The 130,366-nt window shown below is 36.8% G+C and overlaps 8 protein-coding genes, 1 long non-coding RNA gene and 1 other non-coding gene across 16 annotated transcripts; 4 read left to right on the forward strand and 6 right to left on the reverse strand.

Moving 5' to 3' along the window:
* Nucleotides 1–2,049: 2,049 nt before the first annotated feature.
* LOC18445162 (GATA transcription factor 16) lies at nucleotides 2,050–3,348 on the reverse strand. The gene is made up of 3 exons (XM_006855305.4): nucleotides 2,760–3,348; nucleotides 2,588–2,668; nucleotides 2,050–2,496 (listed from the first exon to the last, which is right to left on the reverse strand). Exons 1-3 carry the CDS (start codon nucleotides 2,814–2,816, stop codon nucleotides 2,182–2,184), a joined length of 453 nt encoding a protein of 150 aa, XP_006855367.1. The 5' UTR covers nucleotides 2,817–3,348; the 3' UTR covers nucleotides 2,050–2,181.
* A 6,139-nt stretch (nucleotides 3,349–9,487) lies between these two features.
* LOC110008194 (uncharacterized) lies at nucleotides 9,488–11,316 on the forward strand. Its single transcript, XR_002282819.2, has 2 exons — nucleotides 9,488–9,917; nucleotides 11,068–11,316. It is a non-coding gene; the product is annotated as an uncharacterized LOC110008194 (long non-coding RNA).
* An 8,306-nt stretch (nucleotides 11,317–19,622) lies between these two features.
* Nucleotides 19,623–25,613, forward strand: MAMYB (Duplicated homeodomain-like superfamily protein). The gene is made up of 2 exons (XM_006855306.4): nucleotides 19,623–20,613; nucleotides 25,247–25,613. The coding sequence occupies exon 1, from the start codon at nucleotides 19,669–19,671 to the stop codon at nucleotides 20,572–20,574; it is 906 nt and encodes a 301-aa protein (XP_006855368.1). The 5' UTR covers nucleotides 19,623–19,668; the 3' UTR covers nucleotides 20,575–20,613; nucleotides 25,247–25,613.
* Nucleotides 25,614–27,371: 1,758 nt separating this feature from the next.
* Nucleotides 27,372–48,913, reverse strand: SCC3 (sister-chromatid cohesion protein 3). 3 transcript variants are annotated; one of them, XM_011629083.3, is made up of 23 exons: nucleotides 48,598–48,913; nucleotides 46,571–46,688; nucleotides 45,865–46,132; nucleotides 43,320–43,432; nucleotides 43,142–43,234; nucleotides 42,798–43,009; nucleotides 42,454–42,690; nucleotides 41,875–42,019; nucleotides 41,580–41,758; nucleotides 41,332–41,477; nucleotides 41,094–41,221; nucleotides 40,753–40,926; nucleotides 34,078–34,239; nucleotides 33,797–33,997; nucleotides 33,578–33,715; nucleotides 33,285–33,485; nucleotides 32,992–33,136; nucleotides 32,745–32,854; nucleotides 30,349–30,489; nucleotides 29,945–30,210; nucleotides 29,733–29,857; nucleotides 27,895–28,355; nucleotides 27,372–27,776 (listed from the first exon to the last, which is right to left on the reverse strand). In XM_011629083.3, exons 2-22 carry the CDS (start codon nucleotides 46,661–46,663, stop codon nucleotides 28,102–28,104), a joined length of 3,531 nt encoding a protein of 1,176 aa, XP_011627385.1. In that variant the 5' UTR covers nucleotides 46,664–46,688; nucleotides 48,598–48,913; the 3' UTR covers nucleotides 27,372–27,776; nucleotides 27,895–28,101. The 3 variants fall into 3 exon arrangements, with proteins under 3 accessions (XP_011627385.1, XP_088715238.1, XP_088715239.1); XM_088859112.1 differs by lacking the exon at nucleotides 34,078–34,239; XM_088859113.1 differs by lacking the exons at nucleotides 32,745–32,854; nucleotides 32,992–33,136.
* LOC148783400 (U4 spliceosomal RNA) lies at nucleotides 30,614–30,755 on the reverse strand. The gene has a single exon (XR_016050775.1). It is a non-coding gene; the product is annotated as a U4 spliceosomal RNA (small nuclear RNA).
* Nucleotides 48,914–55,799: 6,886 nt separating the features above from the next.
* On the forward strand, nucleotides 55,800–66,969 carry LOC18445165 (putative 1-deoxy-D-xylulose-5-phosphate synthase, chloroplastic). Of its 2 annotated transcripts, none has more exons than XM_006855308.4 (10): nucleotides 55,800–55,956; nucleotides 56,108–56,251; nucleotides 56,452–56,616; nucleotides 56,689–56,839; nucleotides 61,850–62,121; nucleotides 62,945–63,218; nucleotides 64,491–64,798; nucleotides 65,664–65,945; nucleotides 66,208–66,492; nucleotides 66,731–66,969. In XM_006855308.4, the coding sequence occupies exons 1-10, from the start codon at nucleotides 55,846–55,848 to the stop codon at nucleotides 66,878–66,880; spliced, it is 2,142 nt and encodes a 713-aa protein (XP_006855370.1). In that variant the 5' UTR covers nucleotides 55,800–55,845; the 3' UTR covers nucleotides 66,881–66,969. The 2 variants fall into 2 exon arrangements, with proteins under 2 accessions (XP_006855370.1, XP_011627386.1); XM_011629084.3 differs by having other exon boundaries at nucleotides 56,114–56,251.
* An 831-nt stretch (nucleotides 66,970–67,800) lies between these two features.
* On the reverse strand, nucleotides 67,801–82,550 carry LOC18445166 (NPL4-like protein B). Its single transcript, XM_006855309.4, has 2 exons — nucleotides 81,386–82,550; nucleotides 67,801–68,256 (listed from the first exon to the last, which is right to left on the reverse strand). Exons 1-2 carry the CDS (start codon nucleotides 82,361–82,363, stop codon nucleotides 67,996–67,998), a joined length of 1,239 nt encoding a protein of 412 aa, XP_006855371.1. The 5' UTR covers nucleotides 82,364–82,550; the 3' UTR covers nucleotides 67,801–67,995.
* A 6,754-nt stretch (nucleotides 82,551–89,304) lies between these two features.
* On the forward strand, nucleotides 89,305–108,649 carry RCY1 (arginine-rich cyclin 1). 4 transcript variants are annotated; one of them, XM_020674171.2, is made up of 9 exons: nucleotides 89,305–89,509; nucleotides 91,271–91,537; nucleotides 91,646–91,727; nucleotides 91,919–92,107; nucleotides 102,287–102,462; nucleotides 107,076–107,346; nucleotides 107,465–107,879; nucleotides 108,112–108,147; nucleotides 108,319–108,649. In XM_020674171.2, exons 2-9 carry the CDS (start codon nucleotides 91,386–91,388, stop codon nucleotides 108,393–108,395), a joined length of 1,398 nt encoding a protein of 465 aa, XP_020529830.1. In that variant the 5' UTR covers nucleotides 89,305–89,509; nucleotides 91,271–91,385; the 3' UTR covers nucleotides 108,396–108,649. The 4 variants fall into 4 exon arrangements, with proteins under 4 accessions (XP_020529830.1, XP_088715241.1, XP_006855372.1 ...); XM_088859115.1 differs by having other exon boundaries at nucleotides 102,290–102,462; XM_006855310.4 differs by having other exon boundaries at nucleotides 91,967–92,107.
* On the reverse strand, nucleotides 108,623–111,835 carry LOC148783401 (peroxidase 3-like). The gene is made up of 4 exons (XM_088859871.1): nucleotides 111,527–111,835; nucleotides 109,617–109,824; nucleotides 109,268–109,444; nucleotides 108,623–109,102 (listed from the first exon to the last, which is right to left on the reverse strand). Exons 1-4 carry the CDS (start codon nucleotides 111,833–111,835, stop codon nucleotides 108,696–108,698), a joined length of 1,101 nt encoding a protein of 366 aa, XP_088715997.1. The 3' UTR covers nucleotides 108,623–108,695.
* A 2,962-nt stretch (nucleotides 111,836–114,797) lies between these two features.
* LOC18445169 (peroxidase 24) lies at nucleotides 114,798–120,716 on the reverse strand. Its single transcript, XM_088859117.1, has 4 exons — nucleotides 120,481–120,716; nucleotides 117,358–117,549; nucleotides 116,218–116,383; nucleotides 114,798–115,371 (listed from the first exon to the last, which is right to left on the reverse strand). Exons 1-4 carry the CDS (start codon nucleotides 120,694–120,696, stop codon nucleotides 114,965–114,967), a joined length of 981 nt encoding a protein of 326 aa, XP_088715243.1. The 5' UTR covers nucleotides 120,697–120,716; the 3' UTR covers nucleotides 114,798–114,964.
* Nucleotides 120,717–130,366: the final 9,650 nt, after the last annotated feature.

The following is a 130,366-nucleotide window of genomic DNA, read 5'->3' on the forward strand; positions in this document are numbered from 1 at the left end:
TCCAAGCTATCAAATTTCACATTAGATGGTTGTAAATAATTATGACCACTTTGTATCAAAGGTAAATAGTTTCATTATATACAATCCCAAAAAAATATGGTTATTTCATTATTGCTTATTATGGCGAAACCACTTATCAGTGCCATTATTAACCATTGCTCCTGGAGGCGTACTTCTAAAATCCCTATATTTATAGCTGTTGCAAAAGGCATGCGGTTTGGTAATACACTAATTTGGCCACTCTTAGTGGATAAAATAATTTTAGTGAAGGCACCTTTCGTTGACCTCCGTCTTATGAGATGGACATCTTAAGCACATTAAGACATATTTTGGTGAGTAAGCTGATTCACAAAAACTGGTGTCCTCTATAGGTGAGTGAATGTAGGGTGCAACCGATACGTCTCTAACCTTTATAAACCGGTTACCTTTATAGGTGACTCTACTTTTTTATACCAAAAAGAAATGGTTTTATCGTAAATAAATACCTGTATAAATATTTAGAAATATAAAAAATAAGATTCTCTCCAAAAACGGATTTAAAATTAGTGTAAAACCATAAAATTCATTAGATAGATATTGGGTTTTAAATCAGCTTATGTTGAATGCCACTGCATGTGTGGTAACCTCCATGGTAAAATGCGTTTCTTCTCCCAACAATAAGGTCCACAACATCATCTAGCCAAAAATACATCAAGGACCAAATCACGCCCTCAAGTTGCTTCAAAACCTGGGTTTGTTAACTCATGGAGCCAAACGAGTCCTAAACCTCTGGAAGCCTACTGTAAAAGCACCTGATTACAATCCAATAATATGTTTTCCACTTGAAAATTGTAGGTCTAATAAATGGTTTTTGGAATAAATAATTGGAGTAAATTTATTCAACCACATCCAACAGATCCATTATCTTGGTTTTCACCGATTCACACAGTATTGTTTGAAGGTGCGCTCTCCTTTGATTGTTTAAAGCCTCGGCTCTAAACAAATCGCACCCAAGATTAAAATATCTATATATTTAAATATATTAAAATTAGGACCTAGACCCATACCCGATCAAACCCGGACCCGATCGGACCCATACCCAAACCCATTGACAAAAACTTAAGGAAAATAAAAAGTGCAAGAAAATCATTGAAAATAGGAGGCTCACATGCCCTTAGAAGGGTCAGCCGTATGGAGGGATAGCAGAGAGTCCCCCTGGTGAGTTAGCCCAAAGGCATTTGAGTCCAAGATTTGGACCCTGCCTAACCCCCCGGGTCCAATTTTGGGACCCATACCTAGACTCAGTTCGGGCCTAGCCGTCGGTTCAGGTCCATTGCCACAGCTATTGATACGGCACTAAAATTAAAATAAATGGCATGATATATATGGTCGAGGCCGTGACACACCAACCCAACATGGACAGGTCCTACTATTAGGTTAATCATGTAGAGTATATACAAATGGTTATAATAGCATAATGGGAGTTCACATTGATTTTGTTCCATAGACCTTTATGTAATTAAAAAAAATACTTGGATGAGTATCATTCCTAAGTTTTAGGCCAACATTTTAAAAAATAAAAGCTTAGGAACATGGTTTAAAAAGTTGATAGTTTACCAAAAGTGCGCCAGTAGCATGTTCCCATGAACATACTGTAATCAAGTTAAGATTTGGCATAAACTGCAATCAGCTGTCCAAGTGAAGTCAATAAAAGTACGTGGTACACCACCGAGGCATATCACCGTCCAATTCCTATGAGAATGGTGAATTTAAATAGACCAAGGTGAAGTCAATAAGAGTACATGTCTAGGTAGTGGTTTACCATACACCGAACGTTAATACACCCTGCACTATTAGTTTTTGGTGCATCATTTTCCTAATTAAATGGACTAAATTCTATTTTTCTTCAATTTTCTTACAAGTTGAAGTGTACAAAAAATCTAGACCATGGTTAGTGTTTGTTGTGCCAATAGACCATTGGTTTCTGGTGCACATAGCCACAACAATAAAAATGGTTGTATTGAATTTCATAAAAAAATTCAGTGAAATTTTGGATTTCGGAAATTGGAATTGAGAAGAAAACATAATTCATAAACCAATGCAGAGGCAAAAAAAGGCCCACTTAAGAGAGAGAGAGAGAGTGTGTGTGGGGTAAGCAATAGTAATACAAGCATATCGAAGTGGCATGAAGAGAGAGAATAGCTAAGAGTAAACAGTGCCACATGAAAGGGCCATTAAAAGGACTGCAGCTTGTTCTACTTCTTTCACCGGTTTCCCCTGCTTATGAAACAATACCTCCCCTCCCAGTGGCATTAATCTCAGCTTCAAAGAAACCCCATATCTCTTCCTTCTCTTAATGCTTTCTCTCTCTTCACTCCTCCTCTTAATGCTTTCTCTCTCTTCACCTTCGACCCCATATCTCTTCCTCTTCTTCATATTTTCCCTCTCTTCACCACCAAGCCCAAGAATGGTCCTCCTCATCTTCCTGTACTTGATCCCACACGCATTACACAGAGACTGCAACACAAAACCCACCAAGAAAAAAACCCAAAAAAGTCAGAAAATTGCATCAAGAATTAAATTCAAAGCCAAAGAAAAAATTCCATACTTTAGGACCAGCAGGGCCTCTCCTCCATAGAGGTGTTTTAGTGGTCCGGCAATTTTCACAACTCTTCAAATTCTCTTTCATCTGCAACAAACAAACTGATTAGATGAAATATGAACTAATCATTGTTCTTATAATCACAAAAAATATAAAAATAAAGTAGGTGCATACTCACCTTCCAATAATTGGTTTCAACAGGGGCTGAGCTTTCTTGTTCACAAGTATCGATCATTCTTTTCCCTCTCTCTCTCTCTGTAGAAAATTCCTTCACATAACATTAACCCAAATGACCAGATTTGTAAAGTGGGCAGGTGATCAAAACCAATTCTAGAGAGAGAAACCCACTTTCAAAAGGTCTTGTAAACTTTGATGAGAGAGAAAGTAGGCCCCTAGACTTGTAGTGAGCGAAACTCCTGTTCAAGAAGGAGGATCTGAGGAAGAGGGCTACTATCCCTCAAGGAGATTCCTAGTGAGAGGAAACTGTGCTTGAGGAGAGGGGATCACAGCTAGAGTGTTTAAGATTTATAATTGGCCAAATAAATAACAAAAAAGAGAGGTAGACAACTTAATAATAATAATAATAATTAAATTAATGGGAGTTTGTTAGGGAGAAGGGCGTTAAAAAGGCTACTCTACCTTACCTATCTGGTGTTAAGACAACATTAACAGGCTATGTGTCGGACTCTGAGTAACTATGACCAACCCAAAACCATACAAAATAAAATAGGACCAAATTTTAAATTCAAATGGATGCCTACACCATGTTCCCGCGGGATCATATTATAAGCTATTTGAAAAGAATTAGGGATTTCGGAATCCATTTTAGATTAACCAGATCCAGGTTAGAATTAGGAGGTGAGTATTTTTCATGTAAACAAAACTTAACATTCGAGTTCCCTAGGGACTCAAATGTAGTGCTTTAAGACTTGGATCGAAGCGAAAGTGCTCACCCATAGATCCGGTTTGAATTGTTGGGTAGGTGATTAAAAATAAATAAAATTAAAATAAAAGTTTAGAATATGTGAATTTAGAAGAGATCTAAGAAAATATTAAATAATTTTTTTAAAAAAAAAAAAAAAAAATTGAAGGGGGTTAAGGGAGAAATCGGGCCCAGATTCATCCCATCCCATAGACCGTTCGATCATGATGGATTCCTATTTTGAATTGATAATCTTGATCGAAAATTCCATGTTAAACACCATCTATGTTTCAAAAACACTATCAGGAAATGATGGTCTCTATTCAAGTCCTTAGATACGCTATACGACATACAGTCCTTTCGTAAGAATGGCTACATGATAGAGAGTGAATCTAGAATATGCTCCAGCAAGATCACAAATTTATTTAGCAATTCAAATTGATATTTGCAAATCTAAATAGTTGGAATTTCGAATATCGTTAGAGAAAAGGTGGAGAAGGGGGCAAATTGTCATAAAAAGACAAGCACGTGCAGGCAAGTTGCAGCGGCAAGACCACAAAAAGGAGGAGAGAGAGAGAGGGAGAATGAGGCAAATATAGGAGAGAGGATGATGAAAGGAGAGAGGATGATGAAAGGAGGGAAAGAGCAAAGAGAGGAGAGAGAATAACGAAAGTTTGAGATGGTACAATACAGAGCAAGGGACAAATCCGTCCGGCCAGATATTCTTTGATGCAAGGGGGGAAAAGGAGTGGTCGACAGGTCCCAACAAAAGTTTTGGGAAAAGCGAAAATGAAGGATCACATTTTCACAATCAAACCAATTAATCTTTCTCTAAAATAAGAGAGAGAATCAAAAATAGGAAACGAAGCATTTACTGCGGATATGAGGTCGTTTCGGTCAAATGCCAAAAAACGGGGGGTGTTTAACATGCGTGCTGCTGCCACAGCAGCCTACGCACTTTCTCTCTCTAAACCCCCGCCCTCCCTTTGCAGTCTGCCTGTCGTGTCTCTCTCCTCCAACCTCATCAGAGCCCAGGTGTCCTTCTCTCATCTCCTATTCCCACTCTTTCCATCCGAGCAGAGCAGGGGTGGGTGACAATCGACCCGATCAGGCCGGAGAATTAGATCCGACCTAGGGTCAGGGTATAGATCTAAATTTTGGATATAAAAACTTGAATATTATTTGAGTTCGGGTTCGGGTCCAAAGCTTGTCGATATCTTTATTTCTTATGAATTTCCAATTATTTCGTAAAACAGTGATATGTGGGTATTCATAAATATTATGCAATACGGTAAATGTTGCCGCATATTATTATGATCCAAATTTTGGACCTAAAATTATGATCCAAATTGCCGAGTAAGAATCCAAATTTTGGACCTAAAAGATCGGATCTAGGCGTAGGTCCAACCCGTTACCATCTCAGGCCCGAATCAACTCTCTCTCTCTCATACATGTTCCCTCCCTCTCTCTCTCTCTCTCTCCACTGCATTATGCATACATGTTCCATCTCTCTCTCTCCACAGGATGTTATTTTATTTACTTGTTTGAGTTAAAAGAAAGGTGAGACTACTTGGGCTGCGATTCAGCTTGAAGGAAAACCATGAAAACTGCCCTTCTAGGCTCCTTTGGCGCATGCTAACCATCAAAAGTTGCACACCTCACCTCGGGTACCCTGAACCTTTTTATATCAAAATAAGAATAAATTAGATCCATTTCAAGGAAAAAGTACGCATCTTTGGAAAGGATTGTGAAAATGTGATATACATGTCCTTGATTTTCTCTTTGCTTTTATTTATTTATAACCATTTGCTCGATAAATATGGTTGGTAAGTAAGAACATAGAAGTAGGGGGTGCGGATGGGTCGGTCGGGTTGGAACGGATCAAATCTAGGTTGACCCCAACGCATACCTAGGTCGAGTCCAAGTTAGTGGACCTGGACCCAACCTGGATAAAGTCGAATCCAAGGCTAAATAGAAATATGTACAAAAATTTTATTATATGTAGCTTATAGCATATAAAATTATTAGCTATCTAGGTATTATACGTACAAACATCAGGTCAGGTGAAGCCAGTTCAACCTTGACTCGTATTCACCCGACCCAATAAGCTATTGGATGGACCTAGATCAAGATCTAACTTGAGTCGGGGTCCAGGTGACATGGATTCAATCCTCATCCATCAGGCCCAAACCCAATCCCGAGTCGGGTCGACCAACCCAATTACCACCCCTATATATAGAAGTACTAGCTATAGGCACCTGGAATGCATATAGCACTAGTAACTCATGTTTTATCTCAAAGTCTATTAGAGCTGAGCAGCTGGCTATTTATAAATTCAAACCTTTTTTTTTATTATTAAAATAAAATATAAAGACTATTTACTTATTGATATAAAAAAATCACATGCATTATTTACTATTTGATGTAAAATTGAAGGTTGGGAATGTATCATTGACTAGACATAAAGTGTAAAATAAAAATTTTCAAATATTATTCCACACTTCAACCTATTGGATTTTGCATTCAATTAGTATAAATAATTGTGACCTCTTTTTACCAAAAGTAACGGTCACGTACTATACAATTGCTTATTTATAATTTTAAATTGTCTAAGTCCTTAAATTTAGAAAAGTTCTTTTTTTTATAATTATGAAGAGTCGAAAACTTCTAGGAGCTGTTATCTCGTTGACCAAGCTCAAAATCTAAATGAATTTTTCTCGGACTTTTTTACACGCAAGCTATCGTATTTTACATGTTATTGTGAAGAGTGTTTGAAAAATTGACCGGGTCAGCTAGAACTCGAATTAGGCCGAGTTAATTTGGCTCGAGCGGTGGCAGAGCCCGAGTTGTCCGTAGTAAGGGATCTAACATGTTTATTTATCATTTTGGCAAAAACTGAAAAGCATTTTGGGCATGAGCCAAGTACTCGGCCCGAGGCGTTCATCCGAACGCGATATCGTCTCGCTTGCCCTACCTCCCTATATCAAAGGAGATAGATTAAACCAATGGTTTAAAAACCGGATCGGTGACCCGGATCGGGTTTTTCAAAAACCGATCCGGATCGGCGGATAGGTGACCCGGATCGGGTTTTTCAAAAACCGATCCGGATCGGCGAATCGGCGATCCGGATCGGAATCGGGTGAATCGGTCAGAATAAAGCTTCAAAAAAATCCGAAAAAATTATTAAAATTCATTATAAATATTGGTTTTTAGGAATTCAATAAAAAATGAGGGTACTCCATTAAGAATTTTCATGTTTTTGAATGAATATGCGAATATTGATATGTTCTTTCCCTGCATGAACCGCCATTCAGCATTTAATTTACAGTATTTCGTGCTCATCCCTACACTGTTGCTGTTGGGACTCGATATGTGAATTATATGGCTGGGATAGGGTGGCCTCAAAATCATCATCTCTCTCGTTTTCTCTTTGAATAATATGGATTAAAAAAAAACAAAAACAAATTTTCAAAAAAATCGATCATGGATTAAAAAAAAAATCACAATTTTCAAAAAATTCTATCATGGATTACAAAAAAAAATTCGATCATGGATTAAACAAAAAAAATCACAAATTTTCAAAAAATTCAATCATGGATTACATAAAATTCGATCATGGATTACATAAAATTCGATCATGAATTACATAAAATTCGATCATGGATTACAAAAAAAAACAAACAAAAAAAACAAAAAATTCAATCGTGGATTACAAAAAAAGAAAAAAATAGTTCGATCATGGATTACAAAAAATTCAATCATGGATTACAAAAAACTCTATCATGGGTTACAAAAAAAGCAAAAAACAAAAAATTCAATCATGGATTAAAAAAAAACAAACAAACATTTCGATCATGGATTACAAAAAAAAAACAAACATTTCGATCATATATTACAAAACATTCGATCATGGATTACAAAAAATTCTATCATGGGTTACAAAAAAAAAAAAAAAAAACAAAAAAATCGATCATGGATTACAAGAAAAGAAAACAAACATTTCGATCATGGATTACAAAAAATTCTATTATGGGTTACAAAAAACCAAAAAATTCGATCATGGATTACAAAAAAATCTATCATGGATTACCAAAAAAAAAAAAAAAAAAAAAAAAAAAAAAAAAAAAAAATCCGTACGGAATCGCCGATTCACTGTTCGGACTCGCCGATTCCGTACAGTGAATCGGCGATTCACTGTACAGAATCGTCCGGTTCTCTCTAGAACCGGACGATTTCCGAGTTTTGGGCGATCCGGTTCCTTTTTCACTATTTCCGAGTCGAACCGGGCGAGTCCGGTTCGACTCGGCGTTTTTTAAAACGCTGGATTAAACACGTGCTTTGGTGACATTTGAACACCCAAAATCTGATGACAATTATATGATCGAATATTATGATTTTGGAAAAAGTTAATGACAACCTTATTTTATAAGAGATACTGCACACAAATGAAATAATCGATTTTCCTTCTAAACAATGTTTAATGAGCCAAGCAAATCTTTCGCTATTAAGCCTAGAGAAAAGTTCTACCCCGCGAAAAAAAGAAGAAAAAAAGGCCTTTCTTTCATCATAAAGAAGTATGCTTTTTTCGTTGTTACTTCGATAAAATACTTAAATTACAAGCATATATAAGAGGTTGCAATTTTATACTATTGAAGTAAGGTACATTTAAAAAATTATCTCAAAGAGAAGGTTCCTTATATTGGATAACCTCCAATTGATCACTTTGACCTCAAGAAACAATAGAAAAAACAATTTCAAATCTAAAAAATATTGCATTTTGTAACAAGTTATATGGACTATTTATTTTCAAGATTTTTAAGTTTTGATAGATCTGCTCGATCTGTACCATTTTATAATTTTTAAGTTTCACAACTATGGATTAAATTAGATTTCTCTAGCCATCGTAAAGTTTATGACACCGGAACTGCATCTCTAAACAAATTTCAGAGGTGTACCCTACTTCTATAGTACAAAGAAGGCATTTTATACAAACCTCACCCATATCTAAAGGGGCAACCTTTCTATGCTTTCCCTACAGCATAGAAGTTCTATCATCACCCTTATCCAACCGTCCATTCTGAATGGGGGTCTAAGATTGTCCCAATCACAATGTCACGTTTGTACACTATTTTTTTTTTCTATAAACTATTTTGACACCAAATTTTAGACGTTTATTCTTCTATTAAACTCGCACTAGCGAAAAAATAAAAAATATATATTTTCAATAAAATAAAATGATCAAAATACTCTTAAAAGATTCAAGGGGTATTTTGGTCATTATATTTTATCGAAAAAAAAAATTTAATATTTTTTATAGGCGTGCCCGAATGAGAAGATGGAACGTACGAAATTTCATATTCATACAATTTGTATAAAAAAACTAAAAATAAAATATTTTGAGGTGTCGGATCTAAGATCAAACGGTGAGTGGCTCTCTTGATCAAAATTGGATGGGTAGATGGTAAGGAGAGGATAAAACTTCTATGGTGTAGAAGAAGCGTAGACACCTTTCCTTGCCTTCTTTAGAGTTTAGAACCCCCAACAAAGGGGTACTTTGATAATTTGCTCGGCAAAATGCCAAAACACTTCTACTTAGGATTCCAAACCCAGAAAAAGAGCTTTCGTAAAGCAAAATCAAGTTGGAAGTAGTTTATTGTTTGATTTCGAGACAAATAATATGAATACCACGCTTGCTTTGGATCCAGTTTAAAAAGCCCCAACTTGTTTGGCTAGAAGCCCAAAAATGAAATCTTCGATAAAGAGTTATTTGAACTACTTCTTAACGAATCTTGGAGAATTTTTTTAAACTAACTCTTTGCGATTTTTGGGCTTCCAGCCAAATAAGTTAGGGTTTCGGCGTTTTGCTGTTGGAGTCGAGGAAAAGGTCGAGGACTACGGAACATTTCCAAATTTGACCATACTGTTAATATTAATGTGATGTTGTCAATGATCCTTGAGAAATGTGAAACTATGCTGTCTTACTCAAAAAAAAAAAAAAAAAGTGTGAAACTATGCTTCCCTGAGAAAATAGGGCTCGGGCCACAAATTGTGGCCATAGGGCTAATGCCGGGCCTGTTAGGATGGGCTCGGCCCTTCCTTTTTTTCTTTTCTCCCTAGTCCACATAGCTCTCGAATGTTTGAACAGGCAGTTCTAAGAGGGTGTGTTTGATAACACGGGAAGTTAGTTCTCAAAAGATGGAATTTGCTTGTTACTATTCATGTTCTGCGTTCGATAAAGGAAGTTCTTTGTAGTGTAGCTCTTCCTACTTTTACGCTTTAAAAAAGTTCCTTGTAAAACCACAGAACTTAAAAAAGGAACTTCATACGCCACTTCATTCTATGCCTCCCCCTCCTCCACAACTGCTCCTCCATGCCTCCACCTTCGCCGCCTCCCCAACTGCTTCACCTCATCAGGTACTTCTCTCTCTCTCTCTCTCTAACCCCTCTTCCTCTATCTCTAACCCCTCTTCATCAAGTGCCTTTCTTTTTCCCCTACAAATTTCACCTAAAACCAGAAAGTTCGTTATTGGGGAATTTAGGGGTTCTTTTGTGGACAATAAAACGTTGAAAATTATTAGAATCATTAGTTTTGGGTTTCAAAGATTAAATCATTAATGGAGAAAAGATGCGTCTTCTGATTTTAACGTTGTGTTTAGCGATATGCTAGGATAATTTATGGTTTTCTTTTATTGGGCATTTTAGGGCTTCTTTCGTGGACAATAAAACCAGAATGTTGAAAATTATCAGAATCATTGGTTTGGAGTGTGTTTTATTTTGCAGGGTTTCAAAGATTAAATTAATGATGTATATTACATTTTCTGATTTTCTTTTCATTATCTCTATCTCTTTTGTTTTCATTTGCTTCTTCTTCTTTTTTTGTTGAGTTTTGAAAATAGAGTACCAGTTTGAGAGTTATTAGAGTTTTAATGCTATGAACGAGTCTTGAACTTCTAGGATTGTAAGGACAAGGCACTGTTAGTAAAAAATAATGAATTTTTTTCACATATTTCTGGTTTTTTTTTTTTTCCTTGTGAGTGCCAACATATTCAATTTCAAGAAGAATTTGTGAATGAAATGTGGTTTTTTTTTTTATTAACATTTTAGGGTTCCAAAGGAAATTTACAAACCCTGCTGACTGTACCCTTGTCCTCGCCCTTCTGAATTGGGCTTTTTTACTTCTATCTATGAGAACACTTTCTTAATGATGAATAGATGCTTAAGAGGTCTTTTTTTTTTCAGACATTTTTTTTCAAATATTTTATGAATGGGTGTCTATGAGATTGTTTTTTATAAAAATGTGGATTTTGAGATGAAATTGTTAGTCTTTCTTTGGATATTTGAATGGATGCCTAAGCAGTCTTGCCTTTCAATCTCTTGCTAAATGCACTAAACATGCAATTTTTTAATTGAGTGAATGGATTCTTTCTAATTACTACATCAATGACATTAAAGATCGCCACAATCTAAGTGGGATTTTTTTTTTTTATTGTGAAGGCCTTCTCAACATAAAAATGTAGTCCTTTGGATGAAAATGCAATCCTTTTTTCCTTTTTCTTTTTTTCAGATTGTTGATGAGTCGATATCCAAGATCTGTCTTTTTCTTTCTTGCTAGATGGGTCAAAGGTGCTATGTCCAAGATCTGTCTTTTTCCTTTCTTGCTAGATGGGATAAGTTATTCTGTTCATCACGATATATATCATCTGTTTTGCTTTAGGTTGTTTTTTTGTCAAAATTTAGTGTATTTGATCTGCTATTGACAACTGAAGGAATGGATAGTTCATGGCGTGAGATTTATTGAAGCACTTATTTCTAATTCTTTAGGGAGTTTTTCATTTACTCTATGTTGTCATTTTAGGGCTTGAATGATTGTTATGGGAAACTTGTGCTCTACATTTTGCAATTTTCACTATCATTTGCTAATATTCCAGCATGTTATCAAACACACGTACTTTGATAAGTTATTAAACCCAGAAACCTATATTTTTCTTCCCAGCAAAGATGAACTTCCAATTTACAGTTCATACTCTAACTTCCAGTTATCAAACGAGCACCCAAAAGGAACATGTAAAACATGTGCAAAATCTGAAGGGGCACCACGTGAATATTTTAAATTCTTCAAAGCTTACCCTAGGATGCGTAGGCTTGAAAACCAACAAGCAACGGCTAGCGCGAAATCCATTGCTCTAACGTGCATATGTTTTCTTGCATGTCTTCGTAGCAAGAAGTGACGGCTAGTTTTTTTGTCAGCCCTAACCCTATTAGGCCCGGGTATGACCTGACCAATCCCAATTAGGATTCGGCCCGTTGCCACCCTTACTTTTGAGTGTTAAATGTGAAAATATTTAGACCATAATCAAATTGAATAATTCGGAGTATAAAGGGATTGACATTCCGTTCCATGAAAATTTATTTTGAGAGAACCCTAGGGAACATTTTTTCAGGTTTATTTGCGTTTCATATGTTGGATGGTGTACTAAAAAAAAAATCCTTCCCAGAGGAGGCTCACATACGCGTAATGGGCCCTGTAGCTCGTAGTTGTCAAACTTAATATTAAAACGATTTACTTAAAAAATCTTCGATTTATGCTGAAATCCGTCAAATTTTTTGAGTTCATGACATTTATTTTAAAAAGCGTTTTGACTTTTTTTGTAGAACTATATAAATGGTGAAAAAAATTTATATAAGGTTGCGATCTTAAAGTGTAGAATTAAAGATGTACCGGAAAAAGTCATCTAAAAAGTTATTTTAATGTTGAAAAACTATCTAATTGATCATCTCAGCATCGAAATTTATGAATATGAAACAAAAAAAGATTGTAAGTCCCAGAAATAGTGCACTTTGCAATACATTATTGGACCGTTTATATTCAAGATTTTCATATGTTTATAGATCTCTTGATTTTAACTTTTTTTGCAGTTTAAAATTTTATAATTAGGTACAAAAATAGATTTTCAGATAATCCTAAAAAAATTTTATACCAAAATTACATGTTATGATAAAATTTAGAGGTACGCATTAATTGGATTGTTTAAGATTGCAACCTTATAGAAACCACACCCATAAATGATTGAAGGGAAATTTATTAGAAGAGAGTGCATATATTCCCTTACTCAAAACATCTATTTATGAATATATCTTTTAGTCCAAATTTTTTCAAAAACATTGTTTAAAGAAAATTTAGATTTTGAGTTTTGTGACACTTAGATCTAACCCTTCAAAAATTGGACGGCATCTTTTCAATCTCGAGGCATTAGTTCTTTTTAGAGTATAGAGTTAATTTCTGAAATTTTTTCACTCAAACTAGTCCATAGGTTGTAGAGATTATATCCTCAAAATTTGAGATCTAAATAGTATCTCTAGCATGTGTTTTACCTTATGGAGTAAATGAATAGTGTACTCTACTGATTGAAAAATCAGCTGAGTGGTTTCTACTCGCCAAGGTACTTGGGCTCGAGCCCTTGTCGGGCCCGATTTGTCGCAAGTTGGTTATCCAACTCTGGGATATTAAAAAACTCAAAAATCTTTAAAAAAATATGGATTTTTCTTGGGATATTTTATTTTTCTATCATTTTTGGCAAAGATTGGAATGTGTTTTGGCCATAAATACTTATTTTTATATTTTCTTATCTTTTTTGGATTATTTGAAAAAGGGGACAGCTTATATAGAGCCGAGGCTCTGAACAATCAAATTAGAGCCTACCTCAAAACTTTCACTAGAAGAGGTTGTTTTGATGCCTAAATATCCTCAAATTTATCATCTCGACATTAAGATGCATGGACATGAGAAAAAAATGGATTTCAAGTTTTGGAAATAATGTATTTTGAAAAATATTTTTGGACCATCAATTTTCAAGATTTTCAAGTTTTCATAGACCTGTCAATTTGCACTATTTTTTAAGCTTTAAACATTATAAATAAATATGAAAATATATTTTAAGGCTCTCGAAAAGATTTCTAGTATTGAAACCACATTTCTCGACACCATTTTAAGGCTATATTGAAACCACATTTCTCAACACCATTTTAAGGCTATCGCAAAGATTTCCAGTATTGAAACCACATTTCTCGACACCATTTGAAGGTAGGCTCTAATTTGATTGTTTAGAGCCCAAGCTCTATACAAACCTTACCCTTTGAAAAATACCCCCAATCATAAGTCGATTTTTTAAGATCTATTTTTTATTATTTTCTTAAATTGATTTTTTAAAATCTATTTTTTTATTATTTTCTTAACATCATTTTGAAGTGTCTTGCTTAATCTTACTTTAAACATACATTACCTTTTTTTTGGATTTTTTATATTTTTTTGAACTTTTTTTTGTTGCTATAGTACGTAGCACTAAGTAATCAGCTCGGGCCAGGACTTATTGCTTGATCCGAGACGTACTTTCTAACAATGGTATACTCCTGAGGGAGTAGTAAATCTTTTAGATTATCAAAATATACATAAGAAATCTAACTATTTAATATTTTAGACTTTACCCGTGTCTTTTGATTTAATTTTAAAATATCCATCAAATGAATAGCTCAAAAGGGTAAACTGTTAAATATTTGAAAAATGAGGTTATTTTGATAATTTCCTATAATATAAAATGGTATTTTTATACTTTCCAATAAAACTCAAAAAAATTCTTCTATATTATCATACGTTTCAAAATTCAAAAAAAATTAAAACTTGGATTTGAAATCTAATTTTGATTGTATGAAAAGTGAGATTAAATCAATAATACCTTTGGTATACGGTGGTCACAATTAATCTTGACCATTAGATGTGAAATTCAATAGCTGCAGTTATTCGATTGATCAAGCTCAAAGCTCAAAAAAAAACGAATTTCTCGATGTTTTTGACACACCCAAACTATAAGATTTCACATCATATGGTCATAAATAATTGTGATATCCATGTGTTCAAAGGTAAATGGCCTTATTGTATACAATCCCGAAAAAGTATACAATGAGACTATTTACCTTTGGTACATGGTGGTCACAGTTAATCTTGACAATTGGATGTGAAATTCAATGGCTACCGTTATTCTATTGACCAAGCTCAAAGCTCAAAAAAAGAATTTATTGATGTCTGTGACACACCAAAGCTATAAGATTTCACATCCGATGGTCATAAATAATCGTGACCTCGGTGGTAAGTGGCCTTATTGTATACAATCCCAAGAGAAAAGTTTATGTATGGATGAGGCTCGAAACAATCAAATTCAAGCCTACTTCAAAATTTTCACTAGAAGAGATTGTTTTGATGCCCAAATATCCTTAAATTGATCATCCCGACATCAAGATGCATGGACATGAGAAAAAAATAGATGTGAACTTTTGAATATAGTTATTTTGTAATGTATTTTTTGACCGTCAATTTTCAAGATTTTCAGGTTTTCATAGATCTCTTGATCTACACTATTTTTTGAGCTTTAAACTTAATAAATAAAGATAAAAATATATTTTAAGGCTATCAAAAAGATTTTCAGTATTGAAACCATATTTCTCGATACTATTTGAAGGTATGTTATAATTTGATTGTTTAGAGCCTAGGCCCTGTCCAAACCGCACTTTATATAATGTCGTCAAAAGTGCACAACTATATTTATATAATGTCGTCAAAAGTGCACAAACATAGTTGTGTGAACACGTCTTCTTCCAAAAGAATAGTTTTCCCTCCGCCCCTGGGCAAAAAGAAAGAAACAGCCAGAAAAAAATCTTTATTTCCTCTAAACCTAGCACCATTGCAAAGAGGAAGGAAGAGAGAGGAGTGACACTCACATATGAAGTTGGGGTGAGATTCAAATATTTGGGTTTGCTTTGACAAACTATTTGGTTCAAACAGGGCTTTTCTCCTCTTGTGCATAACTTTGATTAAACTTCACCTATTTTGGTTCTTTTCTTCTTTCACGGGCGCAAACAAGGCAATGATTTGGATTGACCACAAGTTTATATTTTAGTTTTTTGGTGTTTTTAGTTGCATTTATTTAATGAAGTCCTATTTTCTTGCTAATAACAAGGGTATATCTCGTGTTGTTGTTCTTGTTGTTAGTTGATACCAGTTCTTTGAAAAATGGACCTGTGATTAAGATCGAGTATTGTAAAAACCGATCTGCATCTGTGAATCGGCGGTCGGGATCGTTGTTTTATTGTGCAAAAAAGATAGTGAACCGGCAAAAAAACACATGCAGTGAACCGGCAAAAATATGTCCGGATAAGTGAAGCGATGTTTTTACCGTAACAAAATAACATTTTTTACTGTAGCAAATTGCTATTTCTCTTCTAGGCACAGGCGATTTCCTATATATATTGACAGAATCAGCAAAGGGTGACCAATTCCCGTATCAGACCATGCAATTCCGTGCCGGCCAGGTGTTTTCTAAGTCACTGTTTGATATGCTTGTGGTATGCTATTATTTTATTTTTTCAGTCTATGCTATCAAAAAAGCCATCATATTGTGTCACGACAACAAAAGGAAGCATATCATGTTGTTTGTGTTTAATGAAACTTTAGAGAGAAAGTGTGTCAAGTAAGCCCTAAACGATACCAACACATGGTGTAAGACTATTTTTTAGCATAAAACTGTTGTGTAATAACTTTATCATATGCGTCCAACAAAATAAAATTATGCTCCATCTGCAAATTGTGATCATGTCTTATGCCAACCAAGATATCCATTTTCTCATTCAAATCTGTTGAGCCAAATCTAAAATATTTATGATTTTCTAACTTTCCTTATTTTTTTGTCCCGATTGTTCTCCTCTGATTATTTGGACTAAAACTGATTTAATATTTATTTTTTGGTTTATTGTCATCTTATTATTTCCCAATTTCCTAGATATGCTACATCATAGACAGTAGAAACCATTGTCTCAAAATTTATTGGGTTAACTCGGAATTGCCAGGGTATTGGCTTGGGTCCAATACTCCTATGGTTTGGACCGGTTCCAGCATATTTTCAAGAATATTTTTTTAATTAAAAAAACTGCAAAGAAATCGGATGGAAGAGAACGGTGGGATAAGGCAGACAAAGTGGGAGGTCTTCTAGTTTTGTTCATTTACAAATTACAATAGCTATAAGTGAATGTTTATTTGATAAAAAGACCATGATGTAGAGTTATTTATATTGCATATTTTTTTCTTTGGGATTGTATGCCATACGATTATTTTTGCGGAGGTGCACATGCAGGGATTATTAAACTCACACTAGAAGGTCTAACATTCCTCATTTTACTTAAATAGAAAAGTCGTGAGATTAATATTAAGATATATCTTTTGCAAGGAAACCATATTTATAAGGACTCATTGAAGAAATTTAAATAATAAAAGGGAAAAAGGTTCAAGGAAAGGTTTCTATGTTTCCCTTACAGGATAGAAGTTCTATCCTCCTCCTACCATCCAGCCATCTAATTTTGATCAAGAGAGTCACTCACCATTTGATCTTAAATCCGACGTCTCAAACTATTTTATTTTTAATTTTTTTTATACAAATTGTATGTATATGAAATTTAGTATGTGCCATCTTCACGTTGGGGCGCACCTATAAAAAATATTAAAATAATTTTTCAATAAAATATAATAACTAAAATACCCTTTAAAACTTTCAGAGGTATTTGGTCATTTTTTTTTATTGAAAATATTTTTTTTATATTTTCGCTGGTGTGAGTTTAATAGAAAAATGAACATCCAAAATTTGGTGTCAAAATAGCTTATAGAAAAAAATTAAATATGAAATAGTGTAGAGACGTGACATTATGATTGGGCCAATCTTAGGCCTCCATTCAGAATGGACGGTTGGATAAAGGGGAGGATAGAACTTCTATGTTGTAGGGGAAACATAGAAAGCTTGTATATAAGGTTGCAACCTTAAAATGTAGAATTATAGATGCACCTCAAAAATCCATCAAAAAATGTTGTTTTAATATTGAAAAACCCTCTAATTGATCATCGAGATATAGGAATATAAAAAAAAAAAGATTTTGAGTCCTAGAAATAGAGCATCTCGCAACATCTAGATCATCCATTTTCAAGATTTTCATATGTTTACAAATCTACTTTATTTTAACCAATTTTTGGAGTTTAAAATTTTATAATTAGATATAAAAACAGATTTTTAGATAATCTTAAGAATTTTTTACGCCAAAACTACATCTTATGATAAAATTTGGAGGTGCACCTTAATTGGATTGTTTAAGATTGCAACCTTATAGAAACCATAACCTAATAGAAGTCTCTAATTAAAAGCAAGGTTTTTATAATTCAGCCGACTCATCTATTTATACGAGTCCTCCCTCCAAAATTCATCTTAGAGAGAGATTTTGGATCCAAATATTTTTGAGGGTTCACAATCTACATCATGATCAACATAACGCCAAAAAAAAAAAATTAAACTAAAAAATAATAATATTTGATGCATTTTTTAAGGGTTTGGTTTGTCTAAGGTTGAAGCCCTAAGCAATGCACTTTCAAATAGTATCAAAAGATGTTTCACTATTGAAAACTTTTATAATGATCAGAAAATTTATTTTCATCTCTATTTGTAAAATTTAAAGCTTAAAAAAATAGTATAGATTGAGCAGAACTATGAACGCAAGAAAATTTTGAAAATTGATTGTCTAAAAAATTCATTACAATATGCACCATTTATACGACTTGAAATCCATTTTTTCTTATTTTCATATATCTTGAAATCGAGAGGATTGATTTGAGGTTTTTTGGGCATTGAAATAACCTCTCCTAGGTAATTTTTTAGGAGCACCTTTTTTATGGTTTAGGGTCTCACCATTATATAAATTTTTTCCTTTTTTAAAAGATTTCGGTGGACCACTACATTTTAACATCAAGGGTACAGTTTGTATAGAGCCGAGGCTATAAACAATCAAAGTAACAAACAATGTAAAGAAATGTTGTTTCAATATTGAAAATCTTTGTGATGATCTTAAAATATTTTTTTTTAATTATAAAATTTAAAGCTTAAAAAATAGTGTAGATCGAGCAAATCTATGAAAAGTTGAATACTTGAAAATTGACGGGCCAAAAATACGTTACAAGATGCACTATTTCCAAAGCTTGAAATCCATTTTTTTCGCATGTCCATGCACCTTGATGTTGAGATGATCAATTTGAAGATATTTGAGCACCAAAACCACCTCTTTTATTGAAAAATTTGAGATGGGATTTAATTTAATTGTTTAGAGCCTAGGCTCTATATAAACTTTTTCCGAACATCAATCTTTAAGAAAGATTCTACCGCAGTACCTGGGCACACTTAACATCCAATCTTGTAGATGAACGTCAATCAATGATAGCCCCACCTAAATTCACAATTAAAATGTTAAAAACAATTTTAAAAGTTTTATTTTTTTAAAAAATATATATTTTCTTTTTTTCATATTCATACTCAACATATCTTACATTTTCAACAACTTTAAAACTTTAGATCCAAAATCCAACTTAATTTTGGAGAGGGGACTCGATTAAAAGGGTGACTCATAAATACATGGAAAAGGTTTATATACTTCCCCTATCGTACTTATGGTATGTTATATACTCTCACTATCCAGCTATCCAATTGAAATTAAATGAGCTATTGATTGTTTGATCTACATCCAACGTTCCAAAATATTTTAGTTTTAATTTTTCTACAAATCATATGAATTTGAAATTTGGTATATGTCATCCTTTCAATGGGACGCACTTAAAAAAATATTTTTGATTAAGGTATTTTAATCATTTGATTTTATCAGAAATTTTTTTTATATTTTTTTCTAAAATTTGTGTAAAAAATAAATAATAATCAGAAATATTTTTTTATTTTTTTCATGAAATTTGCTTCAAAAATAAATAAAAATAAAACAATATAGAAAAGTGATATATTGTGATGGACTCATCTCAACCGTCTATTCTATTCATTCGAACGGCCAGACATGGATAACTATATAAATTGAGCAGCGAGGTACAGAAACACCGAAATTACGTGAAGCTCCGTCGTTTTGGTCGAAGTTTTTGGCAAAAATTGAAAGGCTTCGCGATTCGACCGGTCGTGAACAGTCTCGCCATTGCATGTGATGTTTCAGGCTGGACCGTGTACTCTTTCTCTTTAAATCTTTGCTTTTCTGCAATATTGGCGTGCTAGGTTTACTGTAATCTAGTGTCTCAAGGGACTCTCCCTCTGCAATGGAGTACATAGACGAAGAAAGCAAGCCAAGGTTTCAGCTTCAATCTCAAAATTCTTCTCCTCAATCACAACCTACGCACCGTATCAACAAAACCCACGCAGCAATCTGCATTTCCATAGGAATCCTCCTCTTCTCTTACTCCATTCTTCTCCAGAATGGAGCTTCACAACTCGTCATGGTTTGGATCGCTTTTTCTCTTGTCGTAGGCCCATTTGCCCCAATCTCCGTTACAGGTGGTGATATCAGAGTTGGAGTTGGAGAACTCCTTGAAGAAGAACCAGATCATCAAGAAGTTGTAGAATCAAAGCGAAAACCTGCAACAATTAGGGCAAAATCCAGAAGATCTGAGCCTGCAGCCGCTGATTTCCAGTCCTTTAGCTCCAGTTCTAATGGCAATCAAGAAAAAATGACGAACGTCAGTGAGAAACTGGGTGATAATGGAGATCAAAAGGAAAATCAATGTGAAAAGGAATGGAATGATTCAGATCTTGATTTGTTAAGGAAACAGATGGCTAAGCACCCTCCTGGTAAGCCAGGGCGTTGGGATCTCATTGCTCAAGCTTTCAATGGAAAGCATGGACTGGAAAGCATCATAAAAATGGCGAAGTCTCTTTCAGAGAAGAAGCCTGGTGGCAGCGACTCGTATGCTCAGTTTTTGAAGCAGAGAAAACCTTTGGATGACAGGGTTTCAGACACTGAGAGAAAGGAAGAGAGTGAAAATGCTGTTTGGAGCTCAGGAGAAGACATTGCTCTTTTGAATGCCCTTAAAGCTTTTCCAAAGGAGACTCCAATGAGGTGGGAGAAAGTTGCAGCTTCAGTTCCTGGAAAGTCAAAGGCCAGTTGTATGAAGAGACTTGCAGAGTTGAGAAAAGATTTTCGAAGTTCTAAGGCTTCAGATACCTGATTTTTGTTCAAAATTCAAGAAATTGATATCTTTTTTCAGGTAATTTCCATTTCACGATGAGATTGTTCGTTGCCTTTGGATACTATGTCAGATTTTGCAGTTCTCATTTCAAATTCTTGTCCTTATTTAGATGTCTTTTTTTAGTTATAGATATTTTTGGAGTTGTTGTATTGGTCTTTGAGATTTATCAATTGTAAGGGAGTTGGGAAATTTTGCATGATACTCGTCTTTCCTGCAAGATCTTATTATGTTTCCTTTATTCCTCTATCCTTAGTATTTTATGTCATGGGTTATCAGTTTTCTTGCTAAGGAGATGAATGTGTGACTTCAAAATAACAGAGCAGAATGATGTACACTTTGTCTCGCTGGTGAAGAAGATCATTGAGCAATTTATTTACATTGTGCCATTTGTGTACTGATAGTTTCGGCAATTCTGTTAGACTTGATTTTGAATTGATAAATGGTTGTTTAATTCTGTTTTACTTCTGCTGATTACTGTTGTGGTGAACTTTCAGAGATTATGTTGCCATCAGAGTGTTACAGCTCCCTAGTTATTTTAGTCTAACCATGAAAATGGAGGAGCATTTATAAAATATTATTTCCATGGTTCCTCTTATTAGTGTTGTAATGGTCACCGCCTTAACCAACGAACGAACGAAGCCCACACTTCAATACTGATTGCCTGTATTTTGTTTTTATGCTGTTAACATTATATTTAAGGAAAAGAGAGATTACAAAGATACAGACCCGGGGTCACCGAGAGAGGTGACAGGGAAACAACGAAAAAGAAAATGGGAACAAAGGAAAAGACAGGAAAAGGAAAAAAACAGCCAACACAAAAATGGAAAATGCCTCCAAAGTAGAAGACGGCTAACACTAAACAGCAAATACATCAAAAACAAAAACAGCAAGAGCTGCACCACTTGGAAAGTGCCCACCGAAACCTCTGTTACTCCAATGAAGCTCCTTGTTTCACTAGTTCATCAGCTGTTAGGTTGGCCTCCCTCCAAGTAGATTCTAGGAGACCTTTATGCGCCTATTAAGATCATGAATTTCGTCAAGGATGTGCTAAAGTCTCAAGGTGGGTTGGGCTAAGTTCGATGCCCGATGGATGACATTCTCGGAATCCCCTTCGATGATGAGGGATGGAACCCAAGAGGGGTTAAGCTGCCTCACACCCTCGAGCAAGGCTCTGGCCTTAGCCTCAGTAGAGTCAGCTATCCCAATTGAGGAAGAGAAGGAGAGTAGAGAGATGCCGTCGGGGTTTGGAAAGATTCCTCCAATCCAAAACTAGCATACTTTTAAAAATGCTATTTTCAAATATAAAAAGTCGAGTAAGCATTATATATTTATATTTAGTTCACATTGCCTGTACTGCACAAGCTGCCTCATGATTCCCATGAGTGGCACATTGAGGTGCTTGCTAAGGAGAATCCTTTTTTCTTTTCTTTTTCTTGGTCAAAAATCTGTTACTGTAACTGCTTTAGGCTATGAAATCTTTAAAAAACAGTGATAGTATCATCATCATCATCATAGCCTTTTCCCAATTAATTGGGGTCTGCTAATTTGGGGCAATTATCATCATCATCATCATAGCCTTTTCCCAATTAATTGGGGTCGGCTAATTTTGGGCATGTATATTGAACTATTTTAAAGTATGGAGTGTGGGAGTATTTATTATTTCTATTTGACCTCCCAACGACAAGCCTCAATTCTGTTGTTTGAACTATTGCAGTTGAAGCGTACGAATGCAACACTAAATATGTGGCTCAAATGACTAAGTTGAAATATTATGACTGTAGCTTATGAGGAGTAGTTTCTCTTTAAAGGCATCACACCTATATCATAAGGAAGAAAAGTGTTCGTGTTCTGACAGTCTTTGATACAATGTAGAGCTCGAACCAAGAAATGCACAATATATTCCAACACTGGATTAGAATATTTTTCCAAATCCTGTACCTGCGTGTGTATGTTTCTATTCCCTTTCCCGGCCTCAGTTTCAACAGATTTATTAAAAACTCCTGAGAAACTTCATATGGTTGGGGGATGTTGATAAACATAGGTTACACCTTGTTGGTTGGGATAAGGTTTGCCTTCCCAAAAGAGATGGAGGTATGGGCATTCGTAGGCTTAGACTATGCAATAAAGCTTTGCTTGGTAAATGGTGGTGGAGGCTGGCTACCCAAGATAACCACCTTTGGCAGCTGGTCTTACACCATAAATACCACTTAGACCCCTCCCCTGGCTCCCTAATGCCTCCCCTTGTGGGAGATCTTCAAGGGCATGGCTCTTTATTCTCTCCGTCCTTCGGGATTTTCTCTCTCACATTCGGTTCAGGGTTAGAGAGTGGTACATGAGTTAGCTTTTGGTATGTGACCTTTGGGTTGGTAGATCCCACCTCAGGGAGCGATTCCACGACCTATACCTTCTGCCAGGGATAGAGAGCCCCTTGTTTCCCACCATCTTGAGGTCCTTGGAGGGGTAAGATTGTGGAACCCCAATTGTAGGAGGCCTCTGCTCTACCATGACATCCCCTGGTTCCAATCGTTCTTAGCCTTGTTACAAACTTCCTACCTGCCTATACCCATCCCCGGGTTTCGTTCCCTACCCAATCAAGCTTGGCTGGCAGATATTCCCCCCCAGAATTCAAACGTTCAACTTGCTGGCCATCCGCCAAAGAGTCCTAACAGTTGATCAATTGCAAATTGAAGGTCTCCCTATGCCTAATCAATACCTCCTTTGCAAATCAGCTGTAGAATCTAATGGACACTTAGTTTATCCACAATGAGTGGACTTCTTCCCTATGGGCCGATATCTTGCAGGGGCTTGAACAGGTTTTGAGTTACCCCGTCCTCCACTCAGTTCTTCCAAGGTGATTTTTCTTTCCAGGGCCCTCTGCTGGTCGTTTCCTGTGGCCTGCAATGGCTGTGGCCACCCTGTAGACCACTTGGATTGAAAGGAACAGGCAGATTTTCTATGGCAAGAAATGCACCCTCGGGGCTGTGCTGGACCGTATAAAGGCTACAGTAATTTTTTGGGCCAAAAACTCTAGGCATTTAAGCATTGTGCCACCTCGTTTTTCCCCCAATATTGGCCTGATGTCCTCAATAAATCCCGTGGTCTTCCCTTTGGAGACCTCCAGAGTTTGGTGGCATCAAGCTGAACTTCAATGGTTGCTTTCTTGGGAAACCCGGCTGTGCTGGCTACGGTGGTCTCTTCAGGGGTCATAATGGCCACAGTTCTATCCTACTGGGGATCTGTAGCAGATTCCATAACTATTGAAGCTATTGCACTGTTGGAAGGGATGAAACACTTTAGCCTGGATTGGTCTAAAACCCTCGTTGACGGCGACTCTAAGAATGCACTCACCTGGGCTGCTCGGACCTCTCCTTGCCCATGGCGTATGCAACATGTGTTCGATGAGTACTTCAATTTTTGTAGACCTCTACAGATGTCCTACCACCATATGAGGAGGGAGCCAAACCATCTTGCAGATGCCCTTGCCAAAGGCACCTCAGGACCTCCCAATGCTACTCTGTACTTAGGGTGGTATGTGTGTCTTATGCTTGCTGCCCACCTTTTTTTTCTTTGTGGGCTAGCTGGGTATCATTTGTGGTCTGCGAAGTGTACAGACCATTCTCCTTTCTGTATAGTACTGAGATAAACCTATTTTTGTGAGCTGAACATTGCACCCTGTACATGGGTGGCTGGTACTTCTTTTGTAACCTTTATTTTTAGTTTCAATACAAAACAGTGAACCTTCTTTCTGAAAAAAGAAAAAAGAAACAAGATTGGAATATTTTTCCTTCATTCAGAGTAAGATGATGGCTTTATTTAATAAAAAAAAAGAGGAGCTTTGGTATTAATATTTTACAGAATAAAAGAAACAATTGTAGATTATATGTGAAAATTTAGTATGTCCACTTTTTCTCTGGTACTTCTTACAAGAAACATAGTTAGGGGGATTATTCAGGTATCCTTAAAGAGTTCTTATGTTGTTATCATTGTGTGTACATATTGTTTTTTGGCATGGGAATGCCTCTCACAGTTAACTTCATCAAAAAAAAAATTGAGGAATGCCTCTCCCAATCTACTGCACTTGATGAATAAGATGGGCAAGTCTATTAATGGGTTGAGAAAGAAAAATGACTTTTTTCCCAAGGTAAATGAAAGAAAAGAAAATGACTGCAAGTAAATTATTTAAAATAAATGAAGTTCAGAATATGGGTATTCTTTACCTCTGATTCTGATTCTTCTATTGCCTGCTGTATGTAGATTGCAAGAGGCATGTGTGTGCCAAGAAAACATGAAATCATGACATAAAAGAAACAGAAAAGGAAGAATTGACTACTGAGAAATGCATGAGTATCTTCGCTAATATCTTATTATTAGGATGCAGATCTTACTCATTTTTAAATTTGGAAGCCTGATGTCCTTGCCATTCTGGTCATGTTTGGGTTTTGACTCAATTAGGTGATGTGAGCTGAGATTCTTGTGATGGGTAGTTAGGATATTGTTCATTACTTTGGTGTCTCAAGCCATGGTGTTATTGTTTCCTCTTCTTTTTTTTTTTAGTGAATATTCCTCTCTGTATATACTGAATTTATTTTGAAGATCAATTACCACCCACAAAAACAAAGTATGGGACTGATGTATTTGGTTCAATTTGCAGGTAATGCATGGCCAAAGCAGAGAAATTTTGTTGTCTTTGAGAGCTTGATACTTCATTGATTGAGGAAGAAAATTTTCATGTATGCAGGCCAACCTTGCATACAGATCTGCATTTAGATGCATGGCATGCACTAGTGATGAGGTTTTTTTTTCTACCCCAGATTCATACAAGACATGGGCCTTGTGCTCTGAATCCCATTTGACCTGAAAAGGGCTCGCCTTTTAGTGTCTTTAGACTATACGAAAAGGGTGAAATGGAGTAATTTTTTTCTGTAGTTTTTTTAATTATTGTCTGATTATTTTGTAATGTTTTAGAATACGTAATTCCAAGTTTTAGTAAAACATATGGTATATCTTTTCCGAGAGAATTTCATTTGCAGTTAGCATGCATAATCATATCATAATAGAAGTATATTTATTTCGGTGCCAAGTCAATGCTCCCATGTTTCGATAAAGGAATGGGGTTATAAATGAATAATGTGAGGCAATTTCTATTTTTCCGTATAGGTGAGGCTCAGAAACAGCCCTCACCCATGAAGCACACGATCGTTCCAAACAATGTCATTTTCTACTCGTGAATGGACAAGGGACAGAGGGATTATCCTTTAATAAATGGTCCATATAAATCGAGGCCCGATATGAGAATTCATGCACCATTCAAAAAGGCAATAGAGGAAGGGATTGTCAGGTCATTCATTAGATGTATTGAATGACTTGGGATTGAATCACGAGATCCGAGAATTTCATTAAGAACTTTATGTTTAATCGATGATATTTTTACAACTTTTCATTTTAAAATCTAAAGGACAAGAATGATTGTGACTTCGTACAAAAAATAAATGCCCTCTTTATAAAAAAAAAACTTTATAGCAGAACAAGAGGTTAAAACTTGAACTTAAAAAAGTATAAGAAATCAAAGTGGAAATACTTATAAAATGAGATGTTGAACAGTGACAGATTACAGAGGAAAAGCCAGGAGCTGTACTCTCCCCGCCAGTCCTAGGAGTTGGTGGACCATAGCAGAAAGGCAAGATTTAGGCAAAAACGTTGCTTATCTTTTAGGAAACAAAATTCATAAAGAATTAGGAGACCAAGGACATTACGTTGGAGTAATTCCATTTAAGATGAAAATTCCATTTCAATTGATGCTTGCAGACGCTTACGCTCTGAAAATGTCAAAACCAATATTACATTATTATTTTTTAAAATGTGAACTATTGCTTCTTTTTTTTTTTTTGGTTTGGGGTAAGTAATTGGAAAGAGGGGGCCTTACCCTCGGTAGGAGTTGAGCCTAGAACATAACATTGCAAATCATCAAACGTTAACCAATTAAACCCATGGCCTTTTTCTATATGTAAACTAAATTTACCTTTTTGAAAAATATAACGCAAATTACTTTGACCATGGTAGTTAGATTGCCACAAGCCATTAGTAATATACTTCTTTATATTTGTAAAGGTACGTTTATATTGGGTAGTGATTTCATACAATAGTTGTATCATACAATAGTTGTATCATAGTATAATGCAACAGCACTTCAAAAAAACCATGTTTGGGGCATTTGTATGACCCAAAATTTTGCCCACACTCTCTTCATCCCAATAATCAATCCAAAAAAAATAACAATTCAATTTGAATCCTAAACATGGTCAAAATAATCCCTTCCAAAAACAAACCTAGACCATTCATTTGGTGAATTTCACGATCTTAACCTTTATAAACTAAAAATCATTTTTTTTATTTTTTAACATTGTTCATCTAATGATAATAAAACCATCCCAAAAAATTGAAAATGAAAAAATCCTTCTAAAACTCAAATCTAAATATCTCACCAAAATGAACGGCCAATGTTAATTGGACTACAAAAATACTTTCTAAATTGTGTTTTTCAAAAAAAAATAAATTTATGATTGTTCGATAGAATAAAAAGAGTGTATATTTCAAAATTTGGATCAAACAAATGACCATACCATGGTTTTTGAAAGTTGTTCATCATATTATTACACATCCGTTGTATGAAATCTGCCCATTTATATTCCTTCAGGGAAAATGAATGTAATAGAAATGCAGGAAAAGAACCATTTTGCCTTAAATCATGAAGATGCAAACCACTGGTCTTCAAAATGTAGCATCACTAAAAATTTCATTGCAGCGAGCTCAAAAGCACTTGATTTCTGTTATCTGGATTCAATTACAACTCACAACTCACCACAGATTAAAGGTTAAAATTAATATCAAGGAAATGACTGATAAAGCCCACCTTTTCAATATCTCTCAAGTACATGAACTAATATTAACACCCACCATCCTAAACTGAATTAGTAATTATGTACAGAACAAGTCATACATCGCAGTACCATGTAATTTACAAAAACAACTTTGTAACAAACAAGGGAACCCCCAACCAAACATAAAGCCAAATTGGGCTCCCTAACAAAACCGCTGGTATTATCATGTTCCAGTGCTGAAGGAACTCTGCTTTTCTTTCACAGTTTTTACATGGCCACGGTGATGAGTTTCTCAATTGGCTTCTGCACATGTAGGATTATGGATAGTAAGGTTAGAGACAAAAAAAACCAACATTCAAAGAAAATGTTGTAATTCAGGTATTAATATCATTTTGGTATCCTTGTATGGGTTCGTGAATACCTCTACTATTGCATGGTGCGCCCAAGGGACTTGCTCTGTCTCTCTTTGAGACACACATGCACATGCCCTCAGTAGAGCATATCGAATCCCCCAGCAAACACATTGCTTACTCCTGGAATGAACAAATGAACCTCAAGTCCCCATAAAAGTGGTACAAGCTTCTCATGACACCAAGAGTTTGACCTCCTCTTGCAAGCTCTCTTCACCTTAGGCTTCCTGTTGCTCACCTCTCTTCAATTTCATCAATGACCCGAGCTTAATAGATTTGAGTCCCAGTGACTCCCTCAAAGTAGGCTCCCTTTCTTCCTCCTCCTGCTCCTCCTCTTCCTCCTCCCCCTCTGATTCACTAATGGATTCCTCTTCATCGCTTGAGTCTTTCCCTTCAAAAAGTTTCTTGCCTGAGATGTTCCTTGCCTTTCTAGGTCGGCCCCGGCGTCTTGACACATGAACTTCCTTCTCACCTGCACACAGAATCATACAATCTTCAAAACAGAAATGTGACTAATCACATTAGCCAGTACTTCTATATGCGTACATAGGCATACATGCAAACAGGAAAGTAAAATATACACAACCCAGGTTCAGGAAAAACATATTCCACAGGGTTTTCAGCTGTATGATTGGATCTTGTTGGAATCTGTTAATATCTCATCAGATTCCATAATAGAAAGTTGAAGGATAGTTTATCAACTGCAATCCAATTGGATAATGAAGTGCTGACATATTTTCCATTTCTTACAGAGGTTGTGTACACTATACCCTTTCAATATGCATGTATTGGAAAGTATAATATACACAAAGTATACATCATCAGGTTGCCATACACACACAGGCCATCAGGCTTGTCACACGTGCGTGCACACACATATTTGTCTGCCCAGGAGAATGAAGTCAATTATTTTTTCACATACGAGCCCAGCTCTGCTTGAAACTCACATCAACTGGCTCATTTTTGGGTCACATAATTCTTCATATAGCATACCAATACTTAATGCATGATATGCTCCAAGGTTTAGATGTCGAAATACAGTGAGTATGATACGTTCACTAACACAAACAAAGCAGTGCCAGCCTGTTGGTACCAATATTGACTCACAATTTCACACAAGTGAGAGACACTAGCATTCCACTACTCTCTAGCCACTATGGCATTTTTCACAACAGCCGGATTATGGTCACTTTATTCACACCCACAATTTTTCAAATTATTTGCAAAGGTAAATAAGAGTCTTCTGCCCCTCCATGGCTTGCCCAGGGTAACAAAATACCATACAGATACACTATTTAGATAACAAATTTCTACAACTCAACTATAGTTCAGAAGATGCTCCAATTTGCTCAACAGTTCCATGAATTCGAAACTAGAGAAAAAAATCATGTGAGAAACAATTCTAAATCAAGTACTTTTCCATTAGATTTATGAGAATATAGGGTCTCACAAAAATACAAAGTTCTAATAAAAAAGTGAGTGAAAAAACTTTCATTACAATAGCATGCATTGGAAGGTCAAATAACATCGACAGGGTAGATATCAAAGCAGAGCAAGCAAGACAACAGAAATAATAGAGTTCATCTGTTTTAATATCAAACAGAAATCATCACAAATGCTGCAGGATATATGAAGCTCTATGTGGACATCAGAACCTCTTGGACCGAAGGTTCCAGAGGCTGTTTCCCATTAATTACAAGTTCACACTTGATTAGGCATATTTGATATTGAAAATATATTACCCGTTCATCTAGATAGTAAGTCTGCTCAATAAAAACTAGAAGTAAATAAAGATCTAGCACGACAAATTGAAGCATCAAGAAGAATGACAAAGTAATACAGGCATCACCTTGGAAACCCTCATTCTTTGAGCATTTTTCACGTAAGAACTCAATGAACTTGTCATAAGGACGCCAACCACTAGGATCCTCTTCTGGATTGAATTTCTCTGCCCTTTTCTTTACATCTTTTATACTAGTTCCAAGGATATCTATATGTTAGTATGATGAATTATGAGAAAAGTAAACTTCAACGGCTAAAAATGCTAACAGAAATACTCACGTGTCATTAACATCTGAAGCAGGAAGTCTAGACACAAAGTGAAGTACAGCTCCCTCCAGAAAGGGTAAGTGTTTTGGTACATCAGTGAAGGCAAACACAATCCCATCATTAACAATCTTTAGTATGTGTAACCTATGGATGTTGCGCGCAGCACCAATGAATGTTGCAGACAGACGAGAAGCAAGTTCTTTGCATTCAGCAATAGATTTGGCAGCCAAGGACTCATCATCACTTCGCGAAATCTCATTCACATGCCTTTGGAAGGCCTAATCAAGAAATAAAAAAGGTCACACTACATAAATCAGCTTTAAAAAAAAAAAACTAATGATGATCATGTATGATATGATATTGAATCAACAAAATAACAGCTTTTTAGCAATGGTACAGCTCTGCAGGAGAAATACCCTTTTTAATGCTCCCAGAAACAAATTGGGTATATCATCTGCAGCAGATTTCTTTAGAACAGTAATTAAATGCTTGATAGTGTCCTCAATGCTTTTCCCATGCATAACATAATGCGCAATGATCTCCGAACCAAGAAAGTCCTGCACAAACGTACACATTCACCTTCCATGTAAACTTTTTACAGTTAGGTATTTGAGCTTTAAGGTACTAGTTTGTGACATATCAATAAATTTCTGGGGGAAAAAGGAGTCAAAAAGTAAAAAATGAATGAAAACAATGACAAAATTAATGGTGCACTAATATGAATACACAAAAAGAATGATAGAAATAATGGAAATAGTTTTCAACCAGCAATTGACGCACCTCAGTTATACCTCAGTAGCTGCATCATTGCCCAAGCAAGAATGATAGAAATAATGGTCCAAAGATTAAATGTTTAAAGATATTTGAAAAGACAACTTAAGTAACATTGTGTTCAACAGTAAGGAGTAGAAAGGTACTGCAAGAACCACACCTAAAATAAACAGAATATGCAACAGCTCCAGGTTTCCAGTTTTACACAACAATTTGATTCATGATATGGAATTAAATTTTGTTTTAATTCGGGGCAAATTGACACCAATAGAAACTGAAAATACTCATCACACCAGCCTACTATCACAGAGGAAGACAACTGTTCCATAGCCGGCCAACAATTCTATCCAAATATATATATAAATGATTGCCAGTCATTTGCAAAAAGTCCCATCTTGCAGATGCTCTTGGTTCTACCTGATGTGACTAAACTGAACAGCACCATAAAATCTACAAGCTCTTTAGAAAGCATAAAACCATAATGTATTAAAAAGTGCCTCAGCTACTAAGAAATATTACTCAAGCCAAGGCATGATTACGAGTGTCTTGAAGCTGCAGTTGAGGCATGTGCATCATGGAAGCCCACCCCACAATGCATCTCAACCAGAGCAAGTGAGCATTTTCAGGATTTTGTAAACTTTAAACAAAAGCCTCTCCAAGCTACCAGATCCAATCTTAATTCTTTGGAAATTGTTATATCCTCAGGGAACATATCCATACATTTGCATCCCCCGAGGCACGAACCATCCATCCCAAAGATGGATGTAAATGGTGGTCCCTCCAAAAATAAAAACTTAAAACCAATGGTCTACATATTTCCTTAAAAAAAATATATATTCTTGAAGCTGTCTTCAACCAATTATTATTTTCAGTTTTAAAATTTAATAATCTCCATGTTAGAAATTATATATTCCTTACAAATTAGTGCCAAAATCCATTTCAAAAATGGATATTTTAGAGGGGGCAGATTTCCACATATCAGTTTGGGGGACTCATGGAAACCGTGTCCTAATTCTTTTTCCGTTCAAATCCCTCTTTGACCGGCTTGGTCCTATAGGAGGACACTCTGGTATCCAAAGTTCTTCTTAAACTCAGATTAGACCTTATTCAACCTGACTTGTAATAGTCTACAACTCAAGTGAACAGACCATCTCAACTTTCCGCTTTGCTCGAATCTTATGCAGCTATGCCCTTGTCATTTTCTCTTTCCACTCCCTGGCATCTATAGTTGTGTGTGTCTCCATTGTATCAATAGAAACGAATGTACAGATCCTGTTCATGTAAGGTCATCCCTTGGTATCTATAGTTTTGCACAATGGCCCCAACTTCTTATCATTACATGGGCAATCTAATGGAACCTCTCAGAAAGAGAAATGCAGATTACAAGACATAACAAGATAATCCCAAAAACATATTAGACCATCATATCTGTTTGCCTAACATAATGCCCGAAGAAGTTCTAAAAACACTATTGGGTCATCATAGATGTAGGCTTGCACCACAGGCCCTCTTATCTTACAATGCACTCAAGTCAACAGTCAATATTTATATACAAAAAGATAGGAATACAAATACTAATACACAATAATTTGAAACGGTTGCCCACAAGCACACAATTGTGTATGTAGTTAACTTCTGTCATAACATTAGATTTGTTCCGCTTCACCATTCCCTTTGTTGAATGTTGCATCTCTTTGAGTAGATTTGAACTGGAGACAAATGATTCTGTCGATCGATTACCTAGTTCCGGGGCTTCTAATCCAGTCATGCAAGGATGGGGCCAGTGACTGGGAATTAGCTTGGCTACTTTGAGAGCAATTCAGTATGATATAAGTTATGAACTCCAAACAAGGCAACAAAAGCAATACTTGTGCATTATAAGTTCAATGAACCAATTGCAACGGTGGGGTGCTGAGTGTTCAAATTAACAGCATCACAAAACCAACAAAGAGCCACAATTCAATTATCAATTACTAAAACAAAATAGAGAAAAAGATGTGTAACTAGTTTTGCCATATCATAGAAGCATTCAATAATCTACCTTAGGAACTATATCATGTGTAACTAGTTTTGCTGCTGCGGTCATGACCGAATCCCGCAGTTTTGTCACGTCAACATACTCTTCGTTGACATCTTCATCTTCCGTATCATCTATGATATAAGCCCATCCATGAATTGATAACCCACAAAAGCCACAAGAAAGAAGGTAACACTTCAAAACCTAACATGAAATATTGTATAGACAGGAAAGTAACATAGAATAAAGCCCATGACACAAGGCCATCCACCTGATATACTGAATTGTTGTTCGCTAAGCCTCCAAAACTTTTTCAGGATGGCTATGTCTGGATAGAACCCTAAGGCATGTAGCTTTGAAGGCGCAAGCTTCGCCTTACTGAACAAGCACCAAATCTCTGCAAGTATAATGCAAACCTAATGCAGAGAAAAAATTTGTACAATCATCAAGTTTTCGTTTGTTCAACATCATATTTGGACATTTCAGTCCCTCATATTTATCAAAATAGAGAACATAAAAGTTCCGATGGTTAAAAGTAGTAAAAAAGTTTGACTGAGGACTCACTCTGCTACTAAGGGGACCTCGAGTCCTCCCTTCCTCCCAAGATTTGAGTAGAGTGTCCAGAAAATGCTCTAATTGTTCTAACAGGGTAGTACGTTTAGCCAAAAGAGAGGATATAAGTGCTTCAGCAGGATTTTCAGTATCAAGAGACTTCCTAGCCCATAGTATATGCAAGTACATGTTGAGAAGCAGAAGACTGACAACCTGGAACAAAACCGACTATCAGTCATTAAACCATATCTTGATAAAGATGTTTCTTTTCTTTATATTGTTCCATTGCCAAGATCTTGACATACCTCATCACCTAAATCATTATATTTCTTCAGAAGACCAACCATATCTTCAAACAAACTCTCATTTAGTGGGAACTTTTTACATTGAAGCATATAAAGCCTTCGTAAGCTTACAAGTAATGAGTAATCATCATCAGCAACCTGTAAATGATGATATGATACTTTATCTAATTGTTTAGCTGACATTAGAGATAAGCATTGACCCTCAAACAGAAGACTTACCTCAACTTGACTAAAGACAGATGTAAGCTTTAGAAGCGATTCATCCTCGAGTTCTTTGAATTTATTTTGAGCAAAATCTTGCAAATCTGCTTGACTCTCACGGGCACAGAAGTCAAGAGCCTTGATGCCAGACCTCAAGATTTCGATCTCCCCATGTTTGAAAAAAGCCTCCTTTATGAGTTGGAGAGTAGAGCAAAAATTCTGAAAGGGAGAGATACAAATGTCACCACTAGGTTCATCGATCAATAAACAAGGGTCAAACTATAAGCACCAATAGTTACCGGTTCTTGCCGTTTGAGTGAATAGAGCTCAAGTTTTAAATATAAAATTATTTCACATAACGACGAAACTTTTGTTTTGTCCGCTATAAACTTGCGTAAAAGCTGTGGATAGCTCTTTATTAAGGCAATTGTTATTTCATGTCTGCTGTTTTCAAATTCTTCCTGTTAATTCAACAAAACAAAGTTAGTGACATAACCATCAAAGCACTGTCATCTGAATTCCAGCCCACTTCTATGATAATGAAACAAAAATAAATGCAGGTTCATATTAGAGAGTATATCCAAGGATTAATCAACATACAATCAACATAAAACCAATGACTGAATATTAGAGCGACAAAGCATACACGGACATTAATTCCACACAAACATCTTGCCTCTTTTTTTGGTTTCTTATGGGGAATAAATAGGTACTACTGAAGGAAACCTTATGAGAAGTTCAACATGCACAATTTACGGTACAAACAAAACTAAAGGTTCATCTCAGAGAGTATCCAAGGTTTAATAAACATAACACACATATTGGATGTTAAAAAATAAAGCTCACATGGATCTAATTCTGGATCAAAGGCTGAGCGTTTGGGGTGGACATTAACTCCAGAAAACTGTTTATGAAGCTCAATGGGTTACGCTGGATCAAAGGCCCGCTTCAACCTCCACGCGCCTGCCTCAACCGCCTTTTCTCCCCCACCTGTCATATTCCGATCGGCTACTTCAGGAGGAGCAGCTGAGTGCCTCCCAGCTGTCCCAGCCATAGCCTGACCCTTCATTACCTGCCCTCTAGGTGGCTCCCGTGGGTGAATCCTCCCTCCCACCTACCGCAAGTGACCTACCCCAAGTGATCTTGGGGTCCCCCACCTTCTTGTTGGTGCTGTCAAACCCGGCCCATGCACCTCCTTCGTTTATCCCAGCCTCTCCCCTGCTCCCGGCCTGTTACCCGATCCTCCCGAGCCCCGTGACCCCAACCGACTTGAGACGTCTTCTCACTGCCAGCTGGCTCCCGTCCAAGCTTTCTTCGAGAGGGTTCCTACACCGCCTTCGTCACCTTGCCTTGCCTTCCCTTTGTCTGCCTCCCCAGCCTCTTCGTCTGTGCGCCTGTCGGCCACCCCTACCCACCCTCCTGGGTCCGCCCCTCCTCTTTCGGGCCTTTCCCCCCCCTCCCATCCCCTTCCCCTCTACCTCTGAACCTCGAGCCTTCGCCTGCTCCCCCCTCCGGCGCCCTCTCCCCTACCCCCTCCCCGCTGGTGCTAAGCAGTGACCTTAGCCCTCCTCAGGTCCTATCTACCTCCCTGCGGATAGGCTCTCTACCCCTCCCTATTCTCTTTCACTCTCATTCTACCCTTTTAATCTTGACCACCCTTTTCCCTTTGGTATAAAGCCTTCTAACCTCCTTAAGATGAACCGAGACTTTTTTCCTCTGGGCATCGTCACAGCCCAATCACAGGACCCGTCTCCTCCATACCCGGCTACTGTTGCTGATTTATTGGCCCCACATCTCTCTTTTACTCCTCACCTTGTCCATATCCATAGGGTCCACACTATTCACTATGTCCGGTCCATGAACTCCCCCTTCCTGCTCTCCTCCTACACCTCCGTCCAGACTCATCAATTTCTTACCTTTGTCCCTACCATCTCCCTCCTCCCCATTGAACTAGCCCCCTCACCCTCTCCTTACCCTCTTATCCCTGGTGCTCTTGTTCAGGAGGCCATTCCCAACTTTGACCCCCCTCAGCACCCCCTCTCCTTTCCCCCCCCTGGCCTTCCTCTCCCTCCTGAGGTGTCCTTTGGGAACTCAGAGATTTCTCTTCCGACCCTGTCAACCCTTGTCCGGATCTTCCTTCCCTCCCATCCCTAACTACTGATCTCTACCCTGCGGTCCATCCCCCAACCCCCTCTCCAGGAGTTCCCGTTACGCATACGCCTGCCTCCTTGGAATCGCAGGCCGATTCAGAGGCAGAAGATGACACTGAAGACGGGAATTTCTCAGAGGAAGACAGGATGAGAACCATGTACAAGATTATGGGTTTTGAATATGAGGGACCAAAAGGCCCTGCACACAAATTCCTTACGATAGATGCGCAGAGAAGGATGCATGTGAGAATCAGAGGGCAAAGAGAGCTTTGCAACCTCTTCTCCTCCCTCCCTTTCCTTGGGAAAGCTGTTGACTTCTCCCCCTCCAATTCCACCCCAGGTTGCCCGAGGAGGTCCCCAAGATTGGCTTCCTCCCTTGCTCTCATCCCTTACAAATGAAACTTTTCATTTGGAACATTAGAGGGCTTGGATAGTCCTCTAAGAAAGATGTGGTCAAAGCCTTCTCCCTCAAAAATTCCCCTACCATCTTGGCCCTTCTTGAAACCAAACTTCCTAACCCAGACCTCCCGCTCATCCGCAAGATCTGGGGCAGGAGACCTTGCCAGTGGGTCTCATTATCGGTGAACGAGGTATCAAGAGGGATCTAGGTGGTCTGGACCCTTCTAACCTCTCTCTCATCTCCCACTTCATAGGTGAATTCTCTATTACCCTTCTTCTCTCCAACATCTCTGATGGTGTCCATAGGAAATTTTCTGTTGTTTATGGCCCTAACTCCAACACCATCAGACAAAGACTCTGGCTGGAATTAGACCATATTGCTTCCCTACCTCACCCCATTTGGTGTGTGGGGGGCGACTTCAATGTGGTTCGTTGGTCCCACGAGAGAAATTCCTCTTCCGCCATCTCCCCGGAAATGAGGAACTTCTCATATTTCATTAGCCATAACGAGCTGATTGACATCCCCCTCAAAGGATGCCAATTTACTTGGTCCAACCACAGCACCAATCCCACCCTCTCAAAACTTGATAGATTTCTCATTTCTGTCAATTGGGAGGAACAATTCCCTACTTCGTTGTCTTTGGCCCTACCCAAGCCTACCTCAGACCATTGCCCTATCCTGTTGGACACAAATGCTATTACCAGGGGTTCCCATCCTTTCAGATTTGAAATGCATTGGCTTCTAGAAAAGGACCTACCTGCCCTTGTACAAACATGGTGGAACTCCTTCGATTCTCAGGTTTCGGGGAGAGCGGGCTACTTCCTCCAAAAGAAAATTCAGCTTCTTAAATTTGCCCTCAAATCTTGGAGTTTTAACCTTCCTGTTAATTTTTCGCACTTGGTGGCTTCCCTTTTGGAAGCCATCAAGAACCTTGATACCATTGAAGAATCGATATCTCTTAATGCCTCTGAACAGAAGCATAGATCCAAGTCCAAATTAGAGTATCTCACTACCGTAAAAAAAGAAGAAATCTACTGATCCCAGAGATCCAGGGTCTCTTGGTTGAAAGCTGGGGACAACAATACTGGCTGTTTCCATCAGATTGCAAATTGTCGTAGAAGAGACAATGCCATCACGATGTTGAAAGTCAACAATTCCTATTTGACCCAGCCTAATGTTATTCAACAAGCCATCCTCGATTTCTTCCAGAACTTGTACTCTGCTCCCCCTGAACCTAGACCCAGATTCTCGATCCTTGACTTCCTGACTCTCAATGTAGCCCAAGTTGCTTGGCTTGAAAGGCCATTCTCAGAACAGGAAATCTTTGAAGCAGTCAAAGAGTTAGGAAGTGACAAGGCCCCTGGGCCGGATGGTTTCCAGGTTGCACCCTTTAAGGAGTTCTGGGATATTGTTCATTTAGACTTTAAGTTTTTTTACGAATTCCTCCACAGGGGGTATCCTAAACAAAGCTATGAATGCTACTTTCCTTGCCCTCGTCCCTAAACAAGGAGCTGAGGAAATAAAAGACTTCTGACCTATTGGCCTCCTCAATTTCTCCTATAAGATCTTGGCTAAAGTCCTTGCTTCTAGGCAGCAACATGTTCTGCTTTTTATCGTTTCTCCTTCTCAATCTACCTTCATCAAAAGCAGAGAAATCTTAGACGGGATGAATGTGTCCACTTGAGACACCTATCCAAGAGACCAGGACTCATCTTGACTGAGAAAAGGCTTACGAACATGTCGACTGGATAGTCCTGAATGAGTCCATGGCCAGGGTAGGTTTAGGGGAGAGATGGAGGAAGTGGATGAGCGGTTATTATTCAAACCCTCATTTCTCTATCCTCATCAACAGAACCCTAGTTGGCTATTTTCCTTCATCGGGGGGCTAAGACAAGGAAACCCCCTCTCACCCTTCCTTTTTGTAATTGCGGCTGAAGTCTTCAGCCGATCCATCTCTCGGGTCTACCAAGCTGGCCTCCTATCTGGTTTCAAAACCAATAGGCACGAGCCCATAGTTTCCCACCTACAGCATGCAGATGCCACCCAAAAAGAAGTCAACACCCTCAAAAGATTCCTCCGTTGCTTCCAATAGGATACTGGGTTTAAGATAAATATGGATAAATCCAGTATGTTGGGTGGGGGTTGCCTTGTCAACTGAACATATTAGAACTCATTCCAGATTGGGAATGTAAAGTCCAGGTCCTCCCTACCACTTATCTTGGGCTCCCCCTGAGCATTGGTAAGCCTAGAAAGCAGCAATGGCCCCCGGTCCTTGACAAGGTTGATCGCCGCTTGGCAGGATGGAAGGGAAGATTATTGTCGATGGCGGGCAGAAACACCTTAATTAAAGCAACCATAGCTAACTCCCCAACCTACTTAATGTCGATTTTATATATGCCGGCGCAGGTGGCCAATCGACTCAACCAACTCATGAGGAATTTCCTATGGTCTGGCCAGGAAGATAAGAAAAAGTTTCATCTTGTAGCCTGGGATAAGGTCTGCCAACCTAAAGACCAAGGTGGCTTGGGGATTAAGGTCATTCGCAAACACAACGCCGCCCTGTTAGGAAAATGGTGGTGGCGTTTAGCGACTCAGCCAAATGCACTTTGGGCTCAGGTGGTTAAGCATAAGTACAATATCTCTTTACATTCCTGGCTGCCAAGAACACCGCAAAGGCATAATGGGTCAGGTGTCTGGAAGTCTCTATTAACAGTGCTGGCCACTTTCAAGAGCCACACTAGGTTCCATCCGAAAGAAGGCTTTAGGGTAAAATGTTGGCAGGACCTTTGGTTAGGCCCCTCCCCTCTTTGTGATGTCTTCCCATCCCTTTTCTCTCTTGCACGAGACCAGGAGTCTTCAATTGCCCAAGAGCTCTGCTGCTTGGGAGGGCGTCGAGTTTGGAATCCCTCTTTTAGAAGGAACCTAACTGAACAGGAAACTAATGATTTCCAGCGGCTCTCGCATACCCTCCATTCTCTCTTTCTCCTCTCCCATGGAAGAGATGAACTTGTCTGGACCTTGCCTCCCTTGGGTAAGTTCTCAGTTGCTTCTTTCTATAAAAGCCTCACACTCTCACCTACATCCCATGAGGCGTTCTCTAAAATTTGGTCCACTATTGCTCCACCAAAAGTGCAGACCTTCCACTGGCTTGCTTTCTCACATAGAGTCCTCACAGTGGATAACCTACAAAACAGAGGGCTCCCCATCTCGAATAGATGTGCCCTATGTGAATGTGAGGAGGAAAGTAACCATCACATGTTCCTTCATTGTGAATTCTCTTATGACCTATGGGGTAGGGTATTGCAACTTTTTTGTATACATTGGGTTACCCCCCCCCATCCCTTTCCCCGGTAAAAGCCCTCCTAACCTGCAATTTTGATTCTTGCTGGCCTAAGGCAGATCGAATCCTATGAAAGGCAACTGTAGTTGCTACAATTTGGGTTGTGTGGCTGGAAAGAAATTCCAAAATATTCCGAGGCTCTAAACTTCAAACTTTGGCACTCTTGTCCAAGGTAACCACCCTAGTTACTTTTTGGGCTTCTAATCATAAATTCTTCGTCGGAATTCCACGGACTTTCTTCCTCACCCATTGGGGAGACATCCTTCATCATCAACCACAAGGGGTTAGTAGGTCAAGCATCTGGCTACCACCAACCCAAGGAAGCATCAAACTAAACTTTGATGGTTGCTCCTTGGGGAACCCAGGTCCAGCAGGAGCAGAACGAGTTTATCGAGACCACGAAGGCAATATACTCCTCTCTATCTCTCAATTCCTGAGCTTAAAGGACTCTCACCAACCAAAGCACTAGCCCACCTTATAGCTTTGAAAAACTTCAACCCTTCCTGGGGTACAACTCTGATAATGGAAGGCGACTCCAAAAATGTTATCTCTTGGGCTAGCAGAACGTGTGATCCACCATGGCATTTGTCCCCATTTTTTCATGAGATTCAACACATTTGCAGGGCTATGGACGTCTCATAGTAGCATACTTGGAGGACGTCCAACAATACCGCAGATCGACTGGCAAAGGAGGCCGCTAGAAGTCGGGGTCAGGCCGCTCAAACTTAGTCCACCTCCTTTTTTAATCTGGACCACCTCCTTTCTTTTCTTTCTTCTGCTATGTATTTCTCGTTGTGGTTGGCCTAAATGTGGATGGGCTTTTTTATAAGCCCTTCCCCTGCCACTTTCTTTTTTAACTGTTTGTAAAGGGGTTTTCTTATAACCCATTTTTTGTAAAGGGTCTGCTGACCGGATGTTTACCGAGAGTCCCTTCTAGAGGGCTCTCTCGGACGTTCACTACACTGTAATTTCTCTCTACAGCAATACAATCGTTAACATTTCAAAAAAAAAAAAAAAACAGGAATTCATATCAAACGCAAGCATTGGATCAAACTGAAGCCAGAAAGGCCATGTCTTTCCATACCCTCTGAGCTTTTGTGTGATGAATTTTCCGGTTATCATTGGCGGGAACAATTTTTTCTCCAGTAGCCTTCTTTACGGAAGCACAAAGGACCCTAACCAAGCTTGTTGCATCTGTATCAGTAAGCTCAATCAGTGGATTCTCATCCAGAAGCATAGAGATAATACACTTCCAATCCTGCAAGCATACGTAGTTCCATCCAAGAAGAACATTAGAATACAGCAAGCACCAGCACTGCAAGCAATAACAATGTCCAAAAGCAGAATTTCTTATGATATTATCTTTCTACTGCATTTTAAAAGTCGGAATTAAAAGGGCAAAAAACTCATGCCATAAGAGCATACTTTCATGGAACTCATGTCATCCCAAACATCATCAATGACATAGGTACTTAGAATGGGATCGGAGGAAAATTCCCTCAATATTTGCAACATTCTTCCTAAATGAATCTCAGAAGATTCAGCACCTTCACCTGGGAAAAAAAAAAACTTGGTATCAAAAAATATTTAATTTTCCAGAGCATTTGAAACTTGTAAGTTTTAGTGTGAAGAGCACCACTTGGAAAATCTAGGGATACAATACCATTAGATACTGTATGAGAGCTGCTAAACTTTTGAGCAATCAAGTGATCATAGACTAGTTCTCCAACAGCACGCCTGATGACTGGCTCTTCATCAATAAGCAAGTCATAAAGTGGGCCAAGTTCATCATCAGATAGAAGTTGATGCCTACAAAATCCCAATGAAGAAAACTGTAATGTAAAAAAATGAAAAAGAGCACATTATTGGAATAGTTATTATGTGCTTTTGAAACTTAATATAGATTTTTACCTCAACAGTTGTTTTAAAAGTCCTATGGCAGAAACAGCCACAGAAACATCAATGTCATCAGCCAGCTCGACCATACGATTTGAAAACCTCTCAGTGAAAAGACCAAGGGAAGGCACATTATCATCCACCTCATAAAGAGTTTGCAACGCAAGGACAGAAGTTTTCCTGACACCAGCACTCTTAAGATGCAGTTCAAAGAAAAAACGTAGTCAGTTTTCCTCTTGTTTTTTCTTTTTAATTGGTTAAGGCACAAACTGATCAGTAGGATCAAACATCAAGATAGCAGAAAAATTACTTTGTCATTGAGCGTCCAGCCAAGGTATTTTAAGTACAAATCTTGTAGAAACAATGAAGGGTACGATACGATCCAGCTACCAATATATCTGATGCATGACATTCGGATATCTGGATCAACATCTCGATATCGATGCATGAATAACCTGCAAAAGAGTTAATGGTAGATCTCTGATCAGTCCAGAAAAAAGCCAATAGGAAATACCAATTTATTCATTGATAGAAAAAACATTTATTCTCTTTTTTTATATATATGTTAAGTGAAGTTCAAAGATTCGACATGGTTTTGCAGTAATAAACAGCCTAAACAACAAGTCAGGTTCCCAAATCCCAAATCCCAAATAAACCATGGTTGCCGAAAAACTGAAACAACAAAAAATTAAATGAGAGAATGGGATTGGGGTCATGGTGGTAGCACCACTTGTGCCCCAGCTAAAGTCTAGGCTTCCATTCTCACCCAACGCATTAAAAAACTACTAATAATTTAAAAGAACAGGTAGGGGCTCGTCATCCCCCCTGAACTACCCAAAAAACAAAAACAAAAAATTAAATGAATTGCCTCGTGGCAGCTGCATCTTACCCAGTGAATATTTTGCGCATCATCTCCTCAGTCATAGTTATTTTTCCATGAGTTGAAGACAATCTCTTTTCCAGGGACTCCACACGAGGGCCATCTTTTCGCTTCTTCTTTTCAGCATTCAATTGGCGCTGGGTAGTTTCACGCTGCCCACCCAGTGTCTTGGCAACAGTTATGAAGGACGAAACAAGTTGGAGACCCACCAATGTAGCTACTCGACGAAAAACCCTAGGTGGAGTGCTGGATGGTTGAAAGCAAAAGATTTCATGGAAAGCAAGAAGTGATACAATGATAACATTCATCGATGAGAGTCACTGAATACAAAATAGCATGTGGTAAGTGTGTACCATGACAAAGCAATGACATAATCCATGCACTTCTCAAATAGAAGTTGATCGAATAGTGGCCCATTCTGACACTCTAGAACCAGATTATCCCAGAAACACACAAGGTTCTCCTTGAAGTTTTTAAATTCCTTTTGCTTTGGTTTCCTTTTTGCAGTTATTTCCTTCTGTTTTATATCATTTTGCCTTGGATTGCAATAATCTTCAGCTTCTCCCTGATTTTTCAACAGAGTCAAGTACAAATTGAAGGCAAACATGGCTACAGAAACATAAAGATTCAGTTGGTATTTTCCACTTAGATATTGAGAATGAAAAATTGATCCAAGAAATAGCTGCAAGAAGGATACATCTTTGGCAAGGTTAACCAGAGCGATAACCACATCATCCACATCAATCTCATCCAAAGAACCTTCGCTGAATTGATATTTAACCCCGCAGGCCTGTGTGTTCAAAGTCCTTAAGACCAACCAACCATTGGACACATGCAAAGATAGTGTAAGAAGAAAATCAGTAAACCCACCATACCTCAAAGAGCATCGTCAAAAGTTCAGATAATGCAGACTTTGGGTCTTTCTCATACCCCTCAACCCACTGTTTGACTGCCTGGATGATAGACTTCCCATTATATTTAAGACATTCTGCAATAGGGGATATCCATAACACTTCAGCCTCACAAAAGAACCAGTTACATCAAAGCACCAATAGTACCTAAAAGACATCTCTACATTCATTATCACGTTTTTCTACAAAATGACTAAATATTCATATGATGATTAAAAAGAGACTTCCATTTTAATCCGACAAATTTTGCATTATTCTTATTCCGATGAAGCAAATACATTAATTATTAAATAAACTAATTGTATGAGTTGCACTAATTATTTAACCATTTTCGTTTAGGACATTCAAATCCTAAACGTGTATTTTTGTAGCAATCATCATCATCATCATTCGAGATTCATGAAATAGATGTGGCAAAAGTTTTACACTGGCTGCCAACCTAACAAAGCCTCCTCCTTCCTCCAGCTTGGGACCAACATGACTGGCTTGGACCAGCCATGGAGGATAATGTGGTTTTGTGATAATAATATCATAAATATTTAGTAATCATAAATTAATAATCAAATTCAAATTGCAAGAATTGTGTTCTCATTTATGGACGAATTAAATACTTAATAATAAATTATTTAGTAACTTCAACCATATTAAAAAGGCTGATTATAAGAATAATATCACAACTATTTTAATGGAATAAAAGTTGCAATTACCTACCAGAAAACCAGTTACATAGATATTCAAAAAATATCAAACTCCTTGATGTTTTTCTTCTCATAAAGAAGTGAATTAAAGTTGAACTTCTAGAATGACCTAAGCTGATTGAATATAATATTCTGCAGAAATATCTGACATATTTCAATGGAATGGCATGGAGAAAAAACATAAAAAAATTTGTTAATAAGCAATCAAATATATGAACCACTGCAAGATAAAAATGGCATATATTTGCTGATAATGAATGCTGCCTGAAACATTTCTAAGTTAGTTATAACCAAGGACGTGCATATATTTCCCGTGTAAACAATTAGTGAAAATGACGCAAAAAGCCATTGATCTCATACAACGAAACCAAAGGTGTATAGTTAATGACCATCTATTGACTAATTTACGAAAGTTTTGCTCATATCCCTTATTAGTGGGATTTAAAAAATATCCTCCACATTTTATATTCTACATTAATGTCTGTTTTTAAAAAAAATTGTCTTTTCCCAAAATACTCTCGTTCAGATCTCGTGGCTTTCTTTACCCTTTTTTTTTGAGAGATCAGTTTGGAACTTCAAGTTTCAAACCAAATTTTCATAAATAAACTGGCTCGGAACTTGAAGTTCCAGCCAAGTTCAGAAACGTCTTCACTCTAAAAAGAGACAAGTGAGCTGGTTTGGAACTTGAACTTCCAAACCGACTGACTTCTCTATATCTTTTGTGAACATACACTTTGGAACTTAAAGTTCCAAACCAATTTATTTAGAAAAAAGCCAGAATTTCCGAACCAATCTCTCAATATGAAAAAAAAAAGGACCCCATTTTGGAGCTTGGAATTCTAGACAATCGGGTATTTTGGGGGAAAAAATGTGCGTAAAATACAGATTATGGGGGACATTTTCTAGTACTGCTAATTATAAGGGAATTAGCGAAAATTTTCCAATAATTTATGATATGCTTTCTTGCACCAAAATTGTAATAAAACTTATTTCATAAAAAATCATAAACTTGTAACAGACCATATTAATTAAACAAAAATACCAAACCTCTTCTGCTTCAAAGAAATTTGCAGCACAAATATGTAAAAGACAGTAACATCAAATGAAAACACGACCACTTACACATTAGGGTTAAAAGTGTAATCATCAGACATGACCACATGAACACACATGTTGCGTAAAGACCATGCCATTTTTCATCAGAAGAGGGAAGAGAACAAAGTAAAACTTTTCAACCAATCAAATAATCAATGTTCTAAAACTCTGCCAAGTAACTCGGCCTCGCCCATAGGGCTAGGCGAGTTTTGGGCGAGTAGGTTGTACAACATGTTTTAAAAGTTTAATTATATTAATACCTCAAATTAAAGTTAAATGTGCTCCAATGGCTTCTCGGTTAGTCCTAACGCAAAAAATTTAACAGTCGGGATTCGAATCCCACTAGAGTATACAACTTTTTTAATGTCGGTCACTTTTTAATATAATAGGAACACCAGTTTTAAAAATGTCATTTTTTTTTGGAACTTTTTTTTAAGTTCCAAAAAAAAATGTAGCCCCCACAAGAATGGACCTCGGGACCTCGGGTAAAGAGGGGGGGAGTAACTAGCATGCCGGTCTAATGCTCGGTTGATAAAAGCGGTGCTCATATTATATATCACTGTTTTTTCTCTTCATTTTCTTTAGAAAAAAACAAAAAAAGAGAGAGGGACTCGGGCGAGTTACTCGGACTCACCCGAGTAACTCACCTCAACTAGGGCCCGGGTACCTTGGCCAAGTCAATTTTCTGAACACTGCAAATAATTATTTATACATACCAAACAAGCTCGGATTAGCTGCACCATCATGACCAGTTTCCGCAGGTTTGTTTTTTTTCCTTTTGGGGCCAATTTCAAATACATCATCAAGCAAAGTTGTGCCTGAAGGAGAGGGCAAAGGCTTGCTTGGACTTTTGTCATCCAAAATATCGGTTTTATCACCTTCATCATCTCCACCTGAATCATTTTTATTGTCTTCCACTGAAAGTTCTCTATCACGAGCAACCCTTTCCACCTTTGCAGGCCTACCCCTTCTTCGTTTACTTCCCTATTGATGTTTGCAAGCAACCACAAGATAGGTCATTATGCATGGCATAATAAGATGATTGTGCAAAAGGAAGAAGACCACTCTAAAAAAGGAATTATATAAGAACAATTGTTTTATGCGGGTTGGGCCGCATGTCTACAATATGCGGTCCAGAGGTATAAGGCATCCATCTTGAAGATGGATTCAAATAGGTGGTCCATCTAAAAACAATTGTAATTAATGGTCCAAATGTTTTCTTAATATAATTATTATTTCTACTTTTCAATTTTTTTTTTCTTTTTTCATATTTATGATCTCCATGTTAAAGATTATATATTCTCTAAAAATTTGGATCAAATTATATTTAAAAAATATATTTATGGCCAAGTTCGTAATTCTACAATATGCGGGCTGCCCGCATGCTAACCACGTCCATTATATAATCAATCAGTAACTAACCTGAGGGCGCATGGAGGTCTCAGAGGCGAGCTGCTTCTCTGCTAGTGTATGGTCAGTTTCAAATCGAGCATCATCGGCTATTTTGTCATCCATGAATCAAACTGTTCACTTGCAACACCTAGAACATCCAAAATCAACAGTCAGACTAGCAGAAGCCACATAAGAATTTAATCAAAGAAAAAAAATAAACAATTCAAAAATTAAATAAATAGAAATTTGAGAATATGGGAGATGGACCATAAAGAGGAAAACACATGGTTATAAGGACAATTAGTACACATACACAGACGCAGATATTTACACATTTATACAGCAAAATAATCGTATTTATGTATTATGTGCATAAGGTAAAGTAGATTCTCTACAGAAATACTTTCTCTTCTTTTTTTTTAACATGGGATTTTGGCGATTTAAAACCGCAACCTCTAGGTGATTGGAAAGAAATTTGTCAAATAGGCGAACCCAAAAATAAAAAACCTATGGTTCTTCATGTGTGTGAATGTGCGTATGCTTTGTGTATCTGTGATATGCGTTTGGCTATACATGCATATGTAGCCAAGGTTGTCAATAAGAACATTTTGTTTGTGCATGTGCATATACCTAAGTAGATGAAAAAGTATACAATGTGACCATTTATCTTTGATACAAGGTGGTCACAATCAATCTTGACCATTAGATGAAACATTGGGCAGCTACATTTATTCCATTGATCAAGCTCAAAGTTCAAAATAAATTTTCTCAAACTTTATCCAAGCTATCAAATTTCAATTCGAATGGCTACAAATAATTGTGACCTCCTTATACTAAAGGTCAATGGTCTCATTGTATAAAATCCCTAAGTAGATACAGGGCGTTACATCACGATAAAGTGTTGACCACAATGTAAAACCTTAAGATAGATTCATTCCCACTCAGTTTCACTTTATTAAAAAATCAGAAGCTGAGTTTTACTACCTTCAATCAAAAAAGTTACAAAGCTTGCCATTTGGATTTTGAAAAATTTGGGCGGGAGGAAGACACCAATGAAGACCAGACAGAAGAAGAAGATCAACCTCACATGTGAATTTTCCTTAAAAAGGTTAATGAAATTATAGCATTTAAATTATTAAACCTCAAACTTAGTAACAAATATTAAACCGCCCAAATTTATGAAGTGTTCGCCAATAACAACAACATATCCCCATAAATGGAGCATGATTGGAGCAAATAAGCAATTTCATAGAAGAAAATGATAAAGTAGAGAGATAAGAAAACCATCAGATTTTTTGCAGAGTGAGTAGCTAGAGAGTAAATAGATATACGCAACAGCCAAGTCCAGGAAGTAAACAATATTGTAGCTTACAGTGGAAACCTAAAAACATCGAAAATTAATATTTCCCTGCTATGAGTGTGCCAGAGGATATTGCTTCCAATCAAGAAAAAATGACTGATCATAAACATAACATGAGCAAAAACAGCAGCAGGTCAGAGAAAACAATCAAATATAAATCGCATCAACCACCCTAATTTCAGAAGAAATGTAAGGCAACCGCAATGGAAAAGTTAAAGTGCAGGTATGAAGCAGAAATCCTAATTCTGCGAAAAATTAAGTTAAAGTGCAGGTATGAAGCAGAACTCCTAATTCTGTGAAAAATTTAAGGATATCTCAGCAGATGAAAGTTCACATATATGCAGATGAAACAATAATTCTAGGAAAAATGCAAGGAAGTCCCAATATATGTTGGTTTAGCATCAGAAACCCTAACTCTGGACAAAATACGAGGAAAACCCGACACGACAATTGCTATTTATCCATTGGAAACACTAACCATAGAAAAATGTTGCAAAAAAACAAGCGAAAAAATTTCATTGCATGCATTGGAAACCCTAATTCTACACAAATTGTAAGCAACACACAGGAGAAGAAAGTACTGGTCCATACAACAGAAAACCAGATTCCAACCATAAAATTTTTGCAGAAACAGATATAAATTGAAAAAATATGGAAGAAAAATGAGCAATTTCATGGTTTGTAGAGTGTAAACTACCTGCAACAGCTTGATGGTGATGCCCTAGAAACTGAACAGAGAGACAAAACCCCCAATGTTACAAGACTAAAACTGGAAGGCGCCAACTTCAAAGCGGGAAAAAGAGACCAAACGGACGGTTTAGATCTTGCGCTGTTTTTTGTCGTAACATGTTACAACCACACGATTTGTTTTGCCAAAAAAAAAGGGGGAGAAGAAAAAATTGCTCAGCCTCGCGATTGGAATACAAAGCGTAGGCGGTACTCTTCTTCGTGAGCGCGCGCAAAATTGAGCGTGCAAGGGCAGGTCGATCCGCGGTGGATGGGGCTTGGGAAGTGGGTTCAGCTCGCATGGTCGAAGCTACTAGAACTTCAAGAAAAAAATATAAAATATTATGTACAATTTATTAAATAAATAAATAAATAATAAAAAAGCCTTTATTTTTAACACATAGATATGACAATCACTTATATCCATCGGATTTCAAATCGGAAGATTGTGAATGTGTCATTGACTAAATTTAGATTTAAAAAAAAAGGCTATACTTAAAATTTTAAAAAATAATTTTAAAAAATTGTTAAAACCCCTCGAGATGGACTTTTTACTCACTTTATATCCCACCCAACTTTTCCTAACAATTCCCCCCCCCCCCCCCCAAAAAAAATGATGTTTTGTAGCTAATACCCCTACACAAAAAGTTCATTTATTTTAGATGAAAATACCCTTCTTTCACATAATGAATTATTTTCGTTAGAGAGGGCGGTCCAGCATTTTGAACAATCGGTCCGGCGATTTTTTTTTTTTTTTGCTGGAATGGGCGATCCAGCATTTCATGGTGACTGTCCGGCGTTTCATGGTTGCGGTCCGACAATTATTTTTTTGCTGGAATCGGCCGTCAAGCATTTAGAAGTTACGATCCGGTATTTTGAAGTTGTGGTCTGACATTTTGAAGGGATATGGCAATCCGAAATTTTGTAGGGGCAGTCCGAAATTTTGTAGGGGCAGTCTGGCGTTTTGAATTATGCCATACTAAGCAGTCCGGTGATGTACAAATACGGTTGGACGTTTCCTTTTATTGGGATCCAAAAATGATTTGTAATGTGAATAGAGGGTATTTTCGTTAAAAAATATGTACCTTTTTTAGTTGGGGGTTTTTGAGAAAAATAAGTGAAAAATTTTAGAATGGGGTAAAAGTTAAAAAGTATATTTGTTTAGGATTTTAGCAATTTTTGCAAATAATTTCTCTAACTTTATCGCATATCTCAAGCCAGCCCATTGATATGGAATGGCCAGTAATCCTCTCATAATAAAGGTGAATGACGCCATTATATAATCGCATTAAAATATACTAAATTTTCAATAATTGAACCATTTGTTTCTTTTAATTATGTCCGCCAATACTCAGTTTTGACTTTTGAAACCCAACGAACCTAATTAGGGATTGTCAATTGGCATCCGGAATTGCCAAAATCGAATTCGTTACCGGAACGTATCACTTTCGACCGGGCCTAATAAAACCCCAAGCACTGCCAAGCCCTTGAAAAGAAAAAGAAAAAATATTTTAATTTATGTATTTCAAATATTTTCTAAATCGTCGATTTGAACTGATGCAAATCAGCAATCTGAAGGTAGACGATCCATTTCACTAATCTGCCTTTTAAAACACTTGTAACTTGTATTTTGATACCTATTTTGAAATTAAATAAAAAATATCCATAAAATATAAATTAGTTCATCATATAAGTTTCCGAACATATATAGGTGTAGAGTGGAGGGGGTGTCAGAGGTCTTGCAGGTTTGGTGACCGGTCACCATGGTTGTCAAGGAATTGGCGCAGTCCTTGCACTAAAATATGGGACAGCTTTCATATTTTTTTACAGTTGGTATTGCAATTTTGGGAAGGAAAAACTCAAGAGCACGTACATTATGTTTTTTGCGTGCATAGTTTATTTCTACTCCCTCAATCACAATGCCTATTTGAGGATTTTTTCGATCTGAAATTTTGATAAACAATTAAGAATTTATTAGATTATTCTCAAAAAACATTCGAAATTGTAGTTTTGAAATACTTTGATCTCACCATCTAAAAATCCGATGATCTCTATTCAATCTCCATATATGCATAGAAGGTATAATTAGGAAATGTTTTCTATCGAGGTAAACCTATGGGTCAAAGAGGATAACGGCCCTAAAATTTGGGATCCTAAAATTAATTCGAGGTGAGCTTTCATCTGAGGGAGTAAATGCCCAATACACTCCCACAATAGTAGAATATCATTTGGCAAAAGTTGATACAAGGTGTAAATTTTATACTGCTAAACTTCAGTGCATCTCATGAAACTCATCAGTTGTAGGACTATCTAATTGATGATCTTGATTTCGAGATATATAGATACAAAAAGTCCTAAAAATAATGTATATTGTAATACATTAGTTGACGGTCAATTTTCAAAAAATTTAGGCGGTACTATTTAGTGAACTTTCATTTTTATAATTAGGGGTACCATTACCCATATAAGCAGTTATTACCATTTCAATAGTCAATGAAAATGGGAGGGATTGAGGTCGTGGTGGTAGCATACTTCAATTGCATATTGTGGATTTCATTCCCATTGAAAGCGTCAAAAACCACTAAGTAATTTAAAAGCGAGTAGGGGTTGTCATCCCCATTGAATTACCCAAAAAAAATGATCAAAAAGTGCGAGAAATAATAGTCTAGTGCATGCATTGAAACCTCAAAATTGGAGCCAAATTCAAACCCTACCTTTAACCACCATCTCCATTGTAGTTAATACTATGTAAGTTCAAACTTCAAACCACTTTTGGGGAGGTATTAACCATATTATTTGAATCTTGGTCTCAAATTTTGACAATTGACCTTGGATAAGCCATAGAAAACAGTTCTAACAGTTTAACATACAAATTAAGCTAGTGTCAACTTTATTGTGCTCTGATTTGGGTGTTTGAATATTGAAAATTACATGAGTTTTTAATCTTATTATTCGTATCTGTAAATGAATATAAAAAGGTGACAAATGAAATTTTGATTCACTAAACCAACAAGACACTTTATCTTCGAGACCCTATTCGATCTAACTGACCATTGGGCATCCGGAAATTTTTTCTATAGACACATAAGAAGTGGTTTGAAATTTTCGATGGTTAGCCATCTTTCTAAATATGTCATGGGTTTCTTTAAGGCGTGGGCTTTATGAGAACAAAGTAAGACTCGCTTCGAATCCTAATCAGGAAAAATTTTGGGCATCGGAATCTTCATGATGGCATGAAATTCAATTTCCAACACCTACTATGAAACTTAGAGCTAAAAAAATAATAAAAATATTGTAGACCTGTGAACACTTATTTTTAGAGTGAAATAGATCTACATAACTTGTTATCGTATAAACTACTTTTAGAACTTGAAATCTTTTTCTTTCTGTTTTTTTTCACAACTCTAGAGGTCAAGGCTGAGATCAATTTGAAGGTTTTTCAACACAAAAACTGCATTTTTGTTTTGAGTTTTAAAGTGAGGCTTTAACGTTTTCCAATTTCATATTAACACATTGGAGCAATTTTCAATTTTCTTTTACCATGTTACGAAGATTATGCATGGCATGCTTGTGATGCATATGCTTGCTTGTCTTTATTTTTTTTTCATGATCAACCATGTTCACTATTTTCAACTAGATTATTGACTTATTTTTTATCGACGATCATGTTCACTATTTTAATAGATCTCTTATTTCCCGTCGATCGACCATGTTCACTATTTTCAACCAAATAACACCGTTGATCTGTGCCAATATTGAGTAGTTCAAATGATTTCTATAAGAGGAGATCAAAGATAGCATAATACTCATACTTTTGCGGGGTTACGGAATGGATCTTCAATATGGAGATGGATCTCCAAAAGAGGGAAACATGGCCTCCAAGGGAGATACGGTATTTCCACAAGTTTTGGATTGGCTAAAAATTACATTATTAGAAAGAGTAACTCCTTTGGTTGCGACGAGAAAGAATGTATTGATCGACGGTATTATTCGGTTGGGAGAGCAAGTTTAGAAGGAAAAATAGATTATGGCCTTTTATCAATATTTAGATTTAGGTATTATCACATGTAACAAAAAATTGTACTATTCATTCAGTGTGATAGTGGATTTTTACGTGACGATGACGTGGATAGCTCTACGGGATGAACCACGTATATAGTGTATTACGGTAATATGTTTTTTATATATATTTTTCTTTTTATATTCAATTTATAATTGTATATATCTATTTTATATTTAGTCAATTACGTACTCAATCTTGAGAGGGTTCGCAATATTTTAGTCAATTATGTACGTAAAAGAGGAGCCACGTACAACTAACCTACACTATTACTGTCGGCAATATTAAAGATCTAAATCATGGGAAACCAATATGCTTTTGACAGGATTGATAGTAAAGATAAAATGGCCTATTGTGATACATGACGATGGTCAACTCCAAACCGGAACCCTTCTTAAAGAAAAAGCCACGTGGTGCAAGCATGATCAAGAAAATTTATAATTCCGAAAATAGTATATTATGCTCTGGCAGGAGCATATTGTATCCTTGTACTGTCAGGCGAAAGAGCTACTCATTAGATTCTTTTTTTTTTTTTGGATATAAAACTTTGAGTTCCACCTCAGAATCACCGGATCATCATTTAAAGAAAAAAAAAAGAATTTCAAGGTTTTGAATATTTAGATCTCATCATAAAAAATGGATTTGTATCTTGAAGTGATTTTGTTTATGCATATACAAAAGGTGATTCGAATTAATTTTTATTTTATTGTTTTAAGTGAAGTGCCGGATTGAGGATAGTACACGTCTCATTTTTTAGATCATAGGAATACTTCTGAATTGGGTTTTATCTGATGGAGTAAATGGATAGTATGCTCCTGTGTGGGCGTGAGAAATATCTTGGCATAAATAGTATCACCGCCCAACAAACACTCACATGTGAGATGCCTTGCAACTGGGCAGCAGGGCACTTGCAAAAGTTGCCATGTTTAGTGGACACAAAGCGATTTGCGTGTCGTGCTTAGTCCCTATTGTCAATGAATTATTATAAGTTGCCTCCTCTCTATGGATTGTATTGTATTGTAGTGTAGTGGACAAACCACCAATTCAAGGTTTGTGACCACATTAATTCCTTCGGCCCAAGTTTTATTTATTTGGAAAATCGTTGTATGCTTCCGGGGATATATTTTTACACCCCGGAGGCATAAAACATTCATCTTAAATATGGACGTAGATATATTTTTACACCCCGGAGGCATAAAACATTCATCTTAAATATGGACGTAGATGGGTGGTCCCTTCATAAAAATTTTAAATTACTGGTCTAAATATATGAATCATAAATTATAGTGTTTAGTTTTAAATTTATGTATTAATTATCGTCAATACTGTTTATTTCTTTAAAATTTGGATCAAATTTGATCTCAAAAAATGAAAATTTAAGAGGGGATTTATTTTTACACATAAGTCTTAGGAGTCATGACTCATAGAGATAGACTTTCAAAAAAAAAAAAAAAAAAAAATGGTTAGGACCCATAGAAATCGTATCCTATTTCTTTCATCTTAGCATAAGCGGAATGGTAGTACTTAGTGGACTCTGGCTCGTATTTCCATGGTGACGCCACGGGCAACTACAGACTCTGATTGGAATTTATTTCTTTTTGGTCTTTTTGAGGTTGGTCATGAGACGTAAGAAGTTTCATCCCAAAAGAAAAAGGAGCAGGAGTTAATAGCTATCCAAACCAAACTGTCAGAATTTCCAAAATTGATATGGAACAGAGATATGCCAAAACATCATTTATTTTTCACCATTTTTGGATGATTCAGAGAAGAAATACTTGGCAATAAACGAAAAAAATAACGTGTCGTATGTTAATCAGCTAAAAAATTTGCAGTCACGCATTTATAATTGGGAAAATGTCATATGAATTCCGAATTTTCAAACTTATTTTTGCAGTAACTCATCCCAATTATTCTCTTTCAAACAACATAATTTTTCTCCTAAAACCATCAACATACTCCCCCATCCCCTCCCTCTCTTTTCTTATTTTCTTACAAGAAATTTGATATCAACAATTTCTCTTGTGCCATAAAAGGACATCCTCCTTCCATCCCTTTTTAATCTCGTGTGGTATTCAATAAATTATTGATGTGAAATTTCATGAGAGAAAAAAAAGAGGGGAGGAAGAAGATACTTTGGAAAATTTAAGGGAAATTTAATCCCGTTTGAAAGCAAACAGTTGAGAGGGTACGCTACGAAATAAGCTTGAAATTTGGGGGTTTCTACAATTTTCGCCCTTTACAATGCCATTCAAATGCAACGTCGTTAAGTTGGTACGGAACGAAATCGTTGGGCTCCCAATCTGGGTGGTCCTCACCCAAAAAAAATGCGTATTGCTATCATTTTACTAATTTTTTAAAAGTAATGATCCAACAGGCTATTTTCCACCTATATGTGTAGGATTTTAAAAAATCACTATTAAATTTGACACGGATCTATAGAAAAGTCGAGTTTTACGTTTATATAATAGCTTTTCTAGATATCTGTATCAATTTTAACGGTAATTTTTTGAAGTCGTACACACATGAGTGGGAAAGATATTATAGGATCATTACTTATTTTTTAATCTATTTTTTGATAATTCAACCAAATAAATTTTATCGATTCAACCAACTCAAATAGTACAATGAACAGGTGATCCAAAACCTGATTGTCAGTTTTAAAACATGGACCAAAGCAATCCATTTTTAATTAAATTTAAAGAAAAAATACCCACTTTTTTTTAGATAATCCAGTAAGGATAGGCACCTCCTATCCATTTTTTTTAAATGAGAATGGAAACCTAAACTATAGGAGATGTACAAGTGGTGCTCCATGACGACCCCAGTTCCATTATAAGAAAAGACCCCCTTTCGAATGCAAATTAGCATATAAGAACCTTATTAGAAAGGTAAGGTAGAAACTAGAAAAAGGTGTCAAATGTTAATTTTTCCTGTTCCTCTTGTTTGCCAATTATATTAAGACACGTGTCAGATTTCGATAAAAGCAAAACATTTGGATACATTCCACCAATAGCAATCAGACCCGTTGTTGAGTTGGAGGGTGTCCCCTATCCTCAGCCACACACCCTCACCTCCTTTTTATACAAATGACGCTATCCTCTCTCTCTTCCCCTGAAATCTCTCTCTCTCTCCTCTCAACTCAAATTCTACAGTGAAAAAATGGCGGTCCCTCGACCCATCTGCCCGCCCACTCTAACAACGCCTGCGCCCTTCTTAGCAGGAGGACTCGATACCAGCAATACTTCATTCTCCTCTAGAGCCCTACCCCAGGTCTCTCTCTCTCTAGACTCTATCGCAAGTATACTGCACTCTTTTAATGGCTCTCTATAATGAAATGCCTCAAATTTTCCTCCTAATTACACTCTTCTAACAATTTCTCTCTCTAGGAATGTATGTTTGGACTGAGAGGGGCTTATTGCAGTTGCAGGCAATAGGGATGAAACGAAAAGGAGGGTGCCTTTGTGGAGCGCTGAGCGAGAGAGGAGAATACCACTCGGAAAGGCCTCCAACGCCACTACTCGACACCATCAACTACCCCATTCACATGAAGAACCTCTCCATCCCAGTAATATTATCTTCTCTCTTCTTTCTCTCTCTAATTTTTTTTAATCTTACAACACCACCCACGCATACAATGCTCGTCTCTCTCTCTCTTGATTCGTATTATCTGAGAAGGGGGGCTTCGGGTTGGAAGCAATTGAGTGTTGGATAATCCTCTTTCTCTCTCTAGGATTGAGGAAAATGAGGCCATTTGTGTACCTGCAGGAGCTCAAACAACTGGCCGATGAGGTTCGGTCAGATGTAATATTCCATGTGTCGAAGACCGGGGGTCACCTGGGCTCCAGTCTTGGGGTGGTGGAGCTCACTGTAGCCATTCACTACGTCTTCAACGCTCCACAAGATAAGATACTCTGGGACGTTGGCCACCAGGTTTTCTCTCTCATTCTCTCTCTATTTTCTCATTCTCTCTGTAGCTGAACATAATTTGGTTGTAATTTGCAGACTTACCCTCACAAGATATTGACGGGGAGGAGAGAGAAAATGGGTACACTGAGGCAAACCAATGGTCTTTCAGGGTTCACCAAGCGCTCAGAGAGTGAGTACGATTGCTTTGGGGCGGGGCACAGCTCCACTAGCATCTCTGCCGGCTTAGGTACCTTTTTTACCCTCTACCTTCGATTTTATCACTTAATTCCCTCTGGTTTCTATTTTGTCACTCAATTCATGTAGGACAACGCTCGCTCTTTTTTTTTTTTTTTTATATAATTCAATGGGGGATAAGAGGCCCTATCTGTATTTTAATTAATGGTTTTTGAAACTTATAGTGGGAATAAAAATGTAATAAGAGGTATCCTATGTTTTAATTAATGGTTTTTGAAACTAATAGTGGGAATAAAAACCACAATGTGGAATAAGAGGTATCATACCTACCACCTCAACCCCTTCCACATAGGACAACAATGTTTTTTTTAAAAAATATATAAAACGGGTTGAACCCTTTAAAAAGATACAAATTATACGCATACGCTTGTAAAGTTTTATATCAATCAAATGCATCTTAAAAAATTTTAAAATTGCTTTTATTTGGTGTTGGGAAGCTAGAATAATTAAAGTATTTTGATGATTTTATCCATCTTTAGAGGTAAAATTACTAAAACATATTTTTGTGGCGTCCCAATACCGAAAAGGTGTTTTGGAATTTTTTTGAGAACGCACCGCTAGAAATTAAAAAATATACCTTCAAATATAATTTCTAATATTGTGACCCCTTTATCCTATTGTATAGGGTTTGAACCCCCTATTATGCCTTCATCTTATCACATTCCACTATACTTGTAGCACACAAACATCATGTTACTTGTAGCATATTCCACGCCGATAGTAGCAAGCAAACAGCATACTACATGTGCCAAATAGTAGAGTCCACGTAATCTCAAAATCTTCTCTTATGGTTATGACTCGAGATGAGTGGCCCCTAGGCTGAAGTCTATCATTATTGGATCAAATAGAAGAATATTTCATCTTTGATGGTTCCTTGTAAAGAACTGGGTTTTGTAACTGCATGTAGTGATTATTTTTTAAAATTCAGTTGAAAAATTTGTTGGAAGATTTTTTTTAGAGAAAAAAGGAACAAGTTAGAATAATAAATAAATAATTCTGAAAGAAGAAAATCTACTTAATTTGACCTTTTTAAAGATATGCTTCATCACGTTATCTCGTATTTTTCGTAGGTTTTATTTTCTTTGAAAATTTGTATGTGAAATTGGAGTTTTGATAAATTTATGCTAGGCATTATAACAAAAACCAAAGAAGAGTAAAATATCGTGATATGAAAATATTCTGGTCATAAAAAATCTCAATAATTTTTTTTCTAGATTTTCGAACAAATGGATATATTGTCACACTCAATGAGATTTTACATTGTTGAGAAGAGGAAATTTTAATTCAAATGGTCCCTTTCTAGAAATCATTCTTGGAGAGTGATTTCGGATCTAAAATTTCACCTGTCAATAATCTCCTCTATCACTATCATAAATATGTATATAAAAAAGGAAACCCAAAACTAAAAAATAAATTATTTTAGAATAATTAAAAGAAGTCCAAAAAGAAAATTGAAAACAGTTTATGTTTAATTTTAGGAAGTGCCTACAAAAAGACTATTTATCTTTTGTACATAGATGTCACAATCATTCTCGCCTTTTGAATATCAAAATGGGTAGTTGTAAGAGTGTCATTGAAAGACACAAAGCTTCAAAAACAAAATTATTGGACTTCGTGACTCACCCCATACTATTCAATTTGACATCTAGTGAGTGATAATGATTGTGACCTCTATATATAAAAGATAAATGGTTTATTTATAGAATATTCTTTAACATTAAATTCTAGCTTTCTTTTTCAGATTTAAAACATGTGGGTGGTCGAGATTACTCTCATAAACTTTAATTCCAAAATCTATCTCCCAAATAAAATTTTGAAATAAATTAACCTAAAATCCATCTCTAAGGCAAACATTTTTTTAAAAAATGACACTTGAATAGGTGCATAAACTAACACGCCAAAATCCCATTTTTTGGCTTAAATGGGGTTTACAGAAAGCGGGTACACCTCCACCATCCATCTCCATTAGGATATAGACAAAAATGGTGTGGGTCCCAGTCTTTATGCGTGTCCGACCAAGAAGTTTGGCAATCAGCCAATTATGAAGGATGGACGGTGGTGATGGACTTAAGGCGATCTAATGTATGGACCTATTGATTCCATTTAGGAAAATGTTGCGATAGAGCTGCATCCCTATCAAATAAAGCCTCACGTCATAACTCATAGACATAGAAAATGGCAATCCAAGTAATAGAAAACCTTTACATTGAACATCTTGGCATGAACATTATGGTTGTAAAAAAAAATAAAGATTTTAAATTTTAAAAATAGTATATATTATGACAAATTATTTATACCATTTATTTTGCCCTTAAAGTAAGTGTTCATAGATCCCTAAAATTTGTACTATTTTTTAAGTTTCAAATTTTATTATAGAAATTGATTTTAGAATGCTATCATACATATTTCCGCTGCCAACACTGTTTCCGAGGGTTTGAGGCGAGGCTTTCTTTGTTGCCATAAAGCCTAGGCCTTATAGAAACCTCATCCTTCGATTTATACTTTAGTGGACGTACTTGTCTACCGACCGCATAATAGAGGGAAAATGAAAATAACAAAAAGGGCCCATATACTAAGCACGTCCATCATATAAACAGTATGGTCACAGGGTCATCACGGTCCCATCAAGGGGTTGGACTGCGATTGATGAGACATGGGAGCATTTTGTACACTTCTGAGGTTCGAGTGAATGGTTTATTTGAGGGGACCCACTCTCTAACCATCGCTGTTCAGACTACGAATGTGATGGTGATTGTTCCCTTTGACCATACTATCGGAGTCACGCAGACAAGGAAAAAGAAAGGGGAAATTATAAACATGCAATTTACCCCCAAGTCATATAAAAAGGTAAAATGAAGACAAAAATACTCTAAAAAAAGCATACGGTCTAGCACTTTGCTTTTGGAAAGCATGCGGTCCGACACAAAATAGGGGCCATCCGACACTTTGAGCATGTGGTCCAACATAAAATGGGGGAGGTCAGGCACTTTGCTTTTGGAAAGCATGTGGTCCGGCACAAAATAGGGCGGTCCGGTACAAAATGGGAGTTGTTCGGCACTTTGGGCTTCTGAAAAGCATGCGGTCCGATACAAAATAGTGGCGGTTCGGTACTTTGGGCTTCTGAAAAGCATGTGGTCCGATACAAAATAGTGGCGGTTCGGCACTTTGGACATGTGGTTCGGCATAAAATGGGGGCGGTCTGGCACTTTGGGCTTCTGGAAATCATACGGCCTGACACAAAATAGGGGCGGTCCGGCACAAAAATGGGGGGCCTAGCACTTTGGGCATGCAGTCCTACACTATGGGCATTTTTTGTCAAAAAATGATTTTTTTGACTTTAGGGTATTTGCTACAAATGTTCAATTTAGAGATAAAAGTTGCTAAAGAAAACTTTGTTGGGGTAGGTTGAATAGAAAGTGTCATTTTGAGAATTTTTTGTAATTTTCCGTAACAAGAAAGGAGTACTCCTTTTTATATTTGGGTGCAGGTTCGATAGAGCTGAAGCTCTAAACAATCAAATTAGAGCCCACCTTCAAATAGGGTTGAGAAAAGTGGTTTCAATACTGAAAAACTTTGTGATAGGCTTTAAATATATTATTAACTTTAATTATAAAATTTAAAGCTTAAAACATAGTGTAGATTTAGCAGATTTATGAAAACTTGAAAATTGACGGTCCAATAATGCGTTACAAGGTGTACTATTTCCAAAACTTGAATCCATTTTTTTCTCATGTCTATACATTTTCATGTCGAGATGATCAAAATGAGGATATTTGGGCATCAAAACAACCTCTTCTTGTGAAATTTCTGAGCTAGGCTCTAATTTGATTGTTCAGAGCCTCAGTTCTATATAAACTTTTCCCTTTATAGTTTCCCTAAAGTTGCCTGATCTTTAAGCTTGTCAAGATAAGGAGACTATATAATATGTGAAGGCCTCGTATTGAAATAATATGTGAAGGCCTCGTATTGAAAGGGACACGGTTCCTATGAGTCTACGTAGACATGAGTTGCCTCGTAAACATCTATTTTTTAGATGGATTTTTTTTTATTTAATTTTTAAGGACTCGTAATCTCTAACATGGAGATCATGAATATGAAGAAATAAATAAATTTAAAAAGTTAAAAATAATAATTCTATTAAAAATATATTTGAACTGTTAGTTTCAATTGTTTTTAGATGGACCACCTATTTGCATCTATCTTTTAAGATGGATGATTTATACCTTGGGACCGCATATCGTAAAATCTGAGAGATGAATTGTTTAACATCTCACCCATACTTTTTTATTTTTAATTTCAAAAAGTCATCAAAGAATAGATTAGAATAGCTGATATTTTAGGTGTGTTTTCATAAATGTGTGAAATGTTATGTGGTCAATATTTTAGTTGTGGATATATGTTTCCCTAACATTAATTACGTTGTTAAATAATTCAATTTACTAACTTCTTAAAAATTATTTCAATTAGGTGTCTTCTGAATTATTTTGTTAAGAAATACAAATTGACCCTTATCAAGTTCGGAACCCTAACAACCGAGGACATTTTGGTACTTTGTCCCACTTGGGTTACTCAAGCCACATGACCATTGAGAACGAGTTGGATCTGGTATGGATATATTGGGATCTGGATTTAGATCAAAAAAGTATAAATGGGATCTGGATTCGATATATTTGGGTTTGGATCCAAAAAATATGCATGGGTTTGGATCCGGATCCAGACCCTAACGAATCCAAAAAGAATATTTTATATATTATTTTATACTTATAAAATAATATATAATATACATGGGATTTGGATCCGGATCCAGACCCTAACGAATCCAAAAAGAATATTTTATATATTATTTTATACTTATAAAATAATATATAATATATAAAAAATATACATTGGCTGCTTGTTTCAAAAGTAGATTTTTTGGTTGCAGAGCCCGCTATGAATGCTTTGTTGTTGCTTTGAACTTGAACAGAAGCGGTGCTTATTGTCTTACTTGTTTGGGAGACAGGGATGGCAGTTGGGAGAGACCTGAAGGGAAGGAAGAACCATGTGGTGGTGGTGATAGGAGATGGTGCCATGACTGCAGGACAGGCATATGAGGCCATGAACAATGCAGGTTACTTGGACTCTAACATGATTGTCATTCTCAATGACAACAAGCAAGTTTCTTTGCCCACTGCCACACTCGATGGACCCATACCGCCTGTGGGGGCCCTTAGTAGTGCTCTCAGTCGTCTACAGTCTAGCCGATCCCTTAGGCAGCTTAGGGAGGTTGCTAAGGTCAGTAGGTCCCGGAGACACCATAAATGTTTCTCAATAATTTTGAATGAATTTTAATAATTTTGAATGATTTTTAATAATCACTATAGTGGCTTTAGTAATTCCCAAGAGCCTAATGTGATGACCAAATTTTGAATGTGATGTAGAGAGGTAACCTCCAAAATTTGTTGGAAAACTATTGCTTTCTTTGTTTTTTAGCCGTAATACGGATCGAGGCTATTTTTGCCAATATCGGGAATTGTTTGGGCTCCAGCTGTACAGTTGGATCTAAAATTGGAAATTTTCTTTATATAGCTTTTCAAAAATCAGTTGAAATTTTTGTATACTTCTTCTCTTCAGCTCTGATTTTAGCGTCCAGGTACTTGTGTAGTTGTCTCAATATGAAACAGTACGTCCACTTGGTTTGTTGTTGGGACAAACTTCAAGGATTGAACCCTTGACCTCCCTCTCACGAACTGGATGTCTTATCCGAAGCCTAAGGGCTTTCTGAAATTCACAACCCACATTCAGTCCAACATTTCACCCAAAATGTCCATCTTTTTGGGTCGGGAAACAGGTGAGATCGCAGTTCTTGATGTTATGTTGTGTTTTCACCACCTTAACTACGAACCAAGATCAACCTTTATTTCCCATAAAATTAAGTAAACATTTCCCGCTTAGATCAATTTCCTTTTCCAATCAAACCAGATTCACCACGCCTTGTTGCTAATTTTTCATTCCCCAAACTCAAAAAAATTTCAATCATAGTTTTCACTGAATTTTGGGCCTTATCCATGAACCCAACTTGAGCAATGTCTAAGGCATGCTACATTTAAATTTTCAGGGTGTGACAAAACAAATTGGAGGCCCCATGCATGAGCTAGCAGCCAAGGTGGATGAATATGCAAGAGGAATGATAAGTGGCTCAGGCTCCACATTGTTTGAGGAGCTTGGTCTCTATTACATCGGACCAGTTGATGGTCACAACTTGGACGATCTGATCACAATCTTACGAGATGTTAAGGCCACCCCCACTACTGGTCCTGTTCTAATCCATGTTGCTACTGAAAAAGGAAGGGGATATCCGTATGCTGAACGAGCCTATGATAAGTATCATGGTAATGATTACTCTTATTAAAATTGATTGTACACACCAAATTTGGTTGTACAAGCCAGTGATCGCCTATCCAACTCAGGAATCATCAGAGCTGGATGGGATCGAGAGTTTGGCAAATCCAGGCCCAAAAAAAAAAAATCATCGGAATTCCCTAGGTCTCCCAATTCTCTAGTTTTCATTTTAAATTTCTTTGTTTAAATATAGCCCAGTCCAACCTGGACTCACTTGAGGGAGACTGGAGGAATTGGAATCAGCCCCTTCCTGAATTGGAGCCTGATCTGATGTTTGAAACACTGGCATAAGTGGGATCTTATGGATTTCTTACAAGCTTGGTATGTTTTTGGACCGTCCATTTCGATTGGTGTGGGACCCAATTGTTTTCTAAATGTGGCCCCACCCCATTTATTTTTTCATTGGGGTTCTCAATGGAATGGACGATCTAGATGCATTGGCTTATGGGAAGCCATATGACTGGCTTGTGCACCCATTAGGATGACTCCTGTTGTTGTTCATTGTTTACTCCTCTTAATGTGCCTCAACTAGAAGTTATGAAAGAATTAGGATTGTTACCCTATCATTCAGAGGGTTTTAGGAGAATTCAAACAAAAAAGGAGCTATTTTAAGTGCCACTTAATGGAAGGGAAACTGATGGAGAAACAGGTATAACGAACTTTGCTCCAGCGGACAATGGTGAGCTAATGCGTGTTACGAAAAAAAACAACTTAGGGCCAGTTTGGATGGATCGTTTTCAACTGCCACTTGAATATAAAAAAGAGAGATTTCGCCATCACTTGAGTATGTGTTGGTTTTTATTTTTTTCAAGCGGGGGTAGAGAATTAAGACTAACTGGAGCAAATGAAACTCCCTTACGTGCAGTTTCAAGTAAAAGTGCCTAAAATACTCCAAATAAGTGCCCATCCAAACTGGCCCTTAGGCTGCCACAGTAATACGAAGTAATTTCGCAAGGTCATTTAGATATTAGATAGAGAGGTACCATTTTTGTTCCCCCATTAAATGGAAGTTTAGTTCTCTAGGAGAACTCCAAATTGAAAACTCCATGTCATTTTGAAATTTTTTTAAAACCCCTAAAATATCACTAATTCATAATCCTTTTTTATGGTAGTTCTGAAAAAAAAAAAAAAACAAGGAAAGAAGAAAAAATAGCTTTGTCTTGATTGAAACATTGGTCATATTTCTTTGGTCTTCTAATTTTTACTAATGCTATATAAGTGGGTGTCTACTGCCAACCTTAATGATGTTTTGGTGGTGATAGGCGTTGCAAAGTTCGATCCAGCCACAGGGAAGCAATTCAAGGGCACAGCCAACACCAAGTCCTACACTTCCTATTTTGCAGATGCTCTCATTGCTGAGGCTGAGGCTGATCCCGATATTGTGGCGATTCATGCAGCCATGGGAGGTGGCACTGGCCTCAATGCCTTCCTTCGCCGCTTCCCGAACCGATGCTTTGACGTGGGCATTGCCGAGCAACATGCAGTCACCTTTGCAGCTGGCCTCACTTGTGAGGGTGTAAAGCCCTTCTGTGCAATCTATTCCTCCTTCCTCCAACGCGCCTACGATCAGGCATGACCAACACCTCTCTCTCTCTCACACACATATACATACATGCATCCTTTTCTCTATGGTGGTAGACTGAAGGAGAAGCCAAGATTCAATGGGATATTAGTGTTTTAATGCTCAAGAAATGTCACATCTTGCAAGTATTTCTCTATGCAAAATCTTTGAAAAGATGATATATACTAAAGCGAAACGTATTTAACACTCTGCCATACCTAAATTATGTTTAAGTGCAGAGGTTTAAAAAGTTATAGACTCATAAAACTTGAGATGTAAAGGACATAAGAGAAACATAAGCTAATAGAAACCAATCATATACCTATTTACAAAATCCAACAATTGAGCAGGGGCGGCAATAGAACGGGTGGCTTGCCCAGCCCCGTCGACCTGGCCCTACAAAAAAATAGGACCTGGGCTACGGCTGGAGGGCCGGGCCTGGGCCAATATAGGGCCAGCCGGGTTCGGCCCAAACGGCCCTTTTGTTCCTCATACCATTTGGCCTGAGCTTGGGCTGGTCCTATAGGGATGAGACCGGGCTAGGGCTAGGGCTAGGGCCAGGGATTGCCCAGCCCAAGCCCAGGCCCGGCCAGCCCTATGGTTGGGCCCATCATTTAACCTCTTATTGACCTCGCTAGTGGTGGAAAGTTCAAATGACTAGCTTGCCTCTCCCTACTATCATAAGGCCCACAGTTTAGTTGAGAGCCCTCAACAAATGTGTTGAGTTCAAAATAGTTGAAGATTTATAACCTTGTATGAATATAAAGGAAATTAAATAATTAACTAAAAGAGAATACAAAAAAAGGATTTTTCTGCCCAAAATATGACCAATTTTGCGTTTCTGGACTTTCATTTTGGTTCTATCACAAAATAGGTAATACACGATGTGGATCTCCAAAAGCTGCCAGTGAGGTTCGCCATGGACAGAGCCGGACTTGTTGGGGCTGACGGACCCACACATTGCGGTGCATTTGATGTGACCTTCCTTGCATGCCTGCCCAACATGGTGGTGATGGCACCGTCAAATGAGGCCGAGCTCTTCCACATGGTGGCCACGGCTGCTGCCATCGATGACCGGCCTAGTTGCTTCCGCTACCCTCGAGGCAATGGAGTTGGCATCCCCTTGCCGGAGGGCAATAAGGGAACTCCCCTTGAGGTAAATTTACTACTCTTTCCCTATGAACATGTGAGTAGTCGCACACTTTTCTCTTTTGCTTTGGCTTTTGAAAAAATTATTCATAATTCATCCATCCTTTTGTGGTGCGTTATTCATATTCAAATAAGTTTTGGGAAAATATCTATTTCATCCAGCCATGGTTCTCAATTGGCATTAGGAGCCATTATAACCATGTTCTTATGCCATGAACTACTATACCAAAAACAAGCCAAAAAAGCTCAGTCATTTCCTATATTTGCAGATTGGAAAAGGAAGAATTTTAGTAGAAGGGGAGAGGGTAGCTCTTTTAGGCTATGGAATGGCCGTTCAAAGCTGCCTCGCAGCTGCTTCCTTGCTTGAAAGACGTGGCCTTCGGCCCACAGTAGCAGATGCCCGCTTCTGCAAGCCATTGGATCAAGGGATGATACGTCGCCTTGCCAAAACCCACCAAGTCCTCATCACAGTTGAAGAGGGCAGCATCGGCGGCTTCGGGGCCCACGTGGCTCAGTTCATGTCCCTTGATGGCCTTCTCGATGGAAGTACGAAGGTATTATCTTCATGACCATGGAAGGGAATGTAAAATCTTACACCAATGGTGGTATGTCAATGGAATATACACCTTCCTTTCTCAATGATTGTGTGGTGGATATTACCTGTACCACCATGAACTGGGGGTTCTATAATAGAGTTGTGTAATTCTTGCCTAATGTTTTATAGTGTGCTAAGTATAATTATTTTTCTTATCTTTTCTTGTTTCTTTTTTTTCTTTTTTTCTTCTTGTGCAGTGGAGGCCTCTAGTTCTCCCTGATAATTACATCGACCACGGATCACCAGCCAATCAATTGGCAGAAGCAGGCTTAACGCCTGCTCATATTGCAGCCACAGTCTTCAATATCCTTGGCCAGACTAGAGAAGCCCTTGAGGTCATGTCTTGAAACGTAAAAAAGAACTCTCAGTGAAGGTTTTGTAAATATCAGACATCGATTTGCATTTTGATCAAGGAATTTAGTTAATTTTGAGGAAATCAAGCTCGACCAATCGGATAAACAAAGATGGGTGAGCAGAGCGAGAGAGAGTGTGCTCATGCCTTAGTATTTTATCAGAAGACTTCGAAGAAGAGAATCGAGGTGCTGTCGTTGAACTAAGCAAGCTTTTGTAGGTGTAAAATAGGAGTATTTTTAAAACCCCAATGTTTGGGGACTTGACCCCTTCAACATGGCAACCACCAAATACAAAAAACACTTGAAAAATTTACATCGAAGACCATCCAATTTTTGGATAGTTGGATCCCGGTAATCAGAAACTCATTAACAAATATGTTTTCTTGGAAAAAATTGAATATGGCGATTTTAAAGTAGAACTCAGAATTCTAAATCCAAAAAGTACCCTTTAAGTAGCTCTTAAATTAGAGGATTCAATTTCTACAAGGCTTCGACTTTATTAAAATAAAGTCTCACCTCAAATACTCATGCTGAAAGCATTTTGGGTATCAAAATTTTTCATGATTGCTTAAAATCAATTTCCAACATCGACTACAAAATTTGAAGTTCAAAAATGGATACATAACTTATTTTTAGAGTGAATGAATAGTCTAAATAATGTGTTACAATATAAAAAGGGCTTCAAATCCAATTTTTTCAATGGTCAAGGCCAAAATGCTAGATTTCAAGGTTTTCCAATGCCAAAACCGCAATTTTCAGTGTGTTTTGACGCGAGGCATTACTTATTTTGATGGGGCAGCCCATCAAAACATTTTCCTGAATTGATAGAGCAGCCTAACCAAACATTTTTCTGACCAAAGCGACTCACAAATAGGTCTTCATCAACCATTTCTGACCAAAGTGACTCTCACATCTCCTCGAATGCTCTGAACATTTCAGCATAACTTATAACTTACAACCCTAATTCCAGTAAACACCCTTAACCAACTCAAGAGCCAATATCAAAAGATCACGTCACATGTTTTTTCATGTTTGCCAAAAAGTCCCATCCCAAAAAATAAAAGAACATAAAAAAAAAAGGGTATAAAAGAAGGAAAAAAAAAAATCCTTTAGTCTCTACAAGAACCAGCCATGGACTCTATCAGGAGTTGATATCCTTCAGGGATAGGACTTTGTTGTTGTACGCATTCTGCCAAAGCAGGAACATCTGCATTAATGTCGAGATATTTTGCAAGCAAAAGGAGCAAGTGGAAGTCAGATATTCGCTTAACAAAAGGGAGGTTCCTCGTCCGTTCCATATGGTTCTTTAGTGCCCTCATAGTCACAGGTGAAACCCTGTTCTCGATGGGAAATGTTGATGAAAGAGGACCCTGCAATTCAACCATATATTTTGTAATTAGCAGTAATATAATAGTTACTGAAAGCATCATCTTTCTAACCTACAAAATCAGGACAATTTTTTTTTTGGGTAAATCCAATTTCTACGGTGGTGAAGAAGATGAAAAACATGACAAATTTCTCTTAGAGAAGAGCAAGCATACAGGAAAATATTCTGCTACAAGATGGACTCAGATTCAAAGACAGTAACAAGATCGCGCAAATTAGCAAAACGATCTTCTGTGTGGAGAGACCACACTCCAAATTGTTCAAGATATATATCATGAATCAGTACCTGAATTACCTTTGCAAAGAAGATCGTCAACCTGACCTTGATAAACCATATTTGCAGTTGGTATAATAGGACCTATGACTATCATAAGTAAGATGGGCATCTTTGTCACAGAAATTGCAGAACGAATTACATGTAGCCAATATCCATTTGAAGTTAGCTCACGCATGACAAGAAGGAAAGTAATGCACTTTAGAATGGCTAACTGTTTGTTTTGCTTCCAACAAGAGAAGAGACCCAAAACTACCACGTGCATTTTCCCTCGACTTATGTTACAGTACAAAGTCCTATATTAACTGATAAGTATCCCATGAAAAGGAAGGTGTATGAAATATGATACACCAAGAGGGTATCACAGTTAAATCCAGTGATGGACAGTGAAGATTAAACATATCTGGAAGAGCATTTGTCATGGGGGATTACATTTAATCTCCACTATCCCTCATCATATACAGATGGCCACCACCGGAGAGTTCCCTTGTAAAATGCATGCTCAGAAGACAAGCAGCCCTCATTTGAAAAAGTATCACATGCCTCTGCCCAATTGTATCATCTGTAAGTTTAAAATTTCCCATCTGGTCTAATGGTGAGGAAGACAAAAACTATTACAGGTTCTACAGTACTAGCCCTCAAAAGATTATTTACCCTCAAGTCAAACTGATTTCCTCAAACACCCTTCAAGTATGAATTCCTTGCCATTACTATATAACAGTATCATGGGTATTTAAGACTATACATTCCTCTGTTAAAGGAACATCACACAAACAACAAATGATCTGCATTACTCATGTTGAAGCCAGACTATAAAGTTGTTGAATGTACCAAAGCAAGCTTTGAGTTTCCATTTGAGACTCACACAACGTTGAACAATATGAACACTTCACAATGCCTACAAAGTTTCCACCGCATAGAAATTTTCTACTTCAAAACACTCATGGTAAATGTGTTGTTTATATACTCATTTGCAATATAGTTAATATTTAACAACAGACAACCAGTGACACATTTTAGTAGCAGTAATCTAGCTAGATGACTAAATGTCTCATCATAGCCATACTAATGATTAGCTCCCTCCACAATCAGTCACATTCTATAACATCCAGCAGTCCTATTAACCTCTAAATTCAGTTGTAACCTTTGGAACCCACAACGTAACACTAATAGAAAATTGGTTTGGATTGTATTTTTTTTTTTTGGCAACTAGATCCTCATACTCCCATATATCATACCACGTTTTTCAATTAGGATAAGACTCTTACATATATTAGATTCAAGAAATATTTTTCTTTTAACAATTTTTTTATTTATCTTTTTTCGACGGATCTTTCTCTTTTGCTAATTATCATAGCAGCCCAGCCACTTTTAATTAGGACAGATTTCACAAAACATTTAGTACTCCTAAGTCCCTTTTCCTTTTTTTGAAAGTTGGATTCCTAGTTCTTATTGACATTGGGATGAAATCACATGCAAAACTGTTATTAGAAACTCCAGCCTGCCACCAATGTGGTCAGATTACACTGGTCTCCTATCAGTTCCCCTAGTGGATCAATAGAGGCCCAAACACAGAACAAAGCGAGCAATGAGTGCCAAAGAATGAAGGCCATGATGATGATGATGATCATCATCATCATCATCCGAGCCTTATTCCAACTATTTTGGGTTGGCAACATGAATCAAGTTATGCTATTCTGCTTTATCAAGGGTCATACCATCAGTCAAGCCATAAGTCACTATATTTCTTCTCACTACTTCTTCCAATGCCCTTTTGGGCCTTCCCCTCGCTATTTTAGAGCCTTCCATTTGAACCAAATCGCAACATCTAATTGGTACTATTCTAAGTCGACGTTGCACATGGCCAGCCACCTAAGTCTACTTATCCTCATCTTATTGCCTATTGGAGCCACCCCCAAGTTCTCTCGGATGTATTCATTCTTAGTTCTATCCTTTCTTGTATTGCCACTCATCCATCTCAAGATCATCATCTCAGCTACACATTCTATGGTTATATTGTTGAAAAATTATCACAAATATAACTTAATTTTCATTTATTTAGAAAAAAAAAAACCCTCAACTTTCATAAACCTCGCCCACACCTTTTTTCTTCAATTTTGGGTTTTTTGACCAAATTAACCACCTTCAAGGTAGTTGTATGATCGTGAAGCACAATTATGGTACTTTAAGTACCGTAAAAACTACATCATGTTATACGACACTTGAAATGCCATAAACCCTTTTCTCCTTATATTTATCACTTTCATCTCTCTAATTCTTTTTAGGGTGCATTTGGCATATGAATGCATCCGTAGCTGTAGAGGTAAGCTGCACCTTCAAATTTTATCACGGCATATAATTTTGATGTAAAATGCTATTAGGTTTGTCTCAAAATCTATTTTTATATCTAATTATAAAATTTTAAATTTAAAAAATGGTTAAAATCAAGTAGATCTATAAACATATGAAAATCGTGAAAATGGACAGTGTAAATAATATGTTGTAAAATGCACTATTTTTGAGACTTAAAATCCTTTTATTTTTCATGGTCATGCATCTCGATGTCGAGATGATCAATCAAAAGGGTTTTTCAACATTAAAACTACCTTTTTCGATGGATTTTTGAGGTGCATCCGTAGCTATAGAGGTAAGGTTGCAACCTTATATAAACTTTTTCCTTCTTTTTATGTTTATCTATTTGTTCTCTCTCTAATTCTTTTTAATATTTATCTCTTCTTTCTCTCTCTAATTTTTTTTTATTTCTATCTCTCTCTACTTACTTCATCAACTCAACAAACACAATTCCAACATGATACAAATCTGACTCCTAATTTTCATAAGGGATGGGGTTGAAGGGAGATTTTATAGGGGAGGGTAAGGTACGCACATGTTGTTATACAAATCTCCTTGGAGAAAGAAAGAGAGTTAGAGAGAGAGAAGAAATAAAAAACAAGGCCAAGCTTTCTATGCTTCCCCTACAGCATAGAAGTTCTATCCTCCCCTTTATCCAACCGTCCATTCTGAATGGAGGGCTAAGATTGTCCCAATCACAATGTCACGTCTCTACACTATTTTATTTTTAATTTTTTTCTATAAACTATTTTGACACCAAATTTTGGACGTCCATTCCTCTATTAAACTCACACTAGCAAAAAATATAAAAAAAATATTTTCAATAAAATAAAATGACCAAAATACCTCTGAAAGGTTCAAGGGGTATTGTGGTCATTATATTTTGTCGAAAAATTATTTTTAATATTTTTTATAAGTGCACCCCAATGAGAAGATGGCACATACCAAATTTTATATTCAAACAATTTGTATAAAAAAAACAAAAAATAAAATACAGTACTTAAAATGCCGTATAACATGGGTTAATTTTTACGGTATTTAAAATGCCGCATAGCATGGGTTAATTTTTACGGTACTTAAAATTCCGAATAACATGGATTAGTTTTTACGGTAATTAAAGTACTGCTTCACGGTAATACAACTACCATGAAGGTTATTTTGGTTAAAAATGTCCAAAATTAAAGAAAAAGGGTGTGGGAGAGATTTATCAAAGTTGAGGGTTTTTTTTAAATAGATGAAAATTAAAGTATATTTGTGATAATTTCCCTATATTGTTTCTTGACAGCCCAATATTCCATCTCATAAAGTAATGCTAGATTTACATACATCCTGTAAAACTTTCCCTTCAGTTTCATTGGTATATGTGGCAATCATATGAAACTCCAGAAGCACACCTACACTTCACCCACTCTACTTTAATTATGTGCGACATCTTCCTCAAACTCTCCATTCTTATGGATTATTGACCCTAGATATCAAAATAATCTCCTTTGGGAAATTCTTGGCCATTAATATTAACTGTTACTTCATTTCTACTCTTATTATTACTAAACTCGCATTCCATATATTTTGTCTTAGTTCGACTAATTTTAAAACCTTTAGATTCCTAAGCATCCCTCCAAAGTTTTAAATCAACGTTGACATCGTCTCTAGTTTCATCAATCAAAATTGTCATCCGTGAACTGCATACACCATGGTAGCTCTGGCAGTTGATGCCTAGTTAACACGTTCATAACCAAAACAAAGAGATACGAGCTCAATGCTTGACCCCTAATATAAGCCTACTGTCACTGAAAACTCGCTTGTCTCTCCACTAGTTGTCCCCATACTAGTTTGCACCCCCTCGTACCTATTTCTTGCCATTCTAATATATCATCTAGAAACTCCTTTCTTTTCCAACACCCACTAAAATTAACTCTCTAGGTACCCTATCGTGTTTTTTTCTAAATCAATAAAGACCATGTAGAGGTCTTTTCTCTTCCTCTTAAACTTCTGATTCCATCAAAAAAATAAAATCAATAAACGGCTATCGCATGATAATGGTCTCAGAAGACTTCATGTACCTTATCCCACTTTAAGGTCTACATGATTGTAACTGTCTCCGATATGTTTTATAAGTAAGAAGTAAGCAAGTTGTCCATATACAGACTACACTTTCTTCAGAGGAACTTTCACTCAAATAATTCCTCTTAGCCTCTTCTAATTGCATAAGATCACGCTTACATTTTCAGCGAAGATTTCTAGTCAAGATCTGATCATAAGTATCATTAAGGACATAACATGTGTGGTTTGCTCAATGCTCAAGGTAGATGATCAAAGTCATGGGGTAAGAATCTTTTAGAGGAATAGTTACTACCATTAGACAAGAATATAATCATGTGATAGAAGGAAAAGTATATAATGAGAGCATTTACCTTTGGTACAAGGTGTTCACAATTAATCTTCCCTTGGATTTGAAATTGGGTGGCTGCATTTATTTAATTGTCCAAGCGCAAAGTTCAGAAGAAATTTTCTCGAACTTCGTGACACGCCCAAGCTATTAGATTTCACATCAGATGGTCATAAGTAATTGTGACCTTGCACCAATGGTAAATGGTCTCATTGTGTACAATCCCATGAACCAATGGTAAATGGTCTCATTGTGTACAATCCCATGATAAAATGTGACAATTATGGAATTCCAAAGATAGAAGAGGATATCATGCAAACCTCTTCTTTTTCTTTCTTTTTTTTCTTTAATTGAATGAGAATACAATTTTTCTCAATAAATAATTGGATGGGATTATTACTACTATATTATTAAACGAAGGTTAAGGGGTGGACAAGTGTAAAAAAACATAAAAAAAGGACCCTATGCCTAGATATAATGTAGGGCAAATGACTTTAAATAGGTGTTAAGGGTGGTTATTATGTGAAGAAATCAATATTACTATGAAAGACGTAGAAAAGGAAAATGAAGGGTTGCACTTCCTTGCTATCTTAGAGAGAAATAAACATACTTTCCTCAAACCATTAAATCTCTTCAGCAAAATCGGAAAAAAAAAATCTAAAAAAAATAATGGCTACCATTTTGTAAAAAACACGTGAGAGAGAGGAGAAGAGAGAAAAATATGTCACGTGAGAGAGAGGGAGAGAAAAATTGTGAGATAGAATGGTTTCCTGAGAGGGGGAGAGAAAAATACGTGAAAGATAACATGGTTTCCTAAAAATTCTCTCTCTAGATAAGAATATAGTTTTTTTTTGGAAAAAACAAAGGAAAGTTGAAAATGTTCATCGTGGAAAAAAACAAAGATGGATTTAACGTATATAGGAAAGTATATTAAAGATATCAGTTTTTTTACAAGGTGAATTCAAGTATACTTACCATTAGTGTCCTCTAATTTTCCAAGTTAAAAATAGCAAGCTCTGAATAACTCTCTTCCAATTTTTTAATTTGAAATGGAAAATATTACAATTAACTCTCATGCAAGTTCAAATAGATCTAGAACTGTACAGTTTTTTTTTTTTCGAGGATGATCTTGAACTCTAAAGTTCGAATATTGAAGTTAAAATGATATTTGGAGTAAAGTATTTATACGGGGCATCTATGAAGGCCTGTTCACGTTCAAAGCATGAGACTTAATCCCACATAAATAAAGTATGCAATAAAAAAGGCATCTTCTACAAAATAAAATGCTAAATGCATGCTATTTTTTAATATTTATTTCAAAATATACAAATTTTATGACCATACTTTTAAAAACTCAAATTCTTTAAAACTACAGTTGATGTTATATATAGTTATCTCTTAAAATTTACTATAAAAAAAAGAATAGAGGTTATGCTTTAGGCACCCTGGAAACGACTGTTTTTCTATCTACCAATACTTTGTACTTCCTTATTTTATTAATACAATAGTCAACTTACTCAAAACTAATAACAATAATTAATAAACCAATTTAACCTGAGGAAGCCTTTAGTAGTTATAACATATTACTAATAAAGCAATTACAAAGTAATTATGATTTTTTTCATGAATATCATAATTATAGGTTTCTAATTATAAATATTCTAATATGCATGCTACATTCAAGTATTATGACAATAATGAGTATAGTTTCATTAATTATAATTAGGTGATCACTTAATGCATATCAATATAGTATGTCATCGCATATTTAAGAAATTAGTTACATAAATGCTTGAAACATATCTACATATTCTTGATTACATATTTTGATCACTTATATCATTTCTACGTGCAATACACGTGATCCCACTGGTCCAATATAAAACAAACGCAGGATTCAATCGTTAGTCAATACACCTAAGAAATAGTTAAATTGAAGAGAAAACAATATCTATAGAATTTTATTTTTTTTATTTTTTTTGGCAATTCAGCAGTAAGATTCGAACTTGGGACATAGTGCTGCATTGTCAACACCTTGACCAAACAAGCCAAGCTTGAATCCCGAAAAGAAAAAAAAAAGGAAAAAGAAAATAAAGCCCAAGCCTGAATCATACAAAATAAACAAATAAATAAACTTTAAGTGACAATAACTTACAGCATCTCAAAGGTCAAGATATATCATCGTACTTTTTTCTTTTCTTTTCAATGTGATTGTCACTTATCGGGCACTAACCATGGAAGTTGAGGTCATCATACAAGCTAAATACAGTATATGACAACAACTATCACATTAATCTCAACTTTCCTTTTTAAAACAGATCAACCATGAATATCACAAGCTAATATGATATCCACATATAATTTCAAAAAATAGGATATCTAAACATGCTAAAATTTGTAGCATGATGGAGAAGAGCCTTGCAACACCGAGGAAGAGGTCAGCTCTCACACCCAAACAATCAATATAGATTATCATTAACCTCTCACAACAATAAAGATTGATACAGCCTTCAGAGCGGTGGAAAGACCTAACAGCTCACTTGGTCTGAAACATAGTTACCAGGAGCGCGCCAACAGGATGGCACTCCGGCTCCAAAATCCAGCTCTGGCGTTCCATGACCGGGATCTCAGCTGGAAGTCGATTTATTTTTTTGGGGATCTCGCTCCCAATTATAGGGTACTTGATCCTATGAACAAAGGATCTCCATCCCACCATCGCATGGTGCACGTTCCCGAATATTGTAGATCCCGTTCCCAAACAAATAAGATCCTTGACCCCGAATTTTAGGAGCACAATCCTTGTGTTCATGGAACTTCATCCCTATAAGGAAGTGACCCCGAATTTTGGGTAATTTTGAATAAAATTATTTTACCAATTTATAATTTCCTAAGAGAAACTTCTTAAATAAATTTAACTTTTAAAATAAAAGAAATATATTTTAAACCAAATTTTCATGCAATTTTTCCAGCCCAAAATAACGATAATGCATTTCCCAAATTTCTTTCGGACATAGCCAAATAATAGGAATGCATACTCAGGTTGCATCCAGCTAGTACCCAAACAACAACATTCCATTTTTAGGTAATATATTACGTCGATAATGTATTACGCTAGTAATTTGTTTTACAGGCAATATATTTCCAAGTACACAAATGGCCAACGTGACACCCATATGCGTATCATTTATGAGATCTTGAAAAATACTAGCATTAGCCGTTTCACGAATATAATTGTATAAAGCATTGAAAAAATTTATTTCATACAAGATTAATGGAATTTAATTAATCCATGGACATCTAGGATTGGTTGTGCATGGATCTAGCCCCATGGGCCATTGCTACATAGGACAACAGTTTCTAGAATAAACCAAAACGAGGTTGCGTTTATATGGGAATGGGCTGTTGTGCTTAGTGGGAGCATGAATCCATGTGTAATGGAGTTGGGTTCTTGATACAAGGGGAGTTTAGCGATGAAAGCGCGGACAATCATGCACGAAATGCGATCCGTCCTTGAATGGGGATCAATCCTTTCCTTTTCAAATAGGAATGTGGTCATTCCTATATTGGAGTGCGACTCAACTTCAAATGGGATCTCATTCCTATCGTGGATGGGAGCACGATCCTATTGTATATGGGAACGCGATCCCATTGTACAAGTACTGCGTACCCGTTAAGTAAGGATCTAGATCCTGTTGTATTGGGAACGCACTCCCTCTTCATATGGGATCTTGATCCGCAGCTTTTACCCCAATTGGAACTCGCTCCCTAAGCTCTGGAGCTTTGGGCAGCCATCGATTCGACGCTCCTGCTCCCAGTAACTAGGGTTTGAAACTACCCATCGCAAGAGACAGCTATTAGCCAGCTCCTCGTCACTAATGCCATACAAATGGATGGGCGCCTTGATTAAAAGAGGTACCACCTAGAAACAATCACAAAAGACCCCCTCACACAAACCCATGCAACCAACCCTTCCCCATCCCCTTGTGGGACCTAAATAAAAACCATATACCCATACTTAATAAGGATTTGTTATGCATTTTGTCACTCCTTTCAGTCCAAAACAAGGTGGTTCATGCACAGTGTGATTTCCATATGCCATGTCCCCAATGGGTGAAGCTCAACAAACTTTGGTATAGCTGAACTTTGATGTTAGTTCAAGCACAATCCAGTGCTTGCAGGTCTTCGGGGTATCCTACGAGATGATAGAGGCACGATCTTATTGTCCTACTCAAGGTCCCTCAGAGTTTGTAATATTGTACATGCAGAAGCAAAAGCCTTGATTTACACACTCAATCTATGCCTCGATAGATTGCAGAAGCCAATCACTGCAAAGGGAAATTGCCTAAACATCAGTAAATGGGCATGGAAAGAAATGCCAGGTCCTTGCTCACTGGCACCTTTGTATGATTTCTTATGGTCTTTGATTTATGTAGGTGCTGATGTATTTCTTTTTATCACGTCTATAAGGATTCTAATAGCAAATAGTGGCACACTCCATACATGTCATGTGGCAGGTTAGTTGAGACTTCGGACCATCAATGAGATGTCGTCTCAACATATCCTTGACCCAAAACTTTTTTGAAAAACACCCAAACCTCTTTCATTTACTATCTTCCAATATGTATAACCTCCAAACACTATATAAACAAAATTATGATGAATATTGAATATTTGTAGAAAACCATGAACCAATTCTCAAAAGTGATAATGAGTAGAGGGCAATCTATGGTCTCAGAGGTATTCCTGCATAAAAAGTTATAGTAGCAAAGAAAAACTCGGCAAGGAACTTGATCACCGGTCAAGAACATCTCCTTGTTTTCATCATTGAGTCAAAACCTTCTATTTAAGTAATCATCAAAAAAGGAAAAAAAAAAAAAAAAGATCTCCTTGACTATCAAAACAGCTCCTTAGCATTCCACCAGGCATAGGCATACCATGGTTTACAACCCTTGGTGCCATGATGGACCACAACCCCTTTGATGTTTTCTTGTTTTAAAAGCTCAAGAGGTCAGCCTCATCATGCACTACAGCTCTGTGCATGGATAACAATCAACACATCTGATCGGTAACTAATTGAAAATAACAAGCCTGTGCAATGTTCCCTATTCGATTTGGTTACAACCAATTCCAAAAACAAAACTTGTAGTGGAACATCTACGTTTGTTCAATGAGGCCTTATGCCCAGCCTTGAAGCATGTCAGCCAAGAAATCCATCTTTACCATCTTGATTTCCCATAAAAATTAAAGCTTCCTTTCATTCTCCTTCCAACAACACCCTCCATAGACAAGGAGAAGTTTACATCTTGAAACCCCCATCTCACTCTCTAGAATGTCTGCAATGCCACAATGGTAGAAATTAAAAGAAAGAGGCTTTTTCCTACTCCATCTTTTAATCATGATCATCACCATCATGATCATCACCATCATGATCATCAAAGCCTTTTCCTAACTAATTGGGAACTACAGGAATCCCGATTTGCCATTCTGCTCTATTAAGAGCCATAACTTGAGTGAGGACCTACTCTATCTTTTAATAGTTCCTGAAAAGTAGCAGCTTCTTGTTGTTCATGATTCCCGAATAGGCACAACCTCGAACGAGAAGAAGGCCATTAGATCCATATGCCCATCCTACCCTAGGCAGGAAAGCTTATTATATGCAGGCGCAATGGAAGAAACCCTGATCTCTTGCCTCTTCGATGTTATTGGTATTTTTATGTAGGTAAAATCTCTAAACATATCTACAGAATCATGCCTATGGAGTTACAATATAACAAGAAATCTACTAGGTGTCTTCACCGCTACCTCCTCTAAGATGCCGTCAGCACAGCATAATCAATATAACAACCACAACCCTAGATTTTCTCCCCACGTGTCCTGATATAGTGAAATACGAATAACAGCTATTGATCACCATGCTCCCTCTAAATTGATCTCAGGTTCCACAGTAATGAGTTGCCAGCCAATCCATAGGTAGATAGTGACAAATCCATGAAACCACATCCCTTGCATATAACTATAATTGTTGACAATAACTTCCTCTTGGATTGCAAGTTTGGTTCATACATGAGAATCATGCCAAGGTTGGAATTACTAAGGAAATACTTAATAACTTTCAAGAGGCTGAGTCCATTAACAGTTTCAGACCCTTGATCTTTCAAGAGGTTAGTGAAGCGGAATCAAAAGCACATATCTTGGGGAGAATTTCCAAAAAAAAATTCTTTCTTCACGCCTCAAAGGTGAGACTCTGACCCTAACCTTCCTTTCTTACTTTCTAGGGTATTGAATAGCCATATTATCTTTTCTTAGAATATGGGGCCTATACATTCTTAAACAACCACAGTTAATGAATAATCAAGAGTTTTGATAGATAATGAATCAAGTTAAGTGTGACATTGCCATTTTTTTTCCAGTGGACAGCCCCCAAACATAAGTATGGTTTCTGCAAAACCAAGCGCTGTGATGAACACATAACCTCTGGGTCTGAAGGTTGGGATTAACCCAAATACATGTGCAGCAGCCCTTGCATCATAATTATTGTCTGGAGACCCAACCTCTGAGTGATGTTGGATTTGTAAAGATGAAAACATTCAACACTTTCCCATACTCCATTATTAGAATGAAAATAAGTCTAAAGTTTCAACACATAATTCCCTTTCAAGAGGAAAATCTAAAAGTTAAGCCATGTAACTATGAAAAGCCTTGCCAATGTACTTGGGTATCAAGGTATCCAAAGCCAAGCTGTCAAACAAGGGAAGCCATAATAAACGTCAACTTTATAAACCTAGCTAAAGAGATTAAAACCAACTTTTCACCTCATGGGATCTTAAGGACCAGAACAATCAAAGATTCAAAGTCAATCCATCCTCATACCCTTCCAAAGAACATAACACTCAGTACGTAGATCCTTGTGAACACTAGGTCTTAAACCTTATCCAAGATGAAAGGCCTTTGGCTCATTCTAGGTTATCGAGGATAGCCACCTTGACCAACCTAGACAAATCAAAATCTTGTTCTGGCCTAGTACAGTGCACCAACATCGTGATAGCCTCTCATCACTATCACCCATGTTTGGCATCTTGCACATGGCTTCATAACGAACCACATTACTCCGCATGAACAAGGCAGTTTTATTTCCCAAATTGTGATTAAGGTTGCAGTGTTTTCAATATCAAAATATTTTTTTTGCACAACTTTTAATTGGGGAAGGGAGAAATCGAACTCAACAACTTCTTATATAAAGGAGTTGTGACCAACTGAGCAAGAAATTATTATAATGCTGCATCCGATATGAAGCTACAGGCTAAATTCTTCATGAAACCAAGCACTAAAAGCCAGATGGGCAAGAGTAGGATTCGAAACCTCACACTTCAAGAAGCCACCAATTGAACTGGATACCATTTTTCATAGAAAGACATTATTTGCATTTTAAAATTTAGAAAATCTAGTACAAATTAGCATTTCAAAACCACCGCCATTTGCAAGTGTTGCCAGATTTGCACATAATCTGGAAATCAACTAGTCTAACCAGACAAGCATTTCATTTCATTCAATGTGCAGCCTATAGTCTTTTTATAATATAACTTTTAAGTTCCAGATATGGGGTTCCCAAAATTCCTCTACCATCACAACAGAATCACCAAATTACACATGACACAAACGAACACCTTCCTTCTCCCATCCCCTCTTTCTTTCTCCCAGCCATAAACAGAGTTAACCAAAGCCTCAAAGGCACTCAAATCCCATTGCACTCTTCATATAAATGGTACACATAAGAGCCCCTTGTCATCTGACTACCATATAGATAGCAAGATAACCCAAATTCTTAATAAAGCTAGAAGGAATGTAAGGGTCTCAGGAAAATCATAACCACAGGAAAAGACGCAAGTCTTTCTTGGTTAAAGAAACAAATAAGATCAGCTACAGTTGTAAGTAAAAACTAAATCTCATAGCACATGGAAAGCTTCAAAACTAAGTATGCCAGCAAAAAAAGATGAATTAAAAGGAAAGTGAGAAAATTATGATATTTATTTAATTTTTATGACTGGAATAACTCATAAAATTATGATATTTCCATCAATTACTCGGTATAGATCCATACCTGGTGATCCAGAATCTTGACAAGAACCAGAAAGAAATCATTGTCTACTTCTTTGGTATCTTTTCCCAATATAACAACATCTTTATTCATGAGCGAAAGCTTTGGATCGAGATCGCCAACCTCCTTCACAAACCAACCTTCCTTGAAAAGCTTAATGCACTGATCACTCATCTGAAAGGCTTCAAAGTGAACATCTGCTCCTCCATTTTCATTAACCTCCAATTTCACAACTGCAGTGACCCACTCTTTCAAATCGCTCTCGCTGTGAAGTTCAGCAGCCTGTAGAACCTCTAAATTTGACAAAGTATAGTCCCTCTTATTCTGGCTAATGGTTTGAGTAAATATAAACCCTACTTTTCTCATTCCTAAACCCATAGCTATGGCCTCAACCTGATTCTCTTCATCTGGGTCTCTAAACAGAAGCAAATTATCCTCCGTCCCTTGTTGAGGAGGCTCATAGATAAAATTTACAGAGACCTCACCATCACTTGTTACAGTCCCATACATGAACCCTCCTCTCTTCACTGCAAAAGCTAAGGATTCATTGACATAGTGTTGGAAAGCATTAGCTGCATCTCGATCGAATGAGACTGATGCGCAATTAGGGTTTTCTTGCCTGGAAATCCTCATCTGTCGAGCAATTAGGTCTTCCACGGTCATCTTCTTGCCAAACAAACCAGCAGGTTTCACAGATGGTCCAGCCACTGTGCGTTCACCCTCGTAAGAGAGGAAGATCATGGAGCCATGGCCGATTCCCAGAGATGAAATTAGCGTTTGGGGGTCTGCCATATCTGAGAATTGCAGAGCTTGCTCTGGGGTTTTAGCGAGCAATAGATTCTGGTTTGTAGAGAGAGTCTGTTGGGCTATGGGCACTCTAAGTTGGTTCTCTATTAGGGTTTTGAGGCTAGAGATTGTCGGGTTAAGATTGTCTACGCTCACTCTCTCTAGACCATCTCTGCTGCGAACTCTGATCATCATCTCGAATTCTTGGAAAATAAGAGATACAAGATTTGATCAGTTCTTACGAAATGAATGTAATGGCAGAGATAGAAATACCTTCTATTCCCTATTGGCGACGAACTTATGCGTATTCCCTCTTTCTCACCCTTCTCTCTCTCCTTCTCTCACAACTGGTAGAGTACAGACGACCGAAGAAGAAGCGCCTACGGGAATTTGGAAAGAGCCAGTAATTAAAGAAGACTTGATGGATGGGTTTGGAATAACGACGGGGAAAAGTTAGGGAAATGGTGATCCTTTGGGTCCTACGCACGGGAGGGTCTACTCAAATTATAAAAAAATTAAAAATTAAAAATTAAAAATAAAGCACCATACTTTCTACGAACCTCACCCTAATTTAACTTTTTTTTTCTCATTTTTTTCTCCAAAATAAACTTTTTATGTAAATAGCCCCAAAAAAAAAAGTACATTATTTTTAAGACAGAAATATTCTTCCCATGTACAAAAATCATTTTGATAAGATTTGAACCCAAGGAAAAAAAAATGCATTTTCTTTTTATAGAAATACCTTTACCGTATACAAAAATCATTTTGGACAAATTTGATGTTGACTTTGGACCAAATAGCACATTGCTGTAGCGCACCATCACATTACCAAAGCGTACAAATGCCAGACTGCCCTTTGCAAACTTTCGGATCTCCCTTTTCAATTGACATACCACATTTTACATAGTGCCGAACCCTTACTGCTAGACCACCTTTGCAACTTTCGGATCTCCTTTTTCAATTGACAGAACACACTTTACACAATGCCGAAGCCCTACAGCCTGACCGTAATTTACACTCTGCTGAAGCCTTACTACCTGACCGAACTTTACATAGTGCGGCAACGCTACTGCTGGAGCGCACTTACACGGAGTTGGAGCCCTATTTTGGTGGGATAGAGGAGAGAGGTGTAGGTAAGGTAAAGTAAGAGAGTGTAGTTTAAGCATTTTTTATTTTTTTTGTTGAAGAGTTTCGCATAGAAATTATATTTTAAGGGAAAAAATAAGAGAAAAAGTTAGGTCGATGGTAAGTTGCATAAAAATATAGTTTTGGATTTTTTTATAATTTCCCAAAAGTTTATATAGAATGGAGGCTAAAAATAATAGAATGGATAAAGTTTGATAAAATTTGGTACAAAACCCGAAGCAATCGCTAACCCACAAAAAGTATTATGGAGCTAGTAAACCTTTTAGGTTTATCATATTTTCGAGTAAAAATAAAATAAAAAAGTATTTTAACTTATCAAATTAATAAATTTAATAAGAAGTCATTTAAATTATATTTTCAAGATTGTCTATCTCTGTTATTTTTTAAATATTAAATTTCATAATTAGGTTTGAACTTATATTTTTAAGCCATCATAAAAGTTTGAGGTATGCCTTATGTATGAATCTATTTATCTAATCTATCTATCTATCTATCCATCTATTCTATTTTATTAAACCAGGTCGACATGTGTCCAAAGAATAAAAAAAAATACCTTATCCCCAGAGATGATTTAAGGCAAGTGACCTAAAAAAATTAGAGAGATTCATGATGGATAGAGGGATATAATCTTTTATATTATGTCATGTGTAATTCAAGTATGAAAGAGTAGGGATTTTGAATATATAGATTAGAGATTTTAGGAAGTTATAGATGGAAGAAAATAGGGATATTGAGGATATAGATTAGAGATTTTAGGAGGTGACAGAAAGTGGAAGATGAGAAGATTCACGTAAGAGAGATGTGATGTCCTACGTCATGTATAATTCAAATTGTAAAAGAGTAGGGATTTTAAGATATAGATTACAGATTTAAGGAAAATTATCGCAAATATACTTTAATTTAAGCTTAAGTGGAAAAAAAACCCCAAACTTTTGTTTATCTTGTCTACATCCTTTTTCTTCATTTTTTGTTTTTTTTTTACCAAAATAACCTTCACGGCTGTCGTATTATCTAGTGCATGTTATACGGTACGTTAAGTACCGTAATACTTGAGGAATTTTATACAGTACCGTAATACTTGGGGAATTTTATACGGGTACTTAAGGAATTTTACACGGGACTTTAAGTACCGTAATACTGAGGGAATTTTATACGGTTCTTTAAATACAGTAATACTGATAACCTTTTATACGATACTTTAATTATCATAAACTTACACTAACCCTTATACAACGTGTACTGTAAATCATTTTCTCATTAACCCTTTCCTCATTATGTTTATCTATTTTTTTTCTCTCTCAATCATTTTAATATTTATCTCTTCTTTCTTTCTGTACAATCTCATCATCGTTTCCTTATATAAAGTAATCAAACATTGATTTCAACTATGCAAAACAGATGACATGATCTATCTAATGAAACAATGATGAGATTGTAGAGAGAAATAAGATACAAAAAAGAATTAGATAAAATAAATAAGAGATAAATATTAAAAAGAATTAGAGATAAAGAAGATATAAACATCTCTTTCATCTCTAATTCTTTTTATGTTTATTTATTATTTCTCTTTCTAAATCTTTTTAATATTCATCTCTTATTTCTCGCTCTAATGCTTTTTAATATTCATCTCTTATTTCTCTCTCTACGATCTCATCATCATTCCCTCAGAGAGAGTAATTAAACGCTGACTTCATTTATGCAAAACATAAGATATGATATAGGACATGATCTATCTAAAGAAACGATGATGATATTGTAGAGAGAAATAAGAGATAAATATTTAAAAGAATTAGAAGGAGAAATAAGAGATAAACATAAAAAGAATTAGAGACGAAAGAGATAAAAAGGGTTTACGACATTTTAAGTGTCGTATAACATAGGTTATTGTTTACTATACTTAAAATGTAGCATAATGGGTTTTAATTTTCCACAGCTTCACGGTAATAGCTAGAGTTTTACTACACTTAAAGTGCCGTAATATTACTTGAAGTTAGTACGGTATTTAAAACACCATATAAAATGACATGTCGGTAGAAAGACTACCGTGGAGGTTATTTTGGTAAAAAAACAACTAAAAATGAGGAAAAAAAGTGTAGAAGAGATGACCAAATGTTTTGGGTTTTCCAATTAAGCATAAATTAAAGTATATTTGCGATAATGTTACTAAACTTAAGATAGAATAGAGAGGAAAAGAGATATCGATCTTTAGGGAGAGAGTATGAAGAGAAGAGGTATGTTTGATAATTAAGTGTCTATTTGGGGGCATCCAATTTTATTTATTTTTCACATGCAAAAAAAACAATAGTATTTTAGAACTTTGGATGACCTTAAAAATTATAAGTCTCATTCTCATAAATGGAATGATCCCTTGGACAAAAGAGACACATTGGAATGTTCGGAAATTCACAATTTGAATTAAGAGTAGTTAGTAGTTTCCAAATTGAAGAAGATTATGAATGTTAGAATTTGGCTTGGTAGATATCTAGTTTGAGTTAGTTTTTTTTTTTAAAAAAAATAGTAGGACTTTACTTCTATTTGAATTCTCTTATTTGCTAGGGAAGATGGAATAATAAACCAACTTTTGCTTTCATGACCCATGCAGTCTTGATGGTTCAGGGACATATAGTTTTGGGTTTTGGTGATTGATATTTGTGATTCTAAAGTATGCATTGAAGAGTTTCATAGACTCCTCTCTCGATCTCTCTAAATCGTTGTTATTTGGCTGTTTTAGTGGTACTTATCTTTTCAAGATATGAGTTACTATTTATAAGAGATTGCCTCTAACACGACCCAATCTCTTTTCTATTGAAATCATTGTTTGAACTAGATACTTGCTAAACTAAAATTCTTCTTAGAAATAGTAATTTGTTACATTTGTTTGTTATTCTGTGAAATGATATCAAATATGCAATTGGAGTCTATCATGCTATTCGGTTTCAGCTTTAACATCCATAGGTTACCTATGGTATCCATGTTGGTTTTATTTCTTATATTCTTTAATTTTAAAAAATTAATAAACTTGTAATAAAAATACAAAAGTAACAAATATACATATCATAACACAACAATATAAGACTACTATATTAATTACATAATTTGGGTACTTTAGTCGTACTTTATTTCATATCTACGTGCAACTCATGCAATTATACTAGTATAATATAAGGTAGCACCTTACACAAACCTCACCCAAATTTCATCATCATCTGAGTCTTATCCCAACTATTTGGAGTATGCTACACCAATATTATTCTGCTCTGTTAAGGGATATACCCTCAATCAAACCATAAGTCACCATATCTCCTCTCGCAACTTTTATCCATGTCCTTTCGAGCTTTCGCTTTACTCTTTTAAAGCCTTCATCACGAACCAAATTACCCCTCTCAATGAGTGTTGTATTAGTCTATGTTGCACATAACCAACCCACCCAAGTTTACTTTTCTTCATCTTCTCACTTATTGGAGCCACCTTTGTATTCAATCTAAATTCTATTATTTATTGTCTTGCATTGGTATTGCAATTATCACACAAAACTTTGGATGTGCATCTCTTACTTGACCCACCCAATTCTAATATCATGTGCAACGTCTTCATCAATCTTTCCATTATCCGAGATTATCGACCCAAGATATCAAAATTTAACATAATAAAAAGTTTATATAAGATTGTTATTGGTGTAATGTATATCTCAAAAACTTTTTGAAGAGAGTGTTTATGACATTAGAGAACCCTCTAATTTATCATCTCGACCTCAAGTTGTGAATATGAAATCCTGAAAATAGCACATCTTGCTATAATTTATCCGGACCATTTATTTTCAAGGTTTTGAAGTATATTTTAAAAAGGAAATGCATACAATAATATTATTTATTTCTTTTTTAAACAAGTCATGGTCATTGTCGCCCATTTAGATGTAAAATTGCGTATCAGGCACAAAGTCTAAAACATAAGTTTCCAAAGTATAAAACATACTTTAAGCCACCGAATTTCACATTCGATGGCTAAGGTTGATTGCATGCTCTTTTATACCAATAGTGAATGGTATTATAATATACAATTCCATTTAAACAAAAACATGTATATTATGCTCCAACAGCAACATAGTGCACTTCCTCGATCAGAATACCGACTTAGGCCGATATTCAATCTACAATTTTGGGAGGCTCTTGAGAATCATTAGATTGTTACTCTCACAACAAAAAACAACAAATTTTGAGTTTCTTGACATTTAGATCTCACCCTCAAAAACTTAAACAAATTCCAGTATTTCTTAAGACGTTATTTTTTGCAAGAGCATAGCAATTGGGTAACTTTTCTCTTAAAGTTAATATGAATGTTGAAGAGGTTACGTCCCCAAAATTGGGGTCCCATAATTAAACCAAGATGGGGTTTCATTTGAGGGAGTAAAATACATACCCCCACAGGAGGGGAATATATTTTGGCTTTAAATATGTAAGATCTGTATGAGTATCGAGAAATAAGGTGCACCTCCCAACCTTGTCAATAGATGCAATTATAGTATTTAAAATATTTAGAGTAACCTATGAAGTTATTTTCACCCTGTGTTATGAAATTTAGAAATTAAAAAATATATTATGCCTGAATCTAATTGGGATTCGTGGTGGCGAAGGAATTGGATCAGAAAAAAGAGGGATTCTAGTTATAAGATATCTAATGAAACAATAACTAGAATTGAGGTATCATTCAAAGAGAAAGATATCACGAGCAATTGCAATAATTGGGTTCATTAATACTCCTAGTATAATAGATGCAATTACACACAATCATATTCAATTCGATGGAATTGTTTGATCTCAAAAGAGATATTCTATAATTCCGCAAGTGAGAGGGTATTTAAACTAATGAATTTTTTTTTTTGAGGGACCATCATTTGTATCCATCGCTAGATGAATGGTTATAACCTTTTATTTGTTAACAAAATCTAGAGGTGCACCTTATTTTGATCGAAAGAAATGCTTGGACATGGATGTTGTGGTCGACTATTATACAAACCATGCCAATATAAAATTTGGATCGAAAGAAATGTTTGGACATGGATGTTATGGTCGACTATTGATGACCTTCGGGGGATGGTCAAAATTTTGATTCAAATAAGAGCTTTTTTTTTAAGCTTCTAATTTAAAAAATATGTACACATCAATACTATTTGCTTTTAGTACAAGAAAGTCACAATTATTTATTGCCATCCAATGTGAATCTTATTGTTTGTATGGATAAGAAAGTTTGAAAGTTTTTTATTTGAACTTTGAATTTAATCAATCGATTAACGGGCACTCTTTCTATGCTTCCCCTGCAGCATAAAAGTTCTTTCGTCCCCCTTATCCAACCGTCCATTCTTAATGGAGGGCTAAGATTGCCCTAATCACAATGTCACGTCTCTACACTATTTTATCTTTAATTTTTGTCTATAAACTATTTTGACACCAAAATTTGGACGTTCATTCCTCTATTTGACTCGCACTAGCAAAAAAATATAAAAAAAAATATTTTCAATAAAATAAAATGATCAAAATACCCCTGAAGGTTTCAAAGAGTATTTTGGTCATTATATTTTATCGAAAAATTATTTTTAATATTTTTTATAGGTGCGTCCAATAAGAAGATGACATATATCAAATTTCATATTCATACAATTTGTATAAAAAAAAACTAAAAATAAAATACTTTAAGACGTTAGATTTAAGATCAAATGGTGAGTGACTTTCTTGATCAAAATTGAACAGCTGGATGGTAGGGGGAAGATAGAACTTCTATACTCTAAGAAAAACATTGAAACCTTCCCCTAAATTAAATATTACCATCCAATTTTATATCGAATGATCAAGATTATTGGTGACCACCTCGTCCCAAAAAAAATAAATAGGGTTATTGTACCATTTTCCGTACTTTTTACCCGTATTTGTCAATGGAAAAAAAAACCGCCTAACAGCGGGAAAGGATTGATCCATCTCTCGCTCTCTCTCTCTCTCTCTCTCGCAGGACACTCAATCTCTCTCTTCGACCCTTTTCCCGTGCCCGTGTTCGTGCCCGTGCCCTCATTCCACTCCCCCCCAAACCCTAGACCCCCTGAAACTCTCTCTTACTCTTTCTTCATCCCCGAAACCCTAGCTTCTCTCTCTGCACGCACAAGCCCAGGAAGCATTCTTCCAAATTCTCTCCATCTCCAGAAACCAGGTGCGCCCTCCTCCTGATCAAGCTCTCATTCATTGTATTATCGCATTGATCTCTCTAAAATTTGATTCATGCTTTTCATGATGGTAGAAATCTGAACTTTTCTGCTAACTTTTTATTCTCAAGATTTGTTTTATTAATTTCCTCTGAATTTTTATGCGACTTTCGGTGTATCAAACGTGCTCAGTGTTCTAGATATGTCGGCTCTCTGTTCTTGCCCTATGTTATTTCTCTCTTCTAACTGTTTTGCGTTGCTTCCTGAATTTCATCCTCTTTCTGTAACCCCATTGAGGTCACTTGAAAACCAAAATTTTCCGACAACTAACTTTTCCGACAACTAAATTATCAGGTTGGTATTTATAACGGCTCTGACTTCATCTTCAAAACCCAACTCAAATTAATAGATATAAGTTTGAAATTTGGAAGGTTTATGCAAAACATGGAAGCACTTATAGCGATGGCTTTACTCGCCTAGGCTCTGGATGGCATATACCAGCAAGTGAAACTTGAGAACAAATGGACTATGAAATAAAACACAGATGAGTAAAATGAAATGAAAGTATGGTTTGCTGATTCTATTCACTGAGCTTCTTGTGGGCATTTCTATCCTGATTTCCAAAATTAATTAAGAAGCCATCATTTTGTTTTTTGCATAAGCTTCTTGTCGATGCTTTCAATTATTTTTAGAGGATGGTTGTGCTTTATTTTTTAGTTTTTGCTGTATTATTTAGTCAGCTACCATATATTTGTTTATTTGCTGGAGTCAATGCCGGTATATGTTTATGTATGGTTAAATTGATTAAGACCTCCATTGACCAAGCTTCTTGTGAATGCTTTCATTTGTTTTCAGAAGATGGGTTGTGCTATTTCCAGTTGCTGTATTATTTGGATTGAGTCAGCTACTGTATATTTGTTTGTGCATACTGACATTGATTAACTACTGACATTGATTAACTACACGTTTAGAAGAACATGTCTAAGCAATCAATTGAATGCTGAGATCATGGGAAAATATATTGATTCATTTCAAAATTACCAATTAAATGCTGTATTGTATGGGATGCATGTGATACATTTATTCATGTGATAGAAATGCGCTTCGTATTGTTATGTGATGTAACTGTTTATCATCTCTTTATGTGATGCACATGTGGTTCAATTCATCATGTGATCAAAGTGTTGTTTACATCTTTAAGAAGCGTTTCCTTAGTTTATGTTGAAAAGAGAGAGGGAGAGAGATTTAATGTGGCAAATAATTTACGATCTAAATCGTCTCTTTTGTAAGCAATGACATGAATGGTTTACAGTAAATTAAGACATTTAAATGTAATATGCAGCCTTGAATCAATCAGTTAAATAGTGAATAGTTAAAACTAGAGTTTACACTTTACAGCTTTCCAGGTTCCTAAACAGGGTAAATTGTTCGCATTGGATTTCCTATAAATGTTACCAAACAAGAGTTTACTGCTTCCTGGCACATTTTTTCCTTTTCCACCAATTTCCAGGGCGCCCAATTTCCCACTGATTCCTGTAGATACTTCATTTCCAAATTGTCAAACTTGCCTTAGGTTCCTCTCAAATCTGAAGAACTCAAAATGGGTCTGCTTCTAAACTAGGATCTTCCTCTCACTAGTTCTATTAATTGCTCTCTCTTTCTCGCACTGGTTCTATCGAGTGCTCTCACTCTTACTGGTTCTATTGAGTGTTCTCTTTTTCTGTCTCACTCTTTTTGACATTGAGGTCTTTCTTTGTCTTCCTTTTTAGGGCACTTAAGAGGAATTAGTTATACTTTGGGCCGTTCTCTCTCTTCACGCCTAGGGCTGTAGAGGAGTTGCAGTAGTCGAGGTCTTTCTTTCTCTCTCTACTGGGGTGATGCAGAATGATTTACACGGCTATTGACACTTTCTATGTCACTGAAGAGCAGCTTCGAAATTCTCCCTCTAGAAAGGATGGAATTGACGAACAGACAGAGACCACCCTCCGCATCTATGGCTGTGATCTCATCCAAGAGAGCGGCATCCTCCTCAGACTGTATCTCCCTCTCTCTCTCTCTCTTGCTCATTTTCTCTCATAATTTTTTGGGTAACTAATTCTTTTTTTTTTTTTTTCGTATAACCCATTTCATATTAATTGTTGCAGGCCCCAAGCTGTAATGGCCACAGGCCAGGTTTTGTTCCACCGATTCTATTGCAAGAAGTCTTTTGGTCGCTTCAATGTTAAGGTTGCCCTTTATCTCTCTATCTTTTTCGCTTTCATGCTCTGTTTTTGAGAAGTTTTTAATGTCCTATGGGAGTCTTTGTTAAATTAGTTGCAATTATCTTGTTCTATCAAAGTGCCATGATAAAAAAAGCTTTCGTGACAAATATGTATAGTTGGGGGCGCTTTATTTTTCATATTTTGTTTAATTGGCAGGGATTTTGGGTGAATTATTTGGTGATTTGGTTAATGGGGTTTTCGCAGAGGGTTGCTGCGAGTTGTGTGTGGCTTGCTTCAAAATTGGAGGAGAGCCCACGGAAAGCAAAGCATGTTTTCAATGTATTTCAAAGGATGGAATGCAGGAGAGAGAATTTACCCATTGAGCACTTGGATCCATTTTCAAAGGTTATTATCTTCAATTCCTTTATTGATAATTGTTCACATGCATTCTATTGGACTTGAATGACTCTCTCTCTCTCTCTCTCTCTCTCTCTTTCCCCATCTCTCTCTCTCTCTCTCTCTCTCTCCCCCCCCCTTATTCACGTCACTTTAGTGTTATATATCATCATATTTATCTTTGAACTGTGGGGATTAAGTTAAATTTCATTTCTTTATTGTTTATTGTGCTCAATATGTTTATTTCTCCATAATTATGGATTTAGTTTGTATCTACATTGATTTCATATTTTACAACCTCTGTCATGTTCTAACATCTTGCATGTCCCACTTTTCTCAATTACCATGCAGCAATAATTGGATGGTGAAAACACCCTTGAGCTTGGCATTTTTTTTTTTGATGAACTTGATTTTATGGTATTATAATGGAATTTTACATATTAGTCATACTTGCATGACCATATACACAGTACGAAAGAGGGAGGTTGAACTCCCAAGTTTCCAAAACAAGTGTCTTACCAAGAAATATCGGATATCAAGGGTTGTGTACAAAATTGTTTTGATCTAGCCTCCTATGGCTTACCGAGAAATATCGGATATCAAGGGTTGTGTACAAAATTGTTTTGATTTAGCGAGGCAATCAGCAATGCTATTGGCTTCAAGCCAAACATGCTAAAATCAGATGTTGAGTGGTGCACTAAAAGTGAAAATTTTCTCAAATATTTGGTCTAGTCTCCGCATACAAATAGATTTCCTGTTAGCCCTGTTGATGGTGTTTTTATAGCCCCCTTCAACCACTAATGAGTTGCCCAATCTTTTGGTGAACAATTTGAGGTCTCAGATGAAGTAGCAACGCGAATGGGCCCCGAGAATGACAAGTTTGTGATACCAGTACTGTCATTGAAGATGCCTGCGACCCCTGCTGTAGCAGGATTACTGAAGGAACACCCATCAACATTGAGTTTGATCGTGCCTGGCTATGGGGCTGACCAAAGGTCTGACCCAGTGATGGCTGTTCTTTCGGTTCTAGGAAGGGCTTCCTAGTTTAGGATGAAGTCGGAGGTGGAATACTCCCTGAATATCTTAACTTGTCTTGCCCATTCACTTACAGCAGTCTCAATGTCATCCTTCACTGAGTGTATAGATTGTTCATATCCTTCAACAATCCTCCTATTACTTTCCAGTTAGTTGTTTCATAAGAAGGCAAGGACAGATGCTCTCGAAAGGCTTAAACCAGCCCTCTGCTGGGGAGGGACAAGTAAGTCTGAAAAAGTTGTTTGCTTGTTGCACTGTTCCTGGAATCACCGAATTGCCTTCTAACACTTGCAGTTGACAACATACATATGCCTCACAGTTGGACAGCGGAGGGAGATATGGTCAACTGACTCTTTACTTGGTCAACTGACTCTTTACTCTCCTTGCAGAGGATACAGTGATGAGGCATAGCAACGCCTCGTTTTTGTAGCTGATCCACTGTGATGATCTTCTTGTGTAGGGCCAGCCTTTCAAAAATTTGGATTGAGGGGCTGGAGGGAACCAATCCCTGCTGGTGATCGATTGGCCATGAGCTCATCTCTTATGAGAGAGTAGAAAGATGTCACACTAAATGTATCCCACAAAGTGGGGCTCCATAGTGGCCTATATGTCCTTGACCAGGTAGGAAGAAAGCCTGCAAGGAGTACAGCAGTTGCTTAAGGACAGGCAGTTCATTGTCATTAAGTTCTTTTCTAAATATGGGAGTCCATACCATATAGCATCCTAGCGGTTATGTAATATCTGCAATACTGCAATTTTCATTTGAAAAGATTGTGAATGGGGACTGGAACTGATTTTGAAGGCTTGATTCCCCTAGCCAAGCATCAGTCCAAAGGCGTGCCCTATTGCCTGATGTTGGTAGTAGGCGCAGCTTGTTTGCAAAAGGGGTCAAGGTGGAGAGTACTCCTTTCCAAGCACTTGAATTCGGGCTTGGTATTGCTCTCTGGTAGCCATTACGATTCATCAGACCTGTATTTTTGCTGGATGACCATATTCCAAAGTTCTCTCCTAACTTGCAATCGCTAAAGCCACTTTCCTGACAGAGCAATGTTCATGTCCTTCATTGCTCCAATACTGAGACCTCATGCTTTTTTAGACTTGCATACTGGGGTCCAATTGATAAGGTGTATTTTATGGTTATCTCCTGTAACCAACCACAATAACTCCCTCATGAGCTTCTCAAGATTGTTTATAACCCTCATTGGCATGCAAAAGCAGGATGGATGGAATATTGGGTATTTGGAATACTAGAGAGAGTGACCTTGATGAGGTTCAGTCTGCTACCCTACAAAAGAACCTCCCTTTCCAAGAGGCCAACCCTCTTTTGAATCTTTCCTAACTCCATTCCATTGCTGTATCGTTGATCTCCCCATGCATAAGGGCAATCCCAGGTATTTGCTTGGCAGTGAGTATTTCTCCCATGATCTTAGTTTGGTCCATATGTACTTTACTACTTTCAAATCTATGGCCAACTCAAAGCATCTTATGAACACCCATAACTTGTCTATCTGCTGGGGTTCAACATTCCATAACATCAAGGTGTCATCTTTGGATTTAAATGGGATATAGCTCGTCCCTTATTGGATGTTTTAAAACTGTGGAGGATGTTTTGGCCGTACAGGTTTGAAATGGATGTGCTGAAGACTTTAGCCACAAAAAAGATTGGGGACAGAGGGTCCCCTAGTTGCAGTCCTCTAGAGGCTGGGAAATATCTGTGTGGTGTACCATTAATGAGGACCAGGAAAACTGAAGACTAAAAATAGCTTGAGATTTGAGTTTGCCATTTTTGCCCAAAACCCATTAAATGTAGCACCTTGTCTAAGACAAGCCAATTGACATGGTCGTAGGATTTCTCCCTGTCGAATTTCAGGACTAAATTCGGGATCTTAGATTGATGCCCCTATAGAGGATATATTCATGGGCTATCAAAGCCCAACCTTCATGTATTTGGCGGTATTTGAAAAATGCACCCTGCTTAAGAGAGATTATGGAGACTAACACATCCCTTAGAAAGGTGGCCAGAACTTTGGCAAGAATTTTAGGGTGCTATTTAACAAGATAGTGGATCTGAAATCTCTCATCTTTCTTGTTCAATTTTTGGCACTAGGGCTATAAACGCGGAGTTCTTCCCTTGTGAATGATACCGCCATGATGGAATTCTGAGGTGAAGGCAAGTAAATCCAGAATTGTTTAAAAATGGCAATTGGAATCAATTAGGGCCAGACACCTTTTCCTTGCCCAATTCAGTGATGCCTTTCTTAATTTCTTGCACTGAGAAAGGTTGTTCTAAGATGCCGCCTTGGTTTCTGATAAGGTTTTTAAATTTCAGATTATTGAATTGAAACTGTGGATGGGTTTGGGCAGTAAACAATTTATTGAAAAAACGAACACTGATGTCATTTTCTTGTCTGGGATCAGAAAGGGTCTTTTCCCCCTCTGAACCTGAGAGATTGGATTAGACCTCCTTCTGCAGTTAGCCATCTTGTGGAAAAAGGAAGTGCTTCTATCACCTTCCTTGAGCCACTAGAAACTTGAGCTTTGTACCAGTACATTTCTTCCTGCTTTACTGCCTTGCTTAAAGCAACCTTTGCCTCTGACCTATGGGGCTCTTTATAAGGAGGAAAGGGTCTGTCTTTGACCTTCCAAGTCTGAATTTCCAGAAGGAGGGCTGTTTCCTTATCATGAAGACTCCTGAACTGATGATAGCTCCATTTCTCAAGTTTGGCTTTCAACAACCTATGACTGAGAATGACTTCCAGCAATCAGGGATTAACATGAGCGGTTCTGCCTCTTCTGGCTACATTGTTTGAAGCATAGAGGGGTTTTGGTCCCTTGCAATAGGTTATGTATCCAGAAAGATGGGAGGATGGTCCGAGGCAATATTAGGAAGAGCTAGGGAGTGTAACCTAGGAAATAAGAACTCCCACTCAGGGGAGATGAGGAACCTATCTATCTTTGTGAGGTTTGGGTTTGATGCATGGTTGGGAAAGCCAACATGCTGGTAGTCATCTGATCCGAGGAGCGACAAAATCCAATGGATTGCCAGAGGAATCTAGGCTAGGTCTAGCGTTTTGTGAGATGACTTATGAGGGGTCCCAAATTTTCCATATTCCTCACGAGACTTCTTGAGCTGGGATAGCCTCCCATTTTCTTGGCCTCCTGCCTTAGAGTGGGAGGAATGTTCGAGTTTAGCCTCTACGAGTGAGAGAATTTCCTGTTTATGTGTTTTCACTAGAGTAAGGCAGCCGCCTTCTTATGAGGGTCTCCAAGACCCCTAATGTTCCAAGTTAACGTGCTCATCGGGATTGGGGGGTTGGGAGAGGTGACACTTGAACGAGTATCACCTTGAAGGTTCTTCCAATGAGGAGGAACTGGATCGCTAAGCCTAGTTGGTGCTTTTGATTTGTCATAAGTTATATTTTTTTTTGAGAATGTTTTTGTCATAGGTTATATTGCAAGAGATATTTGAGCTCCATATTGCTTCTATCCTTCCTTACTGCATTTTCCCTGAGAATGTCTCTAATCTCACTTGGGGGTCCTTCGAACTCCAAGTTTATCTCTTTTAGCGAGAGATTTATGTCGTCAAAAGACTTTGCATGATCTATGTGATTGATTTTCTCTGAATCATTTGAGTAGAATGACCCTCATTCAGAGAGTGAGTCAGGGTCAAGGTCTTTTAAGGTTGACACCAAGAGCACCAGGGCTGCCCGTTGGTTGTGGTCCTAGGTATGAGAGCTAAGGGGTTGTGTGGTCTCTTAACCGAGGAGGGGAGTGGGGGAGGAGGAGGAGAGTTTTGGGGAGAAGAGGGGTTAGGAGGGGGAAGCGGCAGGAGGAAAATAAGCGGCAGGAGGAAAATAAGGACGAGTGGGAGAGGGGGGAGAAATTAGAAGGGGAACATGAGTGGGAGGGAAGAGGGAGAGGGGGCGAGGAAAATAGATGGGGCAACCCATGGTTGTTGGGTACGGGAACGAGAATGGTTCCGGGATCGGGGGTGGGATCGGCGGATCGAAACTATATTGAAGATCCTTGTGTTAGGGGTTGATGCCCGTACAGCCTCAAAGATCGGGCTCGAGGTCCATGTGTGTTGGGGATCGAGCTCTTTTATTGCATAGGATCGAGAATTATTATATAACGGTGCGAGATCCTATATGTAAGAAGTGAAGTTCCCGAGGGCAGTTTTTTGAGTTTCTTAACTCAAGGAGTGCATTACTAAAAGTGATTCAAAATATTATGGAGCGAGGAATAACTTTATAGGAGCGAGCTCAACACGAGTTCCTTGTGTAGGTAATAAGGATCCGTGGCTTTAAAATGTGGCTCTCTCCCAGCATTGTTAACCAATAACATGTAGGCTTAGTCCTTCTATGAAATAAATAAGGAACTTTAAAGCCATTACATATTGGTGGGATTTGGATGCCATATATGGCGATGCTTGTGTTCCGTTATTTTGGAATCTAGATCCCAATGCACTCTGGAGTACGATCCATAAGACTAGGGAACTAGATCTTATAATGTTTAGGAACATGAAATTAAATGTCAAGGAGCTCGTTCCCTTATAAGATGGAGCGAGATCCGGAAAACACTAAATTGAGTTTCATATGAGATACGCTCCGGGATCGTGAGAATCGAGGTTTTGCAAGGGATCGCTAAGCAATGGAGGAGATCCTGGTAACTATGGGGCAAGCCATGGCAATATTTGATTTGTTGCTCCTGTTGTTGAGGGGGAAGGGTAGAGGATGAGGCAGGGGGAGGGAATATAAGGGGAAAAAGGGAGGGGAGGTAGCAATAGAGGTGGTAGTTGCAGATGGGCCAGTTATTGGTGGTCCAGTTATTGGTGGTCACTGGGGAGGTAGCAATAGAGGTGGTAGTTGCAGATGGGCCAGTTATTGGTGGCCACCAAGGAGTGAGTGGGTTAGGCACACATAAGTGGGTCATAAAGGGTGTTGGTTTGCCTTGAGATAGGAGGAGAAGGAGGGGAGAGGCATCAAGGGAGGGAGAAGAGAGTGATTTGTGATAACACCAGATAGGAGGGTAAGACCTGTAAAACTTATATTATAATGAATATATGGTGTCACTCTCTTCTCCCCCCACCACACACACACACACACAAAAAGAAAAGAAATACGCACACAAAAAGAAAAGAAAGAAAGAAAGAAAAGATAAAAGATAGAGGGGAGGGCTGATGCCGACAGTGGGTGGCATCTCAGGCAAAGAGAGGGAGAAGAGAGGAAGGCTAGGGGGGACACATGAGGAGTTTAAGTGGGATTGTTGGGCAAGATGATATCTACTGTGCATCAGGTCCGAGTCGTCCTTCCTTTTGCTGTGGTTGCAGGTCTATCATTGACGTTTCAGGTCCCTAGTCCCTCCATGGCTAGAGGTTGACGTGTTGGGCTGTTGGAGCTTTGTTCAGGGTGAGGGTTGGCTGTTTGATCTGGTAGATAAGGTATGAATTGCCTACATGTGAGATTCTCAGCCAAATGAATGAAAATTCATCCAACTGGCTGCTTAAGTGGACTAGTGGACTATCCAAACCAAATGGACCTTGGCCGGGTTCGTATTTGGATGTGTTGTAGGGTGCTGCCTTGGTGCCCTAGGGCTGTCTAAGTGGTCAGATGGAGCCCTTGGCCAAAAAAAGGTCCCGGCCAAGGGCTCCAAGTGTTTGATGGAAAGCACCTCTCTCTCTCTCTCTCACACACACACAAGCACACATAGACCCATATGCTCTCTCTCTTTACATAAAGAAACAGAAGAAGACAACCTCCAAGTGTTCAATGCAAGGCCCGTCTTTCCTCTCTCTCTCTCGCTATTTTTACGTGTAAGAAGAAAAGGTAGAAGACGGACTCCTAGTGTTTGATGCGAGGCGTCTCTCTCTCTACATATAAGCAAAAAAAGAAGATGGCCTCCAAGTGTTCGGTGTAAGGCCTCTCTGCAATTGTTTGATGCGAGCTGTGTGTGTACATACACACACACACGGACCCATGTGCTCTCTTTATCTATAAGAAGAAAAAGAAGAATATGACCTCCAAGTGTTTGATGCAAGGCCCTTCTCTCTTTCACGGTTCCATGTGGCCTCTCTCTCTTTCTCTCCATATAAGAAGAAAAAAAGAAGATGATTTTCAAGTGTTCTATGCAAGAACTCTCCCTCTCACACACGTGCACACACACAAACCCATATGTTCTCTCTCTTTCTCTACATATAAGAACAGAGAGAAGACGACGACATCCAAGTGTTCAATGCGAGCACTTGCTCTACATATAAGAAGAAGAAAAAAAGAAGACACAGCCGCCAAATGTCTGATGTGGGGCCTCCCATGGACCCCTATGGTCTCTCTCTCCCCCCCCCCCCCCCCTAGAAAAAAAAGGGGCACCCAGGCATCTGCGCGCCTTTAGAACATTGTCTCGGCTATTCACCAGAGGTGATTTAAGGGGAGTGCATACTCCAGGAGCTCATCTGGCATGAGCCTAACTTTTGGGTTCTTGGCTTCTTTGGCAATCTTGGTCATCGGGTGTGGGCTTAGATTATAGGGAATGGTCGGTTCTATAGCGTTTCCTTGGGAGAGTACTTGTCTCTATGGGAGGAGGTGCTTCTGGCCGAGGTATTATGGGTAGGTTCTTCAGGGCTCCTAGATGTTGTAATCTTCGGTTTGCAGCGGCTGCTGGATGAGTGGTGCCTGGGAGAAAGGGGGGGGTGGCTCTGTTGGAAAAGTTGGATGAGATGGGACTCGAGCAGACGGTATATCGGGGGCTAGCAAAGTACTCAGGGATGCAGGTATCATAGGGGTGTGGTTGGCTAAAGGTTGGGAGTCATGGTGCGTACGTTTCCTCTGGCTGGATGGTAGATCGGGCAACTTGGCAGAACACACTAGAGGAATAGAGGTGTTGGGCGGGGGTGAATTTCGAAATTTAAAATTGAAATTTAGTATGTCCTGGAATTGATAAAAGGTTAGGGGTTTCTGGGGTAATGGAGGATATGAGGAAACTGGTGGGATATTTTATGGCTGAGCTGTTTGGGATGTTCCACTTGGCTGTTTCCCATTTGTTGGGTGGGCTTACTTTGTTCAAGATCACCTTTATATCTGCTGGTTTGCGGTTTTGGCTGCCAAAATTTTGTCGACGATAATTTCCTCTATCCTCTTTGTTGCGGTGTTTTGTGGTTTTCCTGACCGCTGTGTGTCATTCCCTTTTATCCTGGTCCTGGATATCATGCCTACGGTCTGTTTTCTGGTGCTTCGCATTCTGAAATTGCGAGGCCGATCTGAAGCTGATTTATGTTCTCTATCAGAGTGCTGGTAGTTATGATTGATGGGCCTCTTGAACTCATTTTGGGCCATCTGTAGGATGAGTGAATCAGGGATGTGATTGGGTCTGTCAGGTTGATTAGAATGTGTAGAGATCCCATTGGTGCAGACTCCAGGGTTTTCCTCTTCACCTGGATGGAACTCCTGCACTTATTGCTGATCAATTTTAATGTCTCCAAATGGCTAGCGTATAGAGGGATTCCTTCTATCCATATCCATATCTTCATTTGCTTGAGAGCTCCTCTATCTGGTGTCCATGGAGATAAATGTAGCCAGGTGCCTATGAAAGATAGGCCATTATATCTAGGGGCCTCACTAGCATTGTTGGCTGTGGTAAAGGTGAAAAGTAGGCCGTTGTCCTCTGATCTGCTACAGAGCAGGAAGGGAAGCTTGAAGACTTGTCTTATCCACCGTGTAACGCCTTTGTTGTCATGCTTTGCTGGTGAAAAGACTCCAACACAAACCCCATCTCGCAGATTCAGTCTTTCTGTGATAATTTCCTTTGGAACTGAGATGACTCTAGAGATTGTAGCACAGTCTGGAGCATGATTTGTGGTAGTTGTTGGTCATTGGGTACCCAGGGGCTAGCTGGAGAAAATGAGTTTTGTGGAATCTGTTTAGGTTACCAGTCCCTGATGCAGTTGGGTTGTCGGGTTTAAGGAGCTCACTGAAAGTTTATGGCAGGAGTGCCCTTCCTTACTTGTGGATGAAGGTCTGAGCTTGTAGTTGTGGTCTAATTAGGTGATGGTGCTCTTCATAGAGATGGGGCAGCACTATATCAGGGGGCTTCTTGGGTGACTTTGGGTTGTGTCATAGTACAATGGGTGGACTGGGAGCTGAGATTGTTGTAGTATGTGCTTGGGATTTGTGGAATGGTTGGTGCTTGAATATTGGGCATATATAGTGGTGGTGGTGGTAGGATTCCTGAGCTTCTCTATAAATTCTCTGCTGAGGGTTTAGAAGCAGGGAGAGTGGGGGTTTTGAGGTTTGATGAGTGGGAGTTAGAGTGAGAAAGCTGAGGAAAGGAAGGGTCTGGCACAAAATATTGATGGGAAGTGCGATGGGGACAGGTGTATAGAGGCTGCTAGGGTAGTGGATGTTGGGAAGGATGATGGGTGGGAAGGGCCTAAATGATGTAGATTTTACTAACGGAAGTTGGGGGTGGGTGGTTGACAGGCGGCGGAGGTAGATTAGCTTTGGGTCGCCCTATGTGATCTTCTTCTTCTTCCTTTGATTATAAGGATCATAATGTATGTTTGAAAAATGTTTGTATGACAAAGTGTTCGCAAAGTTGGAAAAACTTCCAATTTGATCATATTGACCTTGAGATATATGCATGTATTAAAAAAAAGATATATGCATGTAGTAAAAAAAGAAGAAGAATTTCTAGTTCTAAAAATAATGCATCTTGTAACCAGTTATCTAGACTGGCTATTTTCAAGATTTGCAAGTGTTTAAAGATCTTTTGATTTGCACTATTTTTGGACTTCTAAATTTCATAACTTGGGTTGAACATAGACTTTCAAGCCATTGTAAGGTTTCAGACACTGGAACTGCATCTTTTTGCAAAATTTAGGGTGTGCCTTACTTGTATAGAATAAGGTGGGTGCCTCATGCAAACCGCATCATATGTGTTTCTGACCTTCATATCTATCCTAACTCTAAAAATGTGAATTTGAAAACATTATTCTTAGATTTTCCTGGTTTCTTGTCTATGTTATTCAATCAAATGCAGCATTCGTTTTCTTGTATCCTTTCCTGCAACCATTCAGCTGTAAAATTCTGATTTATGTTGAATTTGTTGAAATGTTATTTGAGCACCAACTTATTAAAAAATTGCCGCTTGGGTGCATTCCAGAAGTATGCAGAGCTGAAAATGGATTTAAATAAAACAGAGCGTCATTTACTGAAGGAGATGGGATTTATTTGTCATGTAGAACATCCTCACAAGTTCATCTTGAGCTATCTTAAGGCGCTTGACATTGCAGATCACCAGGAGCTGAAGCAAGAGGCGTGGAATCTTGGCAATGACAGGTAGAATACAAGCTATATTCTGTTGGTCCACCTATCTACTATATATGCATACTTTCTCATAATTTGGATTAGCTTTATTTTGTCCTTTATGGCTTTTGCAATGTACTTTTGTTTGTGGGAAGAAAAATTTAGTGTACACTATCCAATCTCCTGAAGAACCATAACATGCTCTCAATTGTAACGAACTTGCCCCTGTTTGTGTTGTACATTAACATGTCAAATAATCTTTTTGAGGTATATGGGGTTGGCTGTCAACTTTGAGGGAATCAAGGGTTTGTGATACTAGATTGGCTGCTAAATGTTTACATACTTTGTTGTTTGTATGAGTAGAGGAAGTTCAGTAAATCCTGATAGAATGATAGCTGTTTTGAGGATATTCCGCGTATGCTAACTCCTTGTCAGTTATTACCAGCATTGCGATCATTTCCCTAGGCTTCCTCTTTGGAATTGCATCCTCCCACTTTATCTGAAAGATTGTGCTTTCATCAGCTTCCAAACAATATTTTCCTTATAATTTCCACCAGAGGTAACCTCTTTGGATCCAGTTTTTTTTTTTTTTTTTGTGGGGTGTGGGGGCTGGGGAGATGGGAGGCAAGTTGGTTCTGAATTGTGAATAACATCACCTAGATCTCTTTGAAGTTCGAAAAGATCTAGAACTAAGCCCCATACACAGAGAAAAATGAAACATATATTGAATTTCAGGAAATGTAAATTCTACTATGATGGAGATGGTAGTTATTTAATCATTAAAAAAGAAAAAGATGAATATGGTAAATAGCTGGGGCCTTATGAGTGGTTTCCCAAAAAAAGAAAGAGATCCACATTGAAATGCGGGAGCATGATCATGGTCTCAACTTCGGCAGGTTTGAAATCCTGCATCTAGTATATTGCTTCCCGACCGCTCTAAGCCTCTGTTCATGTCTCGTATTATTCTCTACTAACTCCTGAAGCATCACAAAGCTGCTGTTTTGTTCTCTTAAGCCATTGACACCCATGACTTTTAACATCTTCTGCCTTTATACTGAAGTTTGGCAGGGAGTCATTCCCCAGAGCAATACATGACAATTAGTGACAAGAACGATTATTCTGAATTCCAAATTAATGCAAAAGAAGGATCATTATTTTATTTTTTATATGTCATGTTTAGGAGTCACAAAAAACGCAGCTACATTACTTACAGCATATATTAATAGTAGAGATAATCACACGTAATGACAGATCACATCCATATTATTAGAAGCTTGTGAATATTCCAAAGCTTTCATATGTTCTTTGTTGCTTGTATGGATATACAAATGCATATACAAGTTGTACAAGCCTGGAATTTTCTACTTGATTTCACATACCTGCAATTGTTCATGCACTTCAGTTGGGATACCAAAAGATTCCTTATCCCAAAAGATTCCTTTCTTTTAGGTAGCATTAGGGCACAAGATAATATATTGAAGTGGTGCAGCAGTTGCATCGAGCAAGGTCAGTAATCTGACTTGTAGACAATGTATTCTATTTTGTCCCATCTAGATCATGGGTCTTCAACTTCCAAATTATGTGTGATGTGAAGGTAGGTGGAAGAATGGTAAAATACATTCCTAATGCATGTTTGCCTGATCCAGGGCAAGGGTCTTTAGTACTCCCTTGATCTTTTTGTGTTTGCTTAGGTGATGTCCGAGTTCTCCTAAGCTGGTTTTCATGGTTAGGGGGCCCTTGTAAGAGTAGGTATGTATCTTATGACATGTTGTATACGTTATTTTCTGGGGTGTCTGGAGAGAGCGGAGTATTTAAGTAGTTAAATATTTTAAGTAGCTGGGTTGAGAAGAGCTGTTGTGGTGAACTATTTGGGTTGCACCTTATTTCTTGAGGACTGGCTGAGAGTTTTAGGGGTTTTGAGAGGGTACCCCCTACAAGATAGTGGGACCAATTTAGTGAATTGAGTTTTCCCGAGTGGGTCAAGGAGGTTTGGAGATGTCTTCTAGACAATATTAGGACACTTAATTTTATGTGTCTTTGTTTAGGAGTAGAAGATTTTGGGTTGTGAACAAGAACCCTGGGATTTCCATTTCCTTATTAGGTTTCATTTTCTCATGTCCATTAGGATGCCAATGTTTTAACCCATAAAAGGCCCTTGAGGCCGGATTTAAGTGTGTGTGTGTTTGGGAGCCTTTTCCATCACTGCGATGCCCTTTCAGATGTACTATTTGTTCGTTCAGTAATGTTGTAGAGAACAACACTATCACATCAATGAATGATATTAAAAAAATAGTTGCAAAACACTAAACATTTTTTCAGAAAGCAAGAAGCAATTTATATGAGGCATAAAACATCATCTGCTGGGTGCATGCATGCAGACATTAATATGTGATAGAATAGCATCTCTTGTAATACATACTGCGTCTCTTGTAATTAGTTCATTATGTTATGGGGCGGAATGTTGGGCGGTCAAGAAATAACATATCCGTAGAATGAGTGTAGCTGAGATGAGGATGTTGAGATGGATGAGTGGCAAGACAAGAAGAGATAAAAATCAAAATGAATACATTCGGGAGAATTTAGGTATGACAACAATAGGTGATAAGATGAGATAAAATAGACTTCGGTGGGCTGGTCATATGCAGTGCTGACCCAGTACAACACCTATTAGGAGGTGCGGGTTAGTTCAAGTAGAAGGCTCAAAAAGGGCAAGGTGCATGCCCAAAAGGATATAGTTGGAAGTAGTGAGACAAAATATGGGGACTTATGGCTTTACTGAGGGCATGTCCCTTAATAGAACAAAATGGCGGACCAGGATTCGTATAGCCGCCCCCAATTTGTTAGGAAAAAGGCTCTGATGATGATGATGGATTTGTAATTAATAATTCTATATTATCATCATCATCATCATCATCATCCGAGCATTACCCCAACTATCTGGGGTCGGCTATCATGAAAAGATGTGGCAAAGTTTTACTTTGGCTGCCCTACCTAATACAACCCTCTTCCTTTATCCGGGCTTGGGACCGGCATGACGGGCTTGGAACCGACCGTGGCGAAGTTATATTATACATATATGATTATAATAAATCCACAATATTTAATTATGAGTTTATTATTTTTGTAATTGTAAATATATTCATTACAATATAAAAGTTTTTGCTATTAATATTGTTAATAATGTTTGTATGTATTAATATTCTAATAATTACAATCTGTAAGAATTATCTATAAAATTATCATACTTATAACTAATGAGATTATATTTAATATTGTTAAAAAATAATGGATTTTTATATGAACAATGTTTTTTAGAAACTTATAATAAAAGTGATTTGGTTGTATTATTTATAGTTATATAATTATCATTATAATATCAATTATCTTGTTGTATTTGGATTGTTATTATTTTCTTTATAATATACTGTAATTACAGTATTAATATATGTGGTAATTGTACCATGGTGTGAGCTCTACATTCGAACACATGCTATGTTTATAACTTTATGATGTTTTTCATGAAATCAAATCAATAGTATTTAATTTGAATTGTAATAAGTTTTTAATAATATTATTTAATAAATATAATTATATTTAATAATAATATATGATAAATATAAGAGTAATGATCCTATGAGACCCTCCCACACCTGTGTGTAGGATCCCAAAGGATCACCATTAAATTTGACACAGATCTCTAGAAAAGTTATCACATGGGTGTGGGACTTGACTTTTCTAGAGATCTGTGCCAAATTTAATGATGATCCTTTGGGGTTCTACACACATGGGTGTGGGAGGGTCTCATAGGATCATTACTCTAAATATAATTATGTTTAATAAACTTCTAATAATGAACAACACTATTATATTGAAAGCATTACTATAAAATTATAATCTTTAGAGAATCAAATAAATCTTTTTTTGTTATTTATATTTGCATTTTTGTAGTTTTGATTATTATAAGTATTAAATTATTAATGTATTAAAGTATTAAGTATTAAATATTATTATAAATATTAAAGTAGTATAATTTGATATTATTTTATTGATCATAGATTATAAATATGTCATTGATATATGTTATAACTAATAATACTACAATAATTGTATAAATATTAAATATTATTATAAGTATTATAATTTGATATTATCTTTTCGATCATATATTATAAATATGTCATTGATATATTTTATAATTAAGAATACCACAATAATTGTGATATTAATTACAGTAGTTGATTATGCTTAGTATATAATATTATTTATAATTTTATAATATGATAATATGTATGTTGTATACCGACATATATATTCCAATTACATATATTTAAAATATTAATATTCCATTCATACAATTGTAATAACTGTTTTTGTATAGTAATAATTATCTTAATATTATCATCATCATCATCATCCGAGTCTTATGCCAACTATTTGGAGTCAGTTACACGAATTTTGTTGCGCCATTCCACTCTAGCAAGGGCCATGCCAACAATCAGAATTTATTTTAATATTATATGTTACAAATTTCATTTGTGTCAGATATTGAATGCGAGGACTGTGTTGCTCTTGAACACGAGGTTTTTATAGTGTTTTTGTCTGCTGTTTATTCCCAAACTTATGTTGTCTTGATTTCGTTTCTGCAGTTTGCGGACAACCTTGTGCGTTCGGTTTAAAAGTGAAGTTGTAGCATGTGGGGTTGTATATGCAGCTGCTCGCCGATTCCAGGTCCCCTTTCCAGAGAACCCACCATGGTGGAAAGTCTTTAATGCCGAAAAACCTGAGATTGATGAAGTTTGTAGAGTCCTTGCCCACATCTATTCCCTTCCTAAGGCAAAATACATATCTGTTTGCAAAGACAGTGAGTCATTTGTAGTGACCAACAAGCCTTCGGACTCCCAAACTCCTGTGGCTAAGGTGACGCTAGAATCTCATCATTAATATAAAAAATCTCAATCATTTTCATTTTAGAATGAGATATTACATGCATTACTTGTTGGTATGTGACCTAGAACATGCGTGCTGGATTTAACAGGAAAGCTTGTTGAATGGTGCTCCAAACACACATGATAGTAACGGTGCTGCTCAGTCTGGACCCACAAATGCTGAGATAGGTGGAGGAAAGGAAGTCCTTAGGAAACTAGCCTTGGACAAACTAAAGGAGTCGAAGAAAGGTGAGGATGATACCGAAGGTGTCACTGTTGATAATGAGGGGAAAGAAGAGATGGGTGGGGTTAAGACAAAGGCGGATCATAGAGCAGATTTGCATGTAGAGAGAAGCAAAGAAAAAGAGAGAGAGAAGTCAAAGGCTCGGGACCGTGACAGAGACCGTGTCCGTGGAAGGAGCAGGGACTTGGAGAGGGACAGGGGTCGTGACAAAGATACTGAAAGGGACAGAGAGAAGCACAAGGATAGAAGCCATAGAAGCAAAGAAAAGGGAAAAGATTCTGGTAATTACTTGTGACCAGTTGTTTTTCTACTCCCCATTTTGTTTTGAAACATATACTTGCTCCAACTCAATTTTTTGTCTGGTATGTGTAGTTATGGGTTTGCTTATCCTCTGTTCCTTGTTTCCCCTTTTCTTTCTGGTCATGCGGTGCTGGTTGACTGTCGATTATTTCATTGTTAGTACCTTCCAAATAGTGATTGGTGTTTTTATGTTTCTCTTAAAACATAATGCAGGTCATTCTGAGAAGTCAAGACATCATTCGTCTAGAGGTATGTTTGGTATTTGTTTTCTTCATTCAATTGTTGTTAAGATTTCTTTTCCTGATTAGTATGGATAAGTGGTTATTTACAAATATTGTGCAATTCATGACCTCCTTTTTTCTCAAGGGAGATGAGCATTCTCTGATGTTGCTGCATGTGTGCCTGTGTGTGTGTGTTCAGATCGCAGCGATTACCACAGCTCCTCGTATTTTTCTTCACGAGAGAAGGATCGTCATCGGCACCATCCATATGGATGAGTAAAGCATGGTTCTGATGTACACAAGGTTTCGTCTTTGTTGACTGCAGTCCATTTCTTTTTCTTTTTCTATTTCTATTGCTCTCTCGTGCTGTCCCTTTCTCCTTGTATTATAAATTTTGGAGTGTGGTTGTAGTTCGGTAGCTATTAATCCATTTTTTTTTGCAATGCATGCTATGTACCATTAACAGAATTGGCAAGCCATCAAATCTATAAAAAAAGCACACGTGGGAACACAAATATTTATTGACACAATTAATGCTTATTTGGCATTCTGCTCTATCCTTTTCTCCTTTAGGCTTTAGGAATTCGCCATGCTGCATATCTTCCTTATTTCTCCTTCATTTTCGTTAAGTACTCCAATGGCACCCATCTTCATAATTGATGATTGAAATTCCTCAAAGAAAGTTTCCTTGTCCATCAATTCATTTGCTATTCTGCCCGAGTCCTCATCAGTCAGGAGTGCTGCATCTGATTGGAACAACCCCATGTGTTGCTGAAGAATCAAGTAGTAATGGCTACTGAAAAACGAGGAGCTTCCTGGGTCCATCTCGACTGGGGTATTGGTGTCAGTTAGGCTTTTGCACTTTGTTCTGAGAAAATCTGCATACATTGGGTTGAGTTGAGGATCCGCATCGCCTTTTCTAGTGAAGTTGTAAAGCCTTCTATTGAAGGTACCACAGTGTGCAACTCCGATGGTATGTGCCCCTATCCAAGCACTTAAAAGTTAGGCTTCTTCATGATTGTTTTGAACCTCCTTTCCTTTCCCTCATCACTCTCTTGTCCTTGTTTTTCTTACTGTTGCTGTTCTAGGAGCATTTATCCTTTGCATATGGATTAGGATATTGAATTGAATTGCAGAAGCAAACCTACCTGATAGTACAACAAGGTCTCGAACTGTGAGGCCGTTGTTTTCATAGTTTTGGCGAAGACTGGTAAAGTTTTGGAAAGGAGAAGGTATGTTGCCTTTCACCTCAGAGGCAAGGGAAACATTTCCATCCCTTCTTCCTATCAGCACTTCCCACATGGGTCTCCTGGACTGCATGTGCAATCATTAGGTTAGATGACGTGGAATATCTCTAATATATGTATGCATGCATGTATATATTTTGTATGCCTTTATGTTATATTCATGTATGTATGTCTATACATGTGTGTGTTCTCGAATGATTGAATTAGAAGAGTATGAAGTTATAGCATGAAATATTGGATGAATAGTCACCGGAATCACGTGCTGCCAAAGCAAGTATATCTGCGCAAGAGACTATGCCAGGACAGGCTTGTTCTATCAAGACCTTGATCTCTTGCAAAACATCGAAGCCTGCAAGTGATAGATTAGGGACTGCATCGTTTTCAGCTTTGATTCCATTGGTTGAGTTCAAGAGCACAGACCCATCGCAACCCTGCAAGAAATCGGTATTTTCAAACTTCTGCCCATTTTTGGTGTCAATAATTGCGACATCTTAGTTTTGCAAGGATCATTATATTTGCATGGGGTATAGGTCCCCGACAATGTCGGCTTTGTATGCACAGGCCCTACTGCTTGGTGTTTGGCGTGTGGCCAATTGTTGAAGGAAATCGGTCCGATTATATATATCAAACTTGACAATGGGGATGATGTGAAATTTTTTACTGTGTCAGGAAACTTTTTTTTCTTCTTGTCGGATTTGGAAATGGGATCATATACAAGGAGACCGTTACCTTTTTACATAAAGGTAAAACACCCATGTAAAATCAGATTGCTGGGATGTCATTTTTCAACCCCAGATTTGAGAGAGAGTTTCTCAAACCTTGAGCATGGTCAGTAATGAACCCTTAGCGGTTTTTGATGATTATGACTTTCTTTTGGATAAGGTTTCTATACTTTCCTTGCAGTATACTTCCCCTACAACATAAAAGATATATACTTCCCCCTCATCCAGCTGTCCAATTTAGATTATGAGTTACTAGTAACTGACCGTTTGATCTTAGATCGAACGCCCCATAGTATTTTGCTTTTAACTTTTTTCTACAAATTTCATGAATATGAAATTTGGTACGTGTCATCTTCTCAATGAGGTGTGCCTAAAAGAAATATTTAAAGGAGTTTTTCAATAAAATATAATAATAACAAAAATATCCCTCCAGACTTTTAGGGGTATTTTAGTCATTTTATTTTATTGATGATTTTTTTTAAAAATATTTTTTATAATTGCAAGTTTAAGAGATGAGTGGTTGCCCAAAATTTGGTGTCAAAATTTTCTGTAAAAAAACATTAAAAATAAAAGGGTGCAGTTGGCACACGGATGCATTCGCAGCGGTAGAGGTAAGGTGCACCTTCAAATTTTATCATGGTATATAATTTTGATGTAAAATGTTCTTAGGATTATTTCAAAATCTATTTTTATATCTATTTATAAAATTTTAAATTTCAGAAATGGTTAAAATTAAGTAGATCTATAGACAAATGAAAATCTTGAAAATGGACGGTATAGATAATATGTTATAAAATACAGCATTTCTGAGATTTAAAATCTTTTTTATTTTTCATGGTCATCCATCTCGATGTCGAGATGATCAATAGAAGGGTTTTTCAACATTAAAACTACCTTTTCCGATGGATTTTTGAGGTGCATCCGTAGCTCTACATTATAAGGTTGCAACCTTATATAAATTTTTTTAAAAATAAAATAGTGTAAATACGTGATATTTTGATTGGGGCTATCTCAACCGTCTATTCAGAATGGACGGTTGGATAAGGGGGAGTATATAAATTTTATGTAGTAGGGAAAGCACATAAAACTTGGCCATGACCTTTTTATACCAAAGATAAATATTCTTATTACATACTTGCCTTTTGGAAATTTAGAGGGTTCAACCTCCACTGCATTTTTTGTGGTTGAAAAGTTTTAGGGGCTTCTCAATGAAATCATAGAGGTCTCTCTCTCTCTCTCTCTCTCTCTCAAATACACACATATGCATACACATTAAAATAAAATCATGAATATGAGGTTCGGAATGGGTAGTTCCGAAATATTATGTTCGAAAAGGCCCTTTACCCACAATTTCCTTGACCATCATCACCAGACTCTCAAAAACACACATACTTCGAAGCCATGATAAGAAAGTAGCTAATGAGGTAAATGACAGTACCCTAACTAAGCAATCATGGAAGTGCATCCTCAGTAACTTTGCTGGTAAACCTGAATTACCAGAACTTGATAATTTCTCCCATATGAAGTCCCACACAATTCTCTCAGCCTGAGGGCAACTTTTCTCATAGAATTTATTCCTCAACCCACGCTCACTTTTCTCACAAAAATCATCCCCTCTTTTCTCACCAAAATCATCCCCTCTTTCCTCAAATCTTCTCTCTTTGAACCTTCCCTCAAAGGAGAGGCGGAGAATATGAATGAGAAAGACTGTGGTGCCTTTCATCTTCAAATCAAATTTCTCACACATTGTGCACATCCATTTGCCACTATTTGTATGCCCTAAACCTTTAGGATATAATTCCCACTTCCAATGAAAGGAACTAATGAAGGTTCCCTTGAACTACAATCATGCGAATCCTCAGCCATTCTTGGCTATGGTCAATGGCTGCGATATGCCATCTCCTCACTCGTCCCACAATCTATCATTCTACTTGCAAAAGATAAGTTATAAAATGCAAGTTAAACAATTCGGAACTCTATATAGGAGTAAGTTTGGAAGGATATCTGTCTAGAGCATACATAGTCCGGTCCCATAGGAGCACCTTGTATACTTGCTCTCTTGGGCGAGCGAAGTAATCACCAAACTACTGGACATTCATGTCTTAAAATACTCTAAATTAAGATTTAAGAGCATGCATATGCACCACGCGTTTACAAATACGTGTCTTGAAATTAATAGTCATAAATAAAGCACACTACCCTTGATTTTTATCTATTTTTGGGGAGTGATTTCATGCATGCAACTGTTTTATAGTAATGTACCGTAAAGTCTTCAACATTTTTAGCCCTTGAATTGTAATACAAAACTTTTTATGTAGGGGCGTTTTTTATCATTTAAAAGGGTAGAATGTATATTTCTATAAGAAAATAGTTGTATTATATTAGTAGTTAAAAAACAACGAATGCATCTTGTGGGTGATGTCACACACCACGTCGGTGATGTCATTGTCTACTATTATTAATAAATGCTTTTGTTTATATTAGGAACTTTACTTTTGATTAATTACTTAAAATACTCCTAGACAAAAAGTTATTACACTATAGGATAAGGGTATCTGAGTGTTAAAAAATGTTGAGGATTTTAAAAGTATATACCACCAAGTGGTATAGCCTAACAAAACCCAACAATGAAATGATCTTCAATATCCATGTTATGACTACTTGTTTGATCCTAATTTTTAAAGAGTAATGATCCCATGAGACCCTCCCACACCCATGTGTGAAGGACCCCAAAGGATCACCATTAAATTTGGCACAGATCTCTAGAAAAGTTATCACATGGGTGTGAGACTTGACTTTTTTAGAGATCTGTGTCAAATTTAATGGTGATCCTTTGGGGTTCTACACGCATGGGTGTGGGAGGGTCTCACAAGGTCATTTCCCATTTTTAAATATACATTCTTTTCATTCAAATGAACAATCACAAAAGGGAAAATTTGGAAACACACACACCTTAGAAATTGATTTTCTAGCTCAATTAATATACGTTATCTATTTTGGTAAGATGATTAGATCTAGGCTTTAGAAGGATTGTTCTATTTCCAAATTGTTTGGATGGCTTTATTATGATTAAATGAACAATATTTTAAAAAAATGATTTTGAGTTTGTAAAGGCTTAGATCTTGAAATTCACCATATAAATGGGCTAGATTTATTGTTGCAGGGGACTCATTGTACCATATATATATAGGGTGCAAATTGAGTTTTAGTTTTTTGAGGATTGATTATTCGGATAAAGGGAGGGCGTGTGCAAGATTTGGGGTCATACAAATACTATAAATATAATTATTTAGAAGTGCGATTTCATTATATTCTAATAACATAGTGACATGAAATCGCTCCTCTCGCTTCGAGTAAAAAAATAAATTTGGTGAACTTTAGGTAAAGCTTGGGATAGCACTATTTTGTCCATGTTTTAAAACTCGGATCCGGTGGTCTAATTGGCCACTAGATGGATGGATTGTCAATTCGAGGGGAATCTGATTGATTCTCTTGTTTGGAAACTAGTAAAAAAAAAAAATACTGTGGATTTGAAAAAATTTAAAAAAATAAAAAATAAAATAAGTGTGATCCAGGCGAATTTTTGTGACAAAATCGCTTAGTTCTCCAAGTGACTCGCCCGTTTCTTTAGTTGCATCCGTAGTGTAGATCGTAATGAACTGTTACCATCCATTCTGAATTTCTGATCCAATGATGATTTCCGATCCCGACGAGCCAACTTTTAAGTATTTACAGCGATGAACGCGCCGCTATTTGCCAACCGCTTTTACGAATGGCAAGGTATAAAAGAACCACTTCGTTAGTAGTTTACATGGGATGGGGAAAAAACCTCATGTAGCGTTACAAAAATGTGAAGGGATGGGAAGAAACCTCATGCAGCGTTACAAAAATAGGAAAAGAGTGATTCATGCACGGATCTTAAAATTTTAGGTCAAATGAAAAATGTTTCGCTTATAGGCGAAAAGTAAAAAGAATGTCGATCAACACATTTTTATTTTTATTTTTTCTAAACTTGCCTTGAGATCAACTCAAATTTTTGTTTTTTTTTATATTTTTTAGTTTTTTCATTAGTAGGGCAGTGCCGCAAGATTGAATGCACTACCCTACTAAAAAAAACTAAAAAAAAAAATCAAAAGTCGGATTGATCGAGGAGCAATTTTGAAAAAACTAAAAAAAAAGAGAGTCGATATTTGTTTTTTTAATTTTCGCCTATAAATGGAGTATTTGATATTTTATCTAAAATTTTAAGGTCCTTAAGTAAATCACTCAAAAAGGAAAGAAACATGATGAGGCATTTTATTTTATATTGTATTATTTAAAATGAGAAAATAATGGGAAATCGAAGCCAATTAAACATGTGGAACACATTATTTGGACCATTTATTTTCAAGATTTTCACGTATTTATAGATCTACTTGATTTGAGCCATTTTTTAACTTTAAAATATTCTAATTGGAGATGAGAATAGATCAAGGGACCATCCTAAAAACCTTGGACACCAAAATTACATCTTATGACAAAGTTTGGAGGTGCACCTTACTTTGATTGTTTAGAGTTGCTGCAAACCTCACCCATGAGGAATAAATACACTGTACCGGGCCCAAGAGAGAGAGAGAAAGGATGATTGGAATTCTGCATGCATATATTCATCCACGTACAACGTACATGATTGATCCGAAGAGTATGCTCAGATCCATGCGATCAATCCATTTTCCCTCAAAAAAAAGACCCGCATTTTATTATCAAGCATAAATTGCCTTAATCAGACAAGAACACCACAACACCTAAAATCATTTCTAAAAGAACCAATTCAAGGAACTAAAACCATTTCTAAAAGAACCTCTAGGAACTAAAATCATTTCTAAAAGAACAAACTCTAGGAATTTATTTTACTGCATATCTTCCTAATCTCTCCTACATTTCCTGTGAGCACACCAATGTCCCCCATCTTCTTCATCGACTTCTTGAACTCAGTAAAGAAGTCATTCGAATTTTGCAATTCATTCACCAATTTTCGCGTTACTCTCGACGTCAAAAGTGCAGCATCGGATGTGAAGAGGCCCTTATTTTGCTTGAGGATTTTGAAGTAATCGTTGTCAAAGGAGAGAGAGCTCTTTGGGTCCATTTCAACCGTGATGTTTGGGTTGGGTGGCGATGGGCACTTTTTTTTGAGGAAGGTGACGTATGTGGAGTTCATTGAAGGGTCCGAGTCGCCCTTTCCTGTGAAGTTGTAGAGCCTGTTGTTGATGTTGGCACAGTGTCCAACTCCTATAGTGTGGCCTCCTGTGTTTAATGATAAAGGGGATTTAAATTTAACAGATTATGTATGAGAATGAATAATTTAATATTTTATCTATGTTTTTACTTAATTTCAAATTATCCATTAAAAATACATGGTCTTGAGTTGGAATAGTTGCAAACGGGCAAAATGTTAAATGCTTAATCTCCAATTGTTGTTTGGATAAATTTCACAAAAGCAAGGGCTAAAAGTAGAATGTATAATGTACTCTCGTAGAATGTATAATGTACTCTCGTAGTAGTGCAACATACATTATTCCCTTTAAGTAGAGAAACAATAGCGTAATAATAATCAAAATTTAAAATATAAAATCAGTTTACCATTGGTACAAAGATGTCATAATTATCTTTGACCATCAAATGTAAAATTAGGGATCTAGGATTATGTTTCATCTCCAGATTTTTTTTTTTTTTTTTTAAGCTATGTGATATAACTCGGGGTATGTCCAATCTCTCATCTTTAGCTTGTTATAGGTGATTGCGACATTCATGTATCCAAACCAGTGTTCTAAATATCACCAATCTAGATCTGCAATTGATACTCCCTCGAGAACTAGGAGAGTTTGCCAAGGAACCAGGTGATCTTGATAAGCTAAATCGTCTGGTTCCCACCATTTCATTTTTTTATTAATTTTTTTTTATTTTTTAATTATTTCAAATATAGGATTTTATTTAAATTTTTTGTTCCAATTATCATATTAAAGAATGGCCCGACCTGGCTTGAATTTGCAATCCGGATCACTCTAACAGGTGATTGACCCACCCAATCCGGGTTTTAAAAAACTGATGAAGAATAAACAGTCCTATAATACAAATCACCATAAAACTTACCTGATAAGACAACGAGGTCCTTTTCTGTGAGTTTTTTGTTTGCAAAGTTTTGGCGAAGAACAGTTAAGTTTGAGGCTGGTGAAGGTATATTTGGACCCACTTCAGATGCTAGGGATACATTCCCATCCCTCCTTCCCGTCAAAACTTCCCACAGTGACTGCTTATACTGCATATGCAATTCACACGACTCTGTGATCCAGTTATCCATTGAAGAAAAACAAATAAAGATAAAATGCAACATACACACACAATGTGTGCGCTATGTGATACACTAGTGGCCAGTCCACCACCAATTCTAGTGATGGATGGTGGAGATGAATCGCAGGTGTAGTGGGTGGGTTGTGAATTGCATTAGATCATGCATCTCATGTGCATGAGCCTCGCTGTCCCATCATGTTTTGATTGGATAATTTTAAGGGGAAGACTACGCACTATTATTACAATATATATCATGTTAGAGCTTGTTATATAGGCATGACATATTTTCTAGTGACGCCTCGGCTGATCTCCACCGTTCATCTTGAGGATGGATGATGGACAAGCTTTCTAGGTATTTCATATGCTTATGCGTAGTGTATCCCCTATAAACATGTGTATCATACTTAAGGACAATGGTGATGTAGGGCAGTGTTTTTTTTAGATCGGTTCCGGATCCACCCAGATCTAGATCCGGATCCAAAAAGTATACATAGTAACTAGATCTAGATCCGATTGAATCCATAATGTTTGGATCCGGATTCAATTAGTTCTAGCTTTGGTGTTAAACTATATACATTATATGAATAAATTAATAAATACATGACATATATGTATTTATATAACATAATATATTATTTTAATATTTGGGTCAAATCTAATAAATTAATAAATACATGACATATATGTATTTATATAACATAATATATTATTTTAATATTTGGGTCAAATCTAGATCGGATCCACTTGTACATAGATTTGATCTAAATTGCTATTCAAATCCAAATTTTAAATCCAAACCCGTAAATTCTCAGCACTATGGAGATGAACCACAAGTATGTTGTTAGAAAACAACCAAGATTCATTTGAAGTTCTGCTCTGCTGTCCATCGTATGGATGCTATGGCTGGTGCACAATTGTGGATTGTACATGATGCATGTGTACCTGGAAGGAGACTGCATCACGGGCGGCCAGAGCGAGAATGTCGGCGCATGAGACTGTATTCAAGCATTGGGACTCGATGAGGGCCTTGAGTCGGTCCAAGATGTCAAACCCGGTCAGGCTTTGGTTGGGACCCGCGTCCTTCTCTGCTGTGCTATTGCTCGTCGAGTTCAACAAGATGGAGGCATCGCATCCCTGCAATAATTCGATGTTAGACCGCATCTTAAAAAAGGGTGCGGTTTGTAAAGAGCCGAGGCTCTAAACAATCAAAGTAAAACGCACCTTCAAATAGTGTCGAGAAATGTGGTTTCAATATTTGATCTTTGTGATAGCGTTAAAATATATTTTTATCTTTAATAATAACATTTAAAGTTTAAAAAATAATATAGATCGAGTAGATCAATGACAGTTTGAAAATCTTGAAAATTGACGGTCCAAAAATATATTACAAGATGCACTATTTGCAAACTTGAAATCCATTTTATTCTCGTGTCCATGCATATTGATGTTGAAATGCTCAAATTGAGGATATTTGGGCATCAAAACGATATCTTCTAGTGAAATTTTTGAGGTCGGCTCTAATTTGATTGTTTAGAGCTTCAGCTCTATATAAGCCGCTCTTTTAAAAAATGGGTGCAAGTTACTTAAATTTTGGCAGCAACTATAAAAAAAGAAGAAAAAAAGAAAAAAAGAAAGAAAGAAAGAAAGAAAGAAAGAAAGATATACAATGAGATTTTTACTTTTGGTACAAGGTGGTCATGATTAATTTTGACCATTGGATGTGAAATTGGGTAGCTACATTTATTCCAATGACCAGGCTAAAAGTTTAAAAGAAATTTTCACAAACTTTAAGACATACCTAAGCTATCGGATTTCAAATTAGATGGTCCTTGTACCAAAGGTAAATGGTCTCATGGTATATAATCAAATTACTTTAAATTTGACATTGTGTTAAGTTTGAAATTCATGGGCCTCTATTATCCACTTCTCTATGTCTCTAGATTTTCTTTCCCTCGTTTTCTTTGGAAGCGTTTTCTAAATTAACTTCAAGTACAAATATTAAGTTAGTAGGAGTTGTGTCGCAAAGATAAAAGAATTTTTTTTGAGAATGTGAGCCCCGTTAAATACTTTTAGCCTTTTCAATTTACATCCAACAACTAGGATTGATTACAATCATAACGATTCGGAAGGAGGAATTAGTGAAATTATCCCAAATAGTATAACTTTAGTGATGGGCAGGAATTGGTAGAATACTTGAAACATATGCGATTATGTGTATAAGGAAAGTGTAATAAGTATATAAATTACTCAACAACTCGTAAACCCTTTTGAAATAGGAAAATTTTTTAGGAATGTGGAATAGACCCAACATCCACCATCCACTTTTTATCTAAAGGTGGTGGCTGATGGTTTTTTGTTACAAAGCGTTATATTTGGCATAAGCATGGTATTCATGTATGGGTGGGCTTGGCAATAAATATTTTTTACATATAATTTGATTTTAATTTTTAGAGAATGATCAGAAAAAATAAAGAAAATATAAAAATCAGAAATAATATTTACATTAAAAAATATTTAGACCGTTGATTACAATTGTTTTTAAAAGGACCACCTATTTGCATCCATCTTTTATACCTCCATATTGTACAAATGCAATCCGGCCTGCATGAAACAATATTTCTCCATGTATTATTACCCCAAAGCCACCTTCCATGCATTCATGGGTGGTTTCTTGCTAAAATCCAGCGGCTATAGAAGTGGGGTATACCTCATCACCTCGAGTAGGATAAAATGAAAATTTACCTTTGGATCTGAAACACTAATTTAGGACCCCATCTGGATATGGGTTTGGATCCAACGGGTCGGATCTAGATCCAAAATTTAGATCCAAAAAATAATTTGGATCAGATTTGGGTACGGTTGGATCTGATCTTGATCCGACCCAATTATTAAAAGGGTGTGAATCCAATTAAGGTGCACCTCCAAAATTTTATCATAACATGTAATTTGGTGTAAAAAATTCTGAGGATCATATGAAAGTCTACTTTCATATCTAATTATAAAAGTTCAAACTCCAAAAATGGTTGAAATCAAGTAGTTTTATAAACGTATGAAAATCTTAAAAATGGACGGTCTAGATAATGTGTCGCATGATGCAATATTTCTAGGACTCCAAATATTTATTTTTTTCATATTCATACATCTCAATATCGAGATGATCAATTCGAAGGTTTTTCAACATTAAAACAACTTTTTCCGATGGATGTTTGAGGTGCATATGTAATTCTACATTTCAAGATTGCAACCATATATAAACGTATTCCTTATTTAATAATATAAATTATTTTATAATATACATATATGTTATATAGTATTTCTTATTATGTATTATTTTATATTATTTTTTAGATATAAAATGATATATAAAATAATTTTTTTGGATCTGATTGTGTCTAGATCTAGATCCCATGTATACTTTTTGAATATGGATCTGGACCTAGATAATCTGAATCCAAATGGATCTGGATCTCATGTATACTTTTTGAATCCAAATCCGGATCCTATGGATCAGGACACGAATACCATTGTGTTATTTCCCTACTCCACCCCAATGGAGGCCAATTTAAAATAGTTCCCTTGAATCTGTATCCATTCTTAAGGCCACTCTACGCTTTCAATAGGAACAGTTACTCAACTCCGTTTCCATAAGAACCTGAATACTATGAGGGCCCGTTTTGAATGCACTTGTTATCTTGCCAGTCTATACCCGGGCTCGTTTTATGAAACACTGTTTTATTTTATTCAAAGTAATTTGCTAAAGATTACATGGTTTTATCAATAAATATTAAAAAATAGCTGACAATCATAAAAAATTAAATAGTTAAATAACATTGTATACAATGAAGAGTATATATTAAAGTCCCAATAAAATAATATGATTATAAGATAGTCTATTCTAGATAAAATTAATTGTTATTCAATTAGACCCTAATATGAATTTATTGCACTCTGCCTTGCACATATGCACGCAAACAACGATCATTCCACCTGAAACATACGAGAGAGAGAGAGGATTTCTTTGAAAGACAAAGGCTTGAGAAGCTAACTAGAAGAAAAGGTGCCTACCCTCACAAAGCAATCGTGAAAATGCATCCTGAGCAACTTCGCAGGCAATGCAGAGTTATTGCCATTAGAGAGCTGCCCCCATATGAAATTTCTCACCGTCTCCTCTGCCTTTGGACAAGTTTTCTTATAGAAATTCTTCCTCAAACTCCCTCCACTGCACACACCAACCCCAAAAACAAGCATGCAAGAAAACAATAACACTACTACGTTCTTCATCTTGCTTCCTCTTTGGTGCACTTGCCTCTTCCCTGTCTCCTTTATATAGCATCTTGCCACCGGATTAATAATGTCAAAAAGAACTGATTGGTTGTCGATTGACAGGGAGAGTGTGTGAGTGAGATACGCGTTTGACAACATGGGGTTCGATTAAATATGTACGAGTCATTTACCTACAGACCCTAAAATATTTTCTAAAATATGAAGTGCTTTATTTATAGGTTTGAATTTAGGCAACCCATTTTTTTTATTTTTTTCAAAATTTGTATGAGGACATCTTCAGACTGAATTTAATTTTATTTTAAATTTTGATCATTAGGAGAGCACTGCCCTAAAGCTTGGGGCATTTCCCTACTAATGAGAATATAAAAAAAAAAAAAACTAAAAAAATTGAAATTCAGATCGAGAAGTCCATCCTAACAATCGTGAAAAAAATAATAATACAGGTTGACCAACCTTTAAAAAAGAGATGATTGGCTGTCGATTGAGAGAGAGAGTTGAATGTTTGATAACGTGGGGGTTGATTAAATATGTATTTGAGACTTAGTCTCAACATACACCCTGTCATTTCAATATTATATCAATATCATCTTAGCACGACATGAATAGATTAAGATATTGTCTGACATTGATCATTGAATATTATATTAGAAGAGGGTGTTTATGCTATTCCTTCACAGGAGTCAGGAATCTACGCGGTCATCAACACATGCATCCAATCCGAAAAGGCCAAGCTGTCTAATGGTTATATCCCTGTGTGTCTCCAAGCTTCTAGCATATATATATATATATATATATATATATATATAAAACAAAATTTTGTATGGATTTGTAGGTTAAAATTACAAGGAAGGTCAGTCAACTCGCGTTTATTTACTTATTTTTTTTTCAAAATGACCCTCTGTCAGAGGATGCCGTAAAAGAAAAGCATCGGCCCCACTGGGATTTTTCTTTCCTTATCTATGCCCATACTGCATCAGCATTAGTGAAAACAAAGAGGTCGGTTTTACCAAAGAAAAGGGGTAAGTCAGGTGCTTGTGGGCCCCCTTCTGCAATAAGTGCTTGTTGGACCCCCACCCATTTTTCTCGAGAGGGGGCCGACGTATGTTTCCCCTGCGGCCAGCTAGTGGTGGTAGAAAACGACGTGGAATCCTTTGAGCATATTTAATTTTATTTTTTTGGTTTTTTTTGTTAAATGCCCCAAGCTTTAAGGGAAGTACCCGGGTTGTCCGAGTTTAGAATCCTCAGACCGCCCTGTGAACACAACAAAACCCTAGTAGAGCGGTCTGAGGTCCTCACCCTCAGACCGCTATTTTCTCAAAAATAAGAAATAAAGCGTGGTCCAAGGATGGGGATCTCTGACCGCCCTAGAATTGAGTTTTGTTATGTCCAGAGAGCGGTCCGAGGTCCCCAATCTCAGACCTCTATTTTTCTCAAAAAATGAGAAATAAAGAATTGTCCATATGGAGATCTTAGACCGCTGTTTTTCTCAAACAATAAGAAAGAAAGAGCAGTCTAAAGGGCGGTCCGAGGATTCTAAACTTGGACCGTCTTGGCACTGCCCCTAAAGCTTGGGGCACTGCCCTACTAATAAAAAAAACTAACAATAAAATAAAAATTAAATGCAGTCTTAGGATGCCATCCTCAGACCGAGGGACAATTTTGAAAAAAATAAAAAATGTGGGTTGACTGACTTTCCTTGTAATTTCAGCATATAATTGAATCATTTTGTATTTTAGGTAAAGTTTTCGAGTCTGTACGTAAATCACTCTAAAAAAAACAACCAAAATTCTGATTTGCTCCTAAGAACCTTAATCACAATTAAATCATAAGCCTACGTCTTTTTGAAAATAAAGTTCCAACTCTTTTACTAGATTCACTGTAACAACAAAAAAGCATTCATATCTAAGATAACATGAAGAGAAAAAAGAAAGACAAAATAACCTTTATTTTCAATCTCAAAAAAAAATAAAAAAAATAATGTCATTCTGATGGGATTATGAGATAGCTTGAGATGAAACTTGTGGATCTAACAATTAAATCAAGGACTGTATCTTTTGGGAAAGGCTTCTATGCTTCCCCAACAACATAGAAAACATATACTTCCTCTCCCATCAAGCTTTTCAATTTAGATCAAGTGAGCCACTGACCGTTTGATCTTAGATCCGACGCCTCAGAGTATTTTAGTTTTAGTTTTTTATACAAATTGTATGAATCTGAAATTTGGTACGTGCCATATTCTTAATGGGGGTGCACCTAAAAATATATTAAAAAAATTTCTCGATAAAATATAATGACGCTTTCAGGGATATTTTAATCATTTCATTTTGTTGAGAATATTTTTATTTTTATTTTTTACAAGTGCAAGTTTAAGAGGAGAGTGGATGCCCAAAATTCGGTGTCAAAATATTTTTTAAGAGGAGAGTGGACGCCCAAAATTCGGTGTCAAAATATTTTTTACATTGTGATTGGGTGATTGGGGCCAAAATTCGGTGTCAAATTTCGGTGATTGGGGCCATCTCAGCCGTCCATTCAGTCCATTCAAAATGAACGGTTAGATAGATGGAAGTATATAAGTTTTATGCCGTAGGATAAACATATAAAACTTGCCCTTATCTTTTTGTCATCCTTCAAGTGTATTTCTAGATGCTCATTTCTTTATCAAATCATCAGTTTCTCCAACCAAATGAGTTCTACCATCTTCATGCGTTCATAAGCGTAGTATCCTATTTCACTCCACTTACAACATTGGAGGAAGCCACTTGATCTTGTTCGTTCTTGTCTTCACAAAATTTTAGGTGGTGGCAAGCCTTCATCTGTGTAAGGAGTCATGTACCAATGACCCACTATAACTTGGCCTGCGTGCTAGTGCAATTTGAAAAGCCACACTTGATGTCCATGGCTGGTGTTGAAAAACATTATCCCTAACGGCTGGTTGAAGCCCTAAAAGTCTATCAAAGTTCCATATATAATCCTCTACTCTCTTACAAATGTGTCGATGATTTTTGAGGTCTTTGAAAAAAAGAAAAAGAAAATTTAATGTGGAGCTTACTATGAAACTCAGGTAAATCCACTTTGATGTCGAGATCTCTCTACAAGCCATGATTATTACCTCAAAATATGCTCAATCAATCAGTAGAGTAAGTTATGAGTTTGATTGATCTTTTAGTTGAGACTTGGTACATGTAGGGATCTCGAGAACCCGTTAGCTTACGGATTCGAGAATCTCAAATATCTAGATCCTACCCAAGATCGTATACATGATTGGCTAGTAGGGTTCTTTGGAATCCCTAGGTTTGCGGATACAGGAATCCCAATTACCGAGATCCCACCCAAGATTGTGTATATGATTAGCTAAACACGAAGTAGATGAATACAACTATAAATCGAGTGCGATAAATAAAGCAAACATAAAAAAGCACACTACAACAACACACGATTTACGTGGTTCACCTCGTTGGGCTACATCCATGGCCTCGACAACTAAAACTCCATTATCACAATGAAGATTACAATTTTGGGTTGCAATAGATAATACCTATCTCTAAACATCGTCAAAAGACCATCACCGATCTTCCTTTTCGCTCTACAGATTGAGCCGCACCGTCGATCAATATCCTCTTTCCCACCGTAATACTGCTACTGGAAAGATAACCTCGAGTGCAACATAGATCTAGAAGTGAAAGTTAACCAACCAAGAACTTATGGGAATACCACCTCTCATTCGGAGGTCATGTCTCTTTCTTGGAGACCCATCTCCATATTGGAGATCCATTCCCATAACCTCCAAAAGGGGTGACCCTCAAAGGATGGGTATTATGTCCTCCTTAACTCTCTTATAAAGATATAACTTTCTTGTTTCTTAAGAAAGTCAATTTTTTATTTTCCATAATACCCTAATCTTTAGAAGAAAACATAGGTATGGTGATTTAGCTCTCACCAAACCCAACAATCTCCACCTTGATAGCAAAATCATCATAATTGCCTTGACAACCTTCATTGAATATATTTCTTGATTTCCTTATACTTGCCTTCATTATGGAATTTTTACAAATACTTTACCTTCATATTTCTCCACCTCAAACCATGGATATTTCTTGATTTCTTTTTACTGGCCACATTGTGGAATTTTCACAAACACTTTGCTTTTATAGTTTTCCACCTCAAACCATGTATCCATAAAACTTCGTTATTCCTCTTTTTTTTAATACAAACCTTAGCCCCGTACACACCTTGTACACACCTTGTGCTTTGATACTAATTGTAGGATCTCAAGAACCCCTTAGCTTGTGGAACTGGAAATCCCAAATACCGGGATCCCACCCAAGATCGTGTACATGATTGGCTAATAGGGCACTTGGGAACCCCTAGGCTTGTGAATCGGGAATCCTAAATACTGGGATCCCACCCAAGATCGTGTACATGATTGGCTAAACACGAAGTAAATGAATACAACTATAAATCGAGTATGAGAAATAAAGCAAACATAAAAAGCACACCTCAACAACGCACGATTTATGTGGTTCACCCCGTGGGGCTACATCCACGGCTTCGACAACTATAAATTCACTATCACAATGAAGATTACAGTTTTGGGTTAAAAGAGATAATAAATTTATCTAAACATCGGTAAAAGACCATCACCGATATTCTCTTCTAAACCCGCTCTCCAGATCGAGCCACACAGTCGATCAATATCCTCTTTCCCACCGTAATACCGCTATCGAAAAGATAACATCGAGAGTAACATAGATATTTTCTCTATCTAAAAGTGAAAGTTAACCAACTCAGAACTCATGAGAATACCACCTCTCTTTCGGAGGCCATGTCTCTCTCTTGGAGACCCATCTCCATATTGGAGATCCATTCCCATAACCCCCAAAGGGGTGACCCTCAAAAGATGGGTATTATGTCGTATTTCACTCTCTTATAAAGATATCAATTTTTTACTTCTTAAGAAAGTCAATTTTCTATTTTCTATAATACCCTAATCATTAGAAGAAAATTTGGGTTTGGTATTTTAGCAATCACCAAACCCAACAGTACCAAATCTACTAAACAAAATCACCCTTTTCTTAGTGACTGATAGTTTTCAATAGGGTGGAATTGTTGATTTCTTTCGCTAATCTTTTGTCAAAATTTACCAATCTAAACTCAAAGACCACCTCTCAAACTCTATATAACTTGATTTATGTTCTCTTTTCTTTGTTGATTCACAATCTTCATGATTTGAAGCAGCAAATCTTTAATGATAGACGCAAATATTGGTTTATAAGTGATTGGATATTTCTTAAGCTCTAATACAACTTTGTGCAGCACAGGTGAGAGAAAGAAACAAAAAAGAAAAGAAATTGAGAGTTCAAGCTTTTTTCTTAAAGCTTGCGAAGGGATTCAACCCAAAACAATTTTTCACAAGCACAAAAAAAAAAGGGAAAAAGTTTATATATGGTTGCAACCTTAAAATGTAGAATTCAAGATGCACCTCAAAAATCTATCAAAAAAGGTTCTTTTAATGTTGAAAAACCCTATAATTGATCATCTCCACATCGAGATATATAAATATGAAATATATATATATATATATATATATATATATATATATATATATATATATATATATATATATATATATATATATATATATATATATATATTTTTTGAATCCTAGAAATAGTGCATCTTGAAACAGATTATCTAGCCTATACATTTTCAGGATTTTCATATGAAATATTAGATGCATAGTCACCGGAATCACGTGCTGCCAAAACAAGTATATCTGCGCAAGAGACTATGCCAGGACAGGCTTGTTCTATTAAGACCTTGATCTCTTCCAAAACATCGAAGCCTGCATGTGATAGATTAAGGACTGCATCCTTTTCAGCTTTGATTCCATTGGTTGAGTTCAAGAGCACAGACCCATCGCAACCCTGCAAGAAATCGGTATTTTCAAACTTCTGCCCATTTTTGGTGTAAATAATTACGACATCTTAGTTTTGCAAGGATCATTATATTTGCATGGGGTATAGGTCCCCGACAATGTCGGCTTTGTATGCACAGGCCCTACTGCTTGGTGTTTGGCGTGTGGCCAATTGTTGAAGGAAATCGGTCCGATTATATATATCAAACTTGACAATGGGGATGATGTGAAATTTTTTACTGTGTCAGGAAACTTTTTTTTCTTCTTGTCGGATTTGGAAATGGGATCATATACAAGGAGACCGTTACCTTTTTACATAAAGGTAAAACACCCATGTAAAATCAGATTGCTGGGATGTCATTTTTCAACCCCAGATTTGAGAGAGAGTTTCTCAAACCTTGAGCATGGTCAGTAATGAACCCTTAGCGGTTTTTGATGATTATGACTTTCTTTTGGATAAGGTTTCTATACTTTCCTTGCAGTATACTTCCCCTACAACATAAAAGATATATACTTCCCCCTCATCCAGCTGTCCAATTTAGATTATGAGTTACTAGTAACTGACCGTTTGATCTTAGATCGAACGCCCCATAGTATTTTGCTTTTAACTTTTTTCTACAAATTTCATGAATATGAAATTTGGTACGTGTCATCTTCTCAATGAGGTGTGCCTAAAAGAAATATTTAAAGGAGTTTTTCAATAAAATATAATAATAACAAAAATATCCCTCCAGACTTTTAGGGGTATTTTAGTCATTTTATTTTATTGATGATTTTTTTTAAAAATATTTTTTATAATTGCAAGTTTAAGAGATGAGTGGTTGCCCAAAATTTGGTGTCAAAATTTTCTGTAAAAAAACATTAAAAATAAAAGGGTGCAGTTGGCACACGGATGCATTCGCAGCGGTAGAGGTAAGGTGCACCTTCAAATTTTATCATGGTATATAATTTTGATGTAAAATGTTCTTAGGATTATTTCAAAATCTATTTTTATATCTATTTATAAAATTTTAAATTTCAGAAATGGTTAAAATTAAGTAGATCTATAGACAAATGAAAATCTTGAAAATGGACGGTATAGATAATATGTTATAAAATACAGCATTTCTGAGATTTAAAATCTTTTTTATTTTTCATGGTCATCCATCTCGATGTCGAGATGATCAATAGAAGGGTTTTTCAACATTAAAACTACCTTTTCCGATGGATTTTTGAGGTGCATCCGTAGCTCTACATTATAAGGTTGCAACCTTATATAAATTTTTTTAAAAATAAAATAGTGTAAATACGTGATATTTTGATTGGGGCTATCTCAACCGTCTATTCAGAATGGACGGTTGGATAAGGGGGAGTATATAAATTTTATGTAGTAGGGAAAGCACATAAAACTTGGCCATGACCTTTTTATACCAAAGATAAATATTCTTATTACATACTTGCCTTTTGGAAATTTAGAGGGTTCAACCTCCACTGCATTTTTTGTGGTTGAAAAGTTTTAGGGGCTTCTCAATGAAATCATAGAGGTCTCTCTCTCTCTCTCTCTCTCTCTCAAATACACACATATGCATACACATTAAAATAAAATCATGAATATGAGGTTCGGAATGGGTAGTTCCGAAATATTATGTTCGAAAAGGCCCTTTACCCACAATTTCCTTGACCATCATCACCAGACTCTCAAAAACACACATACTTCGAAGCCATGATAAGAAAGTAGCTAATGAGGTAAATGACAGTACCCTAACTAAGCAATCATGGAAGTGCATCCTCAGTAACTTTGCTGGTAAACCTGAATTACCAGAACTTGATAATTTCTCCCATATGAAGTCCCACACAATTCTCTCAGCCTGAGGGCAACTTTTCTCATAGAATTTATTCCTCAACCCACGCTCACTTTTCTCACAAAAATCATCCCCTCTTTTCTCACCAAAATCATCCCCTCTTTCCTCAAATCTTCTCTCTTTGAACCTTCCCTCAAAGGAGAGGCGGAGAATATGAATGAGAAAGACTGTGGTGCCTTTCATCTTCAAATCAAATTTCTCACACATTGTGCACATCCATTTGCCACTATTTGTATGCCCTAAACCTTTAGGATATAATTCCCACTTCCAATGAAAGGAACTAATGAAGGTTCCCTTGAACTACAATCATGCGAATCCTCAGCCATTCTTGGCTATGGTCAATGGCTGCGATATGCCATCTCCTCACTCGTCCCACAATCTATCATTCTACTTGCAAAAGATAAGTTATAAAATGCAAGTTAAACAATTCGGAACTCTATATAGGAGTAAGTTTGGAAGGATATCTGTCTAGAGCATACATAGTCCGGTCCCATAGGAGCACCTTGTATACTTGCTCTCTTGGGCGAGCGAAGTAATCACCAAACTACTGGACATTCATGTCTTAAAATACTCTAAATTAAGATTTAAGAGCATGCATATGCACCACGCGTTTACAAATACGTGTCTTGAAATTAATAGTCATAAATAAAGCACACTACCCTTGATTTTTATCTATTTTTGGGGAGTGATTTCATGCATGCAACTGTTTTATAGTAATGTACCGTAAAGTCTTCAACATTTTTAGCCCTTGAATTGTAATACAAAACTTTTTATGTAGGGGCGTTTTTTATCATTTAAAAGGGTAGAATGTATATTTCTATAAGAAAATAGTTGTATTATATTAGTAGTTAAAAAACAACGAATGCATCTTGTGGGTGATGTCACACACCACGTCGGAGATGTCATTGTCTACTATTATTAAAAAATGCTTTTGTTTATATTAGGAACTTTACTTTTGATTAATTACTTAAAATACTCATAGACAAAAAGTTATTACACTATAGGATAAGGGTATCTGAGTGTTAAAAAATGTTGAGGATTTTAAGGGTATATACCACCAAGTGGTATAGCCTAACAAAACCCAATAATGAAATGATCTTCAATATCCATGTTATGACTATTTGTTTGATCCTAATTTTTAAAGAGTAATGATCCCATGAGACCCTCCCACACCCATGTGTGTAGGATCCCAAATGATCACCATTAAATTCAGCACAGATCTCTAAAAAAAATATCACATGGGTGTGAGACTTGACTTTTCTAGAGATCTGTGTCAAATTTAATGGTGATCCTTTGGGGTTCTACACGCATGGGTGTGGGAGGGTCTCACAAGGTCATTTCCCATTTTTAAATATACATTCTTTTCATTCAAATGAACAATCACAAAAGGGAAAATTTGGAAACACACACACCTTAGAAATTGATTTTCTAGCTCAATTAATATACGCTATCTATTTTGGTAAGATGATTAGATCTAGGCTTTAGAAGGATTGTTCTATTTCCAAATTGTTTGGATGGCTTTATTATGATTAAATGAACAATATTTTAAAAAATTGATTTTGAGTTTGTAAAGGCTTAGATCTTGAAATTCACCATATAAATGGGCTAGATTTATTGTTGCAGGGGACTCATTGTACCATATATATATATAGGGTGCAAATTGAGTTGTAGTTTTTTGAGGATTGATTATTCGGATAAAGGGAGGGCGTGCGCAAGATTTGGGGTCATACAAATACTATAAATATAATTATTTAGAAGTGAGATTTCATTATATTCTAATAACATAGTGACATGAAATCACTCCTCTCGCTTCGAGTAAAAAGATAAATTTGGTGAACTTTAGGTAAAGCTTGGGATAGCACTATTTTGTCCATGTTTTAAAACTCGGATCGGGTGGTCTAATTGGCCACTA

The sequence above is a fragment of the Amborella trichopoda genome, chromosome 2 (assembly GCF_054954075.1).
Source record: "Amborella trichopoda isolate Santa Cruz 75 chromosome 2, AtrichopodaSantaCruz75HAP2 v2.0, whole genome shotgun sequence".
In the NCBI taxonomy this organism is placed as follows: domain Eukaryota; kingdom Viridiplantae; phylum Streptophyta; class Magnoliopsida; order Amborellales; family Amborellaceae; genus Amborella; species Amborella trichopoda.

Excerpts from the sequence above, each read along its gene's own strand:
- SCC3 (XM_011629083.3), bottom strand. The coding sequence starts at position 46,663 with ATGGATGACAAAATAGCCGATGATGCTCGATTTGAAACTGACCATACA. Across the intron at positions 42,020-42,453 it reads ATGCGCAAAATATTCACTGG|GTTATTCATGCATCGATATC; the intron begins GTAAGATGCAGC and ends ACTCTTTTGCAG. Across the intron at positions 33,486-33,577 it reads ATAATGATTTAGGTGATGAG|GTTGTCAGTCTTCTGCTTCT; the intron begins GTATGTCAAGAT and ends GTTTTGTTCCAG.
- LOC18445166 (XM_006855309.4), bottom strand. The coding sequence starts at position 82,363 with ATGATGATCAGAGTTCGCAGCAGAGATGGTCTAGAGAGAGTGAGCGTA. Across the intron at positions 68,257-81,385 it reads TCAAGATTCTGGATCACCAG|GGTCCTCTTTCATCAACATT; the intron begins GTATGGATCTAT and ends GTTGAATTGCAG.
- RCY1 (XM_020674171.2), top strand. The coding sequence starts at position 91,386 with ATGATTTACACGGCTATTGACACTTTCTATGTCACTGAAGAGCAGCTT. Across the intron at positions 91,538-91,645 it reads AGCGGCATCCTCCTCAGACT|GCCCCAAGCTGTAATGGCCA; the intron begins GTATCTCCCTCT and ends TAATTGTTGCAG. Across the intron at positions 92,108-102,286 it reads ACTTGGATCCATTTTCAAAG|AAGTATGCAGAGCTGAAAAT; the intron begins GTTATTATCTTC and ends GGTGCATTCCAG.
- LOC18445169 (XM_088859117.1), bottom strand. The coding sequence starts at position 120,696 with ATGAAGAACGTAGTAGTGTTATTGTTTTCTTGCATGCTTGTTTTTGGG. Across the intron at positions 117,550-120,480 it reads TTCACGATTGCTTTGTGAGG|GGATGCGATGCCTCCATCTT; the intron begins GTAGGCACCTTT and ends GAATTATTGCAG. Across the intron at positions 116,384-117,357 it reads GTGATGCAGTCTCCTTCCAG|TATAAGCAGTCACTGTGGGA; the intron begins GTACACATGCAT and ends TTGCATATGCAG.
- MAMYB (XM_006855306.4), top strand. The coding sequence starts at position 19,669 with ATGGAGTACATAGACGAAGAAAGCAAGCCAAGGTTTCAGCTTCAATCT.
- LOC148783401 (XM_088859871.1), bottom strand. The coding sequence starts at position 111,835 with ATGTGTGAGAAATTTGATTTGAAGATGAAAGGCACCACAGTCTTTCTC. Across the intron at positions 109,825-111,526 it reads TCCATGATTGCTTAGTTAGG|AAGTTTGAAAATACCGATTT; the intron begins GTACTGTCATTT and ends AAAAATGGGCAG. Across the intron at positions 109,103-109,267 it reads AGACCTTGTTGTACTATCAG|GGGCACATACCATCGGAGTT; the intron begins GTAGGTTTGCTT and ends GTGCTTGGATAG.
- LOC18445162 (XM_006855305.4), bottom strand. The coding sequence starts at position 2,816 with ATGATCGATACTTGTGAACAAGAAAGCTCAGCCCCTGTTGAAACCAAT. Across the intron at positions 2,669-2,759 it reads TTGAAACCAATTATTGGAAG|ATGAAAGAGAATTTGAAGAG; the intron begins GTGAGTATGCAC and ends TGTTTGTTGCAG. Across the intron at positions 2,497-2,587 it reads GAGGCCCTGCTGGTCCTAAA|TCTCTGTGTAATGCGTGTGG; the intron begins GTATGGAATTTT and ends TTTGTGTTGCAG.
- LOC18445165 (XM_006855308.4), top strand. The coding sequence starts at position 55,846 with ATGGCGGTCCCTCGACCCATCTGCCCGCCCACTCTAACAACGCCTGCG. Across the intron at positions 56,617-56,688 it reads TCTGGGACGTTGGCCACCAG|ACTTACCCTCACAAGATATT; the intron begins GTTTTCTCTCTC and ends TGTAATTTGCAG. Across the intron at positions 66,493-66,730 it reads TTCTCGATGGAAGTACGAAG|TGGAGGCCTCTAGTTCTCCC; the intron begins GTATTATCTTCA and ends CTTCTTGTGCAG.